At 32.1% G+C, this 119,612-nt stretch overlaps 7 protein-coding genes and 2 pseudogenes across 8 annotated transcripts; 3 read left to right on the top strand and 6 right to left on the bottom strand.

Moving 5' to 3' along the window:
• The first annotated feature begins 3,124 nt into the window (after positions 1-3,124).
• LOC122588168 lies at positions 3,125-8,112 on the top strand (annotated as a pseudogene).
• Positions 8,113-15,309: 7,197 nt separating this feature from the next.
• Positions 15,310-19,789, bottom strand: LOC122589602 (probable beta-D-xylosidase 6). 2 transcript variants are annotated; one of them, XM_043761911.1, is made up of 6 exons: positions 18,989-19,789; positions 17,616-17,782; positions 17,425-17,522; positions 16,997-17,347; positions 16,391-16,807; positions 15,310-15,997 (listed from the first exon to the last, which is right to left on the bottom strand). In XM_043761911.1, the coding sequence occupies exons 1-6, from the start codon at positions 19,748-19,750 to the stop codon at positions 15,393-15,395; spliced, it is 2,400 nt and encodes a 799-aa protein (XP_043617846.1). In that variant the 5' UTR covers positions 19,751-19,789; the 3' UTR covers positions 15,310-15,392. The 2 variants fall into 2 exon arrangements, with proteins under 2 accessions (XP_043617846.1, XP_043617847.1); XM_043761912.1 differs by having other exon boundaries at positions 15,894-16,008.
• A 2,246-nt stretch (positions 19,790-22,035) lies between these two features.
• LOC122588167 lies at positions 22,036-25,934 on the bottom strand (annotated as a pseudogene).
• A 364-nt stretch (positions 25,935-26,298) lies between these two features.
• LOC122588166 (probable beta-D-xylosidase 6) lies at positions 26,299-29,309 on the bottom strand. The gene is made up of 6 exons (XM_043760297.1): positions 28,542-29,309; positions 28,152-28,318; positions 27,962-28,059; positions 27,526-27,876; positions 26,997-27,413; positions 26,299-26,894 (listed from the first exon to the last, which is right to left on the bottom strand). The coding sequence occupies exons 1-6, from the start codon at positions 29,307-29,309 to the stop codon at positions 26,299-26,301; spliced, it is 2,397 nt and encodes a 798-aa protein (XP_043616232.1).
• A 9,496-nt stretch (positions 29,310-38,805) lies between these two features.
• LOC122589022 (transcription factor bHLH93-like) lies at positions 38,806-40,525 on the top strand. The gene is made up of 4 exons (XM_043761255.1): positions 38,806-39,414; positions 39,554-39,730; positions 39,844-40,011; positions 40,222-40,525. The coding sequence occupies exons 1-4, from the start codon at positions 38,833-38,835 to the stop codon at positions 40,303-40,305; spliced, it is 1,011 nt and encodes a 336-aa protein (XP_043617190.1). The 5' UTR covers positions 38,806-38,832; the 3' UTR covers positions 40,306-40,525.
• Positions 40,526-42,978: 2,453 nt separating this feature from the next.
• LOC122589794 lies at positions 42,979-46,855 on the bottom strand. The gene is made up of 3 exons (XM_043762117.1): positions 46,539-46,855; positions 44,043-44,503; positions 42,979-43,924 (listed from the first exon to the last, which is right to left on the bottom strand). Exons 1-3 carry the CDS (start codon positions 46,810-46,812, stop codon positions 43,190-43,192), a joined length of 1,470 nt encoding a protein of 489 aa, XP_043618052.1. The 5' UTR covers positions 46,813-46,855; the 3' UTR covers positions 42,979-43,189.
• Positions 46,856-55,398: 8,543 nt separating this feature from the next.
• LOC122589520 (uncharacterized protein At5g65660-like) lies at positions 55,399-56,305 on the bottom strand. Its single transcript, XM_043761819.1, has 2 exons — positions 55,926-56,305; positions 55,399-55,700 (listed from the first exon to the last, which is right to left on the bottom strand). Exons 1-2 carry the CDS (start codon positions 56,154-56,156, stop codon positions 55,530-55,532), a joined length of 402 nt encoding a protein of 133 aa, XP_043617754.1. The 5' UTR covers positions 56,157-56,305; the 3' UTR covers positions 55,399-55,529.
• Positions 56,306-72,421: 16,116 nt separating this feature from the next.
• LOC122588165 lies at positions 72,422-73,129 on the bottom strand. The gene has a single exon (XM_043760296.1). It carries the CDS (start codon positions 73,127-73,129, stop codon positions 72,422-72,424), a length of 708 nt encoding a protein of 235 aa, XP_043616231.1.
• Positions 73,130-95,239: 22,110 nt separating this feature from the next.
• LOC122586539 (auxin-responsive protein IAA9) lies at positions 95,240-99,084 on the top strand. Its single transcript, XM_043758527.1, has 6 exons — positions 95,240-95,352; positions 95,946-96,538; positions 96,606-96,832; positions 96,925-97,066; positions 98,505-98,566; positions 98,799-99,084. The coding sequence occupies exons 2-6, from the start codon at positions 95,976-95,978 to the stop codon at positions 98,834-98,836; spliced, it is 1,032 nt and encodes a 343-aa protein (XP_043614462.1). The 5' UTR covers positions 95,240-95,352; positions 95,946-95,975; the 3' UTR covers positions 98,837-99,084.
• The last annotated feature ends 20,528 nt before the right edge of the window (positions 99,085-119,612 follow it).

Here is a 119,612-nt window from a genome sequence, read left to right as displayed (position 1 = left end):
TATTAACATGAAGACTTCAAATTTTCAGTTTACGATCCGAAATCACAAAGCTATTTGCCGTCATCCACTATGGTTACAAGTTTCGATTTTGAGGTGATTGATAAAATATAAGATAAATCCAAAACTAAAACTAAACATATATTATATTTATCATTAATGTTTATTATAACTTAGTTTCGATCATTGGTTTATTTCAACCATAACTTATTTCAATCTCACAAATCATTTATGAGGCATATTCGAATTTTTTTATGATACAATCTATATAGCTTCCGTACATCGTACGGGTATTAGGACTAGTATATATATATATATTTGAAAAACCTATTTCAAAATAAAAAATTTATAAAAAGAGTCATCAAACAATACATGTTTATGCTTATAAATTCTAAGGTTAAACTAACGGCTAATCCTGAAACTCCAAACCCAAAATGTTACAGATTGCTAATTTGAGAAATATTCTAAAACCGTAACGAGTCTTCAACTTTGCTTTACCCCTCTAATCTGAGGGGATCACATAAACCATATGAAAAAGTTATATTGCTTTTTAAAAAGTTTTTTGTTTTGTATTTTTTTTAATTAGGTTCTATAAAAAAGAATAAATCATAAAAAATAAAATAAAATAATAATGTAAAAGTAAAACTTTAGTGGTTTCATGGTTCTCATTCTTGTTATATTCACTATACATATATAACAAAATAATAATGACCTATATAATAATAAATTCATTCTTGTATCAATTATTTTTCGTGATATATTTTTCATTAGAAAAAATATTATTTTTCATAATTAAAATTTTTTTCTTATATTTTCTCTTTTTAATATCTACCAAACTCAATAATTAAAGTATAAATAAAACTCTAAATTTTTTAATAATTTTTTATTATGGTAAGTTACACAAATGATATCTGAGTATACTCAAAATTACAATTTTGATACCTCACATGCACGGCACGTGACTTGACTTAACGGCTAAATAGACGACCATCAGCGATAGGTATGGTCAGTGTAAGTTTTTGACAACATTGGGTATGTCTCGCGTAATTTTTAAATTGTAGGTATGACCAGTGTAGTTTTGAACAAATCCATGTATGATTTTTGTAATAAACTTATGATGTCAAAATGTTTTTAGTAAGTAACTTTTACGTTTGAATATCGTTGCTACAATTTAGTCTTATACTTCAATTTATTAAAAAAAAATACATTATGTTTTTTATGAACGGCAAATATATATATATATATATATGCATATTTATATATATATATATGCATATTTAATTTTTAACAAATTGGAGTTAGCGTGTTTAGGGAATGAGTCAAGGATAATACTCCAGTGAGAATACCCTTAAAATAAAAACAAGAGTAAATACCCGCGCGTTGCGGCGGTGAGATGGTGGGGTGATAGCATGTCTAGAGTATCATAGGTCATAAAAGTTGATATGTCATAGAGTATGATAGTCAAATGTCTTAGCCGTACGGGCTTCGCCTTCGGATTTAAAAATTCGTCGAAAGTATATCGAACGACATCTTTAATAAAAGAGCATGAAATTTTGAGAACACCCATATAATTTTTATAATTTATTGATGTACGGTTTTTGAGATAAAGATTTTGAATAAATGATTTATAGAGGAGAGAGAAGAAAAATGATTGGTTGAGATTTGAAGAGAGATAAATAGTATTATAGTTATTTTAGGTAAATATAGATATGGTAAGAACATTTAAAAACGTCATTTTGAAGCATTAAAAATCTATAAAACTAACATAGTGTATAACTAATTATCATTACTTAAGTGTTTAACAACATATTGATCCGTCAAAATCAAAAAAATCATGTTTTTTGATTTGTGCATTTCCATTTTGATGAATATGTATCCAAGATAAATGCACAAAACCAAAATATGAATTTCTCGATTTTAACAGGTCAATGTGTTGTTAAACACTTAAATAATGATAAATTAGTTATACAATATATCCTGTTTATAGTCTTTTAATGCATCAAAATGGAATTTTTATATGTTCTCACCGTATTTTCATTTTAAAAATAAAAGTCAATAAAATAGTTTGTCATAAATTTCCAGCCAAATTTATTCATACAAATACAAATAAATAAATACAAGACGGCTGTCCGTACGATGCAGCAGTGATGGTGGTAGTGATGAAGATGTGACAACTGACAACAACGGCGGTGGTGGTGGTGGCGGTGATATGCGACGGTGATGGTGGTGGTGGTGAATGTAAAATAATTGATGTAAGAGAGGTTAATATGGTTCTTTAAGAGTTGCAGGATCTATGTTATTAAAGGTATTATCGATAAATAGCTAAAGATATTTAAATTAGTAAATAAGGGATCTATGTAAAATAATTTGTTTTATTAAAGGTATTATCGATAAATAGCTAAAGATATTTAAATTAGTAAATAAGGGATAATATACTAATATGTTATTTCAAAATCCCAAGTTCCCCTTGTTTTATCGAGTACTAGTGTTCAGACCCGTCCAATGGACGGGTAGTCTCAAAATATATTAATCAAAGCTAAAAATTGGAATTCAAATATATTAAACAGATATACCGAAATCAACTTAGAAATTTGCTAGCTGAATAGCTACACCTCCGGTCAAAATACTCCAAAAATTATCCGTCCAAATAAGAAACATACGAAAGTTAACTCCATATAAATATTGATTCTAATTTACCCTTTTTAGTCAACTTTAGTTAAAAAATTTTTTTACAGTTTCTTATATTTTAAAAATGTAAACTATATAAAAGTATAATTAATTATTTTTAAATTGGCTTAAAGTGTAAATTGGTGATGGAAAATCAAAAAGTGTATATTAATTAATTTAAATTGGGTTAAAGTGTAAATTGGTGATGAAAAACCAAAAAGTGTAAATTAATTGTTTTAGATTGGGGTTAAAGTGTAAATTGGTGATGGAAAACCAAAAAGTGTATATTAATTTAGATTTATACTAAAAAAATTAGAGGATTAATAAGAAGGAAGATTAAATTCAAAAAGGTGGATTAGGGGTGACAGTGTACCCCAACCCCCTCTTTTAGTTATTATTATTATTATTATTATTATTATTATTATTATAGAGTAGATACAATCCGCCTAAATTAAAGTTAATTAATTTTGGTTGCCGACTACTATTAACTTCTTTCTTCTGCTGCTGCTGGTGCTGCCGGCGGTAATTAATTACTCACTTGTTAAAGTTCACCTCTTATTTTCTTTGTATTTTTTTTATCACTTTTTTTATCTTTATTATTACTACATATATTTCGTCCAACAATTTGAAGTTATTATAATAATACACCCAATTATTAGGTATCAGGTTCATTTATTTACATTAAATGAAAGACGAATGAGTAAGGTTTTTGTTTCTTGTGCTTGAGCTGTAAGTAGGGATTCTTGAACTCTTCATGCAATTGTGTATTCGAGTTTTCGTTGTTTTTTGGATTGCTGAGTTATTAGTACAGGAAGCTTTGTATATAATTTAGGGAAATACCATGTTATTTCAACTTGTTTAATCGGTAATGCCATAAAAGTAGGCTATTGAATGTGTGAGAAAACTCTAGGATTGAAATGTAGCAGTATATCATTCAAAAAGTAGAAGAATCGTTGAATTAGTTAAATTAATTTCAAAATTTTGTGCCCTTTTCGAAAAATGTGCCCAGGTTTGCCCCTCCTAGGCCTCCCCTGAAAGTTAAGATGGAGACAGTGTTGAAATCGGGCACCTCAAAAAGACGTTAAAAAAAAATGATATCCATAATTAACGGGAAAGAAAGAACACACCAAGATTTGGGTGGTTCAAAATTCCTAAATCCACAGTTTTGCAAGATTACAAGAATAGAGTCCCTAAATTTCTCAAAAGACTTAAATATATGTCCTTAACGTGTCAACTATGTAAAGTGGTAGGGAATGCGTGTCGTTCCACCAACGTATTGGATTGTGCAGCTACAACATGACTCCAGTAATGTAAATATTTTCTTTCGTTTTTTACTTTTCTTTGAAGAATTTTGCCCTGTTTTTATATGAGCTAAAAATCTGTCAGCTTTGATTGCCAATGTTCTTCCTAAAATCAGATTCCATTTTTTTTTGGGAACAGGAGTTTTATTATGCATGCGAAATAAAATGGATATGGAGCAGGAATCAGAGTGGAATGCTGCACAGAATATATCACTAAGTGTAGATCTTACGGCTGCTGCTAAGCGTCAACTGCAATTTCTTGCAGCTGTAGACAGAAATCGCTAGCTTTATGATGGCCAGGCCCTGCATTGGGCAATTTATAGGTAAGTTCACAATTCAGTTATTTGTTATTCTGTTAACTAATAGTTGATGAATAATTGTATTCTATATTTCTATGGTTATTAGTATGCACTTTTCAGTCGTTATTTGACATGTTTATCTCTTCATTGAAAGGAGTTATGCAGTTTTGATGTTTATTTTGCATCGAGATTTGACATTCAGACTTCAGAGATGACATTATATATATTATGTGCATTGTTTTCTTTTCGATTGTGAAGTACTAGTAGTGAGGATATTCAATTGCTTATGAGTTATATGATGTTCCCTTTTGAAAATTATCGTAATTTTGGTAAACTTAATTTCAGATACAATGCCTGTTGGCTTCCCTTGCTTGCTAAACATTCCGAGTCTCGGGTCACTGAAGGACCGCTGGTTATTATAGTGAGTGGGTTTGGCATTGTCACAGACTCAATCCAGTATGTTCATGAACTCAAATTTTCCTTGTTTTGATATTGGTTATTTTAATGATATTTCCTTTAGGGGACTGAAAATGTGTTGTTTGTCATGTTTTTGCCAGGTTAGATACAAATCTGATTGTGAGTTTTATGGAAGGATTCTTGACAACTGTAATGTTGTCTCTTGCGTTCAAGGAATATTAACAAAGGAAACTGAAGAAATTTGGAAGAAACTATACCCTAACGAGCCCTATGACTTTGACATGGGGCGTGCTCTCTCAAGCGAATTTTCAGACCCTATATATGGAACTCAAAGCGTCTCCAAATATGATTTTACTTTAGCTATTGAAAGACAGAGTACATTCTTTTATCAGGTAACCTGGAACTGATCAATTTATGACATGCTTAACCATTGGCACTGGTTAAGCACGACAATCTGATTCAGTTTCTTTCTTTGCATTTGTTTATTATGGATGTTCTAAGTTTCATCATACAAGTATATTATATGGAGAATATTTACTCTTCTCCTTGTCTGTTAATGAAGGTATCCAGACCGCATTACAACAGCGATGTCTTTCTTGAAGCAGCTGTTACTAGATATAAAGGGCTTTTTGCATATCATCAGAAGAAACAGAGAGAGATCTATTAAACGCTTTTGTGTTCCGACGTATGACGTTGACTTGATTTGGCATATTCACCAGTTACATCCTGCTTTCTACTGCAAAGACCTAGTAGAATTACATGGAAAGATTCTAGAACATGATGACATGGATCAAGACAGAGGAAAAGGTCAGAAGCTGGACACAGGATTTTCTGAAACTACCAAGCAATTGGAGGAAACATTTGGTTCAAGGTATTGGAGAGCTGGGGTAATGTATAGAGGCAGGGCACCATCTCCTGTCACTACCATTCCTTGTATACCAGACATTGCCACCAATGCAACTGATTCAACTAATGGGTTTGAGAGGTTGATTGACAGTCTTAAAATAAGTTATTTTGAGGTAATTTTATATCGTTCATTGCTTTATTAAGTTTATTTAAATCTGGCAAATTGGACGGGTTGGGTAACAGGTCATAAGGATTATTAGTTAAACTTGTATTGGTCAGGTTGGGTAGGGACCCGCTAATTCTTTCTTTTTTTTCCAAATTTCATAATTTGACATAGTAAGTGCAGTTTTTTATTGTTTATTGGTAAAATGCTGATTGTAATGTCAAAATAATAGAACTAATTACAAAATGGTGTAGATGGGTCAAAACTATTGATGCTTGCAACCTCTCATAGTCTCATGCATGGTTTGTTTTATATAGAATCATATATCATTTTGGTATTATATATATATATTTATTTAATCATACATTAAACTTCAGTGTTCAGTCATTGATAACGCTAAAAGAATATCAACATGACAGCATTAATGACTAATGAGTCAACACAACTCAATCCCGGCCTTATTTGTAGATTCTTAAACACTTAGTATTTTTACTTCTAACCCGTTTGGATATATGTTGGTTTGCCCAAACAAACCAGAAAAAATCACAAATTGACCAAGTTGACAGCTTTCCCCGTATGGACCAAAGTTCCCTTTCTTGGTTTTAAATAAAAAGTTGAATCCAATTTGAGTTATCTATGTTATATGCCATGCATTCTAAGAAGTCGAGTCAGACTAAACTTTGTTGATTTTTGCTTCAGGTCCTTTTAGAGTTTTTAGAAATTAAAAACTCAAGGGAAAGTCACTAAGTCAGTATTGTGTTTAGTAAAGCACAGCCTGATGGAATTCTCAATGTGAAGAGGAATCTCACTATCCAGTCTGAGCATGGCCAGAAACAGGTTGCTACTTTTCAGTGTCAACCTACTGGATATCTGTTCTTTGAACTTGTCTCTCAACCTGATTCCAACACGCGATGATCAGCAAAGGCTAAAACTCTGGGCTCTTGTTTTATTTTCATGGAAGAATTTTTTGGCCTTGTCATTAAACTCTCGGTGGAAAAATGGTTGGATTTGGTGCCTAGCTCAGTGTCAATGTTGGATTTGGAAAAATGGTTGGACTGTAACTGGTGATGAGATCATTAGACTTCAAATGAGGTAATTCTACTTTTTTCTTCATTCTTTTTATAGTCATATGTTCTGAAAAGTTAAATAAAAGTAGCAAGCTTAATGTGTTGGAAACTTTGGGTAATGGGTTCAAACTTGTCATTTTTAGGTCAAAACAGCTGGGATTGGGTTGACCGACAAACACACCTCTTTTTTATTGTTAAATTTTTTCAAGTAGTTGATATGTAATTCATAATACAAATCAATTTAGAAGAATAATAATTCCAATACTTCTAACAAAAATGATTTTAGAGCTTTGTATTAAAAATCAAATTGTAGCGACTCTCAAACTATTTGCCTCATTGAACCTGTTTCCCCATTTGGGTATCTTTTTAATTTCAACCTCTTAACTTGTTTTTGGAAACTTATTTTTTTTCTGAGTTGAGACAGGGTCTTGAAAAGAACAAAAGATATAACAAACGAATCATTAACGAAGGATATATTTGGGTTCACGAGAACAGAAATACTTGTTCTTGGTCAACTTCTTGAGAATGAGTGGTCTCTGTTGGGTTCTTTATGGTCGCTTAAGTTTCAAAATAGTGAGGAGAAAGAATCCGGTCTCCTACTCACTGGCCCACGGATGGTAAGCATCTCTTTTTTTTACAGAAATTTATTGCTACGTGTTTATCTTTTTTGACATATAGCTAATGAATGTTTGTCATGATACAAGGTCAAACTAATTGATGGTAGAAAGCTTGATTATGAGCTAAAGTACCACGTTAAGCAAACAAACGAACATCATTTCATGACAGCAGTTGAGTTTTCTAGTGAACACCCATGGGAAAGCACCAGCATTGCTTGATCTCAAATCTGGAATTTTGACGGTACCTACAGTTATATGTTTTTGATCGTTTTTCACCTCCTACACTTGTTAGCATGTTCGAAGTTTTTTTTTACATATATATTAACAGGTGCAAGAAGAATGGCTTGCGTTGCCTGGAATAATCTCGGCTTTTATCGCATCTAAGCACTTTCACAAAGGAAGAATATGATGGGCTTCCTTGCAACAATTGTACAAAATAGAAGGGACGTGGAATGTACAGTTATACATCTAAAATGGATGGGAATTCATACAGATAAAGCTCTTGACTTTTCATTTTACTTTCTTTTTCTTTAGAAAACCGAGATCTTAAACTGTTAAGCATTCAGTAATTTGAAAATATGAAATTTGTGTGTTTGATAGAGGATGCCGAAGGGGTTATTTGTACAAATTCGTATAAAGATACATGCATATCTTCTTTACCATTGACCGTAGAAGTGTTGTATCGATATATAGTATGCTTTAGACTAGTAGTATAGAGCGTATTGATTTGTTTCGGAATTGGTTGTGTGAATAAAAATATCTTTATCATCTAGGTGTTAATATCTCATACCAGCTGCAGTTAACTGATTGTCAAATATGGATGTTTATCTTCTCTCGATATTTTTTTTCCATTCTTTTCTAATGGAATCTTAGGATAATGCCTAGTGTTATCATCCTGTATCATTCTACATAAAGTCCGATGTTCGAATCCATCTAGCCACAATCTTGGAGGTGGTGGAAAGGTTCAAAAGCCGTGTATATTCAAGTCAAATTGATATGTCTTATACTTAAGAAGTAATCTTAAGTAATATGAATAGATGAAACCTTATCTATTTTACCTTTTCTATTCACGTAGATATCAGTAAATGTAAAACAAATATCTGCCGGTTATTCTTAAATTCGGGAGGTTTTTACAAAATGTCTCGCATAAATAGATAAATATCATCTTAAGATTCTCCGATTTATATAAATTAAAATCAATAGTCAAAATTTAACGATCAAGTTTGAAGTTTGATTCGTAATTTTAATTCAAGGGCTAAAAATCCTTTAACTTGTACTCTTAAGTTACTTCAACTTGAAAGTATCTTGATCTCACGTAAACCATACAAATCCTTTGACTGATGTGGTGGTCTAAGCTGAAATTTGACTGCCATAAGAGTATATATTATCATGGTTGTTTTTTAGAATTTAGACTACTACATAAACATGTTATGGACACAAAATTTTGGCCCTCGTCACTCATGCATCATGTTTATTCCAGTGTCTAGAACGCAAAAAAAGAAACTTAATAACAAATTCAATAACAAATTCCGAATTGATGAGATATTGTTTACTTTTTTTTGCATACTTTTTGACTAACAAACTTATATAGCAACACAATGACCTTTTTAATCATACTTCATAGTTCATACTTATTAAATTTATCGTTTAGTGTTTTTTTCTTCTTTTTTATTTTTTTGTTAAAAGGATTTATAGTTACTATTGTTAAAATATTAGACTGATATAAATATTTACATTTGTAGTTTCTCTCTCCTTTTTTTATCATCTATTTAAAAAAAACTGACTATTACAATTAATCTTTGTTTGATTTTAAGATACAAATGGGACTTGCAAATTGCAATGATCCCAAACTGGAAATGCAATAGATTTAAACTAATGACAAACTTTAAATTTGATAAACTTAAACACTTGAAAATTTGAAAATTCCAAAACCAAGAACCATAGTCTAGCCCCCGAACACTCAGTTCATTTTAGGCTGGTTTGCTTTCAGTTAAAAACCATAACCACCATGTGCCAAGCTAGTTTGTGAGCCGCGACTAGTAGTGGCGGAACTTGAACACTGATTATGGAGGGACGAAATTCAATGAAACATAAAATTTAGCTTTGTGAAAGAGACTAATATGTATTATGAAAATTAATTTTGAAGGATAAATAAGAAAATTAGTATTAAAAATAAGCTTTTATGGAGGGACTAGAACCCCCTTTTGCCCCTTAAAAGTTCCGTCCTTAGCGACTAGCAACTCAAGCTTAATTGCTTCCCATACCACAAACAATGAAATGAACTGGCACGTAAACAAATTGATTACCAGTTTTCACTCAGCTGTACACAATAGTGGTTAAAAACTAAAATAGGGGTGTCGCAAGCTATCAATATCTTCCAAAGTTGAAAGTGTGACATATTTCGTTCGATTCTCAATCGTATGTGAGTATGTCGAACTTGAAAGGTCTTCATACCGTTCCAAAGTATTTAGAGCCTTTTATTTGCAACAACGTGGAATATTACATGAATTACACATATCAAATATCACTGAGACCAATCAGAGAATCAATCGGACTTTGTAAGCGTCTACGCCTTCACAACCCTTACTATGTACTCGTACTCTCGTAGTTCTTTTTAAAGCTTGTAACTTATAGTTTTTGTGTTTCAAAGATATTTTACAAAGTAATTGTTACAAGTGTAAAATGTCATTAAACTACAAACAAATTAAGCTTAAAAAAAAATACCATTATTTAGGAGGTGTCACTATTTATCTTATAATACATGTATGAATATGATATTCTTATATTTTAAATATTTAAGAATATCCAGTTTACTATATTACCTTTTTTAACAATGGAATGATCAATTGTGTTATCTAATACTATATTATAAAGGATCTTTTTTTGAAATTCTCAAAAAATGAATTGAAGTACCTAAATTGTCCCTTTTTTTTATTCATTAACTTAAACATCTCTACATAATATACCTATAATACCCTTAAATCTTAATTACTCATTTTTCTCCCTCTTCTCAAATTTCAATCACTCATTTTTTCTCTTTTCTCCATAAATCATTTTATTCCTCTAATTTATTCAAGATCTTTTATCTCAAAAACCGTATATCGATAAATTATAAAAATTGTGTGGATGTTTTTAAAATTTCGTACTCTTTCATTAGAGATGTCATTCGATATACTTTCGACGAATTTTCAAATTCGAGGGCGTACGACTAAGGAATTTAGCTATCTCACTCTATGCCTTATCACCTCCTATTACCTACCACCCCACCATCTTACCACTGCAACGCGCGGGCACTATCTCTCGTGTATAAAAAGGTAAATCATTGCTTAAATAGCAAACTATAATATCAAATTTATTTGAAAACTATCATCAACCCCTCCCTAAACCATAAACTTGTTCTTTCATAACTTCACCAAGATTATCTAAACAACTTTAAACAGAACAATAATATCTTTGACTAAAATCATCTAAACTAACTTCAAATTTCCAATATCAACCAATTATCAAAATCATTAGGGCTCTTTTCCTATATTCCAAAACCCCCCAAAAAAAATAAACCTAAATTCGACCACCAAAAACATAATTCCCGAAACTTTAAACATAACCAATATCCATATAACCAAAATGAATATATCAACAAATATTAAAATGAAAAAAGAAAAGGAAAAACCATTATACCCTCTTTTTTAATTCTCAACAACTTTATTAGACTCATGATGTGACGTGGCACTCATCATTGCCGTTGAATACTGCAATTCATTCTTCATTCCATCATAGCTTAACGGACTCCCACTCATTGGAATATTCTGTTGTAATTGTTCCTGAACTACTGAGGGCATAACCGGAATATAGTTATAAACCACCGACTGTTCCCGGTTCCCACCTGGCATCATTCCATAAACCACCGGCTGTTCCCGGTAACTACCACCAACACTTCCAGCCTGGAAATATCCACTTGTAACCATTCCACCACCTCCGTACAAAACCGGCGCCGTGTAACCATAACTGCCACGTGTCACCAAACCGTTTTCCGAAAACTCCGCCTGAACTTCCGGCACCTGAACAACATTCTCCTGCGGCGAAACAATGGTATATTCCTTATCAAATCCGAACAAAAAATCCGGATTGACTGACCTCGCCGTCACCGGAGTCGTAACCGTCGTCGGAAAAAAAATAAAAACACGTAGCCTCGGCGGAGTACCGGAACCTTGACGGAGAAGATCGTATTCATAAAACATATTTTCGACGTCATCGTCATCAAAAACTGAAATCAAAGTATCTAGATCTTGTCCTGGAAGCTTATATTTCAATCGGATATCGGAATAGTTGTTGAATTCACATAAATTATTCAATTTTGAAATTAAGTGTGTGAAAGTGATAGTGCGATCGACCGTGAGGATTTTGGTGTGACCGCCGATGTACGTGAAGAGTTTCCGATCATTTGGACGGTGGGTGATTTTGCCGCCGTAACTGCACATCAATTTCACTTTTTCCGCCATTGAATTTGATGAATAATGAGGGGGGTTTTAGGGTTTGTGAGTGTTTTGCATGTTTGTGTTGTACATATAGTATATTTTTTGGTGTATATATGTATCGATTATTATGTGAGATGATCTTGGGCGTTGATTATTATGATCTGTAAATGTAACGTAAAATAACGTGGTAGGGGTCCACACGGGTTGGATTTGTGTGGGGCCATATTGCCCTACAAGAATTATCTGGCATGCGCCTTCTTGACCAATTTTGACTTTACAATATCCTTTCTTTTCCTTTTTCTTTTTTATATTTAAATTTATTTTTTATTAAAAATCGGTGAAGATGTTTTTTTATTTATTTATTAAAGGTTCTCAATACATGAAGTACTATAAAATAGATATTGTCAATGTACATTATAAGAGTATTATATTATTATATGTTTTATGTAACGAGAACAGTACCGCGCGTTACGACGATGATGGAGGTGATCGATGACGGGGTGGTGATATAATGGAGGCGGCGGCGATGGCGGTGATGGAGTGATTTACCTGACGGGCTACGCCCTTAGCCGTACGGGCTCCGCCATCGGATTTATAAATTCATCGAAAGTATATCGAATGGTCACTCTAATGAAAGAGCATGAAATTTTAAGAACACCCATATAATTTTATAATTGATCAATGTATGGTTTTTGAGATAAAAATATTTTGAATGAACTAGAAAGACAAAATGATTTATGGATGAGAGGAAAAAAAATGATTGGTTGAGATTTCATGATAGAGAATGGGTATTATAGTTATTTTAGGTAAATATAGAATAGATGAGATGAACATTTTGAAAAAATACTTAAAATTAATATTGAAAATTTAAGTTCAATGTTGAAAATTTAGAGAAAATATGCTTTATAATATAGCATAGATATAGATAAAATAAATATTTAAACATCGCGACTTAATTATTATATGTGATATTAATATTTTAATATTTGATAAAGTTAATATATAATCCATGGACATCATATATTACCAAGAAATGTTATGTTTACAAAATATTTACAAATAAATATTATAAACTAACAAATGATCTTGTCCAATAATAATAAAGTGGGTTTTTTTTTTTTTTGATTTTCATTGATAAATCATGAGTCTGTAAAAAATTAATTGGATTTTGTTTTCCTTAAAAATATATATATTTATATATATTGATATTGATGTTGGATAAAGTACCAAATCATTTTTATTTTTATTTTTTATTTTTTAAACCAAAGATGTTGCAATTTAAATCTAGTTAGGCTTGTGAAATTATTTGTTTTTGGTTGAGCACCACTTTAGTTTGAAAATTGACAATCTTAAGCTCAAAATAATTGTTAGATTTTTATCATTAATTATACAAAACATTTTTTTAGAGATTATTATATGTTTGTTTATACTAACGAGCATGGTACCCGCGCCGGTCTAGTGGTGTCAGTGATGGTACTATTGGTGGTGGTGATGATGTCAAGTGGTGTAGGTTGATATAATTGTGATACTGAAAGTTTTTAGAAGATAAGGACTTAAAGTGTTAATTATTAAAATAAAGGTTTAGAGTGTAAATTAATTTATGAAGGGCTAAACATAAAAAGTCAAAGACAATTCTATTAGTTCAAAGATAGAATTACTTAAAATAAAAAAGACCTTTTACTTTACAAGGGAATATAAATGATATTTGATATTTATATAAGGTAAAAAAAATTGGAAGCAGAACTATCCATTCTCGGCTATCAGCTAAGCACTTGAGAACACTTTTGACCCTTTCCATCATTGCTTTTTCGGACTTTGCTTTGTTCTACTTCTAACTGTATGACCTTTTTTTAATTAACTATAAAAATTGAATTCCTACAACAAAAATTAGACATTTACAACAAAATCTGCATTATTCAGTTGTATTATGTGCATTACAATTTGTACATTTGTTGTAGATGGCTAAATTCCGTTGTATGAATATCACTAAGTTCCTTTCATATGTATTATACAAAATATTTTTTTGGGACTTACTATAATTATATTTGTATATAATTAATGACATTTGATATTTAAACATGTTAAAATTATTTGTTTATGAACTTTTTGTGAAAAGATAATATAATTAATATGTGAAATGAATTTTTTATCCTTGCAACTTAAATCTGAATTTTTGTTATCATTGAGGTAAAACCTCCATGATATCCAGTCCTCTTATTGGGGAGACCCAGTTTCAAATCCTGATAGGGCAATGTTTACTCCTATTAATCGTCATGTCGTTTGACAGATTGATAGGAGGTTCTTCCTTTCGTAGTTCCCTGAAATTTCGAGTGGCATCCCACCCGAAAGACGTATGGGCCGATAAGTGGAACGAATATGCTTTAACCATTCGAACGTTAAAAAAGTTACATTCGTTTAATTTATATCTATTAATTTTAATTATGAAAGTCACAAATATTGTCTTGTTACAAACAACGGGTTTTTACACGTTATATGGAGAATGTCATTTTGTGGGTAAATTTTTTTTTTTTAACGGCAAATTTGGTTCAACGGCATGCCTCTTCATACATCCAACTTCAATTTTAGAGGAAACCCATACTAAAAAACATGTGTCTCCATTTCTAGAAGCATTTTGTTCACTAAGATTCGATCCAAAAATTTTCAGTCTTAAACTTTCACCATATACTATTCCAAGTATTGATGGTTGGTTTTGTGCCTTTATGGGGTACCTTTTAGTTAGCTATTAATTAAACTATTAGTAAAGCATCCCAATTAAAAAAAGATGATGGCCATTTAAGAATGGGCCAATCATTCTGGGCCTAACAGGGATGGAGGCTTGTTAATTGCCTCTCTCTGCTTAGCATGTGCTTACATGATGGTCTCTTGCTCTCTTTTAGTATTTCAGAATTCAAAATATACTACTCGTAATACAAAATTTTATTGGGAAAATAATAGATTGAAGTCAACCTTTAAATGTTTTCTAAACATCGACTCCAACATAAAATGTGACGAGTGATATTATAAGACTTGTAAGTTGTGAATCTGTGACCAGCCCAACACAATGGTTTTTTAAATATGTACGAGTAGATTTTTGGAAGACTTGTAAAATAACTTCTGAAACACCTAGTTCAGACAGTTTTTCTTTCAAGTCTTTAAGATCTGCAATCTTTTTCAATGCTATTGCAACACATTACACTTTTTTTTTAGAACAACAAGGGCCGGATCACGGGTATCCGGACTGGATACCGTGGACCTACCACCCGGTAAAAGCTCCACGATTACAGGTTCGATACTCTAGGCCTGTGATTGTCACAGGCCTAGAGTATCGAACCTGTGACCTCTTGGACAAAAGTCCGGGTGTCCAGCCAATAAGGTAATCGGTGAAGGACTGCAACACATTACACTTACCTTGTTGAGATATTGTCACTAAAATACTTATCAGTTATCACCAACAAAAAAATGCATCAAAAAGTAGCTTATTCTTTAGCACAAACTATATTGATTTACTACAGCAATGCGCTGTGGTATATACTTTACACGTAATCACATAACAATGGAAACGATACGCTCAACGTCATCTAGAAACAACGAATGATCACCTAAAGGCAATATTGTTTTTCCAAACTCATTGGCGATACTAAGATGCTTACATGAATCAATTACAATGTTTGTTTTAGTATCCTTATATGAAACGGTATGTACACGTTCAAATTCCACAAGTTGTTTCAATGGTGCACCTTCGAAAGATCCCGGGACCCTGGCAAACAGCATCAGGACTGTGCTACCATCATAAGGGCTGTTGTTTGTGATGGAAATTTCCATAGGGAATTTCAAAGAATCACATAGTTCTGATTCTTGGAGTTCATCAACATAAAGATAGTTGTTTGATAAATCTCCTCTTTGCTGTAATATGTTCTTAAATTTGGTTTTCAAAGATCCTGAAACTTGAAGTTTGTTGGGCGCAGAGAGGATATTGTAGGAGTAATTTGCATAACTTAGGCCATGCCCAAATTTGTAAACCGTGTCACCAGTGTAGAAGCGATATGTTCTGCCTGGATAACCATTAGAAGGATCGGATCTCATGTTCATGTTGTTCATTGGCACTCTTGTGAAAGATTCTGGATACCAAGTCACTGGCAGCTTCCCACCTGCATCACAGCTAAATTATACATCTGTTACAAGGAAATGATTACTTTTGGAGAACTTGGTAATAATGAAGAATGTCAAATAAAAACATTAAGGATCATGGTTTTTCTATTGCATATATGTTTCCTCCTAATTCATCTAAGTAGCTCATTCTGGGCTTCTGGTAACACCTGTGTCTTCTTTTTACATCTACAAGAACAGTGGCTTGTTTACAACAGAAAACAGAACAAAATAAGATAGTTAAAAAGACTAAGCACTCTATACCAGGAGTCAGAGTTGACATATTTGACACAAACTTAATATAGTTTTCTGAAATATATTTGGAGTTGATATATATATGGATTTTCGTCTAATAACTGAAACATCCGAGTGGTAAACATATTGTGAGAATTTACCTGGATTGTAATCTCCAAATATGACTTCTGCAAGTGCTCTGCCACCAGCCTCTCCAGGGTAACCAACCCAGATTATACTTGCGATTCGTGGGTCCCGTTGAGCAAATGATATGTCAAGGGGCCCACCGCCTGTCAGAACTAAAACTATGGGTTTTTTACTTGCAGCAGCAACCGTAGAAATCAGAGCCATCTGATGTCCTGGTAAAAGAAGACTTAACCTGTCAAGATCTTCAGTTTCCTGAGTCAAATCAATACCCGCAACCAGAATAACATAATCAGCTTCTTTTGAGATAGAAGCTGCTTCAGCAAATCCAGCCTTTGAAGTACAATTTACGTTGTGACAACCACTTGCATAATTTGTTATTTTTACATATTTTTTGAGACCTTCAACTATGCTAGTTGGACTGCACGGAACACCTACAAGATTCAAAAAGACTTCAAATTGATATCAACTGTCGTCATTTAAAGTATCAACAGCCGTAGATGACTAAGTCAGCCAATCTTTTGTTTTAAAATGCATACAAAGTATTCATAGACGAAACATGATTAAAATTCTAATTTTTTGATCAATTAGAGTCCAGTTAATCAAGTTAGAGAGCTTTAGACCTGTGTATCCTCCACCCAAATCAGCAGTAGTGTTTGCCATTGGACCAATTACAGCCAAAGATGAAACAGCATTCTTTCGCAAAGGTAAAAACTTGTTATCGTTCTTCAAAAGCACCATGCCTTGTCTCGCTGCTTCCAATGCCAGATTCTTGTGATCTGTAGTGCAAACGTCTTGAGGCCCAAATTTTCCAAACTTTCCATTTGACGGGTTCCCATCAAATAGTCCTAAACGAAATTGAACCGTAAACAAATTAAAAAGAGCTTTGTCTATGTCTTTCTCTTCTACCTTCCCCATATCAACTGCAGATTGAGTGTGTCTCAGCATGTATGTTCCACAGTTAATATCCGTTCCTAAACAACGTTTTCAACAATCAATAATCAACATTTGTAAATACTAACAAAATATGAGAGGAAAAGCAGTTAATAACCTGCTTTGAGAGCAATGGCTACAGCATCCTCGGGACTTTTGGTGTAGTTTTGGTACTCATATATGGTAGCCACAGCATCACAGTCGGAAGTGATATATCTGTAGTGATTTAACCAAATTTAATTTATTAGCGTTTATAGTGAATATATTCAAAAGTATGAAACTTGATGAACTGTTTAGTAAAGTTTGAACCCTTTAAAACCCCATTCGGTTCGAGCTTTTTGTAAGAGATTCTTGTCGGCACAAGCAGGGATTCCATTTACAGCATTATATGAACACATTAAGCAGCTTGCTCTGCCTTGTTGGATACAACTTTTAAAAGGTGGCTGATATGTGTCCTGCATATCCTGCTCAGTTACCTGAATATATAACCAACTTTGAGTTTCAGCCCTCTGTAAGAACTCTTTCACATCAATGGACAGTTGTACATTTAAACTTATTTCAAATTTGTACATTCAGAGCAACATCGTAAAGATTAAGACTCTTGATTTAACAATATATCTTCTAGTATGTTGATTGCATGCATATGAAACTGAACAAAAATCAATAAACTAATAAGTAAATACAAAATGAATAGATGATTTTCCAAGAAAGTAACAGCAATATGATTCGGATAAGCTTGGTTTATCTCAGCTTCTCAAGCAATCAAGCAGGGTTATACTCGGCTTAAGCTCAGTGAGGTTTGAGTACCGCTTGTCATATGATCAGACTTGCTAACAAAAGCTGTTTTAGGAGCCGCTTCAAAAGACTAACTTATAAAGAATGTTGTGGAATAAAAGGAATGTACTATAGCTGATTTGTCTCCATGATGGCAGCATAGCCCCAGAAATTTGAGATTAAAATCCCATCCCCAATTCTCTTACCCCGGCAAGGGGCAGAATGGCGTGACTCCAAAGGGGTTACCCTTATACAATAGATTCATTTGTATACATTGTTTCAACCAAAAAGGGTAATTTTGACCTCCAAAAGCATAATCTACTTGAAATTTTACTATTTTTTGCATATAAGGCAGGCTATATTTTTATCGGTTATCATTCTTGTAAGATGAAACCAAGATACAATGTAAACCTTATTGCTTTCATTAGTCTCAAACAATCACCGGCTTCTAAAAAGATAGACATTAATACTTAAGTCTCCCTTACCTCTAATCACGATAAATCTACTTTTCAAGTATCGTATTCAATACAAAATAGGCCTGTTTTCTTGTCTGGTGGAAGTTATTTCCGGAAAAGTGATTACAACACAAATAAGCCTATTCAGTCATAAACATGGAAAAGCTATATTTATCATACTTTAAGTCTTTAACCAACTAATTATATCAACATCATGGAAATGTTGCAACCTTAAACATACTAAAGGAGTGTTTGGGGTTGTGTGTGGAAAACACGCAAATAATCAGAAAAAAGTGTAATTATGCACGCTTCTATGCTTTTTCACGAGTTCCTTTTCTAAAGCAAAATCAATTTTCAAAACGCAATCTCAAACACGCATAAAACCTCTAAAAACAGATATACTTACTAACTAGTTTAATTGAAAAATATATAGAAAAAAAGAAATGTACTTACAATAGCATTAAAGTTATATCTAGCATACTTTCCCCATTTCTCCAAATCATAAGCAGTAAAATGCTTACAACAAGCCGAAACCATCAACTCATCATCCTCACCATCACTCAACACTCTCCTTTTACTACTACTATAATCTTCATCATCATCCCTTTTCAAATTCTCTCCTTGAAACCCCTTAACATACTCAACCGAATAACTCGAAACCACACCGGGGTCCTCCCCTGGGGTCTCTTGCCCCCTGCCCCATCTAGGATCTCTAAAAACATTAATAGTAGGAGCCCAAAAAGTCAACCCAGCTTGACCAACATTATACATTGCTCTAGCTTCAACAGCAATAGCCTTAGCTATTAAAAACCATAATGTTTTGTTAAAAGAAGATGTTGTTAAGATTACTTGTGGGAACCCAGTTGCACTTTTTATGGGCCCATTTTGAAAAGTGACACCTGGCCCATTTGAGGCTATACCATGAAGAGATTCCGACCACCATTCGTAGGATGGGATTCCTAGGTTTGGGATACCTGTGTCGTTGTTGGACAAACGTTTGATCTTGTCTGAAAGTGTTAGGAGAGATAAGAGGGATTGGGCTCTGATGGGTATTGGTAAGGATGTGTTGCAAAATGCATAGGAGTCGTGGTGGGGTGGTTGACATGAGTATTTTGGTACTGGTGGTTTTGATACATATTTTGGGATGTCGGATATGGCTATTATTAGAAAGATTAGTAGAATTACGGTGGTGGTGACGGTGGTGGAGGAGGACATCGGAGGAGGTTAAGTGGTGGTTTTAAGAGAGTCAATGAGTTATATGGTGGTTTTATACTTTTATAAGTGGATAAAGTTGTAGTCATGACTTATATTGACTCTTATGTTGTCGTTTTCAATATTAAAATGATACTGTATTATGATTATCATTACTAAACTTGTACGGTACTATTAAATATAACCTATGTATCTAAAATAATGATCAAACTTGTATGTAACACTTTGCTTTAGATTAATCATAGTTTTAAAGTTATGATTAAGAAAATTGATCATAGTTATGTAAAATAACCAACCACTCTCAGACATCAAGACTAGTCAAAGTCATTCCAATCGTAACGTCATATTAAATTAAAGAAAATTGATAACTCAATTTAATAATCTACATAACAATATGATTTGATATCATAAAAAAGAAATTGAAAGATAAAATAAGTGAAATATACTTATGACTTGTCATATGATGAAAATTTTAATTTAATTATTAAGTTGATTTGTTAGGTTAAACTATATTTTTTTAAACTGAATACAACATGTGTTCAAACAATTTTTATTATTTACAATACTATATTAAGTATACTATTTGACTTAAGACGAAAATTGTTAAAAGTTAAATAATAATTTATATGAGTATATCTAAAATATTACTATAAATTCAATAAATTATGAGTAAACATTTTTACACCAAAAACGTGGGTATGTATAGAACTAAAATGTAGTTTGATTTATCCGTATAGTTTTGCATTAATATCTCTTATATAAATAAAATAAGATTTTTATAACATCATTATTTTTTAAATAATGCTTACTTGTCACTATTACACTTATCTAAATCAAGTTATCTTTTTTACCTTTTTGATTTATGACATCATTATATTTAAAGTTTAAATTATTTTCTAACTGATTTATAATTTATGTCTTTTTCTAACGTAAGCCCAATGTAAATTAAAATGTAATTATTAAATTTATTTTTTTCAGATTTTTTTTTGTTTAATTTACTTATGATACTAAACTTTCCTTCTTTAAGTTTATTTCATTTTTATTTTTGTTATTTATGATATCATTGTTTATAAAAAAAAATTAAGTTCTTATGTTCTTTTAAAAACTCTAACAATTTATACATGGTCTTTTAAATTTTCATCATTTAAATAATTTTATCATGATAGATTTATAAATTATCTACATATTATGCAGGTTAATAGACTAATTATATCTATACTCATTTAAAAATATTATCACACCCTCCATTTTTAGAGATAGTTACACACGGAATTACTAAAGTGCTCTTAATAAACACCCACGATGGAAAAAGTTTTTATAAAATACCAAATTTACCCTTAATGAATTAATTTATGCTCTAAATCTTTATTTTAATAATCAACACTTTAAGTCTTTATCTTCTAAAAAATTTCCACTATCACAATTACATCAACCTACACCACTTGGCACCGCCACCACCACCAATAGTACCATCACCGACACCACTAGACCGTCTTCCCCACCACTGCCGTCTACCATTTTCTTATATTCGAAATTTAAGGTATACTATTTCGAGATTATGAGTATGGTTGAACTATCTCATAGTTCTTAGAAATCAACGTAATTTAATATTACAAAACTTTTATTAATAAGCTCGGGTTGAACCCGGGTTATTAGCTAGTTAATATATTTAAAAGGATTTTCAGTAAATTAAATCTAATCTAATATCTAATATGTAACTTAGAAGATACTTAAGTGATATGAATCAACTTATGCTTATTTTATTTTTGACCAAACATTTACATTAGTAAATGCCATATTTATCATTTTACATAATATCAAAATAGAAGGCAAAATAATAATTTGTCTTATATCGAACGAAGGGCTAAAATCCACGAGCCTTTCGAAGATCCCACTTTTATCAACTGCTGTATCTATGAAATACTAAAGCAAAGATATATATCTGCTGTCTATCTGCAAACTTTTCAGTCTTTTAAACTTTGAGGTAAAGATTTCTCCATATTTCGACACTTTTTGTTTTTTCTTTCGAGATATAAAAAGATTAGATGGACAAAGCTTTTTTACATTTATAAAATATCAATTCACCAATTCACCAAAACCAACATCAATGAACCTTGATGAAAATATATGTGATATGTCAATAATAACTATAGTATGAAATAATTAAAAGCTTTCGAATTACACCACAGTTAGGATGGAATTTAAAACTTCTAATATATAATATCACATGATAAGTAGAAAATCCAAATTCTTTTTCATCAAATTCATTTAGAATCTTTGAAGGCCTCTTAAAAGCACAAATTTATGTTGATAAATGTTACAATCTGCCACAAAGTACTGAGGGCCTCTTGGCGTTTAATCACATAACAATGGAAACAGTATGCTCTACATCATCTAGAAACAATGTATGATCACCCAAAGGCAGTATCGTTTTTCCAGACTCATTAACGATACTAAGATGCTTACATGAATCTACTACGATCCTTGTTTTAGTATCCGTGTAAGAAACAGTATGCACACGTTCAAACTCAACGAGTTGTTTCAATGGTGCGCCTTTGAAAGAACCCGGACCTCTAGCAAACAGCATCACGACCGTGCTTCCATCAAATGGGCCGTGGTTTGTGACAGATATTTCTATCTGAAATCTTAGAGAATCACATTGCTCTCCAATTTTATCAACATAAAGATAGTTTTGCTGTAATATCTTATCCGATTTGGTTTTCTGAGATCCTAAAACATGAAGTTTGTTTGGTGCATAAACGATATTGTAGATGTATTTTGTGTAACTTAGGCCATGCCCAAATCCGTAAACTATGTCACCAGTATAGAAACGATACGTTCTACCTGGATAGCCATTGGAAATATCCGATCTCATGTTCATGTTGTTCATTGGTACTCTTGTGAAAGACTCAGGATACCAAGTAATCGGAAGCTTTCCACCTGTGTTTATATCAAAATCCAGTTAAATATTTCTGTTTTCATATTCCTGCGAACTTATATTCAGTTACTAACAGATTTGTTTAACTTTGTGCATTTACCTGGATTGTGATCTCCAAATATGACTTCTGCAAGTGCTTTAGGGCCAGCTTCACCGGGGTAACCAACCCAGATAATACTCGCGATTCGAGGTTCCTTTTGAGCAAATGATACATCAAGGGGCCCCCCACCTGTCAGTACTAAAACTACTGGTTTTTTGCTTGTAGCAGCAATTTTGGTAATCAGTGACATTTGATAACCTGGTAAAAGAAGACTAAGACGGTCACGATCTTCAGTTTCTTGAGTCAAATCAATACCCGCAACCACAATCACATAATCAGCTTCTTTGGATATAGAAATTGCTTCCACAAATCCAGCTTTTGAAATGCATGCCACATTTAGACAACCAGTAGCATAGTTTGTTTTCTTCACATACTTTTTGATACCTTCAACTATGCTTGTCCGAGTGCAAGGAACTCCTAAATGTATAAAAAGTAATCAAAAAATTGATACTACATTTTCTTAAAATTTAGTGTCAATATCATCAAAGTAGACATTTTCAACCTGTGTATCCACCACCAAGCTCATTAGTAACATTTGCCATTGGACCGATAACAGCTAATGACGAAACAGCATTTTTCCGCAACGGTAAAAACTTGTTATTATTCTTTAGAAGCACAATGCCTTGTTTTACTGCTTCCAGGGCCAAGTCCTTGTGGTCTGAACTGCAAACATCTTGAGGTCCTAATTTTCCGAATTTTCCTTTTATCGGGTCCCCATCATAGAGTCCTAAACGAAGTTGAACCTCAAACAAGTTTAAAAGAGCTCTGTCTAAGTCTTTTTCTTTCACCTTCCCCTTATCAATTGCAGACTTAGTGTATAGTTCCATATAGGTTCCACAGTTAATATCCGTTCCTACACAATGCTGTCAACAATCAATAACCAAGTTTTTCATATTAAATAAAAAAAAAAGTGAGTAGAAGCGTAGAAAAGAACCGGCTTTAATAGCAAGAGCCACAGCATCCTCAGGGCTTTTAGTGTAGTTTTGACTTTCATATATGGTACCCACAGCTTCGCAGTCAGAAGTGACATATCTGTATTTATTATTCATTTAGCCAAATTTTCAAGTACACTTCATAGTAAAATCTATTTTAAGCTTTTGGTAATCTTATGAGAGCTAATTAAAGTTGAAATACCCTTTGAAACCCCATTGAGTTCGAGCTTTTGTAAGAGATTGTGGTTAGCACAGGCAGGTATTCCGTTGATAGCATTGTATGAACACATTAAGCAGCTGGCTTTGCCTTCTTGAATACAACTTCTAAAAGGTGGCTCATATGTGTCCTGCATATCTTGCTCTGTAACCTGAATATATAACACCCAACTTTCAACTTCATTAGTCACTGAAATTAATCTTACTTGTTTATTTGTACATTTAAAACATCATACTGTAATAATAAGACTTAAAATGCTTTGGTAATTATTACGTATGTGTTATACTATGCTTGTTGCTCAAAATGCTTTAGTTTTGCTAGACTCATAGGTTGATGCTAAAATAAAAGCCATTCAAAAAGTTAAAAGTAAATACTCAAAGAGATCAAGACCACTATGGTTAGCAAAATATAAGATAGATGGTTAGCAATGTAAAATAATACGAGTAATATTCTCTCAAATGGCATACACAGGACCCAATAACACAAGTGCACAAAACATTTGATCCTTAATTGTGCATTTTCTTATAATCATAATCTTTTACATAATCTTACAATGCTCAAAAGTTAAATCATATAGTTCATGGTCACCTTGGGTACCTCTCTGGGTCCACCCATACGCTCAATGGGCTCAGTTCATTTTCAAGGACTTATAAACCTATATTTGGCTTGGCTCACTCAAAACCTTGATTAATTATTTTCAGTCCAACGAGTCAATAGATTAATTATAATGGGCCGAACGAAAAGAATTAACATGAGTTTTCTAAGCGTTTGGGCTTAAAAATTACTCTGTCTACTCTATGTCTCTATGATGATAAAAGAGCATATTCAAGCTTAAGCTCGACTTGTGGAATAATTTTGTCTTCGATGACAATACGTATAAATAATAACAAGTTGTTACTAACAACCATATATGACAAAACATGTAAATATAATATACTTATATTCTCTCTATATTAAATATCAATTTTCATTTTTTTTTTTTATAATTTAAAATGGACTGCCGAGCTAGCCGACGACTTGATTTTATTAAATGATCGAAAGTGTGATATATAATTCCAAAAACTTTAACTTCTTGACTGAAAAAGCAATAATCCAAATGGACCACTTGGAAAAATCTAAAACCAAGATCATGGAACCAAAGTTAAATCAATCTACAAAAATAAAGATAATAGTAGTTACAAGTTACTTAAGTAATGATTATAAATGAGATCTTTTAGTCCAAACTATATAGAGCTGCAGCAAGTAAATATACATGGAATTAATTAAGAGCAAAAGATCATTTTAGAGGAAATAATAATATTGTTACTTACAATAGCATTGAAGTTGTATCTGGCATATTTACCCCAATTCTCCAAATCATAAGCAATAAAATGCTTACAGCAAGCAGACACCATCAACTTCTCATCATGAACAACATGATCATTTTGACCTTGAAACCCGGTCACGTACTCTATTGCATAAGCCGATACCACCATAGGATCCTCCCCTGGTGACTCCTGGCCTCTCCCCCATCTAGGATCTCTAAACACATTAATAGTTGGAGCCCAAAAGGTCAACCCAGCTTGACCATTATTATACATTGCCCTTGCTTCAACAGCAATAGCCGAACCAATGGAAAACCATAACGACCGGTTGAAAGATGATGCTGTTAGGATAACTTGTGGAAAGCTAGTTGCAGCATGGATAGACCCATTTTGAAATGTGACACCTGGCCCGTTGGACGCAATTCCATGGAGAGACTCGGACCACCATTCGTATGGAGGAATGCCAAGGCGTGGGATGCCTGTGTCGTCGTTGGAAAGACGGCTGATCTTTTCAGAGAGAGTCAGGAGAGATAAGAGGGATTGGGCTCTGATGGATATTGGTAAGGATGTGTTGCAAAATGCATATGAGTTATGGTATGGTGGTTGGCATGGGTATTTTGGTGGTGGTTTTGGTACATATTTTGGGATGTTTGTTATTAGAAAGATTAACAGAAGAATAATGGTTGTGCTAGACATTGGTATAGAGTGATGACCTTATGAAATGAGTGTTGTATGTTTTCTTATATATATAGTGATGAGTTGGCAATAGCAAGATATATGAGTGAGTGTTTGTTTTCTAATTTTCTTATATAGTGATGTGCTCAGCTACTAAAGTTAATACTATTACAATAAAACATCTGTGCAACATTGAAACTGGACTAAATGTCTTAAACTAGACTAGGTAGTTTGAATAAGCAAATTTTAGTAGTAGCTTATTATTTCAACTGCTAACAAAGCCAGATGATGCATATATAATGTTATCACAAGCAGAGCTTAAGCTCAAATATGTAGATCAACGATAAGTGTTAACAATGTGTTTGGGTATACACTTAAAATTTAATCACAAAACAATTGAAACGATATGATGAACATCCTCTATCAACAACTTATAATCACCCATAGGCAATATCGCTTTTCCAAATTCATTCACGATACTAAGCTGCTGACAAGGATCTACTGCAATCTTTGTTGTAGTTTCTGAGTATGAAACAGTATGAACACGCTCAAACTCGACAAGTTGTTTCTGTGGTGCACCTTTGAAATATCCTGGTACTCTGGCAAACAACATCACGACCGTGCTTCCATCAAAAGGACCGTGGTTTGTGATAGAGATTTCAACATCAAACCTTAAAGAATTACAGTGTTCTTCAAGTTCATTGACATAGAGATAGTTGGAAAAACCTTGCGTTTTTTGTAATATGTTGTTGGATTTGGTTTTCAGTGATCTGAATATATTAAGTTCGTTAGGTGCAGAGAGTATGTTATATGTGTAATATGTGTAACTCAGGCCATGCCCAAATCCATAAACTATGTCACCAGTGTAAAAACGATATGTTCTACCAGGATAGCCGTTAGAGTGATCAGATCTCATGTTCATGTTGGTCATTGGTATGCTAGTAAAAGACTCGGGATACCAAGTCACTGGCAGCTTTCCACCTATGATCAAATCAAATTCAATCAAATTATTTTTAGTTTCACATTCCTGCAAGATAGTAAACATTTATCTAGTAATACATTAACAAATCTTTGTGTACTCGCCTGGATTGTAATCCCCAAATATGATTTGGGCAAGTGCCGTGCCTCCAGCTTCTCCCGGGTAACCAACCCAGATAATGCTTGCGATTTTTGGATCCCCTTGAGCAAAAGACACGTCAAGGGGTCCACCGCCTGTTAGAACTAAGACTATGGGCTTTTTACTTGTGGCAGCAATGGTTGTAACCAGATCCGTCTGATAACCTGGTAAAAGAAGACTAACCCTATCATGCTCTTCCACTTCTTGAGTCAAATCTAAACCAACCACCAGGATTACAACATCGGATTTTTGTGATATAGAAACTGCTTCTGCAAATCTAGCATTTGAAGTGCAAGCTACGTCTAGACAACCGGATGAATGAGTTGTTTTATCAACATATTTTTTCAGGCCTTCAACCATGCTTGTTGGACTGCAAGGAATTCCTACAAGTTTTAACACATTAACATCTTAAGTAACCTTAATATCAGTCAACTTGACATGAATACAACCTTAATTATCAGCACCTCATGTAGTGTATTGATTTAGATATCTAACCTGAGTATCCACCACCCAAATCAGTAGTAGCATTCGCCATTGGACCAATAACAGCTAACGAGGAAACATCATTCTTTTGCAAAGGTAGGAAATTGTTATCATTCTTTAGAAGCACCATTCCTTGTTTTGCTGCTTCCAGGGCCAATTTCTTGTGATCAGAAGTGCAAACGTCCTGCGGTCCAAATTTACCAAACTTACCTTGGATTGGGTTCCCATTAAAGAGTCCTAAACGCAGTTGAACCGTTAATGTGTTTAGAAGTGCTTTATCTAAGTCTTCTTCTGTCACTTTCCCCTTATCAAATGCAGACTTAGTGTATATCAGCATGTAATGTCCACAGTTAATATCGGTTCCTACACAAAGGTTTCAAGAATCTAAAATGTTATCTACACTAACAAATAGTTAACAAAATGCGAATACAGAAAGGCAGATAAGAACCTGCTCTAAGAGCAACTGCAACAGCATCCTCTGGGGTTTTAGTGTAGTTATGAGACTCGTATATATGGGCAACAGCATCACAGTCAGAAGTGATATATCTGTCGTTTTGCATTTTAACCGAATTTATGTAAGTCTTTGAATTCTGTCTATCTAAAAATTAGAAACCTGATAAAATGTTCAAATCTAGTACCCTTTGAAACCCCATTCCGATCGAGCTTTCTGTAAGAGATCCCTATCAGCACAAGCAGGTATTCCGTTTACAGCATTATAGGAACACATCAAGCAGCTGGCTTTGGCTTCTTGGATACAATTTTTGAATGGTGGTTCGTATGTGTCCTTCATATCCTGTTCATTCACCTAAACATATACAGTAACACCCAATTTTCAACTTCAAACATTTTTCATGATTCCTCAAATGTGTATAAAATCTAATTTTACTATTAAATTATTCTGTTTTGGAAACAATATTGTACGTGGGTGGATAATAGTCTCAAGTTGTCAGAGTATATGTAAACTTTCTTATAGTTTTTAAAAAATGCAACCATATATATTTATATTTGTTTGTATCAAAGATTCTTACAATAGCATTGAAGTTGTATCTAGTATAATTTCCCCAATCATCCAAATCATAAGCAGAGAAATGCTTACAACAAGCAGACACCATCAACTCATCACCACCACCGTCGTCGTCGTCGTCACTGGTTAACACCCTCCTCCGCCCCTCGCTCCTTTTCTCCATATTGTCTTCTCTCAACTTCTGATCATCCCCCTGGAATCCCCTAACGTACTCAACCGCATACGCCCCAACAACCATAGGATCCTCCCCTGGGGTCTCTTGCCCCCTGCCCCATCTAGGATCTCTAAAAACATTAATAGTAGGAGCCCAAAAAGTCAACCCAGCTTGACCAACATTATACATTGCTCTAGCTTCAACAGCAATAGCCTTAGCTATCAAATACCATAATGTTTTGTTAAAAGAAGATGTTGTTAAGATCACTTGCGGAAAACTAGTTGCAGCATGGATTGGCCCGTTTTCAAACGAGACACCAGGACGGCCCGAGACGATGCCATGTAGAGATTCGGACCACCATTCGTAGGGAGGAATGCCGAGGCGAGGGATGCCAGAGTCATTTGTCGAAAGACGGTTGATCTTCTCTGAAAGAGTTAGTAGAGATAAAAGGGATTGGGCTCTAATGGATATTGGTAATGTGGTGTTGCAAAATGCATATGAGTTATGATATGGTGGTTGGCATGAAAAATTTGGAGATTGTGAGGATTCAAAACATGGAATGTTGATTATTAAGGTGATAAAGATGAGCAAGAGTAATATCGGAGTGGTGATAGACATTGTAGAGTCAGTGTACATGACATGAGTTTGAAGTTTTTATTACATCCAAATCAGCAACCCATAATATAGGGCCATAAGCCCATGACAATAAACAAACATATATATATACTGTATAGTATATATAACATGATTGATATCATATCCATATCTTCTTATCTATCCTATCTAGTAAGTTTATAAGCTTTAAATAGGATTCATGATGAAACTATTAGTTATTTCATTCCATTACCTTTAGAATAATTAATTAATTTTGTTCCAAAAAAGGAAAGTGTACTTTCAATAAAGACATAATTCAATATAGGGAAAACATAGTTGTTAAACTCGTACGAGTCACGAGTCGATTCGTACGAGTCGACTCGTACGAGTCGAGTCAAAATAAAGGGAAAACGAGACGACTCGATGGAATGACTCGTTTTATCCCAGACTCGTAACATGGCTCGTGTTTTGTGGTGCGAATCGGTCCGAGTCATGTACGAGTCACGAGTCACAAAATAATTCTTAAAATTTTTTAATTTTTTTTTAAATATAACTCTTTTATTTGCTTTTAAATTTACTTTGATTTTAATAGTATTTTTATTTTTAGCTTATCATATTAATAAATTACAATATTTTTACAATAAATAATTACACATAATTATAAAAATATACATTTTCAAATATCCTGACTCTTACGATTCGAGTCACGTTTCGAGTCACGAGCCGAAAAATCAGATTTCGAATCGAGTCGAGATTTACGAGTCGACAACTATGGGGAAAAATATAAAAAGGTAATTTTTTACTTAAAATTCCTAATAAGAGGCCTATTTAGTTTTTGTTTATTAAAAGATCTCATTTCAAAATATTTTTAAAAAAAGGTAATATCGTTAATTTTTTACGCTAACATGCCGTTAAGTGTTACAACGATTTGCCACGTCATTCAAAATTGATGATGTGGACCTTTAACCAGGAGAAAATCTATATACACTATATTTCTATTTTCACAACAAAAAATCCCCAGCAACCTATTTCTCTCTTTCTCTTTTTTCCCCTTTCTCATGAACCCTAATTTCTCAATCCGTTCAAATTTGCTGGTCACTGGTGTGATGGCGTATAAGGGGTTTCCACCACTAGTGCAACGGTGGTGGTGGGTTTGACTATAGCGGCATCGGTGGTGGGATCCGACGGGATTTGAAAGGAGAGAAAGCGGGATGGAAGCACCAAGTTTTTTCCGATTTAACTTTTTGTTCGAAATATTTCCGGTGAAGCTTTATGTTCGACGGTGGAAATATAAATCTTTTATTGTCATGGCATCTCAATGTGTACTGTGTAGTATCTGTCTAGCTATCTGCCTTTTTTTAGAAAAAAGAGTTACAATATAGCTGTACACAAGAACAAAACTTAAATATGTAAATTAATCTATTCGATTTTTGTTATGAAAGAACCGACTTTTTTTTTTTGTTTATTTCTCATATTGATCTTTTTTCCCAATCAAAGGTCCACGTCAGCAATTTTTAATTACGTGACAAGTTGGTGTAACACTTAACGGCATGTTAACGTTAAAAACTAACGAGATTACCTTTATTGAGAAATTTTTAGAAAAGGGATCCTTCTAATAAACGAATACTAAATAGGTTTCCCTTATTAGGAATTTTGAGTAAAAAACTTACCTTGGATCTTTCCCTTCAATATTATTGGATGATTTATTATTAGTCTCTACAGAATAGAAAAAATTCCCATACAATTTGATGTTAGTTTTGAAGCTGTTACAACTGGAGGGCTGGCCCAAGGGATGATATATGGCTAGGGTGTAAGGATGGGATGACATGACAGTGGAGTTTTATATGCATTATCTTGAAAAATAGATATCCACAACATGTTTGACACACCAAAAATAATTGACTCTGTTACTTATTGAAAGGTAACTTGTTATTAACATAATTTGACCACCACTTCCTGATAAATTTCATGCCTATAAATGACATGAATGATCGAAACGATCGATCATTATCAGTTGGAAAAAACCTAGACGTCGGATAATGTTATAATGTGTATCTAGTCTATCTGACAATGTTATAATGTGTATCTAATATGGTAATATCGTATTTCTCATTATTGCTATAAAATAAGAGGAACTTATACGGTAGGTTGATTTTATAGATGTACACGATATTGGACTGTATTATAGCGACACAAGAGACGACGACCACCACTCATTTTTGATATGAACCAATGTGTTCCACAATTCTACACGCCTTCATGCTACTTCTGTATTTTGTATATATACAAATTGCCTAGAAATAAGATGCCGTGCTGGCACACCCCACCAGTTTCCATTTTTTACCTCAAAGTTTGGTAAGTTTTCAAAATCATTGTTATTGTTATATTCTATATCTTACACTTATTCCAGTTTTCACATCATATTTCTATCATTTATTTATCAAAGTTACTTTCAACCTTCCGTTTTTTAAGAAAGAAACTGCTCAGTGTCGTCTTTCACGGATTTTGAGCCATAATACTTTGACGGTGTATGGAGAAGATTAAGATGTAGGCTGGATGCTTTCATTTTCTACCTAGATGGTAGAAAAGACTCTCCAACCTTTGCATGAGATGAAGATCGAACCCATGATCTCTTTTTTTCAGAGGCCATAGTGCTTACCACTGATTCAACCATGCTGTTCAACCTTCCGTTTTTTTTAATGTCGGGAAATATAACCCGCGGCGAAATCATACCCTGTAAAAAGTAAAACGAGAAAACAAAGACTTTAGCTTTAGCAGTTTAGCATAGTTGCCAAAAAGTAGAAAGGGTAGAGCCCAATATGTTCTGACCCAAACAGATTGCCAGTTTTCTAAATAGCTGTGGCCCAATCAGGTAGATACATAACCTATTTGGGCCTCTAAATGCAACGCTGTTATTGAAATCGAATACATATCTTAAATCAATGAAAAAAACGAACAAATGTTAGTATACTATGAAAAATGTGTGCGCGATGCAGCGGTCTAATGCCAGAGGCGACGGGTGGTGGTGGTGACATTGTGTGTATTAATGTAAAAATGGTTGATGTAAAATTGAGTAGTATAATTGTTTTAAAAGTTAAATAACATATGTTGTAAATAAATTTATTAAGAGTATTATAATGTAATAGAGATATATGTATTACCCTCCAGTGTACGCACCAAACAAATATTACTCCAATGTTACTATATGCCAAATAATTATTCTAATATGTTTTTCTCTTTTACCATTTTCCATAAGATTAATTTAACTTTTCATGTTTTAATACTTAGGTATTGAATCATATATATATCATAAGATTTATTTTCATGAGGTTTCCAATTTCCATATTAATGCGGTTTTTATTTAAACTCTCGAGATCACATCGATAGTCCTGGGCTTTCAACAATCCATTACCATTTTGGTTCTGCCCACAAACAAAAGTTAAGAAAGGATGTATATGCTTGAAAAATGATTGGTATACGGTGTACCCAACGTATACGTATAATGTGAGTCTGTGAGATGTGGCTTGCATGCTAATATAACAAAAAAATCAAAACTAGAAATTAAATTCAAGATATATGTATGAAAGGGTTGAAAACATTTCATCTAATTATCTAAAAGCATTAGTAACGGTAACTAAATTATACCAAAATGTTAGTGTCACATCATCACCACAATCACACAAATTTATAATAATAATCACAAATATTATACACAATTTTATAATAATAATCACAAATATTATACAGTACTACATACACAATACCTCAATAACTAATAAAAACAAAAGAAAACACTAAAATTACAAACCACGGCCAAAGTCACCGCTACCACACACTTGCTTTTGTAATGGATGACCCCAACAACCCCGTGCTGGAATTTTTCGACGTTGTCTATTATGATATTATCCATATATCTTTGACTCAATTTATGAGATCATAAGATATGGCAAAAGCTATACCAAAAAAAGGTTTACGTGGTCGTATTGGTTCACGTAAGATGTACGTGTAGTAGTAGGTGGGAAAAAACTCTAGTATTTTAATTATTTGCCACTGGTAAATCAAAAGGTACTGCATATTAAAAGCTTTCCATCCATGGCATTTGTTTTATTCTATCTTGGTAGGGTTATTCGGAAATATATCGTCTTTTACATGCAGATTGAAAATCGGCTTTTATGTGATTGGTGGGTATGTCGAAACCACATAATTGTTTCTCTCTATATATAATGGCATGCATATAGATTGCATAAAGTTTTGTCTCCTCTTTAGTAGAATTTTCTTGTGTGGAGTAGTACGTTCTCCGATCTCCATCTTGAAGCCTTCCCATTCCTGTAACTTTATATCGACCCCACTTTCTCAATAATATTAGATTGCTATTATTTATGTTAGTTTGATAAAATACATGACAATCACATTAATTCATTCCTTACATATTAGTTTTTTTACCCGCGCATTGTCACAGAATATGCTTTTACATATGACAATATTTTAGACTAAAGTTTATGTCAAATATTAAAACTGAAATAATTTTAAAAAAGACAATTAAATATGTAGTAATAACAATAAAAAAAAAGTAAAAGAATAATAAGATGTATAAAAACATAAACAATAACTAATAACTATATTAATGTTTTAAATGTTACATGAAAGTGATACGTAACATTGAAGTTATATATAAAAAGACGGATGAAATAATCAAAATCAAATGTTTAAAGATAAAACCGTAACTGTATGAAAGTTATTTGCTGAAAACACGAGAACTCAAAAGTTACACGAGTCCTTTAGCAGCTGGTTATTGAATCAGTGTGTTTGTTTTTCTTTTTCCTTGGAACTTATTTGGGGTTGCAACAAAAATACCACGAAGTGAAAAACCGATGGCTCGACCTTCGTTGGTAGTGTTTTCTCTTATGTCTTTGTCATAAGTTTTTTCAACCCTTTTGCAATCTTAGCGGTTAAAGTTTCAAAAAGGGTCTAGTCTGTGTAATTTGTTGTATTTCTAGATCTTGTACATTCGAGTACTAGTACCTTGCTAGTATTCTTGTTATGATTAATAACATAATTTTATTGCCGTTCAAAAAAAAAAAAGAAACTTTGATGTAGGGCAAAAAATTTTAAAAATAGAAACCTTAAAGGGTTAAACGAGGGTTAAAATGAAAACTGGTAAAATTTAAAAAGCATTATAGGATCGCTTTAAATGTTATATACATGTAAGATGTAACGATGATGAAAGTTATTATATAATAAAAACATTAGATATATAAAAAGATGGATGAGAAATAAAAGTAAAACTATAACTGTGTGAAAGTTGTTCGATTGAAACATGAGAACCCAAAAGTTAAGTGTCAAGAAAATGAAAATGAAAACTTGGATTTGGGGACAAAAGTTAAAAATATAGAGACTTTAGGGGGTTAAAATGAAAATTGGTAAAAATTATTATATTTTATAAGAACTTGTATATTTCATGCATAAAGAACTTGTACATTCACATAAGTTTTTAGTATATACAAGTATATAATATAATACTCTTTTTTAAAGACAATTTTCTTAGTGAGTATTTGGTCACTAAAATTCCTAGGAATCCAAAGGAATTGAAATCTAAATCTTATTCCTTATGTTGTTTGATAGAAAAAATGATGGAATTAGAATTTAGAATTTTCTTTCAATCCCTTAAAATACAAAATTTACAATTCAATCACTCCACTCAAAGAAAGTTTTTAATTCTAATGGAATTCAAACAATATAACATATGACTAAAATAAAATAAAAAGAATCTCCACCAAATATAACATATTTCTTATTGAGCTATGTATTTCTACCGACGTATGTTGTTGTGCCGCCACCAACCAACCGACTCACTGACCAACTACCCTTTCTACCACCGATTTCTTGCCGCCTACTCGTATTTAAATAGTTCATAATATAACATTAACTACAGTAATTAACAATCAAATAATTAATTCCTTAAGATAGCATAAAACAAAGACAACATAAAACGACGTTCTGAATTCGCTGTAAAAAATCCTGTCATGTTTTTAAATTTAAACAATAGTTTGAGTCACATTTTAAGACACCGTTAACTCTGATAACTTGGAAATAACTCCTCGCTAATAATTTGAGTCGCCATTGGGGTGTTAGCCCAGTGGTCAGGGGGTTTTCCACAAAGTGGTTTCCTCCTGGGGGGTCTCAGGTTCAAATCCTTCCACATGCAAATGTGGTGAGGGGGCCTTAGCAATGCTATACTCATCTAACACATGAGGAGCAAAACCTTTAGGGCATTGCCAGGAGATGAACCGGCGTGAGCGCATCCACGTGGGGGGTGTTAGTCATTTATCTGTTACTGTCTTTCATAAAAAAATAATAATAATTTGAGTCAAAATTTTTATAGATTAAACAGGACAAAAAATTTTACATTTACATTACATTACATTAAATAAAATAAAAAACTTATAATCGATATCAAACACCTCGGTTAACAAAACTTGACAGCAACAATTATATTTATTCAAACATGAAATTTTCAAAAAAAAATTATTCAAACATGAATAACAAGGGAACTGCAGTATTGCTGTTATCAAAATATCAAAATGATATATAACATAAAAGTGGTAATGATTTGATGGTACAATGATGGATGCACATGATACAAGTAATGACACCACAATGAAAAAGTAGTCAGTGTGAAGAAATAGGACCAATCAGAAACCGCTTTCTGCTTTAAATATTGTGGGCTAACACTTAAACCAGCCTCCTGGAATTTTACTCGTAATTAAATAGTTCATAATATAACATTAACAATCAAATAATTAATTCCTTAAGATATATAGCATAAAACAAAGACAACACAAGCGTCCTGAATTAGTCCTAATATAACATTAACTACAGTAATTAACAATCAAATAATTAATTCCTTAAGATAGCATAAATCAAAGACAACACATAACGGCGTCCTGAATTGAATATTGGACGGTGAATGAAATTAAATCTAATCAGATTGTTTAAATTCTCTGTTCAAAAAAAAGATTGTTTAAATATTAAATAACAATTTTGTTTATACTTTATAGATAATGGATTGAACTGAGGTGGTTAGATTTTGGCTTCTTGGGTATATGGGTCTGAATTTTACAATGTAACTTAATTCATCTCAATTTTTGTTCACATTAACCTACTCTAGAAACAATTGTTTATAATTCAACATTTTTATCAATTAAACTGTTTATAATTACTTATGTATATTGTACGTAGATATCATTTTTTAGAAAAGAAGTTATAGTCTTACAAGTTTACAAGAAAATAAGAGTAAATTGTCATACTACGAGTATTTTATTAAAAGAATGACAATAATTATGATAATATATCGAAACAGATAAAATAGTATAATATAAAACGATAAAGAGTATGCCATTTCTGGGGACGTCCATGTATTATCGACATGCCCTATATAATCGGTGACCCACGCATGGTCATGTACGTGGAGGCAAATGATACGTTAATCAAATTTGTATTCGAACTTTATCTAACATTTAAACATACAATTACAACCAACCTTTGTCCCTAGTTGATACCATCATGAATTAATGAAAAAATAATCCTAAAATTAATGATGTAACAAGGTAAAACAAAAGAAGTGGTCTATTTTCTGTTCACATTAATTTTAAGATATACTATAATGAAAATATGTCGATCATAATAGATCTTGATCTTGCGTACAGGATCTTGAAAGTTGAATTGTAACAATCCAAAGCAAAAATTAAATAATAACGAGAGTAAGCACTCACGCGTTGCGGCGGTGAGATGGTAGGGTGATAGTCTGATAAGTTATAAAGTGTGATAGGTCATAGAATGTGATAGCCAAATGCCTTAACCGTACCGGTTGCACCATCAGATTTAAAAATTCGTCGAAAATATATCGAATAACATCTCTGATGAAAGAGCATGAAATTTTATGAACACACATATAACTTTTATAATTTATCGATCTACGGTTTGTGAGATAAAAGATTTTGAATAAATTGGAGGAATAAATGATTTATGAAGGAGAGAAAAAAAAAAATGATTGGTTGAGATTTGAGGAGAGAGAAAGAGTGTTTGGTAAATATAAAATTGATAGAAAGGGTATTTTGGAGAAGTAAATATTGAAACTTAAAATTTTAGACAGGGTAATCTGTTTTATAATATAGTATAGAAAGATAGATAATAATAATAAGCTGATACAAAAACCTTCAGTTCATTGCGGATCCAACTAAGTATAAGGAGGGTCACCACTCCACCCTCAACCTAAAATTGTTAGAAATTGTTTTATATATATAAAAGATTAAGGACCAATTAATTTTGTGTAAGACTTATGATTTTTACAAAAAAAGGCTTGGAAAGTAAGGAGTCAAAAGAGAAACTTGTAAACTTAGTAATCTTTGGAAAACTACGTACAGGTAATATCATTTCGTGAAGAACCGAGTTTTATAAACTCGGATGATGGGATTTTCTCGATATGAAATTATAGCGAGGCAAATCATCAATTTCATAATAAGTTGTAAAGAAAGTATATAACCTGGGAAAGTCAGGTTCGAATGACCAGCCATCACCCAATTTAACAAGCTCGGGTTTACTACTTTTACAAAATATATGGTTTGGCTCCTTGGTTTTGCAATTCGTTTTGTATGTATCACCAATCTTAACATAAAATTCATATTTCAACCCAAAATAGACCAAATATTTATAAAAATACCCAAAAAACAAGAAAGAACTCATTCAGAAAATTTTAGAAAGATAAAAAATAAAATTTAGGCCCCTGTCATTTAAAAGTTCTGGATCCATCACTGTTTCAGTTAACATCTTAAATACATGATAGTGTTACTAGTTTAGTGTAATAAAGAAGATCAACATCCTCTCAATTTGTGATCTAGAGAAAAAATAAAAAAAGCCACTCCTCTATCATGCGAGCTAAAATTTAACGAATAATTTTTTATTTTTTATTTTTGGTCATCCCTTACAAAATACTTAGAATGACCTACAATGTTGAAAACAATAAAAGGAATCTTGATTTAACCGAGAGATATAGTTATTTGATTATGAAATAAGTTAAGGAGTATGTTGTGTACTTAAGTTATTGATATTTTAGACCCAGATAACAAGGGATAAAAGGAGCCATTCTGATCCCTGTTGAATGCTAGTCAGCGCAACCTGATTAATGACTAGGTTGATCACCGTTATGTATATATATACACGCATATGTAGAGAGAGAAAATTTATACAAGATTAATCTTTACTGTTATGTAAAAATTATTTATCCCTTTGTTTTTGGAAATGATTACACAAAAGTTAGTTTAACATATAGATATAGATAGATATAATGAGTTTAACATGGACATGGATGTTTGTCACACGTATATATCCAGTTATCCATAATATAATATATATAATAATTTGCGTAATTGGGATAAACCGAACTTTCCTATGGTATTAACTTAATATTATACACAAAACAGAACTCAAATGCACATGTTATATAAGCCAAAAGCACTTGTTTCATTTAGCCACACACATTGAGAAAGAGATGCACCAACCAAGCAGTCAACAAGGTCTCCTGGAAGATCCCTTTTCTAGTTTTCAAGAATTTGACACAAAATTTTCTAGTTATGTTTTTGACACACAATCATTCCTCACTCATGAAGATCATGACCTATTACATTTACCTTGTTCTTCATCCTCCTTTTCCAACTCACCTTCATTGTTAGAACTCATTTCCAACTCCATACAACCCACTTTTCAATACCCAAATAACTACACCGATGAATCCATCTATTCTTGTGACCCTTGTTTGGATAGTTTCATACCGATAAATGGTTCGGTTTCTTCATCATTTTATGATCAACAAATGTTTCCATTAATGGTGGAAGTAGAAGAAGAAGACGAAGAAGAAGACATTAATGATGGTGATCATGAAGACCACAAGAATGATGTTGTTTCTCAAAATCTTCCAACTGTTTTCAGCATTGGATCGGATGGAGAAAAGAAAAGCAAGTCCAAGAAAGCTGAAGGACAACCTTCTAAGAACTTAATGGCTGAAAGAAGACGTCGAAAACGGTTAAATGATAGACTTTCCATGCTTAGATCTATTGTTCCTAAAATAAGCAAGGTACAATATTAAATTTACCCTTTATCCGCTGGTGCCTTTCAAAAAATATATATAATACATACCCTTGTTTTATTTTTCTTGATTTATTACCAATCTAAGTCTCTTTTTTTTTTAAATGAACATATATATATATGTATAGATGGATAGAACATCAATACTTGGAGATACAATAGACTATATGAAAGAACTAATGAAAAAGATTCAAGATTTGAAAGAACAGGACAATGAAGCTCAATATGTGGATCACTTGAAAATGGTGGGAAATTTTAAAGACTTCAACATGAATGAATCACAAGTAATTAGGAATCCCCCAAAGGTACTACTATTCTTTTCTTTTCTTTTTTTGATTCTACTATATATCTATGTCTTCTGTCACAAACACTCACAAAACCTTGATTATTAATTGTATAAACTTTCTTTTAAAACTAGTTTCAAGTGGAGAGAGGAGATACCGATACCCGTATCAAGATTTGTTGTTCGGCGAAACCGGGATTGTTATTATCCAATGTCAATACATTTGATGCACTAGGCCTAGACATTCAAGAATGTGTCATAAGCTGTTTTAATGATTTTTCCCTTCAAGCTTGTTGTTCTGAGGTATGTATTACGAGTATATATGACATTACAATCAATATATATCTAGCTAGTATATATATGATTTCAAGAGTCCATGTTAATCATATGATATACTTACTTAATTATAGGTGACATAAGAATTTGTTTGTAAACTGTTTGTAAGTGACTACGTATAACATTTTTCTTGAAAGAAGTTTGTAACCAATTTTTTTTTTTTTTAATATATCTTAGGCACAGGATCATCGATCGATGATAAGTTGTGAAGACTTGAAGCAAGTCCTATTCAAAAATGCAGGTTATGGTGGCAGATGTTAGTAAAGAAGCTACCGCATGCAAGATCGATCAAAATAAACTTTAGAGATATATATATATATTATAAAGAAGGGGAAAAAAAAAAAGCAAGCTTGCTTTAGGAAATGATGATGGATTGTTAATTAATTGGTTGAACTCTTTTAAAGATTTTCTAGATTTTGGACTACTTGTGACAAAGCTTGTTATGCTTTTTTAGTTATTTATTGAATGAATCATTGTTAGATCCATGGTCCAAAGTCATCATCAACAATAATAATACAAGAAAGACAATTATTCTCTCATTGATTTAGAGAAATAGTAAAGTACAAAAAGATGCAGACAATTCAACAAAAATAAATTCTTTTATGTGATTTTATAATGTAAGGGTACATTTGGTGGTCCCTACCCATGAGGAAAAAGAATGTTGTCAGATTGTATGTTTATAATACACATAGGCAATATCGATTGTGACAATTTGTTTTGCATGTATACAAGGATTTATTTTATTATCCTTTATTTTATTATGGATAATGATAAATCAATCTAATTGGTGTGCCTAAAGATATGCCTAATAGTAAGATGATGACATATGAAAAAATCAGGGGAGAAGATTAGAAAAGAGAATTAGTGGAATCCACATGTCAAATTCTTAAGGTTTTAGGTTGATTTTTAGGCATATGAGTTAGGTTGACTAATCATTTTTCTTTTTATTATTTATATATAAGAATAAACAGGTGTGTATATGACAAGAATGGGGTGAATGGAAAAAGACTTGTGGGTTAATGAAACAGTGTGAAAGAAATAGATATATTCAATCAAGGATTGCCTAAAAAGAAACAACGATTTTCAATTATATATATAGAGGCTCCCAGCGATTTCACGGAAAAACTAGGAGGATCTTTATGTTTCCAATATATGTTGCTACTATTAGCATAAGCAGTTTTTAAAAAGCCAGGAAAAAGTGAAAACATTTTGATATACAAAGATGAGTTCGATTGCAATGTTAAATGGTAGTATCATGATGTGATGCAGCAAAGGGGAGAAGTCCCACTCTTATCATCACCACCAACCAAGTGACTCCACAAATGAATTCTGTAGGTCACAGATTCGAAACTTATATGATATGCGTTCTAGGTACCAAAACGTTATATTAGACCAAATGGTGCTCACCTATTTAACCTTTATTCCATCATGTTTTGATGCATAATCTAAATATTTAGGCCAAGGGACATGAATATTTGCATAATTACAAAAATGTCATAGTAGATAAAAGTAGGACATATCGTGTTGAGTATACGGATTTTTCCTCATCACCGAGAATAATATTTTCGGTTTGCATTCCATTAGCGTCAAATCATATTTTTGCTTTGTAGTCGTTTTCAGTAAGGCGGGGTTTTTTTTTTAGCAAGGCTTATAGAATATGAGCATAAAAGTAGCAACATCACACGACTGGAGCGGCCCCTAAATCTGTGTGAAATAAACTGCAACATTGAAACATGATTCAGACAAGACCCACACCACGCTTAGCTAGAGATTGCCTCATAGTTCACTACTAGCTACTTCACTGCCGGATGGCAGATGTGAGCATTCACTTTGACCTTTGCAGTCAAATACATCACTTTTCTATTCCAAATTATATGCCAATATGCTGGATACTCTTTAGGCAGTGTTGCATATGTGACTTGATTCAACAATTAGAGGATATGTTATTTACCTATAGTTTTATGATCCTAATATACAACACATAGTTAGATATGGTATCATAAATTTCCCGACTACAATTGGATCTAGAGATTTCGAAAACTGAACGGGTGTCATACTGTCACTTGACAACAAAGTAAGATTATTATATATATCTGGTTTTTCAAAAGAAAAAAACTAACCATATTGATGAATTGATCTACTTCAGCCACTACAAGTTTTCTCCAGACTGTTTACTTATACTCAATGGGAAGTGATATTCATACAACAGAAGTTGATAAATCTACCAATGTTATACATTTAATACTTGTATAGTATTTTATGAAATGTACACAGTGTGGTAGATTTATTAAATTATGTGGTACGATTCTCACTCCTATACTCAAACATCCTAAAAAATCCCGATTACATTATCTAATTGGAATCAGCAATGTTAAAAGCCTAAAATGTCCCCATGTATATATAAAAAGTGATTAAGAATAAACTGTCAATTCAATATCACCCTCAAGATAATTAATTGCCACCTAAATACATTTGGATTAAGCATTAAAATATCCATAAAATGTCAAAGTATAGTCTTAATTCCAGGATGCTTATCAAATTGTCAAAAAGTTATCAGAAAACTGGAAGGTTTTGTAAGCTTATTTGCAGCCAGGGTCAATAAACGGCAGCCATTGACCAATTTAATACTAAGTTCACTGTTGTTTAGTAACTTGGAAGCCTTGAATGAGAATACATATAGATCCTATAATTATTCCACTAATTTCATTCACTAATATTGCGCAACAACCATATAACCAGAACAAAACATGCCAAGAAATTGCAAGACTATTGTCCCTATTAGTTGTAGACAAAATAGGAATTCAATCAACAAATGGATATAGATATATTATCCGATAAAACCGGGTATGTTCATACTTATCGTCACCAACTTCTTGGATTCCCTTAATTTCCTTCTAATAAATCGAGTCACTACTAACAGAAAGGCCAATAAAGTAAAGTATCAACGAAGACTAATGCTGCAATATACATAACTCAGATGTCTCACTGTTAAAGTTAATATCACCCTAAAGGTGAAAATCGCACATCGGTCATGACTCATGCTATACAAAGAAACTCTAAATCAGAAGATAACGTAGCCTTATGATGTGAGATATATTTCAGCATAGAATACAACGAATAAAAACAGAAATATATGATTAGAGGTTTAGAACAAATCCTGACCATCCTCCTCATCATCTGAGCCGATTTCATCATCAAAGATGCTGCTCAATGCCCTGGCCTGTTGATCTTGGAACTTATTAATTGCATCTTTTGCATCAAATACTAAGGCAAACTTTGCAGCCTTGATTGCTTCCTTTCTTTGAACAGAACTGTCATGCGTTCCTCCTTTGCTTTTGTGAAGCTTTTCTTGCTTTGTAGATCTGGCCCTCCTATTAGCTTCTCTACAGTTTAGCTGATCAATATACTTTTCATGTAAAACCATGTTTTTAACCGGCTTCAGAACTGGAGGGCTGATAATAGGTGTTTCATGTGAGCTACTAAATCTTGAATGGCTCTTTTTACGAGCTGTTGAAGATCCCTCATGCCATTTTTTAGGAAATACAACCTTAAACTTAGCACAGTCTGGAGTCGTAACTAGTCGTTGAGTTGGATTTGATGTTGGTTCCAGAACTAAAAAAAGGTCTGCTTCAGAATCCTTTTCCACTTTAGACTGCTTTTGCAACATGTGTCTTACAGTTCTTTGTAATATATGGCTCTTCTTCTTACGGTTACAAGGCCTTTTGGCCTTCTGAAATGGAGAATCGAGCAGTTTACTTGGAGACAAGTTGCTGTTGTGTGAAACTAAACCTACAGCTCTGGAACGTGTCCGAGGTTGTGGGGGAGTTAATTGACAACAATGTACTTTGTTAAAACATTCCTGCGCGGATTTTCCAGTCACCTAAAATGCAAAACACAATTAGCAAATTTATCGTATAAATGATTACATTGCTATAGCAACTTTAATTATGTAGAACAAAGAAAAGATATTCAGAACTTGCTTGATTATAGTAAATTACCATCCTAGAAACCTTCTTCCAGAAATGTGGAGTAGGTTTAGCAGTTAAATAAGCTCTCTCCAGTGCTAACTCTTGATCCTTAGTCCAACCTTTACCAATCCCAACACCTTTCTCTTTATGACCTCGTTTTCTTTTAACCCCAACCCTTTTCGCCAGTCCTTCAATATCTATTTCCTTTTCACATAACCTGTCATCCAAAACATGACATTCTTTGACTAACAAAACCTCTTCATTCACCTTACCATAAACAACGCCTTCATCATCTCGTTCACTGTCATCTTTCCTACATTTCTCATTCTCTTTCACTTTATTCTTATTCAATGGCTTGACCCTTAAACATTTAGATACTTCTCTAGTTTTACAAACACTCATATTTCCAGTTGAATCACCATAGTCAATCTTTTTTGCAATTATATCATTATCTTTGCTACAACTACGTGTCATTCGCCTTCCTAGTTCCCCTGTCATTTAAATTCCAATTTTGAATCAAAATAACTAGCATTATGTTTGCATAGATATCAATATAAATACATACATAATATATTGTAAGTTTGTAACTCAAGGCTAATTAAGATTGAAACTTTTTCACGAAGAATACAAATTTAAAAACTAATAAAAAACTATAACCAACACGTTAAGAAGTACCAAGCTTACTGTTTCTATCAAGATTATATTTTTCAAAAACTTGTTATTTTGGGTTTTTGATACTTCTCTTTCTTCCAGTTGATAAGAAATGTGATTGAACTCGTACTTTTCTTTGTTCTTTGACTAATAGGCTTTTCGGGTTAACAGAATCATGGAGTTTGATTTGATATGTTTACTGCCTCTTACCCAAACTATATGGTACCATTTTGGGCTCTCTAAATGCATGCTATTTTATACTATGTATGTGACTTACATAAGTATGCCATTTTCATGAAGAACAAATACGTGACAATCTTCCAAATGTGCTTCTTGCCCAAGGCTCTATGAGCCTGGGATAGGTCTTTCACTTCGCAGAAATGAGGGAAATATTAATAGGAAACTTAGTTCCAAAGATATAATCCCTGCTTAGCTTGGATAAGCTGACAATACTAGGATCAAAGTTCAACAGTAATAAAATGTAAGAACATAGCTAGACTATATATCCTCGACACTAAACTTTCTTCTACCATAGGAATTTGGATGCCCCCATCCTATTACAACCTAGAAAATTAGCCTTCCAACCTGTTGACCCATTTAAACAGATTGGTTATATAGTTCATATACAAGTTTGATGATACTAAACCCTTAAAGCAAAAAGAGTTTCATTTAGATTCAAAAACTGTCTTCCTGAGAATATATATACTCAATCATTTTATGTCAGGTTGTGGTTGTGTAATAACAGTGTAGTTGTGTGGGAACACCTTAATCCCATGTACCGCATTGGTTCCCATAGTGCGACCCACATCACAACAATGCCCTTTGAAACAACTTATTCCCATAGCCCCCTAGATATGAGGTTCGAATCCACGCCCCACTATTGTATAAGGGGCTTCATCTGGTCGGCCATGGGATCGAGGTTTTCCCCCGTGGTTAATATGTCAGGTTTTAGTTTCTTGAGCCCTAATTGGGTAATCTTTTCTTGACAGTTGTCTACCAGTCTGAACATAATTGTAGAAACATTTTGGCTGGCTATACATCTAAGTGACCGAGTTGATAGTGCTCTAAAATACATGCCGTTAGCAATGGAACCCTTGACTAGATCAGATGTAACAATTGAGGCTATCTAAGATTTTCATTATTTGTCCCCGGTGGAAGCACAAGTGTTTCTCTACAACATTGTGCTTAAATTTATACAAGGTATATATACCATTGACATTGCTCATATCAAAACAAAGCCATATTGACAGTTGTTGCAATACATAACGCAAACAGAGAAAGCGACCTTACTGATTTCAACGAAAGAAAAATCATATCACAATCGGGGAAGCATATTCAATATAAATGGGAAACACTTGATGAAATTACTTTCTGCTAGATAAGATATATATTGATATTTGATATCATTAAACCTATAACATATTGCATTTTTATAGAATATCTCTTCATGTCTTGTGGTATCAAATTCGGAACAATATATCTTCTATTTTTACTTTTCCAATTCAATGCATCTAGGAATCTAATGGCATGATCATGTTGCTTCTAATGTGTTTTTTTTTAATGGATATCAATATTCGTTATATGTATAATGTAATGAATTTTAGGCATAAAGGCATAAGTATAAGGATAGAGGCATAAGTAACTATTCTTCTTTCATAGAAAGCTTTTAACTTTTAGGCATTTTCACTTGACTAGCTAGGTTTAAACCAACTGGCACCTAAAACTAGAATGTGTGTGTGTGTGTGTGTTTACTAAAGGCTAATCAAGATTGAAACTTTTTGAAATACCCAAAACAAGCATATACTAAGAATACAATTTAACAAACTAATCGAAACTATAATCAACTTAACGAAATGAAAGAAGTGTCAAACTCACTATTTCTTTCAAGATTTGATTTTTCAGAAACTTGTTCTTTTGGGTTTTTGTTACTTCTCTTTCTTCTGGTGGATACAAAAGGTGATTGAAGGGGGTTCGACTTTACCAAGGGGGTTTTCGGGTTAACAGAATCATGGGGTTCGACTTTTCGAAATCTTGGAGATCTACGGAAAATAACTTCCGGATCAGGAGGTTTAGTTGGCAGAGATCTGGTAGATCTGCGGAGAGTAATATTGGGGAGTTGGTTTTTCTTGCAAGAATTTCTTTGGGACATTTTCACAAACAGATGGGGATGATAGAGGGAAAATTTTGATGTTCAAATTTGAAAAAAAAAAAAACCGTACAAGGAAAAACAAGAAGGAATCAGGGCATATATCATTTGGGCCTAGTAATTTCATTATTATAGACTCATCAGTGAATCCGACATTAATTGGCCCAAATAAAGTATTGGTCCAATGGTCCCTGAGATCTTTGGAGCTTTTATAACTTTGTCTTCTTAAAAACTCATGGTTTTTGAGGATCTTCTATCAACTACTATTATAATATGGTACCATATTATTATAAAGTCTAGATTATATATGTTATGAATTATTTTATTATAAGAGTTAGATTGGATAAGAAATGTAAGAGGTGTATATGTTCGCATGTACTAGTACCAGCTCCTTCTACGTATACCAAAGTAGGAGCACCTAAAGAAGAATTTGGTGTCTTTCTGGCAATAATAGAAGGAATCGTCCCTACCGCCGTAGAACAAGAGCACCTCGCTCTGCCCATTCACAAGGACTAGATTGTATGTCCAAACATCACATGCAAACAGATGTGGTCACTATCATAGGTTCTCAAGATATTGTCTTAATTTACTTAGAGCTTAATTTATACAATGGTTTCAATCAATGATTCATCAATCGCTATCAAGATAGCGTTTGTTTCATTTTTATTGTTCATATATCAGTATGCTACAAATTAAATGTATATTGTAACAAAAAGATATTTGTTATTCTATCTATATCTATATTAAAGATTAACAGAAGAGTAATATAACTAGAGAAAAAGACACTCGTAAATAACTTAGTTTTATCTAACAAATTTTCTAGTCAAATATATATTAATCACAAATTATCTTACATATGACATTTTGTTGCTTAATAGGCTCATATATGAGAGGTAATACTTCGTATTATATATGTACCCATATATGAAAAACATATAAGATCTCATTTATATTTTAGATGTGTTAGACGAAATTATGAAGAAAATGTTGGGATAATTTTGACATAAATGGGTTTGTTATTAATTAGTGTCTAATGTAAAGTTTTAATTAAGTCAATCCAGTATGTGTCTAGTATTTAGTTTTGTCTTTTAATCAATGTTTTTGCATGTTAATGTCCGTTATCTGCTAAGTCATTAAGTTTGGTTAATTAGTCTAAGAAAGAAGTAGTGGTCAGTTTATTAGGAGTGGAGATATAGAAGTTGTGGGTTTTGCGTAAATTGTGGAGTCATGGAAAGTCCTCTATGTAAGTATTTGCCTATTTAAGGCTTATTTCTTATCAATGAAAGTGTGCAACTTTTCCATTGAAGATATCCCCTGTATTTTATAATTTATTCATTGCTCTTTTCATTATACATACATATACATATAATTGTGAGGGTGTAAGTGTTTATCGATCGAGGGGCCTGAAACCATCAGAAAAGTCCAGTTAAAATTCTCATTTTTAACTTTCTCTCACTTTGGAAAAAAGATGTATTATAACTTATCGATTAAGTGTGATTATATGCTTAGATTAACTTATCACAACAAAATTATTAACATTCCATCATCCTGCAATTAGTGAAACTTTTTCAAGGTTGGTATACCCTCACAAAAAGTGGTTAGTGGTTACTTATTCTACAGTCCATAAACAAAAAAGTTAGCTTACTAAATCAATTGTTAAGATTATATCTGCCTAATTTTTGGAAAAGGATTGCTCAACAAAATCCATGTATAAACGATCTATCATCAACATAGTTGAGGGCCATGAGGTTAATTGTGGTACCCACTCGAGGTCATAAAACATTATCTATAAGTACATTAGTACAACAATATGTAAGATTTGCTTTTAGAAAATGTTTATCGCAACTTGTAAAAAAAAATGTTTTTTCTTTGTTACCCTACACGTACACAGTACAAACAATTTTAGTGATCGGGTGTTCAAACCTAGTTTTTTAACGCAGTTTGATCGTTCATATAGTGAAAACAAAACTATTCATATTGAAGTTATCTCAGATAACCTGAACATCATGGATCTCTTTTCGTTTAATTATCTTTTTTCCAACAAGCAAATCAAACTTAATGTACAATAACTAAAAGCCTTATCCAATAATAAAAATACAAATTAAAGCATGATATGAGTTGGAGAAGGCAATTGCATCACCAAAGTACAAGTTTGTACGAAGATTCCAAGTTAAACCACGAGCTATTAGACAAAGACATCACTTGTTTTTCATATATATGTCTAATACTAATAGGATTTCCACCATCTTTAGAAAAAGCAAAAAGGTTCAATTCCCACCCAATTGGCTCTTATTTTCTTATGTGATATGATTATAATGACACTTGATCGATCCACAGCCCCATTTGTCCCAAAATTTGCAAACACGTACCTAATTATATTTCACCCTTTAATCATCTTTTATCCATCTGATTTGATTTGATTCGATGGAAGTGTGCCAGATAAGGTTAGTGTCCATAGTAATGCAAAAAAACATAATGTATGAAATGTTAATACATAAATTATAATTGTTAATTTGTTATAATTAGAAAAATGGTGTTTAGTTGTAAATTGAATTGTTCATATCATGTTTTACCACTAAAAAAACAGACCTCCAGAGAATGAAAAATCAGTCGTTGTTAACTAGTAAGTTACTAAGTTTAGTCGTAGAAAGTATCAACCTATATAAAACAAAAAAATCAATCATCGGTGTTCATATCATCATTTAATTTTTATGGTGTTATCAAGGCTAATACCTAAAATAATCATATAAATAAATGGGGTGCGTTTAAATGGAGAATGGGTCACTTCGATAAAATCATACAAATTATACAAAGCTAGTGATTTATAGTTGTTTCACTAATTCATGCACTTGTTTTGAATTTACTCAGTGTTACATAAAGATATATAATATAAATCATAATTTTGTGGAAATACAGAGAAACCTATTACACTAATCAACTCTTCCTAGAATATATATACCGAAAAAAGTTTTCAACCTTTTGTACTTATATATGTCCTTATATATATATATTTTTTTTTTTGGCAATGATGCAAGCACTAATAAAGCATATATAGTTTCGTCCACTAAAACTTTTTTTAAAACGATTAATTAAACATTCAAGAGATAATATATTATATAATATCAAGTAATAATGATCATTGAACTTGTAAATTAAAGCAATCTTAATCATTCCTATTTATATAAGTATCCTAAAAGAACCGAGTTAGCAAAAAAAAAAAAAAACGTTGGACGGTTAAAAGTACAATATTACAATCTAAAATTACAGCCAAAAAAAGCATACTCTAGATTCCACTCGTGACTTAAGCCTAAAATTACTACCAAAAAAACCATACTCCAGATTCCACTCGTGATTTACCTTAACTACGAGGACGATAGAATGTTCAAAAATCCACGCCGCTTACCAATGGGATGTGAGAGAACCCCCTACACACGAAGGCATGATGGTATGGTTAAGATTTTTAAAGATGATCGTTTTACAATGAATTTCGAAGGCCTTGTGCTATGGTTAAGATTATTACAGTGTAAGAGAATTTCAAATATATATAGCTAAAAGAAGTAATTTGAATGCATAATTTAAATTAGGCTATGGGAAAATATTATATATTGCAAACATCAATCACTGCCTTCACATTAATTTTCCCATATGATAAAATAAAAACTCAGCCACCTCCCTGAATGTGAGGTAGAATAGCAGATAACCATTTGCTGTTAAAAACATATTAGACAACTCCATAAATGTTTTAATTACGACATTTGTAATATTATGGATCTTAGTGGAGTGCACATCACAACCAATTTAGAATCGATTACACAAAGACAGTAGGAAAACGTCAATAAAGATGATATCAGAGTTAATGCAATAAGTTAGATTGCAATAGATTTTATACTAATTTTTAAAATACAATACTCCGTATATAGGAAGTCTTTTAAAAGTGAAAAGAATATGAAATTTCTTAAAATGTATTTATGTCATGCTCTAGACCTCTATGAAATTTAAAGGTATTTATGTCATCGGGGATCTCAATTCCCATCCTCATATCCGATTCCCACTTACAATCTCCCGTCGGGGAATTAGATTACATCCCCATACCTGTTCCTGTCGCGTATCAAGATCTCCATCGGGTAATTGGAGATTTTTTTGAATAAACATTAATTAGTATAAGTAAAAAATAGCTAAGACAATGTGTAGTTCGACCTCTTTTTTCTATAAAACATGAATATTATTTTATATACAAACTAATAACTTTATTGAATAATTGATAAATAAAATGTGATACATAAAAAGTGGAGTATTAAATAAAGTAATGTAAAAAAATAAAAAATAAAAATTTAATGTGAATATATTAAATATATATAATTTTGTCGGGTTCGGGTACGAGGATCAGGGATTTATGGTTTCTGATACACGTCCCCGTCCCCATCGAGGAATGAATTTACATCCTCATACCCGTCCCCATCCCCGGACAACCCGGGAATTCTCCGGTTAAACTGTGTTCGAATATCGGATTCTCCATTGGATGCGGGTATTTATGTCACCCTGGCCTACCTGCAAGTCTTAACTGCTTAAGTATATTGTGATTCAGTTTGTACTATGATTCATTTTAAGTACTTGGATGAGTGATGAGTTCTTAAAAAGGGCTTGCTTGTGCTATACAGAAATGTAAACTTCGATATGTTGATTTTTATTTATATTTCTAAAAAAAGGTTAATTAGTTTTTATCTGAGCTTCAAAGAATATTTATTTAGGATTATTAAATGTGAATATAATTAATTATAACCAAATATTTATATTATGTAGGGATCTCGTAAGGTGTCTATGTCATGTAAAGAACTTTTAAATCCTGGATATTGAATATACCCGTGTATATGTAACAACCTTATAAATGTCCACGTGTAAGATTTTGATTGATTAAGTACATCTAATAAGCGGGATTTGAAAGTTCATTACATGACATAAACATTTAACAAGAATTTTACATAACATAGATATTTGTTCATACTTATTTACATCCACATGTTTTTCGAGAAGGCAGGGTAAAGCAACTAAACTTGTGTTTAAATTGTTTCTAGTTGTTGCCGATTCCTCTGTTTTGGAGTTTGCTAATATCGTCCACTTTGATTATTTCCTTCTTAATTTCGCGTAATATATTTCTTCTTTTTGAAAATTAACACATGCAAATAGTTGAACTTGAAACCTTGTCGATCTTATAGAGGTGAACTGAAGAACATAATGAAAGTATTTGATGACGAGACATAATAATAAGAATTATTATTATTAAAGAGATTTTGAAACACGGTCTATCACTCTATCTATTACTCCGTACATTATTATCCGAATTAGAATACCCGGAAATACAAACAATAGAAGTTAAATATTAAGTGATGATTTGAGAGGGAGTAAGATAAGATGAACTTCCCAATAAACCATCCACTGACCATTGTCTTCCACGTGAAGTTTGGTGCACCCGACCCAGTGACCCACAACTAGTATACGTACAATCCTTAATTCGTTAATCTAAATTTTGCTTATTAAAGGGCTAAATTCATGGAGACAAGTAATAGAAGACCATGCCCCTTGAAGATTAGGATTCGATCCTTGAGGCAAGCGGAATTTTATTGATAATTCGTCACCATGTATACGGATGCTTAGGGGGTTTTATCTGGATTTGAAGTAACTTAAAGGAAGGGGGGTACCTAGCTAGACGATGGCTGGTTGTTATAATAAAAAGTACTTGTATATTCAAATTATATATAAACACTAATCTTAATACTCGTATGATGTACGGTAGTTATATATATTGTATCATAAAGAAATTTGAATATGCCTCATACATGATTCGTAGATATAAAATAAATTGTGGTTAAAGTAAAAGTCGATGATCAAAAATAAATTATAATAAACATTAATGATAAATACTATGGGATTTGCTAACTAGTGTCCCTAGTGCACTAGTTAAGAAGCATTTAATAAAGCATTTAATGAAGTCCAACTTTCTTAAAATATGAAAATATGTATTAACTATTCATTAAAAAATAGAAATCAATAAGTTGAATTAATACACATTATATACAATTTTTTATTAATAAGGAAATAACAAGTTCATCAAATACTTCTTTAACTAGTGCACTAGGGGCACTAGTTAGCAAATCACATATAATATATGTTTAGTTAGAGTTTTAGATTTACCTTAAATTTTTAGAATCACATCAAAATAGGAACTTGTAAGTATAGTGGATGACGGCAAATAGTCTTGTGATTTCCGAACGTAAACTCAAATTTTTGAAGTATTCATGTTAATAACTTATTATTATAAGTAATAGGAGTTAAAAAATTGATAAAGAAAAATAGATAATTTATTAATGAGAAAATCAAATAAGGTTATAATGTCTTTTGTAGTAATAAACCAATTGTTAGAGTTTAATTCTAAGTTTAATTTGGAAATTAAATTTATATACAATTAAAAAAGCTAATTTAATAAAATAAATTAATTGAAAAGACACGTATCGATCAAGGATTACGTCATATGTCGTTTCAAGAACATATCAATCATGTTTTAGTTTATTGGTAGATATATAATTTCGAGTATAAATAGGGGTTAATAAACAACATATATAAGCAAAAGGGATAATGTGGGGGTGGGTGGAGCACTTAGAGCAGAAACACCTTGTTTGATTTGATATAAAAATTAGGTCAAGGAATAACAGCACTTAAGAATTTATAGGGCTCTACTTTTGTATATGCTATGTTATATTTTAACAATTCACTTAAGAATTCAAAGAGCTCCTTTAAATAATTAACCAAACCAAAACAACCTAATAATCAACCTAACATTATGATGATGATACTTGTCATGTTTTTTAACTTTTAAGAGAATATTTAGGCTAAATTTTAAAAGAATTAATCATATTTTTTATTTTACTGTTATAAGATATGTTTGAGAAAGTGTTCATAAATGACAATGCTAGCGTTTAGCTAAAACTTTTATTTATAATAACATGTTTGAGAAATTAGTTGTATATATGAATGAAAAACATAAGCTAAGCTACTTCAATAAGTTGTGGATAATAAATAACACACTGAATATCGTCAGCTAAATAAAATTTTATTATAAGGGGATAACATGATCAAAAATATTTAAGAATTTTATTATAAACGGATTTAAACACAAAATTCTAAATTTTTTTTTTTCTCTTCGTTAGAAACTACATTATCCACCTTTGATCGGAATTCATTTGGCTATGTGCTAATATTTAACTATTTAAGTATTGAGCAACATTCTATTAAAACTCTCATTATAAAATATTACGAGTTAACTAGTAAAATAGTAGCCTTTGGGCATCATCGAGGTGAGGGGTTCGTTATTTAAACGAAAAAGGAAAAAAGAAAAGAAAAAAGTAGTATAGTTTCATTTCGAAATGGTTGAGTTTTACTTGATGTTTATCTTCATGGACAGGTTTATTAGTTAGCTAAGATCATGACAATTATCATTTACATTGTCATGTCAAATATTATTTGTTGAGTTACATCACGTATCAATTAGCCATACTACAGGTATTTGAAATGTGATTCTTCTTTAAGTATTGTACGATCTTTCAGTTTTTATAGAAGTTTTAATGAAAATCATTTCTTCCCAAAAAAAAAAAAAAAAGAAAAAAGAAAAAAAAAAAAGAAACAAATTAAACTACGTATCAAAAGTTCATTTACTATAATGTGCACACTATCCATCTTAGCAAAAAAGATAGTTTTGGAAAGCTGAATAAGTTGCAAGTCAAATATGAATAAGTTGCAAGTCAAATATGAACGTAGCATAACATAAGGTTTGTACTTTTCTAATCTATACTCCAATATATAACAATGGGTCCCTCCACTATCCCGTTTAAAAAAATTGATCTCTTTAAAATACATCAAGTGTATCCCAACCATATTTTTTGGTATCTCAACTAAAATAGTGTTGCCTCCATGTCTTTAATGGTATATATGGTAGAGTAAAAACGGGCCCCCTGTCATTAATAATCTAGCCAGGTTACCAAAATCATGGTTGGGATACCAGACGCCTTCAAATATCTGATGCACCAGTTAGTAATATTAATAGTACTCAATTAATAGGATATCCAAAATAATAAGGGGGTGTAGTGATTACTATCCTAAAAAGTGTAATGTATATACGTAAAGTATATTGGATTTCTAATAGAAATTAAATATTTGTGGCTTCCTTGATTTCCTTCTTGTTATTTTCAATTGGTAGGAAAAACTTATAATATTTTTGGAACAAAACACGATGATCACGATCAATGAGGATATGGACATTAATTGTGAAATCAACTATATGAAGAAGGCAAAACGAATTTGAATAGCAGCTGACATTAACTACTGGACCAATTTACACATAAGATTAATTCTTCACCGTTTGCGCATTCTTGTCTTTCAGGCAATACATAAATCGCTAAATAAACTATCTAGATCTTTTTAATTACTGTATTTTTTTTTTAATGACAAAGACTCGCATTCAATTCACTATATGTATTTTAATACAAATTAATATCTGTAAAATCGTTAAATAAAAGGACAAAAAATAAAAGATGCTGCTAGAAGAAGAATCAAAATGTTTGATTAAAATATATAAATTTAAGTCAAACAAATACTATATATATAAATCTATAAACATTTGTATGTACAAATATATTAATATAAATTACTACTACTAGTATAGTAGTAGTTTAACAAAGTGTGACACTAACATGTGGTGGCTTTGGGGTCTTTTGAGTTTCTTGTATAACGACCTTTTCTTGTGTCGGCGGTTCACACGGACACGGCAATGCTATGAACCTTGCGATCTTATCTCCTGGCATCACTACCGGCAAACTCTCATTCTCTTTTTTCATCTTTTCCTGTTAACATCAAATACATAACATTAGTCCAAAAAATACATAAAAGGCGTCTATTTATCGGTCGCCTTTTAAAAATGTCCATCTCTCAAAATATCAGATGTTACTGATAAGCAGAGAGGTGATCTGTACACCAGATAAATTGACGTGTACACTAAAATAATATTTTAATAAATATATTAGGTGTAAGATTCACTTTATCTGGTTACTGGAAAACTAGAGACTTACCGAATAAGTTGGTTTAGGCTTGGAAGGTGACGAGTGATCGTCTTCGTCTACATCTGGAAACGAACCACGAAGGTGACGAAGCTTGTCCCAATGATAACAACAAGAGAATATGCCGCTGAGGCTGAAAATCACTATTAATAGCAAAGCGGTACCGAGAGGGAAGCCTAAAGTAGGTCGAGAAGAGTCCGAGTGAGCAGGTAGAGGGGGTGGATAATAAGGTGGAGATTCCATTACAACTGAAGGTGATTATGGTACAATTGGATTGATGAATCTTTGATAATATGTGATGGTTATGGTTTATAGGTTGTTTTACTCCTCTCATGAGATGTGAAAAAACCAACACAATTTGTGTGAGAACGAAGAAAATGTGAGTGGAAAAGAGAAGGGGGGGTTTTGGTGAATTTATAAAGGAATGGTTAGTTGGGGTACAGCTATGTGTCCCCGCAATGGTACGGATGAAGTGGGAGTTTATTTTAAATTTTGAGCGAATACTTGTATTTTTTTAGTTTTGCTAGTTGCCAAGTTGGTTACTAAAAATATACATATGCATATACATATATGTCATATGACTGTATGAGATATATACAAGTATACAATTAAGGTCGTGTTTGGTTCACAGAATTTGATGGAATCTGATAGAATTGGAATTGAATTTCATTCCTTAGCACGTTTGTTGGTTAAAGATGGAGGAATCACATTCCGTTGGAATGTAAACATTCTATCATTTGATAGAATCTTTATTCCTTGGGGATGGGGGAAGGAATTTCATTCCGTTTCTCACTTGAATCTTAAAAAAATCAAAAACATTCCGTCAAATTTCATTCCTTCAGATTCTAATTCCTTTGACAGATTTCATTCCTTCCCAAAACATTCTGTAAACCAAACGCGCCCTAAGATTTAATGTGATTGGTATCAATTGACTTTTATGTATCAGTCTTCAGTCCTATATTATTGTTGTGGATAATAATAAATCAACCTAATTGGTATGCCTAAAGTTGTGCCTAATTGTAAGAGGATGACATGTGGAAAAATCAGGGGGCAAGATTAGAAAAAAGAATTAGTGCATTCCACGTGTCAAATTCCTAAGGTTTTAGGCATATCTTTAGACACACCAATTAGGTTGATTAATCATTTTCCTATTATTGTTAAAGAAATGATATTAAATTATTAACTTATTGATGAGTAAAGTTGAATGCTAGAGTATGTGAATGTTTTGAATTTTAGGTCAAACTTAAAGTCAACAATATATATGTATGTCAACTCATATGTTATTGTTGAAAAATGATAGTATGAACATTTCTAAGAAAGCTGCAAAGTGCAATTCTATTCTATTGACTATGATATACATACATGGCAAAAGGAAAATGTATCTTAAATATCATGAATATAATTTGCAAGTAGAGTTGGCATAAGTACGTGTGAATTTACTTGGTTTGTTCAAGTTTCTGTGTTTCCGTAATTTTTAAACAGAAACATTAGTTATACACTACTATGTAAAACTTTTGTTTGAGCTAATTGTATGTTTTACGTTAATGATGTTTTCCTGAGGCACGAAACACCATTTTCCCCAAAAACTAAGTATGATCTTATATTTACAAAGTTCCATTATAACTTTTAACTAAACGAATGACAATCATGTAAAATTAATTATGCAACGATTAATAGTTTTAAGACATGAGCTAATGGCTCCATTGGTTGAAACCGACAATTAAACTCGACAGTTAACTAAACCATTGGCACGGCCTGTTAGACACCGTATAATACAACTATTTCTTCAATAGCGACACATTATTAGTTGGGTCTTCTCAAGGTTTTTTTTTTTTTTCCTCCTAGAAGGCAAGGCCCGAACAGAATTACTTTTGCAAAAAGTACTTACATAAAGAAGCTCAAGTACGTCTCCTCCACTTCAGATGACATTCGTGAGACAAAATCAACATCAATATACTTTTTTACATGAAATCTTACTAGATATCAAGTACTATACATACAGTAGATCTGCTTCGTGCATAAGTTTCACACGATTCATTTAAATTTTTGTATGTCAATATTAACGAATCAATTACATATCTCATAGTCCGAGTATTGACAAATATATTATCCGTGTGACGAAGACATATGATAACCTTTACCTTTAATAATATTATGTGAGCACATGTATCGCCATCACGCTCTTTGATCTTTTAGTTGAGGGCTTTCGTCTATCGCGCGCGGTAGCGCTGTGTGATCTTTTAGATTTAAGAAGTTTCTGTCTATCGCCCTCATTGACAAGTTTACGAACCCATGCGCCAATATTTCCAACTTTCAAACACGCTTTTTTTCTTATTGGTTCCTCCTAAACCCCCTTTACCATCGTGTTGGTTTTGTTTGTTAGTACTAGTCTACTCAATTTGTCTAATGTATATATGTCGTGGCATACACGTGATAGATATTTTTTTTTTGAACTGACATGATAGATATTAAGTTAAATAAAAAATATCTTGTGTGAATGAATTAAATTTTGATGTAAATAAAATACTTACAAGATTGGAGACATAAGTATTTATAGAATAAGTTTTTCTTATTGGAGTTGGATATGTTAAAAAAGCAATGCCAGACCAAATTTTCCATAAAAATTTTAAAAAGAATAAAAATATCCAAGTCTTATATATACAAAACCATATTTGGTGACCTTTATCTACGAGAACATTATCTTATACTCCTTGCCTCCTTGGTTTAGTAGTGCATTTGCTTCGATGATAAATTGATAATATCACTTAGATTTTTAAAATACATTTAGATATGACAAATGCTAACTATAAAAACCAATTACAAAAAAAATATTACAAACTGATGTAACAAGTTAAATAGACCAATTACATACAAAGTCATTTTTCTTCCCTTCATTATTTCCTTTCATGTTATTTGTCACATATGAGTTTTTAAATATAGTTCCAATATTTAGATCTTCAATTTGTACTTTATTGCAAAGCCAAAGTTTGATAGCAGACTGACGATATGCGGATCTCAAACCACATATACATGAGATGAAAACCAACACTCTCGGGTCCCCCTCTCGATAATCCACTCTTATAAATTAATGTAAGAAAGGATATTTGACCCCGGTGGATTTTTTTAAAGCTGGTGTGTTTTTTTGTTTTTTAGTTTAAGATTTGGTTGTATTCTTTAAATTCTAATTTACGTTTATGTATGGATTATAATATTGATTTTATTTCATGTTACGGATAAAAGTTTGAATTAAAAAAATTATTTTGGTTTTCAAAACTGGAAATTAAAAGTGAATGTTCGGTTTTTTCAAATTAAAAAGGTAAAAATATAAATTGTTTAATGTTTTAAAACTGAAATAGGAAAAGAATCTTGTGTATATTTTTGTCTAGAAAATTGTTTAAAAAAAAAAACAAAACAAAAAGTATTGACTCTTTGTTTCATTATTTAACAAGAAATTTGATATAAATTCAAGATTGTCGTTTTAGGTTGTCAAAGGTCGCAATCTTTCTATTGAGATTTGAGAGTCGAGACATATTGAGGATTTTATATATTCATTCTTAACACAACAAGTTATTAAAAACTTATCTTTATTCTTAGCTAAGTCTAAACAACATGGAGCCATATTCATAGAAAGAAATCAAGAATTATTATGACTTCTGATGACTAAATTAAACGGTTGAATCATTTGAAGGTTAAAAAATAATGACATAAAGACCAATATTACTAGTATTTTTTTATTTTATTTTTATTTTTTTTCATACATTCTTAGAAATTAGATGTCAAAATTAAAGTCATAGTATTCATCAAGTCTCTTTCAGATATTGTTTCCGGGTGAAGATTCATTCAAGTTGATTCTCAAATTTGAGTCAAATTTGAAAAATCTTGATCTTTGATTATAAATAAAAAGCCAAGATTTAAATATTGATTTTTTAATCTTAGCTTTTAATTTTTATTTAAGAGCCAAGATACTCTAAATTTGACCCCTTAAGTTACTTTTAATCCTCCACCTATTGTTTTCATTCTTTTACACTTGAACAATGACCAGCACTAGTATTATTTCCTCTAATGGGAAGTTTCCGATAAAAAATCATAAGCCTCTTTTTCAAAGTAAAGATCTTGCAAGTACATATATGGTTTTACTCTTGATGAATACTATGACTTTTAACCTTCTCTTGCAAGTGAAATTCTTTCTTTTGGAAGTTTATATCCTTGTTCTTTAATCATAAACCACACTCAACCTCAGCCGATATCTGAATAGACAAACTTTGCTTTAGAGTATATAATTGATTATTGTTGAATTGGAAAATTGCAAGAACCTAATTTGAATAATTGAATTGGAAAAATTCATGAACCTAATTTGAGAAAGAAAGAGAATGCTACTATTTCATAAAATGTCAATTATATATATACATATATATATATATTGGGAAAAAAGAATATAAGGTTGTCTGACACCCCTCACATACTAATGTTTTATTATTTATTATTTAATAAATAAATGTTTGGGCCCCATGATTTTTATGGTTTAAAAAATTAATATGTAAGTTTCCGACATCTAAGCTTAAGTACCTAACAACCTTATATTCTTATCCCCATATATATTTGTCAGTTTTCTATAGGATATCCGAATATTAGAGGAAACAATGAGTTCATTAAATATTAATATAGCACAATTTAAAGTTTTAAACACATATTAAAGAAAAATATTTATAAATGAAAATAAATGATTGATACATCCTGCATTTTTTTATACAAAATCCTGATAGAAAAATTCATCATAGTATTATTAAAAACAAAAAACAAATGAATTATCTTCAAGTTAAGAAAAAGGGGGTGAGGAGTTTATAAATTAGGAATTCACCTTCGAAACCGGTCCCCAAATCCAAGGCATCGTACGAATAAAGAAGAAGAAAAACCTGATTTTGATACGTTTAAGTAAATTGATAACAAACATATATTTAGTTTGGTTGTGTTCGTATCGAACATAAAACATATAAAAAAGAAAAAAATCTTACATTGCATTAAAATTATTAAAAATTCTAGTAAGAAACTAGTTAATATAAGAAAATATATTTAAAACAGAATAGAAATAATCATGTCGAAACTATAATAGAAACAAGAAAAAATGACGTTTTTGGTACCTCAACTTGGCAACTTTTGCACTTTTAGCCTCCAACTCAAAAAAATTGCAGCTTTCATACCTAAAGTTTTGTGTTTTTTTCAGTTTTGGTACCACGTTCATGCGGCGTTAAATTTTGCCGTTAACGCCCTCACGTGACAAACACGTGAGGGGTATTAGTCTTTGACCCCCTTTTTTCTGAGAAAATTACAGTTTTAATACCTCAAGTTATTAATTTTTTTAGTTTTGGTACCTCAAGTAGACAACATATTTTTATTACACTCTCCAATTTTCATCTAACACATTAGCACCTATCAAAGAACACACACTCAAAAATCAACACACATGATTTTTTTTTTTTAACGACTCCTAAAAAAACTCCCAATGGTGTGTATTATTCTTGAAATATTATATGTTGTTGGTGTAATTACGGGTGATGGTGGAGGAACCGAATGCATTGATAGATCGATGGCCGGAAAAAACTCATGTCACGGGAAATTCCTCTCTGGTGGTGTATGATTCATATAAGAGATCTGAATCCTCTCACCCCTAAATTACCTTCTTCTTCTATTGGAACATGCTACAAACAACACTTGATCGGAATCTGCTACAAACGAGATCTTAACGGAATCTGCTATAGATGAATATATTTGTTACAAACGAGATTAGATCGGAATCTGGTGCATGGTGGGGAGGGAGATAGTAGGCAACCTTTTCTGGTAGTGTATGATTCATATAAGAGATCTGAATCTATTTATGAATGTTTATGTATTGAATTTGGTATGGTATAAAGATATATAGGTATACATGGATTCATATGAATGTGTGTTGATTTTTAAGTGTGTGTTGTTTGATAGATGCTAATGTATGAGATAAAAATTATAGTGTAATTAAAAAAAATGTTGTCTACTTGAGGTACCAAAAGTGAAAAATTTGACAACTTGAGGTATAAAAACAATAATTTTATCAAAAAAAAAGGGAGGACCAAAAGACTAAAATACCCCTCATGTGTTTGACATAACTTAAAAGAAAACGTAAACTTAATCGCCTCTTATATTCATTCGCTTCGCTTTGCTTACAACCTTAAAATCAAATAAATATGATAAAAAGGAAAAGGGGTTTGTTAAATACAGCTCTTAGGGCTGTGTTTAAGGTGCATAAATTGTTTGTACATTTACCATGAAAATCAGGGGGTGAACTTTTAATATAGAAAGTACAAGTTTTTTTACACGTTAGATACAGACCTTATGGCTGTATTTAGCATTTCCCAAAAGAGAAATAAGTTGTTTTCAAAACCAGATCACATCCTACATGGCTCAAGGCGTATTATTTTTCTGATATAAGTTGTTTTCAATTTCTTTTAACGTACTATCCTCTAAATGTATAGCTTCTTTTTGCTTTTAATAACTCAATATTATCTAAATCTAACTATCCTTGTTACTGTCAACTAATTGCTAAATGCATCCTTGTATCTGGTTAAAGTTTGGGGAAGAATCAAGAACTTGTTATTCAGTTGTATTTCTAGATTTATAACTGTATCGTTCTTGTAGTTTAGCATCTTATTAGTTGCTTTTATATTATTAATATTATTTGTTTCCGTTAAAAAAAATATTAACCGCTAACTACTAACTCCTGATTCGTTGTTAAAAAACAAAAAGTTAATTACAGATATCATCCCTGTAGTGGACTGTTACTTGCAACTTTCATCCCTAAGTTTCATAAATTACAGATTTAGTCCAAATAAGTTTGCTCTGTCAACAGTTTTAGTCCAAACTTCAAACTGACGTTAAACTACCCATCACGTGACCTGCACATGATGGGTATTCTAGTCTTTCCCTTACAAAAGGACCAAAATAATCACTTTTGATATATATTTTTCCTCCAGATCTTCTTCATCATCATCAACAAATAACATATCAATAACTTTTCCAAACAAAATCACCAGATCACTTACTTAAGTTTCATTTAAACAAATTCCAAAAATCTTATTATCAAGAATCAAGAATGATATATTCAAAAAAAATTTCTTCCCCACATTCTCAGTTGTGAATCCCATCTAAGATATAAACACATGAGAAATTCTATATATGTTAATAGATCTGAAATTCAAAATAAAACTAAACATCCATTTGTAACCCTCATTGACCACCAAAATTTAAGTAAATGAAGAAAAGGTAAAGAAAAAAATTCCTATAGCCGGAGCTCCACCGGACACCGACGTCGGTGGCCGGACCACCACCACCATATATCTAATATCTCTGATCTATATCTTCGATATATATAGATCTATGTCTATATTACTTTCATTTCCAGAAACAACCGCGCCACATAAAGAAAACTGGTGCGAAGGATGAGTGGCGGCTACGATCCTTGGGTTTGAGGGCGGCGACAAAGTGGTCTTTTCTGGCGTTATGGTGGTCTGATTAATCGGGTTTCGGTTGGTGTGGGTGATGGTTGGAGATTCAGGTTGATCAAGAACTCGAGCAACCTTCATTTTTCCCTCGAATAAGAATAAAATGTTAGCTCACCTGATTGTAGTTTACCAACATAAGAAGTCACGACCATATATATTTCAAAGTCATAAGGTTCTGAATCTTTGATATTTTCATGGATTTCCATGCGTATCATCATATTGGATGTGCTGGTGGTAGGTTGATTTTGACTAATGATTATGGACTATATGGTACTGATAATGAAAGCAAGTAGACATGGAAATTTTTCCATATTTTTTGGTTTTGTGTATTTATATCCGTTTATATTTATATTTGTTTTATAATAATAAGAGTTTTAGTTTTTTGATTTCGTTGGTTAATTTTGGATTTGGATTTGAACTTAAACTTGATTTTCAACTTTAAAAAAATTGATTAATATTGTAATTAGATGATGATTAATTCTGGAATTCTTTTTGTTTACTTACGCTTTTGGTCCTTGTGTTTAGAAAATGACCAATGTACCCATAATGTGGAAGTCACATGACCTCATATTTAATGGCCTTTAGTGATTTAGACCAAAACTGTTGACGGAGCAAACTTATTTAGATTAAAACTGTAATTTATGAAACTTATGGATGAAAGCTGCAAGTATCAGTTCATGACAAGAACAATTTTTGTAATTAACTCAAAAACAAAAAAAAAAAAGTATTTGAGCTTAGTGATAGACGATATTTGCATATGCATCTTCCTCAAAAATGTTGTTCCATCGTCAGAATTACAAAACTCAATAATAGTAATGAAAGTTGACACTTAAATGTTTCACATTAACCCTGTAAGTGCACTTCTTTAGCCGCAACGACTCTATGATGGTTAAACATATTCTTAATGCGTGTTCCTAGACAGCGAAAAGATGTGAATCAAGTTCATTAATGACACTTGCTTTGCGTTGCACATCCAAACACCTCCTGGCCTTCGACCTGTAAAAACCAATCATTAACATATTAAAGTCATAAACAAATGTTCTATTACCCTATGAATCAGATTCTTATACATGATTGAGTGTGAAACATCAATCACAAAGACAAAATTATTGAACACAAAGGAAGAATAGGGTTCTGGAACCCAATCAATGTTTTGTGCCAACAACAAATTTGAAATTTCAAATCACTAGTGATCTAATTATAAGGCTTGCATCTTGAAAAGAATGTTGTCGTTCACTTTTTTATATCCTGGCAAGAGAAACAAAATATAATAAGTTTTAGTTATGGGCTTTAACCGAAGTACGTTATTATGATTTTAGTTACACTGATAGAATTGAACTATGTAAGTTGTAGTCTTTTCGACCCAAAAGCAATGAATAACAAATTACGAATTCCCACTGATCCAGTAAGCCTTTTACTTTTTGGACAAACTATTGAAAGTTAATGAATAGTTACATACCAAGGACTTGATGTACGTGAGCCCAATAAGTTCAGTTAAGCCCAATAACAATATAAATTTTATTTAAATTGTACCGACGGATAAACTACCAAAGTATGTCTACATAAATCACCTTTCTAATGTCGTGATATATAAGTCGGACGAGAATGAATACCACACTGAACACTAGAACAGTCAAGACCAGGCTCGCAGCTTCAGTAACGGTAATTACATATAGATGTGTAGCTATATTAATGTTGACTTTGTCCGAGACATTACCAATAGAAATATATCTAAGTAGATTTTTAGAACGAAAGTACTGGTTGTATTTAAAAAATTGGTTGTATTTCACGCAAGATTTTTGCCAATCGTGTACAAACTTATTTGCAAATATACCATAAATTGGCTGTTAACTTTCAAATTTTCAATACATCGCTCCTCTTTTCATAATGTACAAAAGTGAAGTAAATTGGTAAAAGAAACTAATAATGCTTTTGGTTATAATTTATATGAGGAATCAGGATATTCGATATTAAATGGTTGGTTGCAATTGAGTTTGACTTTTTTATACTAGACTTTACATAAGAAATCGTATTCGTCATGTTAATTGCGAGCGATCAAGCGCCTTCTAGCCTCTTATATATACTAGACTTCTGTTTGTATTATTATTGTATATATAAAGGAAAAATGTTGGGTTAAGCATGCAATACTTATCTTAGGTAAAGGAGTGAGAGATTATGTAAAATTCAGAAGAGGTTTTATGTATAATTCAAGGGGTTATGTATGTTTATCAAATTAAAAGGTTTAATTTGTAATTTTTTCTAATGTAACAATATTTAAGCTTAGTTAAAGTCTGCAATACGAATTATTTTCTTATATATAAATATATAGTTTAATGGACACTCAAATTTCTCGCACGTGAGCTGAGCTCCCATGCTGAAACACCATAGTCGAGGTGTTTTTCCAATGTGGACTAGACTATGTATACATACAATATTTTTCAGATATTATATGAAGTACAACCTGGTCCCGCTCAGTCACATTAATATTTTTGTATCCATATATATTGGGTAAAGTACAACGTCAAGCAAAACTCCAAGAGCCAAATATATTCAAATTCCACATTGTGCAATTAATACGTGTCGATGTATTGGATTTTTGGATGTATATGATGTGTCGTTAGTTTATATTGAAAGACCATAGACCGTTATCCACGCTATGTAATAGCAGCGGCCGTGTAAGGGAGACAGCAACTGGTGGTCATGACAGCATTTGGTGGTGACGGTGGCAAAAATTGTTGGTGATGATGACGACGTCAAGCCAGGGTCGACTTTCCTTTTTTGGTAGCTTTAAATGTGACTAATTTTGAGATCTTTTCTTGAAGTTTGATAAACAGTACTGAGTTAGTCTTATATGACGTATTTGATTAAGATATTACGTATTGACATGCTAACATACCAAGTGTATTGTGATGAATGTGTTAATTAAATTATAAATTATCTTAACGGGTTAAACAAAAACAAGACTAAAAGGGTTAATGGTCTATTCTTGAAGTTTGATAAACAGGACTGAGTTAGCGCTATATGACGTATTTGATTAAGATATTACGTATTGACATGTTAACATACCAAGTGTATTGTGATGAATGTGTTAGGTAAATTATAAATTATCTCAACGGGTTAAACAAAAACAAGACTAAGTAAGTAAGTAACTGCTCAGCGCCGCCTTTCGCGGGTTTTGAGCCCCAATATCTCGACGGTGTATGGGGGAGGTTAAGATGTAGACAGACCTTACCTTACCTAAGTAGAGAGGCTGCTTCCAGTTTCTACCTAAATGGTAGAAAAGGCCATCCAACCTTGAATGAAAGGGTTAAAGGTTTATTCATTGGATGAAAAAAGGTTGCGAGACATTAAGGCTGATGGGAGTATGGTCGATCTCTTCCTGAAAGGGCGACTTGCAACACGTGAGTGCTACATCATATATGCGGAAGCCTTCCAAAATGATGGAGTGAGACTTCTCCAAGTAAGCTCCTAATATGGCCTCCACACACACCACTGACTAGGATTGTCAATGGGTTCGGGTTCGGCTTGGTGGGTTAAAAAACTCTGACCCTAACCCAACCCACTAAAAGTTTCAGGTTAGAAATTTCAACCTTGACTCACAACCCATGACCCAGCAACCCATATGACCTGTAACACCCCAAAGTTGTTATGGTAAAGAAATTAACCCCTTATTTTAGTTTTGACATTAAATTAATTTCGTAGTATTTTATTTTTGGTTATAGGGTTAATTTAGTTGAAACTTTAGCGAATAGCGGGTATTATATTACCAAGAAATTAGATGGGGCGTGGCATCCCCATAATGTGCCAGCCACATTCATTTTTCATTATTCACATTTCCACTACCATCTTCTCCAACTCCTTTTTCTTATCCTCACCTAACTCTAAAGGAAATCCTTCATGCAATTCAATCAATCTATACAAAGAATTCATAATAACAATAGTCCTTATATAATCAAGAAATTGAAAAGTTAGGGCGCGTTTGGTTGTAGAAAATGTTTTCTAGTTTTTCAATTTTAATTTTCTAGAAAATAAAAGGGGTTTTTGTTTTCTAGAAAACAAATAAAAATTTTGAAAACGCGTTCTAATTAGAAAACTAGAAAACATGTTAGAATTGTGAGGGGAGCGGGTGGAATGAATTGGAAAATGAAAATGGAAAATAGAAAACAAGAAAAAGGTGTTTTCAAGTTTTTTATGGAAAAATAGAAAACCTTGTTTTTTGTTTTTTTTAGAAAACATTCTTAGAAATCTATGATTAGAACGCGTTTTCTATTTTCCATGTTTTCTTGGAAAACAAAAATGAAAAACAAGGGGTGTTTTCTATAACCAAACGTCCCCTTAGGGTTGTGGTGATTGTGGTGGTGGCCGAATTCCAAGAGGAAAAGAGGGAAAAGGAAATTGTAACCTAGAGTCTTGAATTAGTTCCTTGAATTCTTGATGTATTGATTCCCTTAATCTAGTTATTATCTATCTATTGAAATTAGGGTTCTTCGAGTAACCCAAATTGAGGATTTTTGCTAGAAGTTGATTTATGTATAATTTTTCCCAAATTCTTATATAACCTAGTTTGTCATTGAGTTGTATGATAAGTTTGATTAAGAAATTGGTATGTTCACTTGATAATGTTGATTTGTGAGAAATGTTGTTTTTTATTAGTTGAAGAAATGATGATGAAAGTGGTAGATTGAACTGCCAAGTGAAATTATTGAATGTGAAATAACTCAATGACAAATGAGTTGGGTTGGATTTAGAAAAAGCTAGTGATTTATAAGAATAACCAAGTTGAGTTAGACAAGTTTGTGAATGTAAGCTTATGCATATTATGATATGATTATAGGTTGAAGCTTGTATTTGTGCATTGCCATTTATCGAGTTATTGTTCAAGTAGCGAAGGAGATGAGTATATTTGCATAACTTTGTATATACGTTGGGTCAATTACCATATGATGTTGAGTTGTGTCCATATGTGGTAATTGATTTGGCATTAAGCCCATGTAGGGCATAGTGTGTATGAGGCCTAAGAACCTCTAGGACCTAAGAATCCTGATAGTTGATATTGATTATGTTTGTTTAGCTTATATTGATCCATGTATAGCGTTAGAGTGCAAAGGTGAGCATGTAGATATGACACAGCGGTGTCATAGGTTACATGTAATAGTCATTTGTGCGTTGCCCTCCTTCGTGTTCATAAATGTATGCAATTATATTCACTAAGCCTTTGCTTATATTTTTAGTCGTTTAATTCTCTTATAGGTGGTTCCGGGAGAAGGAACTGAGTTGATTGTTTAGAGTTTGAAGCTAAAGACTTTTGGAAGATTTGAAGGTAGATTGGTACATTGTGTAGATAATTAGAAGTCCCACCTCATCTATAGCTCTTGGTATTGATTTGGTCATTTTGGAAAATATCTTGTTTCAGTTGGTTTGAACAAAATTTCATTTGTAAAGGGGCTCATGGTTGAGTCATAAGCTTTTGAAGGTATCATGATCATTTTGGTTGATTACCCATGTTTGACATTTGACCCATTTGATGGGAAATGAAGTTTGAATGATGTTTACATGTTAGAATCGGATGAAAAAATGTTTTATAAGATTTTGAAGTCTTAATCATGGGTTGAAAGGTTTGGATTTGAGTTGAAAGCCTTGCAAGTTGAGTCTAGTGTCAAAGTGTTGTTTTTGCAGGTCTGGACCAGGGACTTCCCATTGCGGAGCAGTGGGAGTGTGTCCAACCCCACTGCGGTGCAGTGGGGGATTTTTCTCGCGCAGGTCAAAGACTTCCCACTGCGGTGCAGTAGGAGTGCTCAACCCCACTGCGCCGCAGTGGGGATTTTCTGTAAAATATATATATATTTCGTGTTTTCTCTTATCGAGTCCAGTCCTTTCATGACCTCATAAGAAAATATATATATATATATATATAACAAAATAAATCAACTAATATAAAACTCTATCATTGATATATATATTGAAAACAAAAAGTAAAAAAAATAATAAAAACAAATACAAGGGTATTGTTAGAACTTAACACAAAGTTAATAAACTTACCGTTTCACCCAACATCAGTTAGCATCTCACAAAATTTTGAATTCTCCTCTTATTTTAGATGTGAAGTTACCTTAGATTAGAGATATAGAAAATATGAATGGAGCGTATGCATACTTTATATACACACATTAATTTACAACAAAGAAAAAACAAGGTTGCATATCCTTGCCGTGGAGGGGGCTTGTTTTGCTCGAAAGGTCCCTCGAGGCCATGTAACGAGACGTTTTAGGGTGGCATGGGATGACACCGGGCTGGAGCCAACCTCACTCCGGCCAATCTAAGTGCCCAATTTTTAAGCATTCAACAAGCCAAAAAGGTCTATTTAAACCCAAACCTCCTTTTACCCACTTGCACGACCAGCCTTATGGTCAGCTCTAACTTTGTTAATCTTAAAAAGACTACTCTACAAACACTAAACAAATAAATACAGTAATAATTGCCGAAGGAAAGGATGATGATATGATGAGAACCAAGTTACAATCAATTACTTTGGTTTATAAACCTACAGAAACATAGTAAGTTTGGTTTTATAAGGCGTTACACTTTGTTCAGCCTTGTGATGGCACTGAATATGACAATATCATATATATAGTCTTTTACTTGCTCGTCCTTGGAACATATCTTAAAAAAACAACTTCAAAACCAACGATATTGATCATTGACTCATTAAAATAGTTGTCTCTACCCCACTTTTATTCCCATATAAAATAAAGAGTAAAGAACAGGATATCAAGTTTAACTTACACTCAATTGCCTCACATGCGCTCTAACCCCATCAAATCATCAATAATCAACTATTCAATATATGACACTACTATAATTCACAAGCTAAATAAATAAATTTGGTCGAAGTTTAGAATGCTTACTTGAATTGTATAACAGAGAGATTAATCTTGGTCAAGAATGAGAGGTTGTGGCAAGCTTGAGTGTGTTCCTCCCTGTGGGTACAAAAATATCAATTAGAAAACAAAAAAAAAAAAGATTAAACGGTACTTGATAAAATAAATGATATATTCATAGACAACTTTCAACGAACACTTGATATGCGTTACATATAGCAAAATAAACTTTCAACGAACACTTGATATGCGTTACATATAGCAAAATAAAACAAGCTACCTGGTAGTGCCCTGGCCCCTAGTGGCTCTTCGATTCATTTGCCATAATCACAAGAGGAAAACCAGGCGGCTAAACCTGGATTATTACGGCGCCTATTACTCCTAGCTTTAAGCCAATTGAAGTTATATGTAAAAAGAATTCGTATAACATATTTATCCAAATTCTAAACCATAACACATCAAAAATGTTTAGGAGTTTAGTTTAAAATAATATTTTCTATTTTTTGCATTTCCAATTTTTTAGAAAATGAAACGGTTTTTTTTTTCAAGAAAACTTTTGAAAATTTTGAAACGCGTTTAAATTAAAATATGCAATTTTCATTTTTCCATCTGAGAAATCTAAAAAACGTGTTCAAATTCACTTGTTTTTGTTTTCTATTTCTCCATCTTTTTCTTGAACAGCAGTTGTGATTGGACTTAGCGGCATGCCTCTTCATCGTCCGGTAGAGATCGACCACGTCACCAGCACAGTCAATCCGAGGGCATGACTGGCGGTGGAAGTCCCACTACCGATCTGGAGGAAACTAGCTAATGCTAGAGAAAACCCTCATGCTACACCTCATTGGCAAAGACTTCCTAATATGCCTTTAAAAGGTTTTGAACCCGTAACCAACATTTGGCCGAAAGACATAAGGGATTAAGGGGCATTAAATGTACAGTTGGGCTAAATCCCAAGGACTTTATTTCTCCATCATATTATCTTGGAAAACATAATATAGAAAACGGAAAACAAAAAAAAGTAGTTTCTAATTTTAGTTCAAAAAATGAAAACAAGGATTTTATTTTCTTGGAAAATTGTTTTACGAAAATACAATTTGAACGCATTTTCAGTTTTTCTTGTTTTCTTGAAAAACAAAAATAAAAAACATGAGTGTTTTCTCGAACTAAACGCGTCCCAAGATATTCTGGACCCTAAGAGGCTCCCCAATGGACACCACAAATCCACCTAAGACTAGTCCCTGTCAGCGCCACATCAGCAAAAAACACTCCAAGGACAAATCCCCCCAAAATGCACCCAATTGACTCATCCACCAAAGACTAGTCTTTGACCCACCAACTATTTAATTCTACCCATTTATCCAAACTTTACACTTTTAACCCTCTAAACTATTAATAAAATACATTTTTAGTCCATTAACACAAATTATTAACAAAACACACAAGTTCGTTAGAAATAAAAATACAAATACATTTAGAACATAAAAAAAAAAACAAATTACAATAAACTAAAGCACACAACCTAAAAATGAAAAAACAAAAAAAAAAACACAACAACATTTTTATTTTTTTAAATTAAACCTAAACTAATTGGGACCGAAAAGGAAGTCTTTGTACTCCGCCATGAGTTTCTTCTTGGCTTCCTTGATGTAATTCTTCTCCTCATCATCACATTCTGTTTTGTCCATGAAAAAAAGAGCAGTATACATGGTGCGCTTCCTTTCTTCCTCACGAATGGCAGCCAAAGACATTTGTTGTTCATCCAACACCGCCTCCTTTTTACACCCAAGTCGGTCAAGTCGGGCGGCTAGGTCGGAAGCTGAAGAACGAGCAGACCTCGCATCGGAAGAAGCAAATGTTCGTGATGCCTTTGACTTAGTAGGGGGCGTGTATATGTATCCTGACCGAAGAAGTCATTATCACCAAGGTCCACCGCCGCGAATTGGGTCCCCTCCTCCTCCTCATCTTCACTATCAACAACATTAAGAACGTTTTTCCTTTTATGCAAGCTTCGGCCCAGAACATCATGACCGGATGGAGCGAAGAACTTTGGCTTATCTTTCACAAGCAACCAACAATCGTACATGGTAAACTGAGTTTTGGTTTAAGTAAAGTACTCTGATCGCGCTTCCTCCATTACTTGGGCATCGTTCTCACCACTGCACCGATGACCATCATAGCCTTTCCAGATTGCGTTGAACTTTGACACATTTGTTCTGATCTTTCTCCACTTGCCACTTATTTGATTGTGGTTTCTTGTGTTGCTGGGGAATCTTGCATTGTACTTATCTATGATTATCCCCCAAAAAGAATCAACAGATTGGTCTTTGCCGATGTATGGATCTTCTGTAGCATCGATCCAACACTCAGTGAGAACTTTCATCTCAAGCTCGGTCCAATTTGACGAGTTTGCAGCAGGTTCTTTTGGTTGTTTGCTTTTCTTGGTGCGTTTGGACATGCTTTTGACCCGACCCTTTTTTGGTTGTGCTTCAGGGATGGATTGGGGGGTGGGAACAGATTCTGGCGTGGGAGCAGATTCGTGTGTGGGGGTGGGGTTACATGGTGGTGTGGGAAACGAGTGTTGATCGTGTTGTTGAAATTGTGCAGCTGACGACGACCCCCCATGGTAGAAATTAGGGGGTTGTGCAGCGGCAAGTGAAACATAATAAGCTGCCATGAACTGAGCATAACGGGGGTCATTTGGTGGTGGGATGAAGGGTGTTTGTGGTGGCTGGTTAGAGTACGATTGATTAAAATCGTTCACGGCGTTGTTCCAGAAGTCGTTTTCTTTTTGGTTGTTGAAGTTCGACATGATTTTCTGCTTAAAATGGTTTTGTATGTGTGAATATATCTGAATCATGCAAGTGTGGTGTGTTCTAGTGCTTATGTAGGCTTTTTCAAAAACTAGCCGTTAAAGAACTAAAAGTGTAAAGTTTTTGAACTGCAGGTGGTCAAACAAGCCGTTACAGGGACCTGTTTTGCCAACTTTTGAAAGTTGAAAAGTTTTGTCTTCTTCCTTGAAAACTATCCGTTGCATTAAAAAAAAACATACAAACAACATTCGTCCCTGGAGGAACGAACGCACCGGACGAGTGACCCGGACGAACAAGAGACGAGTCCCACCCAACGGTGTGGACTCGTCCGATGATGTCGAACGAACAGAGGGACGAGTCCATTAGGGACCTTCTAAGTAGTTGCATAACTCACATAGCTTATTTGGCCGCCCGTTATTATGTAGGTAATTAATACAAAGAAGATAGTGGATAGATATTTTAGATGATAAGAGATGTGTTTATCATGTAATATATGTATTTCTCATCCAAATTATCGAATTTTCAACAAAAGGGGCTACTATTTTTAAATGAGCAATGATAGAAACTTCAAATTGATATTCCTAATTATTTTCATAAACATAAGATCAAGTCACTTGAAATATCAAAGGGGATAATGATAAATGATAATAAAAGGATTCCACATGTTAAATTTTTATACTAAAAAAAGAATTATAAGGCTAATATGTTAAGATGTTAATCATTTTTCTTTTTACATAATATAGAAGGATTAAGATTTTGATAACCTTGGTTAAATTTTAAATTTTAAGTAAACCATGGTTAATAAAAGTATTTGGCAAAAGTGGAAGTCATCCGGCAATATTGGGACAACAACATGTCCCGCCAGTGATCCTTTTCTTGTCCCGATTGTCACTTAAATAACCTTGTATATTTATAATTTATTAGTAAATAAAGGTTTATTTTTGTAATAGCATTGTATGCGAAATCAAAGAGGTGTTTTGTATGGATATTTGGTAAAAGAAATCTTCATTTAGTGTAGTTTTTTCTTTTCATATTTTGGGTTTCCAGACCTTCTTTGAGATTGTACTAAATATATTTTGACGTGAAAACTGATTGTTTAGTCTTTGTTGGTCGAAGTCTTTTTCATGCATTGGTATAATCTGTAATCAGCTTAAGAAGTTTTATATTCACTATAACCTTAACCGTTACGGAAGATATTTAGATGGTGGCTTAGTTTTTATTTAGGTATTTGACACCTTAGAATCACGTCGGATTCTCATCATGACCTCCGTGATTCTAGTAAAATCCTTTATACCCACATGAGTTAAATTGTACCTACGTCTTTTAATTTCGCTTGTGAGCCCAAGCTTTATTATTTGTCATTTTAAGTTAAGCAAATCCAGTCTTGCTTCCCGATTATGAAGATTATCCGACACACAACCCTTCGGTTGATGATTCCAGCACCAATTAAAGATGGAATATACAAAAGTTATGCTATTGAGTTTTCAAAAGTTTGGTTATACGGGTAATTCAGTTTTCTATTTTAATTTTTGAATGAAAAACTTTTTTGTCCGTTTTTTGTTTAGAACTTCCGACACTACAACAAATTTGTTGTTTGTACGCTCTTCTTCTATACATTTTTTTAGAATGCGTAAAGTTGTTAAGTTGTTCGCACTTAAAAATGTGTACAAGTAGTCTACATTAAAAAGTGCGAAAAAAGTTATAAGTTTCACGTGTAACTTTTTTGCACTTATTGATTTAGACACTTTGTACACATTTATAAGTGCAAATGTTCCAACAAGATTTTATGCACTTTTTAAAATTACGTAAAATAAATTGTGTAAAATTGACTAATCTGTTATAATGCAGAGTAGTCTTTTATTAATGGGCTAAAATAAATTTAGCCCAACAAACAGCACTATAGATCATATCATATCATATTCGAAAACAAAGACTCCAAGTCTACAATCCACTTAGCTATAATTGAATCAACGTTAACATGGATAACAATCGACTTCGGTTTTTTTTTTAATATGTCTATGTCTCCCTTTCAAACAATTATAAATAAATGTTTTTAAGCTAAGTAATTTAGTTGAGTCCAAAATTTATGTTACTCAACTTGACGACCATGTCATACATCCGTCTTTAGTCGGAAAGCCAGTTATTTATGAGAAAAACTTATGTCTCAAGCCACGAGAACCCAAAGACAGTAAAATATTAATGTCTCTAAATAGCAAACTACTCGTATCAATTAATGGTTGATATGATATGAATACTTTAATATATAGTATTCATTTTTCATTTTACAAAATACTTAATGTAGATTTTTTTCCCCCTCTTCTGAAAGGCACATAATGTAGAATTGATTCGACAAAATGTCGTACAATTGGATTATTTTTATCTTATTTTTTGCCCAAAAAAGTATAAGAAACCTCTGATTTTTGTATATAGAAAGGAATAGGATGAGACATTATGATTATGAGAGGATTGAGGTAAGAAATGGAAGTTGAGGGCAAAACGGTAAAACACAGCAAAGTGGGGGTGGAGGCGTGCAAAGGTAAGTGGCAGTTAATGATGGTTGTTTTAGACGAAAGCTTGGTATTGAGTAGCGCGTTAAGTGGAATGACAAAAGGGTATTGTCGGAAACTCACAAGTCATGAGAAAAAACTCAAAAAGATATTTATGTTACCCAAGAAATCTTAATACAACCCTTCCTTTTAGTCATCGTAACTCAATGGTTCAGCATGAACTATGCATGCTGGAGGTCTTGAGTTCGAGATGTGAGAAAAACAATTAAAAGTAATTTCACAAAAAGAACTCCAGTGAATCGGTTTGAGTCCTGCAGAGGAACATAGTTTTTCACCTGCTATTCAAATATACAAATTAAGTATTCTATTTTTAACAATCACGTTCGAGACATGGAAAAGACATAAAAATAATTTCACAAAAAAAACTCCAGTGAATTGGGTTACATTTAGTCTTCATCAAAGTATAATTATAAGTTATTTAAGTAATTTTCAATTATAACTTATCAAAATATCAATGATTATATATAGCAAAACAATATATCTAACTATACAATCTAAAACTTTCATAAAAAATAAATACAACAAAAACTACAAGAAGTTTTTTAATTGTATGGTTAGGAAAACAGACAACAAGTCTTGACATAATATTGATAGACGAACAAGTTAAACATTTTTGTCAATGTTCCACTATTACATTCTGTTACTTTGATTTTCATTACATTCTTTATATTTGAATTTACTGGTTAGTAAATTGGTTTGTTTTTACTGGTTTGTTTACATTCTGTTACTTTGATTTTCATTACATTCTTTAATTAAATTCTTTATATGTGAATTTACTGGTTTGTTTTTTCACAACTCTTCTTTAATTACACATATTTAATTTTATCTTTAATATGTCATAAACAATTGGTTTATCTGACATGAGTCTAAATCTAGTAATACATTATAAGGGAGTAACATTTTTATTTAATCTCAATTAAGGATTTGATATACTTAATATACCCCTCTTCTTTATTCACTAATTTAAACATCTATACTTAACATACATATAATACTTTTAAATCTCAATCAATCATTTTCTTCTATCTCATCAAATCTCAACCACTTATTTTTTTTCTCTTCCCTCCATCAATCATTTAATTTCTCTAATTCATTCAAAAAAATTTATCTCAAAAACCGTATATCGATAAATTATAAAAAAAAAAACCGTATAGTGAAAAGTTATTTTGAGAACCCTTTATTTTGCGAGAACCTTTGAGAACTTTTCAAATCAAGCCCAACTGATGATTATTCTTTACATGAAAATTGTTTTTTGATTGTTTTCTGGATAACTTATGTGTAATTTTTAAGTTTATAATTGTGTGGAGGCATAGATTATCATCCGTTATACAATTATGTGGAGATTTGGATTCTTAATCATATGTGCACGAATATTGCTATGATTACATGTGATCGGCTTGCATACATGTCATCATAGCAATATTCGTGCACATGTGATCAAGAATCCAAATCTCTACATAATTGTATAACAGGTGATAATATATGTTCCACACAATTATAAACTTCAAAATTACACATAAGTTATTCAGAAAACAATCAAAAAACAATTTTCATGTAAAAAACAATCATCGGTTGGGGCTTGATTTGAAAAGTTCTCAAAGGTTGTCGCAAAAAAAAAAAAGTTTCTCAAAATAACTTTATATATATATATACATACATGTTTAGATTTCTAAATTATAGTCATATGTATCCTTTTCCAAACACAAGCTTTTGGTTTAACTGTGAAATTCAAATATGTGCCCATTTAAGTTACTTCGGAGGCTCAGGGCACCAATGATCGATCTGTATGTATCATGTACCATTATTTATATGACTACTCAGTACTCACATAATGCATTGATCTATAACTATCGTAAGTTGCTATAAGACGCAAAACAAAGTGTCTGGTTGAGCAGGAAAGTCTCGATTATAGTTGCTCAAGCTTGATCTTAAAATGAAGGCGGCTCGGTCGAGCTTTTGAGTTTGTTAATTAATCCAGACATCCAGTCAAGCTTGAGCTTGGCACTCTAGTCGAGACCTCTTTCGAAGAGCGACCCCAATATATAGCTAGCCCATTTAATTGAGGTCTCTGAACTATACTGTGAACATGCATGCATGATGATTCATAATCAGGCCGGGGTCCCTTTTTGTTCTTCAAATGCATTTATATGGCAAAAGAAACTATAAATATGATCGAAATCGAGTAAAATGATACTTCATATAGTATTAGTTAGTTCAATTATATATGTAAGTTTCTGAACCGTGCATGATTGTATTGTGGCATACCCGGGCCAAGATGCAATGGGTGTGCTTCGATCGGATACACAGTAGTTTTAAATTAGAGATGGCACTTTATTATGTGTCCATATATAATAATATCGTTTTAGAATGCCAATGAAGGTCATTCCAACTGGTCAGAGGCACTCCCTGTTTTACTCAAGGTTTTGAGTTCGATTTTTAGGAATGACAAAACCTTGGGGGTTTTCCCTCTGAATATTTGTAATGGCTCATGGTCAACATCTCGTTGTCTATGGTACATGCAAGGTTTCACCATTATATGGTAAGATTTTTCCGATATCGTATACCGACTGAATGTTAAAAAAAAATATATCGTTTTAGAAGAATTCTTAATTTACATGCACGGAAAAGGGTGACATGGATATGTGTAATTAAGGTTAAATTCTCTGATAATTTTTTGTAAGGTTAAACCTTTGATGATCACGGAATTCGAACCAAGCTAGAGAAAAGTTTTAGGACATAAAATACATACGAAATAAATTCTTAGTTAAAATACATTTCACTCTTGGACGGAACTACCTTAAGTTTAGGGATAGCCGAGTTACGAGTCCGTTCAATCTATGTAGAGTAATTTTTTTTGAAATACATTTGCTTTTATTGTGTTACTATACAGGGCAACGAAATTTGAGATATCGGTCAATGTAGATAACTTTAAACTTTTGAAAGATTTTTATAGTAACAAACCTTATAGAGATATATTTAAATAACTAAATGATAAATAATTAATAACTAACAAAAATGCTAAAACACTTATAAATTGTTAAAAATAACGAAAAATGATTAAAAATCGTAATATTATAGTCGTTAATATTACCTTGCTAGATACGATGCTAGTGTTAAAATGTTTTTGCTATGGGTCATTCACATTAATTCGCCATTGATTTCACTAACACTTGTATATCCATGATGCGTTACGTACCAAGAATAGTAACTATATCAAATGACATATTCATAAGCGCATCGATCTTTCGTAACAATGTTTAAGTACAAGAACGAACATTAGCAAAACCGATAAGTTAATTACAATTATATTATGCATGTTAATGACAACTCATAAAACTGTCATTACCAAAACCCGTAATTTAATCACAACTTGAGTTTTGTTGTGAGCTGACTCGTAACTAAACCTAATATGTCTAGGCCATAATGTGTTATGTTCAGGAAATAAAACGAACATTCCAATTTGATATGTGTGTAAAAGAACATACAAGATCACACAAACATTCTTTTTAATTTTGAGGTTGGTGTTTTCTTTTCATGGTTCCGTACATGTATAAAATCTCACCTTTTTTGAGGAGAAATAAATAGGCGTGCAGAAAACATAATCCAATACATATATATAATATAGTGATTTGAATTTTCAAACCATTCTAGCCCCTTGCTAATTTTTTATCAATAAAGATTTAAATGTTAAAAAAAATACATATAATAGATGGATTGGTATGGTGTAGTATGAGACTGAGAGACAGAGAGATCTTGGGTTCAAATCTTGTTGTGAGCAAAATGCTTCCAGAAATGGAGAATGGGTTTTTCTTTGAAGTTGGGTATATGAAGAGGCATGCTGCTGAACCCAAATTTACCGTTAAAAAAATAAAAAAAAAAAAAAAAACCTGCAAAATGGTAACTTTGGTATAGTGAAAGGGGTAAAACTGGAATTATAATTGTTGGAAGGGAGTTATATGTCCCGGTCAGCAGCCGGCAGAATAACTAAAAATGCCGCTTTCTTGTCCCCCATCGCAGTTTCCTCACCTGTTTTCCTGTGTCCCCCCTTCTTAATTTAATACGTAACTTACACCCTAATCTTTTTTATATTTTCTTTCTTTACCTCTTTTCTTTATTTCATTTCATATTTTCATCCTTCATTTATCATAACCATTGGCCTAATATCGTCGTGCGTCTTTTTTACGTCAAATTCTGCTAGATACAATTTTGAAAGTAGTTAGAAGAAGATTCAGGGTAATAAATGCTTCGGTTAAGCAGTGTTTATATTAATAAAATGGAAAACTACTCGCCTCTTTTAACAAATGAAAGAAAAAAACCCTCCCGTTATCATCCATCACTTCTGTCATTCATTATATGAATCTTTTTCCTATTAATTAAAGTTGTTTGATTTTGCTACATAAATATTAATATCACCTTAAACATGACACGTGAGTTAAGATGACTAACACACGTTTACAAACAATATATTACACACTATAAAACGGGTAGAGATCATCTCAAGTTATCTCAACTTGAGAAGGTAAAGTTAAAAAAATCTTGATCCTTAAATTAAAATCAATGGTGAAAATTTAAAAATGATAATTGAATTTTGTTCATTGATTTTAATGCAAAAGATCAAGAGTTCCCTCAACTTTACCCCTCAAGTTGGAATAACTTGAGAGAATTTTCATCCATATAAAACACATAAACACACATAAGTATTTATTTGTGAAATTTGTGTCAAGTTTTTAACGGATTATTAGAAGCTTAGGCACCATTATAATTATGATTATTATAAATCTATCAATATACTAAAACAGGATTGAGGGTTTTTTTATTCAACACTTGACGAATTATTTATATGACACGTGTCACTTTTAATCATTTTTATAAAAAAGTTCTTATTTTACATTACTTAATATTTATCAGATGTTAATATTAATTTTTAAATGACCAATGCTAATCATAATCCTAATAGCCTATGTATTCTAACCACGACACAGAAGTTTTTATAAAATTAATTCTTAGACTTACATATATAACTCATATATATTTTTTTTACTTACTATTAATCAAAAAAATCTACCAATAAACTAAAAGAAGATTAACATGTTCTTGAAATGACACGTGATGTAATCTTTGATCGACACATGTTTTTTTAATTTTTTGTTTTGTTAAATTAACGTTTTTAGTTGTATATAAATTTAATTTCTTTATAATTAGACTTAAAATTAAACTCTAAACTATTGGTTTAATAATATAAAAGACATTATGATTTTATTTGATTGATCGTTTTATTATTAATAAGTTGTCTCTTTTTCTTTTTTAATTAATCAACTTCTAATACTTATATTAATTATAATAAGTTATTAACATGAAGACTTCAAAAATTTGAGTTTATGATCCGAAATCACAAGGTTATTTTCCATCATCCACTATGTTTACAAGTTCTAATTTTGATGTGGTTCCAAAAATTTAAGGTAAATCCAAAACTGTAATTAAACATATATTATATTTATCAAGATTGTTTATTATAAATTAGTTTCAATTATCGATTTACCTTAACCACAATTTATTTAATATTCACGAATCATGTATGAGACATATTCGAATTTTTTCATGATACAACCTACTCTCTCCGTCCCAATTTAAATGTCATATTTTGACTCTAGAAGTCTTTCTTTTACAACTTTGACCATAAAATTGTTTCATGTGTGTTATATAATAATTGATGTAAAATATATGAATAGATTGAGCTTTAAATTTATTTTTTTATTGATATAACTTTCATTAGATATTATATTATACAAAAAAAAATATACTTACAGTCAAAGTTAGAGAAGAAAGACTCAACCAGTCAACATTGGATATTTAAATTGAGACGGAGAGAGTATATAACTACCATACATCGTACGAATATTAGGCTAGTAATATACTAATATAGCAAAAGTCATTAGATCATTGAAGAAGGATTTCCACATATATCCATGTACGTATGACAATATGGCATCAAAGTTCCGACATCAATGAGCCAAACTCAATTTTTGTTACTTAGCTTGGTTTGTTTTGTTTACTCCTTTAAGTGAAAGTAGTGTTTTAACGACGGTTGAAGAAAATGAATATGATACACATGCATTTCTTTTCAACCGCATTGAACACACACTTCAAACAATAAAAGTGTAAACAAATTAAAAAAATTTGTCACGTTTTTTAATGTGTAAAAATATATAAAATTAAAAATGTGTAGAAATTTATCCATCCTAAAAAGTGTATAGAACTAAAAGTTTAAATTCGCACTTTTTAGTAAATACACTCTCAATACATTTCCATTGGGAGTGGGGAGTGCTCTTATAGGAAATATTTACAATTTATATGAATTGACCAATTGAAAATTAAGGTTAAAAACTAAAATAAAATATTTTTTGAAATCTAAGGTATTTAAATTTGGTGTAAATCCTAATATTGCACATAATTTGACGTAAATTGTGCATAAAGTTAACGTTGAATTAAAAGTTATACAAAATTTGGCGACTTGATTAAAGATGAAATTTCTTTAACAATATATCAAAGGTGATAATTTGGTCCATATATTAAGGAAACGTGGTCTAAGCATCGAATTACACACACCTACTACTTACAGGATAAAGACAACAATTTGGTTTCGTGAACTAAACGATTAGCAATTAGTATTTTTGAATAAAGAATCCGTTCCATTAGATCATTTGAGGACAAAATGTCATCAATATTAACCTATACATAGATTAGTTTTATCAGAAGTTACCACTTCCAATTTTAACATGTTTGTGTCGATCCGCAACTTACTTCATACCGTCACTTTTATGATAAGAATTGCATAACTTTTAAATGGAATGCTGATTTTATAATGGTCCATAAGTCCATGTGTTAGTACATAATTTTATATTCCCACGTTTGGACTTATTGGGGACGAGATGGACCCACTTGCCATTGAAATGGGAAGAATACCGGCTTGGTGACATGTGAATGGAGACACGTGTGGATATGGACTTGTGAATTTCCGGGGTTGTTTTTAGCAATTCATGAAAGTTGAGGGGTAGTTGAATGGAGTGGTTGAATTATGACAAATTTGGCTAAACACGATCAATATTTGTTTGATTTCGTAATTATCGTTTTTTCTGCAAAATCTTAGAGCATCACACTTTGTCTCCACCTTTCTCATGCCCCTATTATCATCATAATTGTATGTCCATTCCCATTTTTACCCTTTTTATGTAGCCCAACTTTACCATCCACCCAAATAAAAAACGATGACATATATTATTTTATATAAAAAAAAAACTGAAATCGATTACTATGATGGTGTCGAGAAAATGCCCGATTCAAGATATTGCAAAAGAGTTATGCTAAATGATGATCAAATGCACAAATATGCTATTATGAAACAAAATTAGAAAGTTATAGACCTAAAACTTAGATACTAAGTTGGCTTCGTAACATAAGTCAAAAGCTGTATTTAAAGCTTGTAACCGGTAGAGTAACTGGAATTACAAAGGCTATCTCCAATGTAGAGATTTTATACATCCTTTCATATTCTTATTTATCTTTTCTTGTCCATATTATTGAAACAAGTACATCTTTCGTTTGTTTACAAGGTATTTGTCCATAATTAAGGATATGTTTTTAGATAAATTTATATAAGATATTCATAGTATTTTTTTCTTTTTTGTGTAGAAATTATACTAGACGAATACTCGCGCAATGCGACCGCGTGGTGGTCGTAGAGATGGCGATTTGTAGTGGCAACAACGGCAAGTAAAATAGATAATTGATATAAAATAATTCATTTAATTTAAGGAGTTAATAAAGGTAATTTTGTAGATAAAATATGTATGCTATAAATATTTTAAAAGATTAAGGTATTCTAAAAATAGAATACGTAGTTTGTTTAATAAGTAGTTATAGATAAAGATGTGTGAAGATGTGAAAAATATCTATACTCCGTTATAAATTAAACTGAACCCCTCCCTTAAATTTATGAATATGATATGTCTAATTTACATTCCATCTTAATATATCTTTATTTACATTTTGTAGATTGTGACTAAAATGCTCTTAAAAAAATTCAACCTCTATCTATCTCTCATGTAGAAACAAATTGGAAAAAAACCCTAAATCACAATTCGTCTCCTTCCTCCCCCTTTCACATTCCACCGCAAAAATGCATCACATCGCTGACAACAATGAAATTAAGTTTACGTTATTAACTACACCGTCACCGTGTACAGCCGCTGCATTGTACGATAATCAATCTAGTAAACACTTATACAATGTTTGTATAGTTTAAGATAAGATAACATTAAAAGATTTTAAAATTTTATGAATGTCAGTAAAATTTGGACATATTTAGGCGCCCACATTTATGGCAACATGTTTACATTTCGCTGTAGAAGTATGTAAGTTGTTGCATTAAGTAAAAACTACCTGTTTGATCAAAAGTTATAATGTGAGCATATTGTAATTTAAATCGTTAGAAGTGACATTTCGGTAAAGGTAATTAGCGAGCAAAAAACTACCGTGGGTTGTTAAAAGCAAGTCGAGTGATTCATTATTTTGTTTTTATTTTAATATTAATATTAATATAATAATTAGTATCAATACTATTTTGCCATTATCCAAAAGAAGTTGACCAAATGCGATGTATGTGTTCATAAATCGAGAACATCCAAATTGAAAGAGAAAAAAAAAAAAGAACTATTGCAGTATAAAGAGCTGCGCGCTAGTTTATATTGTATGTTAAGGTAGATCATTTTCCCGCGTAATATACGAGATAAATATCTTAAGTTTTTTTAATAATATAATTAATAGTTAATATGACATGTTACTATTATTAAAAGAAAAAGAATTTATATCAAAAAGATGGTTATTAAGATATGTATGTTGTATACTTGAAAATGATGATATCATTATTTGAAGTTGGTTATTATCTTTGCTCATTTATAAAAGTTCAAATCCTCTTTCCTTTACGAAAAAATTATAAAAAGTTAGTTTGAAATTGACTTAATTCCCTTAATGAACCCCGTCCTTTAAAAAGAATTATAAGAACAGTTATAAGAAATAAAAAGTAATACAGTACAAAATATTAACTTGAAGCAACATGTCTTATTACTTTTATATCCTGTAGTACTTATTCTAATCCAAAAAGTGTGTTAACAAACTATTAAGATTAGTAGGAGTTTTTCCCCTATCGAGTATTTTAAATAGGCATTTCTACTTCGAGAGAGCTCTCTAACACGGACCCAGTTATGACAACGTATCCTAGGCCTCCCGCTATTGAATCACGAAACGAAGTTTTCAGCAAAATTCGTCTTTCAAAAATAAAAAATAATAATATGCTCTGGAAAATATAACATCCTAAGTTCATTTATTAATCTTTCAATAAATATAAAACAGCCACCTAAATTAATTTTTAAAAAAGTCATAGCCATTGGATGAGAAACAAGGTTAGATTCTAACCCTTAGATTAGGTTGCTTGCATTATCTACCATATTTAGATTTATTCATTAAATTCACTATACTAAATTACTAAATATATTAAATAGTAACTCATTTATATTTTCTTTCAATGAGATTTACGTTTACATCTAAAAATCAAACACTTATTTAAAAACTAAAACTCACATGGTTACATCTAAAATAATCATAGTTTTCTTTTTGGAGTAAACTTGATGTGGCTTATGCGATGGTATATATCCTACGTTGCATTTCATCAAGCTAAAACAGAACATTAAAATTACACTAAACGTTGTCAAAAAAAAAGTATTATACCATGTCTAATCGACAATCTTTATTATCGATTTAGAAAAACATTTTTGGTCTTTTATCTCTAGATGATTTTTGGGTTATTGTCTAGTATCCCTATATATTTGTTTGTAGAAAATATATAGTTAGTTTTTGAGTTTTAACTCAATGGTTGAAAGATCATCCTATTCAAAATTTTGTGTTCAAGTTTTGGGAGGACATAGGAAGTCCATTTATGAAAGCTTGACTTGGGTATATAACCAGGTTCTGAGAGGATAGTGTTTACTCCTGTTAATCGTCTTATCTTTAGGCGAATTAGTAGGGGGTTTACCCGCCATTGAGTATTTGAAATAAGCATTTTTACTTCAAGGTAGCTCTCTAACGCGGACCTAGTTAAAACAACATATGATATACTTTCCATTGTCGAATTGCCACACGAAATATCAAGCAAACATAACCTTTTAAAAAATACATATATATATATATATATAGTTATAGTTGGATAACTATTAATATTATACAATACAATATATTATATTATGTGGATATCAATTATGTAGACGTACTCACGTACATATCTAATTTAAACAACATATTTTTTTTTATTTAGGTTTTCTTATAAATACTTATAAATTATGAGATGAACTCATGAACATGACTAATATTAATGAAAGGGAGGCTTTTAATTGGTAATAACTTTTTTTATATAATTATTATTTTAAAGGTTGGAGGGTTTTTTCTACCATTTAGGTAGTTTTGGAAGCAGTCTCTCTACTTGAGTAGAGGTAATAACTGCTTACATCTTAACCTCCTCAAACACCGTTGAGGTATTGGGGCTCAAAACCCGCGTAAGGCAGCACTGAATAAGTTTCTTACTTTCTTTATTATTTTAAAGAAGGTTAAGAAAATGTAAACTGAAGTGTAAATATTTAATGACATCTGATTTAATTAACTTAAAAAAATTATTGAGAGTTGTAATTGGTTTAATATATATTAAAATTAAAATTAAGATAATTTTAAAATTAAAATTACTAATGTATATAAACCAACCCACTTTGCATATCACCAGGATTAATTTTATGATGGTTAAAACTTTATGTGTGTGAACAAAACATTTTCATTAAGATATAGTTTATAAAAAATAAAACATGTTTATATCTATTGTTTGTCTGTAATTATAAGATTAAAAATGTATACGATTAATACACAAACTGTTTTCAATATTCTCATCATTAGTTTTCAAAAATATTCGTTCCCAAAGGAAAATGATTAATCATAATGTTCTTTAACGAATCTTAATTAGAAAATGAATTATATTAAAATTTACATCAGTTTATAATAGATATATATCACGTGACGTTAAATCAAAAGTATAATCAATCGGTGAAATAATATACAAGTACATAATTAAGTATTTAAAAAATATATATAAGACACTCATTGACTTAAAACCTTTATGAAATTATACCATTAAACATTATTAGATTTATATAACAAAAATAATTGTGTTATTACGAAAACTTAATAATTTCATCCCGTGTATTACGCGCGAAAATAGTCTAGTAGACAATAAAATAATTATAATAATTTATATTCGTCTTGTATTTTCAAAATTAACAAAAATATGATTGTAATAGATTATGATTTAACAGATTTAAATATACATGTGGATTTAGTATAGTTTTAATAAGAGTAATACGGGTAGTAAATATAGTAATAGACTAATAGTATAATAGTAGTAAGTATAGTAATACTGCGTAGTAAAATAAATAAATAAATTTATAAAAGGTAAATGATGTATGGAAAACAATCTAAGGGTTATAATTATCATTTTTGTTTTTATTTAATGGTTGTGATTTTTTAAAGAAAGAATTGAGGAGGTTGTTTTATTATTATTGGGAGATACTATATAAACTAAACTAGTCTTAATGTCCGTACGATGTACGAATTGATTATAATTATACGAATCCGTCACTTGATATTTATGATGATTTTGGTTTGTGAATTTTGAATATATGATAGAAAACCTTTAATTGTATTTTGTTTGAAAGGCTAATATATGCTTAATAATTTAACTCATACATAAAAACACATTAAAATTGAAATGGTGAATATACGTGATATTAGGGACTCTTTTTGTGTGTACATCTATTAGTAATGATGAGTTGTATGATATAAATTAGAAACATAGTTTGAATAGGATTCTTAATTTAGATAAGATTATTATTTTAAATGTTATATTATAGTTATATTCGTATTAGACAAGGATTATTATCACATATTTAAAAACTAACTAAATTTTAATTGATTAACTAAATGACACATGTCGAACAAGGATTACGCCACATGTCGTAGAAAGTACCCTTCAATCCTGTTTTAGTATATTGGTAGGTTATCATATTATTTATATATTATTTATGGTATATTATAATAATTATGAATGGTATATTTTGACAAATCATATAAAGTGAAAGTATTGATATCGTCATTTAATAAATATGAAATAATTAAATTTGATCTAATGGCTCTAAATTAAAGCCGTAATTCATCCAAGGGTTCATATTAATTTATAAATGAATTTAGGACCTTGTTATATATATATATATATTGGTAGATTCGTGTGAATAGTGAAGTAGGTTGTTTGGCAGTTGGCTCAGTAGCCTGCCTGGTTGCTTAGTTTTTTTTTGTTTTTCAATTCTAGTGTTTAAGTTTGCGTGTTGTGTAAATGTAAGCTTAACTTCTTGGGTTTTTTATTTTTCATTTTATATAGGGTGTTAATATTTTAGTATCACGTGAATAGTGTAGCGGGCTTGTTGGCAGCTAACTCAGCAGCCTGCCTCTTTTTTTTTTTTTTTTAGTTTTTTAAGTTAACGTGTTGTTTAGCCTGTCTGCTTACTTGGTGTTTTTTTTCTTTCCTTTTTTCAATATTAGTGTTTAAGTTAGCATGTTGTGTATATGTTAGCTTAACTTCTTGTTTTTTTTTTTTTTTTTTTTATCTTTTATGGTGATAATATTTTAGTATTTCACACATTAACCACTATTTTTGTCCTGCACGCTTTAACCACAAAATTCTTTTAACACTTTTTATTTTTACCATTATAGTTTTATGTTTAACGATTAATGTGATACAACTTTAATCTATTCTAAGTTTCACAATCAAAGTTTTTAGCTTCTTGTTTTTTATTTTCCAATAACATTGCAAGTTTGTATTTCGCCATCAAAGTTTTATGTTTTAAGATTAACAGTGTGTTGTTTAACAATGTGTTTTTTTTTTTTTTCAATAATACGAATTGTTTTTTTGTTTAATAATAACAATAATTGTTATTTAAAAACTTTTGAGATTTTTTAAGCTTTTATCACTTGAGTACATGAAATCCTTTTGTAAAAAGTTTCCAAGTAAAAGATAATCATTGTGCATGCCGTTAGTTTTGGTTAAATACATTATGAAGGTAATTAGCTAAAAGTATAAATGTTGTAAACATTTGTATTCATACTAAACCTTGTTACATATACAATTACAAAACATATATATACGTCATATATTAAACCTTCAAGTTCCAAATATCTTACTTCGTTTATTATCCGGTCAAAACCTACTTAATACATCTATCAATAAACTAAAATAAGATTGTAGCACCATTTAATCGACATGTAACACAATCTTTAAACGACACATGTCTTTTTTAATATTTACTAGTAAATAAATCATTTATTTGGAATTGGAATGAGAATTGAAATATATGTATATATATATGGCAACAACTTAAATTACCTACAGGTTTTTTAATTGATATTGCCTTGGAATTGGAATTAGAAGTGGAATATATGTATATGCATATATATATATACTATTCCTAATACCCGTACGATGTACGCAGATATATAAATTGTATCATAAAAAAATTCGAATATGTCTCATACACGATTTATTAGTATAAAATAAATTGTGGTTAAAATAAATCAATGATCCAATTTAAATTATAATAAACAGTAATGATAAATATAATTTATGTTTAATTAGAGTTTTGATTACCTTAGATTTTTAGAAGTACATCAAAATCGTAACTTTTAAGCGTAGTGAATGATGACAAATACCGTTGTGATTTCGGATTGTAAACTCAAATTTTTAAAGTTTTCATGTTAATAACTTATCATAACTAATATAAGTAATAGGAGTTCGAACAATTATAAAAAAATAGACAATTTATTAATGAGAAAACGATTAATCAAATAAGGCTATAACGTCTTTTGTATTAATAAGTCAAGAGTTAGAGTTTAATTCTAAGTCTAATAAGGAAATTGAATTTATATACAACTGAAAACTAATTTAACAAAATAAATAATTATTAGGACACGTGTTGATCAAGGATTACACCACGTGTCCTTTCAAAAACATATCAATCCTGTTTTAGTTTATTGGTATATATATATACGGCAACAAATTAAATTACCTACACATCATTGAGGTGTTTCAAGATATCATCTTTGGGTTTTTTAATCGACATTGCCTATAACCCAATTGCCACATTCAAACCGGTGATATACACTCTTAATTACATTTACATGTTATATTTTAATTACATTATGTAAATATTTGATTTCTTATAAGTTATTTTATTTATACTTATAATTTCTATTTGATTTGAACTAACAATTTTTCTATATGCATGGTAGTTATAATAATAATAATAATAATAATAATAATAATAATAATAAACTCTATTTATATGTATTTGTTATATCCTTCTTTACTGTTTCATTCTCATTCTTATCTTATATGTTATCTACCAATATATTAAAACATGATTGCAGTATTCTTGATACGATACATGATGTTTTCTTTTGACAACACATGTCTTGTTAATTAAATTATAAGTTAAGTTTTCTAATTTTTAATTATATTATTATTTATATGTATTACTAACCAATATATAATATACTTTATGTAAATATATAGGATTTTAATATTAATTAATATTAAAAAGGATAAAGATTGAATTTGGTTAGCATAATAATAACTAAAAAGTTTTAAGATGAAAGGAGTATTATAATTCGGATATAATCAATCGGCTTACATTTAATAAGAAATAAAGAAATTAATCTTAAATACAACAAGTGTATTACAATTTTTAAGACTAATGAGTTGATTGCACATGTGCAAGACATTTTTTGTTTGTATAAGTCTATCAAAACTTCATTTGTAAACCACGAAAAACCATTTTTTTTTATAACTTCAGATAACATAAAGCTTTAATGTGACTTAAACCATTCAAATTAACTTGCCTAATACCTAGATGGCTAGATGACATTAATACTATATATTTTCAGTTTTTTTAATTCCATAAAAAAACTATCATTTACAATTTATACTCATAGCAAATTCGTACATCGTACGCGTATTAAGACTAGTATACTTATATATATAGATAGGTTTTAGGTAAAATAAAACAAGTATTAAAATAAAACAAATAAAACAATAGGTTTCTCTTCACTAAAAATCACCGCGCATCATGAAAATCATCGTGAATTAATTGCTTCGTGAATCTTCGTGCATCAATTTTAACCATGATCTAAGAGCCAAGATCTTGTCTTATTTTTTTTACTTTAATATTTGTTTTACAATATCCAACTCCTATATATAATAATGACATAGTTATATCATCATATCATTATTAATTTATATCTATATCTATATTTCTTTATAAAACAAACTCCTCCTCGGCTCTTCTCCTTAATTTTAAAAACCTGAAATGACACATTTACCCTCCATCTGAATACAATCTTATTTTTATTTTATAAACTGTGACTAAAATACCATTAAAATAATTAAACCTCTATCTCTCCTTCACGCAAAAACACATAGCAAAATACTTAACTCAAAATTCGTCCCATCCCTCCCCTTTCATATCCCACGCAATAATATATCACATCCATGACTGGAATGAAATTACTTCTACGTTAATAACCAACATATCACCGTCGCCGTTACCGCCGATGCATTACGCAAACACTAATTTTTATTAACAACAATCATCAAATGTTCACACTTACTCAAGTTCTGTATGAAATAAGTTCTAAATATTGATACATACATCGAATACTAGTTGGGAAAAATATATAAAAAACGTTTACTATTATTATTGCCAACGTTATTATATAATGCAAGTAGTGGATAAGAAAAGCAAAGTATGTGGTTGTTAATTATGATGTTGGGGTATCAATAATTATATGGTAGTGACCGAATACAAATGATTATAAAGTTATTATAGTTTTATTAATCAAAGTATTGTTTGATTAAGGTGGCTAGTAAAGGTTTATCTCTATGCCTTTGAGCTAAAAAGTTAATATTGCACTAAATATATAATTTATTATATAGAATAATAAGAATGTATTAGTTTATTACTCCGTATTTGTTATTAGTCGTTGATATATTTAAATACAGCAAAATGAAGATATAATTAAGCCTGCAACATGTGATTTGAAAATAATCGTTGAAATTTATGCAATAACGACCTGTCACCCGTGAGTTTGTTTCATCGCAATTAATACGCTGATAACTCCACTTGTGCAATTACGTAGAGAAATAATTAGCGATCGTGTGATTGTGAAAATAACGTCTTTATTAAACAATTAACGATAATATATGTCCTTGAACATTAACTCAATAGTTGAAATATAATCTCTTTATCCATGAGGGCTTGAGTTCAAGTTTTGGGGATGACACAAGTAAGTCTCTTTATGAAGGCTTGACTTGGGTATACTCATGTTCAAATCTGAGGGGGCAAGGTTTACCCCTATTGATCGTCATGCATTCGGGCGGATTAGTAGGGGTTTTCCCCCATAGGGTGTTTGAAATAGGCATTTCTACTCCGATAAAGCTCTTTAGCGCGAACCCGGTTAAAACAACGTATGCTAGACCTTACGCTATCGAATCGTGACACGAAGTTTCCAGCTATAGTATATATATATATATACTTTCCTTATTTTGAGAACCATTTTTTTTGCAAAAACCATGAACCATGAGAACTCTCAAATAATGTATTAGATCACATGTGTTTTTTTCTTCATTTACATGTATTATAATATAAAAAAGTATGTTGTAAAGGAAATTTTTTTAAAAAACCTTCAAATAGCCTTTTGTGACATTGTGAATAAATATGTTTACTTTTTCGTTCACATGTGATCAAACGAGTATACATAAGGTTTTGAAAAAAACTTTTTTCTGCAACTCATATTTTTATAACATTTTATATGTGAATGAACAAAAAAAACACATTATCCAATACATAATTTAAGAGTTTTCAAGATTCTTAAAAAAAATGAGTTCTCAAAATAATTATATATATATAGTAAAAAATAAATAAAAAGAAGGGTGTAAAAGAATGATTTTTATATAATACCCACATCTTCCTCTATATAACTAAAATTAATTAGTCTGAGGGTAGACCTACCAATCTTGTTGAACGTTCGTTGGTTAAGCGACAGTGGTAACCGATTAAATAAAGAAACAAAACAATGACTATTGTGTTTAATCAGATGAATAGAGATGAATCCGTTTGGAGCGCTCTATACTTTATTTGGCACTCCATCACATTAGCACAGGTACAAGTTGCGCTCTCATGTTTATATTAAGATTTGCACCGATAGGAATCCACAAGATCATATCTCTAACCTATCGGATGACAATGTGATGCATTTCCTTACCTTATACCATAAAATTGTTACTTTCTTAGTTAGACGTCAACACAAAATAACGACGAATAAGTGGGGCAAATAAGCAAATTAAGCTACGATAATCAATTAGTTTTGATATACTACTTAGACACAACAATTTCTCTTTTCTTTAAGTTAGTAATGACCTAGCTAATTAAGCTTCTCATGCTTGGAACAAAGTCAAGCAAACATAAATTGAGTGATTGATGTGCTTTGCAATCCGTTAATTATGATTTATGATATTCAAATAGGGGGAAAAGGTAAGTGGATGGAAACCCCCATATTCCATGTATTATTTGATACCCATTAATCTCTCAGCTAGACTAATGAATATTTAAATACCACAATATTACTAATGAAGTAATGAGGGTAAAATTCTTAAATGTAACCCGTGCTTTTGATTTCTATTGTTTAATCTGACGAAACCATAACGATTCAAGATATATCAATGCCAGGTTCATTATTCATCATCGCATTTGTTTCTACTATACTAGGTAGCTAGAAGAATTTTATAAATTTCTTTTTACATTAGAATTTTCTAAAACGATGTTACATTATAAAGCCGAAGCATGAATCAAACAATTACAATAATAAAAAATGACTCGCTGCCGATAAATTTCATAAAACTAAGATAAATAAACAATATAATGAAAAAGTTATACTGAACGAACAGATAAATAATTTGATTTCTTCAAACCAACCATCCACCCATTGGCGGATCTTGTATACAACTAGGGGGGTCCTATGCCCCTCCTCAACCTAGCCCAACATATATTAGTTTTTTTTTTATTTTTCTATCTAATACAATCATATATTTACTACATATATTATTTTTATGTTTAAATTAGATGTTTGTGTATTATCTTATGGTAATATATATATGGGTTTGGTAAATGAAACAACATGCTCATAATTGTATTAATTTGATTTCTTAATTGTAGTTTTCCCCATAACTCATTAACAAATTAAATAATATCTTATAAATTATAAACTCTTGTACTAAACGTATTTTATTCAATTATAAGTTTCATATGAATCAAACCCACCTATTATTAATTCAAAGAATAGATCTAACATGCAATGCAAAACTAAACTTAAATAGTCCGAACTTACACTGAATTGTTGTTTAACCCATTTGTATTATCAATTCTACTACTTAATAAGTGCCCTTGTAAATTTTTTTTTCAGGATCCGCCACTATATCCACCATACATACAAAACAAAAAGCTTACAATGTTTGTTTAGATTTAGAAGAATAAAGGGATTCATGTATTCAATTTAACATCACATTTATCGACTAGATCCATCACATTTTGTACTCTACTGTAAGTATTTTGTGATAGTCAACCCTTTAGTTAAAGTGCGCAGTGATTATGGAACACCATCAACATTTCATAAGTGAGTATCGAATCGAAGTTTGATTTCTTCGTTATCAATTAGCGCTAGAACGTAAATGTTGAAGACTTTTAAAAGTTTGAACTAATAACGGGCTCTCATAAAAAGAATTAACTTATTCATATATATATAGATATAGATATATATTGTTCGTACTTGAAAATTAATTTATATAATATATGGTTGTAACAATAAAAAAGTTTACACTATTAATAATAGCAAAAATAAAAACTTTACTACTAGTAGTCGTAGTTACTGACTTACTGTAAGTAATTTTATTATATATTACTTTACTCCTCTAAACGAATAACAAGAAGTTCGGCTTTAAAGCGACAAAAATGATAAAATACACATTTATATAATTCATTTGTTTGCATAAAAAATGAAGTGCATGTTTTAGGGAAAGAGTATATTCATATAGAAAATTGTGCTTAAAGTATAAAAAAAATAAGAAAAAAAAGGAAAAGAAAGTTGACAACTTTTATCCATCTAAAAAATTTACACATTTCCCCCTTAGAAAACACACTACTTTTCACTTTCTTTATAATTTACATAAAATCCGAGTTTCACGGCACACAGCTCACAGAGACCCCCTTTTGTTTGCTTTCTTCTGTTTAAATGGAGGGACCTTAAAATTTTCTCTCTCTACACACACACACACTTTCTCTCTCTCTCTCTAAAAAACACAAACAACAACAACAACAACACACTTTCTCTCTCTCTCCTAATCTTGTTTTTTCTTCTCCTCTTCACCTTAATTCCTTCATTAATAATTATTCAATTAGTTTCAGGTAATTCACCTCAGTTTTTGTTTCATTTCAGCTTACAAGTTTGAGATCTGGATGTTGCTTTTTTTTTTTTTTTTGCTATAATTTATTTCATGTATATATAGATTAGTTGTTTATGCAAGTGTTCATGTTTATTTAGATGTATATAAACTAGTTTATGTTATAGATTATTATTTTTTTTCATTTTTGTTTGTTTGTTTGTTTGTTATATAGAGCTAATATGTGAGGTTAGTAAGCTATGGATAGTAAATTACTAAATTATATGGATAGTAAATTACTAAGTTTTTGTTTAATTTATTTTATGAAATATTCTGTTCACAAGTTTGTTGTAGAAAATTGAGGTTTATTAATCAAGGTTTTTGTTGATTTTAGTCAACTGACACATTTAATTTGGTACATCATTTATTTTTTTATCTTGTACATATATATATATATTTTGTATGATAATCTCAACATATATAATTATATAACTATGTAACCATCCTATTTGTGAAATCAGTAGCTTGTGACTTGCATATAAAAATGTTATATAATTAGGTTTGTTGTAAAATGATATTTATACAAAAATTAACAAGTGTAGATGAATATTGAAACAGATTAATTAACAAAGAAAATTGAGAAGTTTGATGACGCCGCCGTTGTTAGGTGTAGACGGAGACGGACACGGGAACGTGTCCGTAATGACTTGTAATTCGACTATGGAATCATCAGTTTTTGAAAAAACGCCTGGATTAACGGAGCGGAATTATTTAGGATTGTCGTCGGATTGTTCTTCGGTGGACAGCTCTGGGGTTTCTGGTATCTCGAATGCGAAAAGGAATAATTTGAACCTTAAGGCGACTGAACTGAGGCTTGGTCTTCCAGGATCTCAATCCCCTGAGCGCGATTCGGAAATTGAGCTTGTGAGCTCCGAGAGTTTCGACGAGAAGCCGTTGTTTCCGTTGCTTCCTTCTAAAGATGGAATCTGTGCTGGTTCTCACAAGGGTATTGCTTCGGGGAATAAACGAGGGTTTTGTGACACTGTTGAAGGGAATTGGATGTTTGGTTCGTCTACTGGGACCGATTCTGATGCTTCAAAGGGTTTGACAAATGGTAAAGTAGTATCAACTGGAGCTCAGCCTGCTACGGCTAAAGATTCTATTCCACAACAACAGAATAAAGTCAGCACTTCTAATCCTCCTGCTGCTAAGTAAGTGTGCAATTAAACTCATTTTTGTATACTATTTTGTTTCGTTTGTTACTAATCGTGTTTACAGGGCTCAGGTAGTTGGTTGGCCTCCAGTTAGATCTTTCCGCAAGAACATTTTGGCCACAAACGCAAAGAATAACGATGAAGTGGATGGAAAACCCGGTCCTGGTGCTCTATTTGTCAAGGTTAGCATGGATGGCGCTCCTTATCTGAGGAAGGTTGACTTAAGGAGTTACACTACTTATCAAGAACTTTCATCGGCTCTAGAGAAAATGTTTAGCTGTTTCACTATTGGTTAGTTTTTTAACTGTATTCAAGCAGTGTTCTGTTTTAGGCATGTTTTTGTACTACTATAACGAGCGATATTTTTGTGTTTTACAATGTAGGTCAATGTGGATCACAGGGAGCTCCAGGAAAGGAAAGTCTCAGTGAGAGCAAATTGAGGGATCTTTTGCATGGATCAGAGTATGTGCTTACATACGAGGATAAGGATGGTGACTGGATGCTTGTTGGAGATGTACCGTGGGAGTAAGTGTCAAACGACTCTCTTTATTCACTCTCATTATGTTAATTGTTATTGCAGCGGCATTTTTAGATGCATCCGACTGAAATAATCCGCATATTAACTCACACAAAAGAAAAAGGAGAACTGTTGTCCCTACGTATGTCCTGAACTTTCACTCAAAGCAACATCACATATGCCTTCCCAAACATGATGATAGCATACCTTTATTTTTGTAGGATTGAGTTTACAGGTTGCACATGGTAAAGAAATTATTGAAGAACATGTCTATCCGTAGTATTAAAAGCTAACAGTATCTTTTTCGGTAAATAAAGTTGGTGGTTGTCCATTATTGACAAAATTGCAAACTCATCACCTAAGATAGTTAGAGTAATGTATTTGATACCTTTAGCTCACAAATAGAAATTTGAGTTCTGAATGTGTTTGCATAAATTGATCAAATATACGGGCAATATTATTATGGTTCTTAGTTTCGAAGAAAAAGTAGTCGGTCCACTCCTGTCCCTGTGTATGTAATATGTTGATGCGTACTCATGTAATAGTTAAACGTACTTCTCAATTTGGAAACCATTTTGCCATAGTATACTTGCATAATAGGTGCCTGCCTGTACATTAAAGTCTGATCAGCTCCAAATTTCTTTAGTGCATGTTGTAGGGTTGATCTCATTGACATAGGAAGGCATAGAATGAGCCATATTGTGCGTGTGCATTATGTCTAGCCACTGCGCTAGTGAAAGAAACTAATTCTAAAATAATAGCGATAATGCTGTTTTTGTGAGATTTATTGGGAAACTTTTAATTAATGTATTATATCAGGATTCATAAGAAGAAAAGGTTTCATGTTGGTGTGTAGTGAACGGGGATGACCCTCAAGCAATCAGGGGATAAACTGATAGAGAACGGTGGAGGATGAGACACATATATTATTGGCAGAATCCGATCATTCACGTCTCGCCCTCCACTGATCTCCATAATGGTCGTCTCTGTTCACCTACATTTTCATGTGCATATCTCTTTTGCTTCATTCATGGTTTTGTTTCTATATTAAAAAGGATACATTTCTCCTGATTTTTTGGGAATTTCTTTGTGAGGCTGGCTTGAGCTTTTAACCTGATAATTGTTGATATTTAATTATTATAAGCTGTTAAGCCTGTTGCATTGTTCCATTATAAAACGAAAGACCATGTTATCGAACATTGTTATATGTTACTATAGAACCATCTTGTGTGTCCGCACTAGTGCATCTCATATTTGACATCATTCATGCTTGAAGAAAATCAACATGACATCAAATTTGGTCTTTTTCTTTCTTTTTTCATATATTAAGTACCTGCTATATTTTTCATAGCCTTTGAGTCGTCTGCTCTCGCAGCTTATTGTAGTAGTTAATTATTTCTAACACTATCCCTTATTTTCGCTTTGTAATTTTTGTCTTTCTTGCAGTATGTTTATCGGTTCTTGCAAGAGGTTGAAGATCATGAAGGGCTCTGATGCAATCGGTTTAGGTATGCATCATACTTTTACTTCATTTCATCATCCGTTACCAAGTACCTAATTTGATCTATGCACTTTAGAAACTATCGTCCCATCAGACCGTGCTAAATGTAAATTATAACTTCACCCACTATTTGATATCCAATTTTGAGTATCAATTGATTTCAATATTAAAAGAATGCTGGAAGTTATCTGTTCCAATGCGTTGTTTAACCATATAGTGTGCTCATTTTGCTGATACAGCTCCAAGGGCCATGGAAAAGTCAAAGAACAGAAGCTAGCTTTATGTTTTGAATGCAGAAAGAGAAGTGCCCTGTTTCCTTCTATATTTCTATGAATAGTAAGAGAAAAATGTTTCTAATTTCTAATGTTATATGTTGGTTATATTATAGGAAACTTCTGTTTTCAACTATTGTCTTTTGTATTTGATGAATGTGTGTGATTTGAGAATTTTCAACACTTCCTGGACTACTTCTTGTACTCAGTCAACTGTGTTCAGTGATATTAATGTGTGGATGTTACTAATTTACTATGGTGTTTGTTTTTGTCCCATCTGTAAAAGTTGGAGGACCAAATATAGAAAGTGAGAAGATGTGAGGCCTTAGTTTTTGAAAGATCCTGAATGTGTGTGATTTTAGAATTTTTTTTCAACACTTGCTGGACTTGTTCATGACTTCTTGTACTCGGTCAAAACTGTGTTCAGTGATTATAATGTATGGATGTAAAGTAAGATTTTATGGTGTTTGTTTTTGTCCCACCTGTAAAAGTTGAAGGACTAAATATAGAAAGTGAGAAGATGCGAGGATCTAGTTTTGAAATCTCTGAAAGTGTGAGGACTACTCACTGTAAAATAGTTGAATAATGTTGAAAATTCCTGGTGTAAGTTGCAGGACTGCAGGTGTTGTGCAGAAGCCCAGCACAGCAGGGACAAAAATAATACATTTCATTTAATATAGAGACAGGTTTCTTAACTTTTGGCTGGGATAAGAGGTGACACAAGTGTATTTGTTAAATATAAAACTTGTTATTAAAAAAGTACAAATACTATTACATAAGGTACAAGTAATCTTGACTTGGAAAACCCCATGTGATTTTGAGAACAATGGTCCATGGACTAATGGACCTCCTGAAAGTTAGAGTTAATACCCAAAATGGTGTATTTGGAAAAAATAATTATTAAAATGGTGTATTTTTAAAAATATTTGTTAAAATGGTGTTTTCTTTAAAATTATTTACCATAATGGTGTTTTTGTAAGTTTTGTATTATTTTACTTAGAAGTTAAATTCTATTTATTTTACCATCTTTACTAGACCATTAAAACTTAAAAGTTTGAAATCAAATTTTTAAAATAGTTATTGTCTTTGCAAAAACATATGTTAGGAACTTTTGTTCTATTAAATAAAAGCTAACTTACTTTTTTTTTTATTCAAATTTTATTTACAAATTAAACAGAAGTTACGTTTCGTTCTTTAATTTGTTGTTTTTTATTATATGGAAAAATTCATAAAAGATAACCTTTTTACATTAAATTTTATTAAAAGGAACTTATTTAATTTTCATCTATTAAGTGGAACCTATTAGAAACTTTTGGTAAAAATATTGATTTTTATGGATTTTTCTCTTTATTATATATTTAGCTTAACATTTTTTGGTAGAATATTGTAATTTGAGATTACTACTATCTATAGAACTAAGAAGAGAATGAATATGTATCATATTTTAGATTTTATTTTTTTACGTTGATCGATTATCGTTACATCACGAAATATTAAAATTTATTTTTATGATAAGTTCTTAAATATATTGGTTAAAATATTAGTTTGGTTTCAAGCTTTTAAGTTTAAATGGTCTCTTAAAAATGGTAAATTAGTAAAATCTAGTTTTTTAGGCAAAATAATCAAAAATTTATAAAAACACTATTCTGGTAAATAACTTTTAAAAAAACACCATGTTAGCAAATATTTTTTAAAGTACACCATTTTGGTAATTACTTTTTTCAAACACACCATTTTGGTTATTAACTCCTGAAAGTTATGCTTCAGACTTCAGAGTAGGTACAAAACCTACCTCACGGTAAAAACCACCAAGTATCAAGAAAATATTCTTACAATGAAAAGATTGGTAAGAAACAGAGTTATATTTCCAATTTATTGCACCAATCTGCATTGCAGAAGTATTGGAAATGTATAATTTACTGTGGGTGGTTTCTCAAAACTTGTTTTTACCCCTGGATGATGTAGGGTGAATAGTTTTTTATAGAGTTTCTATGCTTTTACATGTAAACTATTTATAAGTTGTTCCAAAATTCTGCAATATTCTTTTTGGCTTGCTCAGTCTCCTTTACACTAATTTAACCAGGATTGGACAATACATGTAGCCACTCGGATCCATAAAAAATACAAGTAATTTGAACATAACCTACACTTCATAAAAAATACAAGTCTAATTCCGACTAGCTGGCCACCCCAACGTGCCCCTCACCCAATAACATTAGATAAACCACATCGTTTAGTTATATTTTTGAAAAACATTACTAAGCGAAGGAAAGAGGCGAAATCAACTTAATGTATTGATTTTTGAGATTACATCCGGTTGCGCACGTTTATACCACTGGTATGGTGATACGACCAGCAGCTCATCTCAAGACAATGGTCCACTCAACAGCCCAATTCAAGAAGCAAGGCCCACTCGAGTTATTAAAAGGCCTGCACGTTTTAATGATTAGTTTTCACATGTTTTATTTATGCATTTGAATAGGTCCTGTTAGTTTATTATTCAGTTACTTCCATGTTGCACGATATAAGTAGTTGTTGCATTATAGAGTTAGTGGCACTAAAAATAAGGAGGATGTGGTGATAAACCGATCCTTTGTACGTTTAAATTCTGTTTTGCATTGAAGGAATAGACACAGAAAATTTCCCGCAAGTCTCTTGATTCTCTCTTAATTTCTTTGGAGCTTAACCTCCTCTAAGGGTTCTATCATCTGGTGCTTTCATTCACGTTCCACCTCCCACTATGCCGCCACGGCGTGACCCGTCCGCAGAGGACAACCCTCCCTCCATCACAGACCAACTTGCACAACTCATTGCCGCTACCAATTTCGCATCACAAAACACCAATACCCAACTTTCGTCCCTCATTGAAACTACTGCTAACCTTGTAAACCACATCAGCAAACTTACCGAACAACTCACCACTGACGACTCCAAATTCACTCCCCCTAAACACACTACTAAACACGATGCCTCCTCTTCATCTTCCAATACCCGTAACCCCATTAAACCCCCCAAAATCGACCTTCCTCAATTCAATGGAACCAACCCTCTCGGTTGGATCTTTCAAGCCGATAATTACTTCAGTTACTACCATATTCCACCAGAAGAACGCGTTGCACTCACTGCCTTTTACTTTGTGGGTGACACCCTATCTTGGTATCAAAACCTTGCTACCAACAATCTGTTAGGCTCATGGCACGATTTCAAACGCGAAATCGAGTTGCGTTTTGGTCCTTCCACCTATGAAAATCATGAGGCCACACTTTTAAAACTCCGTCAAACCACCACCGTCACCGCCTACCAAACTGATTTTGAAAGGTTGTCTAACCGTGTCACTGGCCTTTCTCAGGCAACTCTGAAGAATTGTTTCATCTCTGGTCTTAAACAGGAAATACAGGTTGAAATGGCCTTACTTAAACCCTCCACCCTTCAGAGGCCTATGGTATGGCCCGTCTCATTGAAGATAAATTAGCCCAATCCTCCAAGCCCAAAATTCCTTATACCCCTAAACCCAACCAATCTCTCTGGCAAAACCACACGACAGTTCCCTCTTCATCCCCTATCATGGCTTCCCAAGCTGATAAAACAACGGCTTCCGCCACCTCTGCTCCTTTACTTCCTACGCCCCCAAAACCCTTACCACTAACAAAACTCTCACCTGATGCCATACAACAACGTCGTAAGGATGGCCTGTGCTTCCGTTGCCCGGAAAAGTATGTCCTCGGTCATAAATGTAACCCTCCCCAATTCTTGTTGATTGTCGATCATGAGGAAATCTCCGTTTCTGAAAACCTGCACAAAAACATCGAACAAAACCCATCTACCTTGGACCCGGATGTTGTTACATCGCCACCACACTTTTTCGCCCTTTCCGCCTCTGCTTTTTTTGGCCTCTCATCGACCCAAACACTACGTGTTACAGGTTTTATTCACAACACACTCGTAACTGTCTTAATTGACTGTGGAAACACCCACAACATTGTACAACCCAGAATTGTCAACTACTTACATCTACCCACAACCCCCCTTCCTAAATTTCAAGTTATGGTGGGTAATGGCCAACACATTCATTGTGATTGTTATTGCCCAGATGTTCCCATTTCCCTTCAACACACCCCATTCCATTACCTTTTTACATGTTACCAATTGAAGGTGCCGACGTGGTTTTAGGTATTTCGTGGTTGGCCTCCTTAGGCGCCATCACTGCTAACTTCTCAGTTCCCTAACTATCTTTCCAACGAGATGGCGATACCTGTACCCTGATTGGTGAGCCACTTACTCAGCCACTCACCACCAGTTCCCTTTCCACACTCCTTCTCCATGGTTCCATTGCTTCTCTACATTCCCTTACAGTCCAACCGTCAATACCCAATGATCAACCCACCTCGTCAGCCTCCAGACTTGATCCCATTATCGCTACACTTCTATCAGATTATCACAATATATTCTCTGAAACAATTGCCCTTCCACCTACCCGGCCACACGACCACCATATTCCTCTTACCAACAATAACACTCCTGTCAATGTTAAACCCTATCGCTACCCACATTACCAAAAACAGATCATGACTCAACTAATCCGTGACATGCTTCAAACTGGCATCATTCGCCAAAGTCAGAACCCCTTTTCTTCACCAGTTCTTTTAGTTAAGAAGAAAGATGGAACCTGGGGTTTTTGTGTTGATTACCGAGCCCTTAATGCAGTAACTGTTCGTGATCGCTTCCCTATTCCCACTATTGATGAACTTCTCGACGAATTACATGGCTCTACCATTTTTTCCAAAATTGACTTACGCTCGGGATACCATCAAATCCGTGTGTCCCCGGAGGATATCCACAAAACAGCCTTTCGGACTTCCGATGGCCATTATGAATTTGTCGTGATGCCATTTGGCCTAACGAATGCACCTTCCACATTCCAAGCCGCCATGAACTATCTTTTTCGTGATGTTCTCCGTCAATTTGTCTTGGTATTTTTTGATGACATTCTGATATATAGCCGCTCTATTTAAGAACACCACGCTCACCTTGAGCATGTATTTCAGACTCTACAAAGTCACCAATTTCATGCTAAAGCTTCTAAATGTGTTTTTGGTGTTTCTGAAGTCTCTATTTTGGGACATCTCATATCAGCCAAAGGAGTTGCACCTGAACCCGATAAAATTCAAGCAATTCAGCAGTGGCCACAACCCACATCTTTTACTGCCTTGCGTGCATTTCTAGGCCTCACCGGGTACTATCGTCGTTTTGTTAACCATTATGCTCATATTGCCACCCCCTTACTGATCTGTTAAAACAACAACGCTTTTCTTGGAATGATTCTGCACAAACAGCCTTTGAGAAACTCAAACACCAAATGCAAAATCTAATTTCCCTTGCCTTACCCGACTTCACACAACCTTTTGATGTAACGACTGATGCATCTGGTCAAGCCGTTGGTGCCGTTTTATCTCAGCACAATCACCCTATTGCTTTTTTTAGCAAGAAGCTTTGTCCCACTATGCAAGGGCAATCCACCTATACAAAAGAACTATATGCCGTCACCGAAGCCGTTAAAAAATGGCGCCAATACCTCCTTGGTCGTCCATTTCGTATCTACACTGACCATCACAGCCTCAAACACATCCTTACTCAAACCATCCAAACACCGGAGCAACAAAAGTGGTTAACGAAATTGATGGGGTATGATTTTGAAATTCACTTTAAACCCGGAAAGGAAAACCAGGTTGCTGATGCTCTTAGTCGTGTCGACACACCAACTCTTATGGCCCTTTCTCACCCCACTGCCACTTGGCTGGGCGAACTTCGATATTACTATCAAAATGATCTTGTAGGTAACAAATTGGTTACTGATGTTCTAGCTAACCCTGCTTCCTTTCCACACCACTTGTATCGCGATGGGCTCATGTATATCAATGGTAAACTCCTGGTTCCTTCTATTTCTGATTTAAGGCAACGTTTACTTTTAGAGTTCCATTCTTCTGTTGTGCGAGGCCACGCGGGCATTAATGCAACAGCTAAACGCCTAGCAGGTTCATTCACTTGGGTTGGATTAAAAAAAGATGTTTCCGCATTTGTTAAATGTTGTGAAGTTTGCCAAGCTATTAAAACACCCAATCATAAACCCTATGGACTTTTACAGCCTTTATCTACTCCCGCTAATCCTTGGGAGGATATCTCCATGGACTTTATTACTCACTTACCACCATCCAAAGGGAAAACGACTATATGGGTAGTTGTTGATCGCCTTTCCAAATTTGCCCACTTTATCCCCTTACCAACATCTTTCACTGCCGCTGCCCTTGCCAACATTTTCATGAAGGAAATATACTGTCTCCATGGTTTGCCTAAAACCATTGTTTCCGATCGAGATAGGATTTTCATCAGCCACTTTTGGACAGAATTGTTCAAGATTTTGGGTACTAAATTGTTGCATTCTAGCGCTTACCATCCTCAAACGGATGGCCAAACTGAAGTTGTCAACCATGGACTTGAAATGTATCTTAGAGCCTTTGTTTTGGACGAGCCCGCCAAGTGGGAACGCTATTTGTACCTAGCTAAGTTTTCTTATAATACTTGTTTTCATTCAGCCATTAACATGTCTCCCTTCCGAGAACTCTATGGGAAAGATGCTTCATCCATACATAATTATGTTCCTGGTGCTACTTGCACAGCCTCTATTGAAAGCTCTTTGCTAGAACACCAACGACTTCTATCTGTGTTGAAAGTCTCCATTACTGCTGCCAAGGAAAAAATGACTAAACAGGCTAACAAGGGGCGCTTGGATAAGGAATTCGCAGTAGGTGATTTTGTCTATTTGCGGCTGCAAAAATACCGCCAGACCACTGTGGCATCACGCTCCAGCCAGAAACTTTCAAGACGTTTTTATGGTCCCTATAAAATACTGGAGCGCATTGGCAACGTTGCTTACAAGTTAGACCTCCCAGCGGCTTCAAGAATCCATCCAGTCTTTCATGTCTCGCTTTTGAAGCCAAGCTTTGGAAAACACGACCAGGGGTGTGGTGACTTGTCCAATTTTGGACCAGATGTTGAGGTGTGTTCACTATCAGAATCCATTCTTGATCAGCGCACAGATGCTATAGGCAACACTCAGATTTTAGTTCAATGGGAAGCTAAACCTCTTGAAGAAGCAACTTGGGAAGATTTAGCATCCTTGCAACTTCAGTTTCCAGGTTTCTCTGCCATTGAGGACAATGGCGAATCTCAAGAGGGAGGGGATGAGACGACCAACAGCTCATCTCAAGACAATGGTCCACTCAATAGCCCAATCCAAGAAGCAAGGCCCACTCGAGTTATTAAAAGGCCTGCACATTTTAATGATTAGTTTTCACATGTTTTATTTATGCATTTGAATAGGTCCTGTTAGTTTATTATTCAGTTACTTCCACGTTGCACGATATAAGTAGTTGTTGCATTATAGAGTTAGTGGCACTAAAAATAAGGAGGATGTGGTGATAAACCGATCCTTTGCACGTTTAAATTTTTTTTTGCATTGAAGGAATAGACACAGAAAATTGCCCCAAGTCTCTTGATTCTCTCTTAATTTCTTTGGAGCTTAACCTCCTCTAAGGGTTCTATCATATGGTCAGAACCGTTTCGTTAATTTCTTTGAGGCCATTGGCAATGGATAAGAGATGACATGAGAGAGATGTCATCTTTCACCCATCTCTCACTGGAATACCGCCACCATTGATGAGAGACGAGCGAGAGATGCAGTCTCGTGCAAGAGATTGACGTTGAGAGAATGTGTAAGTTTATTTGTTTTCTAGTATTTAATTGTAGTGAGAGAAGGGATGCAATGAGAGATGAGATTGGCAGCAAAAATGTAATGAGAGATGAGAATAAGAGATGAAAAATGTAACAGTGAGGTGGCATAAACAAAAATTTAGTGAGAAATCAGTATAAGAGATGAAAAACGTAACAATGAGGTGACATATAGAAATTTGGTGGTAGTGAGAGATAGTATCTAACGAGAGAGGTTCATTTCCAATGGCCTGATCTTGTTTGCTAATTCAAATTTGGACTTTGACGTCAGTTCATGTATATGTAAAGAAGTTTAATATTACGAAACTAGTTATACATTAATAAGTTTCATGATGCAAAGTCCGTTCCTCTCATAGAGTCAAACCTGTTAAAAAATTGTCATTTTGATATTGTCTTACCAGAAATAGTATTGTCGTTTTCTAAATGGATATAGGTAATCACATTCTTATTATACTTGTTGATGCAGATTATAAATTCTAGTTAGAATCAAACCAATGTCTATATAAGTTTCAAAGGTGTATTGTTATTTGTCAAAAAACAAATTTTTTTGTTGAAGTAAACTTCCCATAGAAAAAAATATCGATATTTTAGAAGAGGAGAACAAGCTGTCTCCATTGTAAAATTTAATCTTTAGATATGACATATCAAGTGATTTGGGGTATAAAAAGTAGCAAAAACATTTGGACCCTGTCTCTTATAACTCTTCTACGCATAGTAGATTAGTAGTTGCCATTTAAACTTTTAGCTAAACTTGTAGGAGATTACTATAAATAATATACGACCGTTTGATTCCTAAATTGTAAGGAAAATTTGATGGAATATCATTTTAATTTTTTTTTATTTTTTATCATGCTAAGTTAACATAGAGAAAATTCTGAATCGCATTCGACTAAATTTTCAAGTTTTGGAACCAATCACCCTGTAGAGTGTAGGGCTGTAGGCTATAGTTATTCATACAATTTTCTATACGAATGGACCCTAAGATATGGACTTTGTATGGTTTAGCAGCCCAACAGGCTTTTTTTATCTAGCTTATATTATATGCTATTTGCAGTTGGACACGTTATAGATAGGTAAGAGGTTCACTCACACTTCTTTTGTTATTGGGTTAAAGCTTTTCTAAGTCAACGTTACTACGTATAGTGTAGGCGGTTATTTGAATATAAACAGGCTATCTCAAATGGGGTGTCCTTAAGCAACTTTGGATATCTTTTGCCAAAGCTTGTTCAAAACTAAAGATTTTTTTAAGGATGCCCTTACCTAAGGGCATGCCCTTACTCGTCCTTACCTAAAACATTTTTGTTTTTAGTTGAATGTAAAAGGATATGTAAGGATATCTGAGGATGTTTGTATGGTTGGAGATAAAATTATAAGATTTGAAAGATTTTTAATGATGTATAAAGATTTGTAAGAATATAATGTGATAGCTCAAAGACGCCTAAAGACTTTCTTAGCATTAGAGATAGCCCAATAACATGAAATGGTTTACTCATATAGAGAAAGGAAAAAGAAGATATAACATGACCATGATCTTAAATAACTAGTGGGTTATATTATATATATGGTAATCGTTTCATTGTTGAATTTAGCATCCGATCTTTCGATCTTGGACATGCTTCTCTCAATCTATGGTTACGATGGCTCAATACATTCCATGGCGTACACGACTATGTCACTTGGCGTAGAATGGTAAAGATTCTAAGCTCTAACCTTTTTTTTTTTTTTTTCCGTTGCTTAGTGTTTTCAGATGTCACACCTTTCGAATTTAAAACAACTTCCTGTAGAATATAATCTCAAAATAGTCACAATCTTATCATATCCATGGTGGATAATGAAATTTGTCATTGTCATTCTCCTTGTTTTTAATTTAAAAAAAAAACATATTCGTTTAGTTCACAATTGGGTGTTGGTTTTAAGCATTCATGTGATCCATCCATCAAGATTTGAAAATGGTTTAGTGGTGTGCCACTTTCACTTTTTTTGCACTTATGTTTCCATTGATTTGCTAAAGCGCAATAAACACAGTTAATCCATGATGTATTCCCTTTTTCAAACATTTTCTTAATAACAGGATATGAGGATAGATAATATATATTGTAGTGAGTGTTTACAGTATCATCTTGTTATAAAAAGTTAAGTAAAAGATTTGCATCATTTGTAGACTTTTTGACTTTCCCTATTGCTAAAGATTAAGGTTTTGTTTATTCATCATTATCATACAGACTGTATAATTCAAATGATTCATAATTAGCAAACAGAAGAAAGATTTTTTTTTTTTTTTTTTACCGTCACTTAATGTATTTGTAAATGTAAATAAAGGTGTTTGATGCATATTGGCATCACTGTGTAGAAATTAGATTGGCAAAATAATTTACTACACATTTTCATTGACAGCTTTCTCATTGTTGGAAATTGTGAAATACTGGAAAAGATACAAGGATGGCCAAACTCCATATAGTTATTGTATTTGTTGTTCTTGTATAATATAAATTTATCAACACTTTATTTCAGGAAACAAAATTTGGTTTATAAAAAAAAGAGTTAAAACAAAAACAATATTTTTAACTAGCTTATTTGGTGGAGGTTATCACACCATTAAAATCCCTAGCTAAAAGGTGCACAAATATATACTGGCAAAACTACTTCACTTGGTGGTTAGCGACCCCCATTTCTAAAGTGTAATTGTTATTTTTCCGGTTGAAAACTTTTCAATTAATCATATAATAAAATTTAGTTGTTATAAAAGAAAAAAGCTGATTAGTAACCAAAGTGATTAGTCCGCAGTTAAAACATCATGGTTTTAACAAACAATTCAGGTATGTACCTAGAATTGCCACGTTGCTTTACATGAATGTCATATGTTCAGACTATTCGAGTTTAGTTAATATTTAGGGATAACTGCAGAAAATAGAAAGCACCTTTCGACCAATTCATGAAAATAGCAGTGACCTTTAAAAGTTTTACTTTTTAGAAATGAACTTTCATTTATTCCCGAAAATAGTAACATTTGACATGCGTACATGATTACATGCATATTTTTTGATTACGTGTCATTTTTTAATGACGTGGCATACTTTATAACTACAGAAAATATAAAGGACCTTTCGACCAATTTACGAAAATAGCGGTAACCTTTAAAAGTTTCACTTTCTAGCAATAAACTCTCATTTATTGTTGGATTACTTCAACACCGACGACGGCGGTGTTGGAGGTGGTTTCTTCTCGATTTCTTCAACTAATTTAGAAAACGACGGCGATTTGTTCGAGTTCGAGCTAACCTCTGGACCCCCGTTATCTAGATCTATGTCATCTGTCGACGAACTATTCTTAAACGGTCCAGATCCGGCCTATGAAACTCTCGTCTCACCTTGAACTTCCTCAGAATCTCCCTTCGACTAAAACGACGACGTTTTGACATTTTTTATTTTTTTTCTCGAGATAGACGAATGAAGAAGAGCTAGATCTATGTCTCCTTTAAGATCTTCATACACAGCTTTTCAGCTTTTTAATGTTTGAAATAGGAAGAGACTCAACAGAAATCAATAAAATTAAGCTGAAATTAGTTCCAGAGGAAAATGACGAAAAAAAAATACCTTGTCAGAACTGAAACGGAGTCATGTCATTTTTTTGGGGAAATGACACGGCTGATAAAAATTACATAATAAATAAATAAAAAATAATGTCATGTCATTAAAAAATGCCACTTAATTAAAAAAATGTCTACGTCATCATGTACACGTGTCAAATGTTATTATTTTCGTGAATAAATGAAAGTTCATTTCTAAAAAGTAAAACTTTTAAAGGTCACTGCTATTTTCGTGAATTGACCGAAATGTGCTTTCTATTTTCTGCAGTTACCCTTAATATTTATTATGGGATTGTTGGTGGGCCTTATAATCCAATGATTTGGGCTTAACTTATAGCGAGCGATCATTGTTTACTGGGCCTTGGTCCGTACCATCCATATCATACTCTTTTACAGCAAAGCCTAGTGGAGCCTCTGACTATGACTCGATAAACACATTCAATTTGTATCTGACCAATCATATACACCCCCACATTATGAAGGGTATTCAAGACCAAAAAAAAAAAAAGCGAAACTAGATTAAATGAAGATAAGCTGACAATTTCGTTAGAAAATAAGTTCAAAGAACGGGACATATAGTCAAGCTGATAACTTTGTATCTACTAGGAACTCCAAAGACAAAAGGATGAGATGAGCCACACTCGAGATAAGTTTTCTAAATACGAGTGTATAGTTTCTCCCTTTACTCTTCTTCACAGGGGTAGGGTGTAAACGAGTCGAGCTATTCTTGGGCTATTTACACTTGACTCGTAGAATTAAACTTCGATTCAAGTTTGAGTCAAGCTCGAGCATAATTTGAAGCTCGTTCATTGATAATTTCAATTTTTTAGCTAGATAATTTGATAGTATTGTTGACATAATAATAAGTACAACATTTATATAAACTATATATAAACATACTTTAGATCTCAAATTAGTCACAACTCAACAAGCTGATCCATCATACAATTTTCTCTTTTTGCTTATAGTGTCTTGCTTAAATACATAAGACATTTGTCAAAATAAACTAAAATAACATAAAACAGAATCGTACCCTTTTAGTTACTCACTTGTTCAGGTACCGCATACTAAATTTTAAATCTTTGTGTTTGACTATTTTGTTCACTCGATAAAGAGTTGCTTGGCTTAACAATTCTTTATGCCACCTACTGTTTGTTTTGTCCGGTATTGATGCTATTGTAAAAGTAAATTTGTAATCACTAACGCATGCTTAAAACTATTCTTAAAAACCTCACATCCTCTATATAGCTCAATTAATAATGCCCTAAACCAATATTGAGGATTATTGTCCATCAAATATTTATGAGCATTTGGATTCATCAAATTGTGCAGGATCACAAAGTCTTAGGGCACGTTTGGTTCACAGAATGTTTTTGGATGGAATGAAATCTTTCGAAGGAATTGGAATCGGAAGGAATGGAATTTGACGGAATGTTTTTGATTTTTGAAGCTTTAAGTAAGGGACGGAATGAAATTCCATCCCCTATCCTCCAACGGAATGGAGGGGATTCCATCAAATGAAGGGAGGTTAACATTCCAACGGAATGTGATTCTTTCATCTTTAACCAACCAAACACACTAAGGAATGAAATTCAATTATAATTTCATCAAATTCTGTGAACCAAACGCGAACTTAACTCTTAACAGTTTTCCAATGTAAATAGGCGATACTTTCTATATTCATCCCACCTTGATATCAACTTGTCCTTTTTAATGTAGATGTTAACTTGAAATTGATTTCGGTCACATTTCTTGCCCCCAACAATTGCTGATTACATTGGTTGTGAAGATTATTGTATAGTTGATGTCATATGCCCCCATAATTACAACACCTCAACCACCATCCAACTTATATGTGTATAATAATTTTTATATAGCTAGGATTATATTATTAATGTTGATTTTGGTGAGAATAAACTATTATATTTCTATATAGCTATCCTATTCTCTAAGTTTTGGTCACATATATGTACTAATCACACTGCTTATCCATGTGACTTCACCAAATATGTTTGGTAGTTTATTTTAATATGATTTTGTTTGTCATTATTTCCCTTCGAAACAACTAAGACACAACTAATCCTACATGGAATTGTAAAGCAGTGGTTATATATAAATATGTATAAATTTTTTTATGAATTCATATGACAAAGATAGTCAAATTTTCGGTTTGTATATATAATTAAAAACTAAGACCAATCATTTAAGATTCCCGTATTAGGTTAACTTTGTGTTTGGTCATGACAATTTGATCAAATGTCGGATCATTTCTCTTTGCTTGATAAACTCATTATAATCTTTTATAACTTTTGGTGTTTAAAAACTCAAAATGGGTGATGAAACATTAGTCTTTTATAACTTATAGCGTTTGCTTTACAAAAAGTAAACTCTAATCTTTAACACTCAAACTCATAGATATTTTTAAACTTTTGTCAATATCAGATAACCTAGATTTTGCAACATTCAATTGTTGGCACATGTAATAAAATTGTATTTGGGAGAGTTTAAATGTAGAATATACATTTCCAGATAAAAAAAATATAAATCCTATAGAATTTTGGTCTTCCATTATTTTCTAACGTGGGGTTATAAAATTTAATCCATCTATTATAAAGCCATGAACTTTAATGTGTGGATGTTTCAAAAATCAGGGTTAAGTGGAACCTTCATATAGGGTCTCCCAATTATTTCATGTGCAAGTTGAATTTATTTGTGCATATATTACTTGTTTAATTCCACTCAAAACTTTAATCGGGTTCAACCAAAATTATTGGTACTTGATTATCTAATGCTATTGCAATAAGATGCAGCTTTCTACGGTTTTACCCTTATCGTCACATATTCTTTCACAAACTACAATTTAAATAAAGGGAAAAACAACACAATGGAAATTAGATGTAGCAAAGCTTAATATCATTAGAATAATTTACAGTTTTTATCATCAAAGGTTACTACTTGGTAAATAATCACTACTAGTCGTTTCTAGTCTTGCAGTACGCAAGTAACGCGTAACTAACTGCACAAATATAATTATCCTATCGATAAAATGAAAATATCAATCAACTTAACTTATAAGTCTAAAAATCAACCTAATACTTTAATAGCTTGACATGTGGAATTGTGGATTCCATTAAATATCTTTTCCTAATATTATCCTTTAATTCTTTCATGTGTCATCATCATATAATTAGGTTGATTTTTAAGCATATCAATTAGGTTAATTTATCATTATAAAATTAACTTCGAGGTAACTGTTTGTATTGATACTTGTATTCGTTTGTACAGTTTATATGTACTGAAATGATGAACTTGATAATTTAATCAAACTCTTTATATTTAAATCTAGGGATATATTACCAATGTATTGTTATGTTTTTTTGTAATCAACGTAATTTAACCCATGTTTTTTTTATATATTTTTTACTTTCATTTCTTCATGTAACAACTTATTTTAAAGGCAAGGAGGTTGAAGATGATATAACCATAAACTATTATAAATTGCATTTTGGAAAACACTATTGTCGACGTATTATAAACAAAGAATTGAAAGAGATGTAAAGGGAAAAATAAACAAAAAAAAGGCTTAGAATCGAACATGACTGAGAAACTGAGAATACAATAGGTTTTAAATAGACTCGGGGAACATTATAATTACTATTAGCCGTATACCAAAGTATCATATAACAATAGGTTTAAGTTAAAATAAAACAAATTAAGTAATAGGTTCTTAAAATCAAAGTACATTATAAAAATCATTGTGCATCAATGTATGTATTTGTATTTCGTAAATCTTTGTAGATCAACTCTACCATGATTTAAGGATTAAATCTTTGTATTTTAATTTAATATTTGTTTTATAACAACCAACGCTATAACCATAGCAAGAATAATAAACGTATATGTATACATACGCTAAAAGAAATTAGTAAAAACAGAGGCGGAGTCAGGGGAGGGGCTAGCCGGTGCTTAGCCCCCGCCAACAACTATGTTTTTCGTCGGAAGTTGCAAGCAATGCCGGGGAGAATGGCGACAGAAAGGTTCCAAGCCACCCCCAACTTGCAACCAACCTTTATAACACATAAATACTAATTTTATGCCTTTTGGAATGTCAATGAAATCACGGCGATGTAATTGTTTATTTTAACTTGTAAATGTCGAATGAATTTATTTGCAGGTGAATGAATGAAGGAGATGAGATGCTCTTGAGTTAAAGATAAAATGTTTCATTTTAGCCCCTGTAATATTAATAAATCTTTTTTTAAACCTTAATTTTTTAGAGTGCATTCTTGAGTTTTATTTTGAAGAGATAAGAAAATAAAGGGTAAGAAACTAATAGTTTTTTAATTCTTGAGTTTTTGTTTTAAAAGAAAGGGAAGGGAAAGAAAGGGAAAAATATGATGTTTTGATCCCAAAACTTTCTTGCCAAAAGTGGCAAGATTTGAAAGGAAAAGTGGTGAAATTATTATTATACCCCTCAAACTTATATAAAGGTTTTAATTATTACAAGGCTACAAATGTAAAATTGTATTTTTTTATCCTTTCTTTTCCTTCCATTCTAACTCTATAGTACATTTAACTATCAACTTTCTTTTTTTTTCTTTCAACTCAAAAATGCCTATTTTTTATATAATTATCTATCCTTTCTTTCTCTATCCAATTTTCCCTTTTCTTTTCTTTTAATAAAAACTTGAGAATACAGTGTTAGAGTATTCTTTATTTTACTTTGTACAAAATTGCATATCTATGTTGTTTTTCCTACTTTTTTCTCTTTTGTCGTTAAAAGGGATTTTTTCATATTATTCGATTAGAACTTTTTTGTATTTTATACATAGTATGCAATGATATTTGATATTGAAGTATAAGTCTTTTAAAGTTACAGCATAGATTTTCTTTCAAGTATTCAAGAGACATGAATGTAGTTATAGTATAATTATATATTGAGTGATAGAAAGAGTTTAGATAATTAGTTATATACAACAGATGACTTTGATGTTTGTTTGGTCTTATGGCTCACAAGTAATGTTTAATAAATAAGATACTTGTATGATTTCATCTAAATATCAAGTCACGACACCAATGAGTATTATTAACTAGAATGTACCAATGAAATGGTTGAGAGATCAATAAATTTTGGTAAGAGCATACTGTAACAATTTTGCCCCAGACATTAACTCGATATCAACATCGAATCTTTTGTTACTCAGCCCTGCCAATAAAAAATTCTGACTCCGCCTCTGTGTAAAAACACATCAAATAGGCATGCTAGCAGCTTGAAATGATTCTCCTCGCTATACAAACTTTGTAATACGTACGTGCCTATATCGTCATGAATATATCCTCCTCATCGTGCTTTTTTGTTCGCTAACGATAGATTAGGTCAGAGCACAACATGCCCGTTATTGATTTTAAGACTAAAGAATATGCAAATTAATTAGATCCCCATGTGGGGGAAAATATATGCATGTGTATTGGATCCCTGAGGCTGAGAACATGTTGTCTACTCGGTTGCTTAGAAAATGGAGATGGGCTAATTAATGCGACATCAATGATTAATTAATACTCCCCCGTCCCATTAAAAGTGTCACATTTTGAATTTTCAAAGTCCAAGTTTTCTAACTTTGACCTTTAATGATTTTATATGTGTTTGATAATACTTGATGAAAGTTATATGGAGTGATTGTGTTTTAGACGTGTTTTCATTAGTATAATTTTCATCAAATTTTATATAACACAAAAATATATATATTTATGGTCAAAGTTTATAAAAAAAGACTTTGGAAATTCAAACTATGACACATTTGAAGGGACGGAGGGAGTAATAACATTTGGATCGACAAATCTTGAATTAAGTCAAAATCCATATAAGGTGGAGGGAGTCATCAATATCCCTCTCATCTCCTTCCAATTATCCAATCAAATTTCTTTACCCAATTTCAACCTTACAACCTTTTTTAGTGACAACCATCACACTCAACCTTTTCTTCAAATGTTTACCCTTAACATTATAAACTTTGCATAATTAACATTTTCTTTTTTCAATTTATATGTTTTATTAATAACAAAACACATTGCATAATATTTAAAACACATTATATATTAAAAATAAAAACAATACATAATTAAACTTCACCGTACATAATAAAAACAATTTGGTTTCTAGCCGTTGTACCTTTTTTTTTTAACTAAAATGGTATTTTAGAAATTAATATACTATTTTGGTTTATATATAAGAAGATAAATTGGTTTATATATAAGAAAATAAAAAAGAAATTTGGTTTATATATAAGAAAATAAAAAAATATTAGTTTATATATTACATTTGGTTTATATATAAAAAAAATAAATTGGCCTATATTGTTAAATTGATTTATAGATAATAGATAAATAAAATTAAAAAAAACTTTGGATCCTAATTTCTCAGGAAAATAAGAAAAAACAAAGTTTCAGCAACTTTACGCAATTAGTACCTGGCGCCTGATTTGTTACGCTAGCAGTCCCTGTAACGTTCCCATTTCAGTTTGAATATGTGTCACTTTTAGTCCCTTCTCCCTCATCTCTACTTCAGCCCTCTGCGAGCTCCGAACTCGCCGTCCCATCTCGCCGTAGTGACACTTGAAGCTCTCTCAACTTGCTGCAACCTTATCCATCTCGCACGGGAGCTCGCGTTCGACTCCCCCCCTTTAAAAAAGCGTTATTTTGGTTTTTAAGTTAACTTTTTTTTTTGAAAGTTCGATTTCAGAAGGGTACAGTCGGCAGATTCAATCGGTTCTTTCTATTGACAAGTATTGGGTCATTGCATTCATTGTGCCATATCTATTGACAAGCATTGGCACTTTGTTGTGGCTTCTTCCATTGACTATATTTGGCCGATTGTGGCTTCTCTTTGACTTTTTTTGTTCACAAAAGCAAGTACAAAGACATGCCATATTTTTTGTTTTGGGGGTTCTAGTAACTTTTGGCATTTTGGCAAGATTTTGACACTATACCTTTTATATTGGCCAAGTTTTGGCAAAAATTGGTAAGCAATTGACAAATACATATGACAACGTATAATTGGTTATAAAGAAGTCAAAGAGCCAAAGTGTGACAACTGCACCCTTGCCCTGGCCTGAATCCAGAACTACGGTCAACCAAGAGAAACTTTAATTATCATCCCCACTGTGACATAATTCCGTAATAGCGGTAGCTAAGTTATACATGAAATGTAATCTTATAAAGTTCTTTAAATAACAAGTCGTTTTTTAATTGATTTTGTTTTCCATGTAGAACCAAAATGTCCTGTCTGGATTATACAATTTGCATGTTTACTAATAAATGTAAAATATTTGTGTTTACGGATAATTTGATTCGTTACCGCCTTGCAGGGTAGCTGATATCTCATATCAATGAGTGGAGTTCTCACCAATGCTAGTCATTTGACCACTAATTTTATGTTGTGAGTAGTCAACGGATATATATCGGGTATGTTTGGTAACAATATTTTAGTGTTGGAAATGATACAATAATAATAATTTATAATGATGTAATGGCAGTCAGTACTCGCTAATTTATCTCTACTTCTTAATAAAGCAAATCTCTCCTATTAAATATTTCTGTTTTTGAAATACCTTATTTGCCCTTGAACTTTTTTGTCTTTACGTAACTACCCAAAATCCCTAATAAAGCGGACCACCTTATTCACTATTGTTGCCGCATTGCGCAGGTACCATGCTCGTCACATAATAAATTCTTAATTATTTCCAAAAACAAAAAATAAGATAAAGGCCGCCAACATGTTAACCCATTTATCGAAATCAGTTGTTAACGATACATAACATTAACAAAGGTGCTTTATAGTATTAATCAGTACAAGACAATAAAACATATTTAATGGTATACATTTATAAATTGGTGTTGTATAAATTGTTTTCTTAAGAACTTTGGATAACATGAAAGTTTTAAAAAAAAAACTTTGGGTAACATGCACTCAACATAGGTGATACGGAAACAAAACTTTGGTTCCGAGTAGCTCAAAAATTTGCCCAACACAAACAACCTACAAATTAAAATTCTGAGTTTCGGCCAAATTTTATCTATTAAAAATAGTTTAAACTAAAATATATTACTATTAAACTTTTTAACATAGGTCATAACCGACTCTACCATCCACATGTTAGTATGTTACTGATTACCCTGCTCTTGACGTTACTAACAATTAATTCCTTGTTCATGTGCCATCACATGGAACGTGTGAAAACCGACTGTTTAAGCAGTATTTGACTAATATTATCTAGAAAATAATGTAAATTATATTGTTTGTGTAGAAAGATTAAAATGTGAATAAGTGATAAATGATATGTTCACCGTCCAACATGCCATGCCATCATTTTTTCTTTATTGCCAAAGTTTGAATCACGTTGGCTGACTTATATTCTAATAGTTCCTTGTTTTTAAAAGAAATAAAGACTCTTCTTATCACAAATAATTAATCTTCCTTGGATTCACAATATCATGACATATGTTAGCAACAATAAGTCAACAATTTTTTTATTTCGATTTCTTATTTTAAAATATTTACATCTTGAGAAGATTTGTGTATCTTGCTTATGAGATATATGAGCAAAAGTCCGTAAAATACCGAAACACCTAAACGGAGCCGAATACGATATTTGGTTCTTACATTTGATGATTTAAGGTTATGGTACCAAATCATTCAATACCAGTAATACCGACCTTAATGCAACATGAAATATGAAAGATATTTTTCTAAGTCATCATCCTACACTTACATAATTAACGTAAACCAAGTTCTATTAATTAATGCACAAGTTCAATACTTGACTTTACCCTTGTATGAGGCCATCCTCCAATGGTACTTTTAATATGTCCAAGCAAATCAAACGCCTAATAAACACGTCAATGAACTGTTCCAGTAAACTGAATTAACATATGTTTCACAATATATTGGTAAATCATATATATCAAGCGCATGTCAAAGTTCCAATAGTAGCATGATGATATCTTCAATACGCTTGATGGAACGTATTGGTGGGCATAAATGACATATATAGGAGTTTGTCAAGGAACACTACATTCAAGTAATTTATCCTAGAAATGAAAATGTTATGACAGTTCCAATATAATAAGATATCTTTTATCCTTTTCTTTTTGTTGCATAAGCTAATTGTACGTGCTCTTGACCTTCAAACAACATTCAATGGATTTGGTACGTAGGCTTCTTGATATGCGTATACATCTCCACTAAAAAGCTTCCACATATCATATCCGAATGTCCGTTACCTGAAAATTTAGTCCGCTAAGAATATCAGCTATCAAGTTTTACTTGAAAATCTATCCTCATGAACTTCAATCACTTATCTATATAATCTATAAATATAATGGGAAAAGTAAATATAAGATTGTCCGACATC

The sequence above is a fragment of the Erigeron canadensis genome, chromosome 2, assembly GCF_010389155.1.
Source record: "Erigeron canadensis isolate Cc75 chromosome 2, C_canadensis_v1, whole genome shotgun sequence".
NCBI lineage: Eukaryota > Viridiplantae > Streptophyta > Magnoliopsida > Asterales > Asteraceae > Erigeron > Erigeron canadensis.
Note: the sequence above shows the minus strand (reverse complement) of the source record. Positions and strands in the feature narration are given on the sequence as shown.

What these genes read in the sequence shown, in the direction of transcription:
- LOC122589602 (XM_043761911.1), bottom strand. Translation starts at nt 19,750, where the DNA reads ATGTCCTCCTCCACCACCGTCACCACCACCGTAATTCTACTAATCTTT. An exon ending in GATATAACTTTAATGCTATT is followed by an intron (nt 17,783 to 18,988) that starts GTAAGTACATTT and finishes TTATATATTCAG; the next exon opens with GTAACTGAGCAGGATATGCA. An exon ending in ATTTGGAGATTACAATCCAG is followed by an intron (nt 15,998 to 16,390) that starts GTAAATTCTCAC and finishes GCTGTGATGCAG; the next exon opens with GTGGGAAGCTGCCAGTGACT.
- LOC122588166 (XM_043760297.1), bottom strand. Translation starts at nt 29,309, where the DNA reads ATGTCTATCACCACTCCGATATTACTCTTGCTCATCTTTATCACCTTA. An exon ending in TCGGAATGGGGTTTCAAAGG is followed by an intron (nt 28,060 to 28,151) that starts GTACTAGATTTG and finishes GCAAAACGACAG; the next exon opens with ATATATCACTTCTGACTGTG. An exon ending in TGCAGTTGCTCTTAGAGCAG is followed by an intron (nt 27,877 to 27,961) that starts GTTCTTATCTGC and finishes ACCTTTGTGTAG; the next exon opens with GAACCGATATTAACTGTGGA.
- LOC122589022 (XM_043761255.1), top strand. Translation starts at nt 38,833, where the DNA reads ATGCACCAACCAAGCAGTCAACAAGGTCTCCTGGAAGATCCCTTTTCT. An exon ending in TTGTTCCTAAAATAAGCAAG is followed by an intron (nt 39,415 to 39,553) that starts GTACAATATTAA and finishes ATATATGTATAG; the next exon opens with ATGGATAGAACATCAATACT. An exon ending in TAATTAGGAATCCCCCAAAG is followed by an intron (nt 39,731 to 39,843) that starts GTACTACTATTC and finishes TTTTAAAACTAG; the next exon opens with TTTCAAGTGGAGAGAGGAGA.
- LOC122589794 (XM_043762117.1), bottom strand. Translation starts at nt 46,812, where the DNA reads ATGTCCCAAAGAAATTCTTGCAAGAAAAACCAACTCCCCAATATTACT. An exon ending in ATCAAATCTTGAAAGAAATA is followed by an intron (nt 44,504 to 46,538) that starts GTGAGTTTGACA and finishes TTTAAATGACAG; the next exon opens with GGGAACTAGGAAGGCGAATG. An exon ending in GGAAGAAGGTTTCTAGGATG is followed by an intron (nt 43,925 to 44,042) that starts GTAATTTACTAT and finishes TTTGCATTTTAG; the next exon opens with GTGACTGGAAAATCCGCGCA.
- LOC122589520 (XM_043761819.1), bottom strand. Translation starts at nt 56,156, where the DNA reads ATGGAATCTCCACCTTATTATCCACCCCCTCTACCTGCTCACTCGGAC. An exon ending in AGCCTAAACCAACTTATTCG is followed by an intron (nt 55,701 to 55,925) that starts GTAAGTCTCTAG and finishes TGATGTTAACAG; the next exon opens with GAAAAGATGAAAAAAGAGAA.
- LOC122588165 (XM_043760296.1), bottom strand. Translation starts at nt 73,129, where the DNA reads ATGTCGAACTTCAACAACCAAAAAGAAAACGACTTCTGGAACAACGCC.
- LOC122586539 (XM_043758527.1), top strand. Translation starts at nt 95,976, where the DNA reads ATGACGCCGCCGTTGTTAGGTGTAGACGGAGACGGACACGGGAACGTG. An exon ending in TCTAATCCTCCTGCTGCTAA is followed by an intron (nt 96,539 to 96,605) that starts GTAAGTGTGCAA and finishes TCGTGTTTACAG; the next exon opens with GGCTCAGGTAGTTGGTTGGC. An exon ending in CTCTGATGCAATCGGTTTAG is followed by an intron (nt 98,567 to 98,798) that starts GTATGCATCATA and finishes TTGCTGATACAG; the next exon opens with CTCCAAGGGCCATGGAAAAG.